This window comes from Triturus cristatus, chromosome 1_2 (assembly GCF_964204655.1).
Source record: "Triturus cristatus chromosome 1_2, aTriCri1.1, whole genome shotgun sequence".
Classification (NCBI taxonomy): domain Eukaryota; kingdom Metazoa; phylum Chordata; class Amphibia; order Caudata; family Salamandridae; genus Triturus; species Triturus cristatus.
Genome location: NC_140580.1, coordinates 978,934,733 through 979,078,911, shown reverse-complemented (window position 1 = coordinate 979,078,911; position 144,179 = coordinate 978,934,733). Strand labels below are relative to the sequence as shown.

General features: G+C 44.2%; 1 protein-coding gene across 4 annotated transcripts; it reads left to right on the top strand.

The window, feature by feature from the left end:
- Nucleotides 1-23,983: 23,983 nt before the first annotated feature.
- On the top strand, nt 23,984-143,683 carry NOXA1 (NADPH oxidase activator 1). Of its 4 annotated transcripts, none has more exons than XR_014962949.1 (17): nt 23,984-24,298; nt 31,297-31,379; nt 55,197-55,305; nt 65,534-65,668; nt 69,333-69,440; nt 76,427-76,486; nt 77,914-77,951; nt 91,515-91,656; nt 92,135-92,194; nt 96,063-96,159; nt 96,648-96,715; nt 114,188-114,412; nt 117,036-117,214; nt 118,688-118,793; nt 120,565-120,700; nt 137,879-138,566; nt 143,294-143,683. XR_014962949.1 is itself a non-coding variant. In XM_085610748.1 (16 exons), exons 1-16 carry the CDS (start codon nt 24,125-24,127, stop codon nt 137,956-137,958), a joined length of 1,800 nt encoding a protein of 599 aa, XP_085466874.1. In that variant the 5' UTR covers nt 23,984-24,124; the 3' UTR covers nt 137,959-139,164. The 4 variants fall into 4 exon arrangements, 2 of the variants coding, with proteins under 2 accessions (XP_085466874.1, XP_085466857.1); XR_014962948.1 differs by having other exon boundaries at nt 114,188-114,430; XM_085610748.1 differs by lacking the exon at nt 143,294-143,683 and having other exon boundaries at nt 137,879-139,164.
- The last annotated feature ends 496 nt before the right edge of the window (nt 143,684-144,179 follow it).

Sequence of the window (144,179 nt, the reverse complement as noted above, 5' to 3'; positions counted from 1 at the left end):
ATACTCAGGATCAGCGGGCAAACCACCAGCAGTAGGTGGCGGATCAGTAACTGTGATCATCTCAATGGAAACCTCAGGCATGATGATAGAGCGTGGCACCACAACTGAGTTTCTCAGCATCGAAGGGCAGGAAACCGAAGGTGTCATACTATGGAGAATCGGCCACCCTGTGTAGCTTGACATTCTCAATTGAAATGTACCTGTTTTCCTTGCGACCAGGAAGTGGGGGTAAAACAACTGTACGTGTACCCAATACTCCAAGCACCGGGACTGGTGCACGATAAGAGGGGCCAAACTCCTTCTTGTTCTCCACCTTCTCACGGACCAGATCACCAACTCGAGGCAGCCAGCCGACTACCGGAATCAGGAGCGCTTCTTCGGATGTAGAGGGCACGTGTTCCTTTGCTAGAGTGTCTCTTGCTTCTTGTAGATTCTGTAATACAGCACAGTGGTCATGTAGGTCAAAAGGCGCGGCAGCCGCCGCCATGTCTAGACCGTCAAGGTCCGGAACAAACATTCTCACTCCAAAGAGCATCATGTACGGGGTCCGCCCACCCAGAGACCTTCTAGGGAGGTTATTAAGTGCACGTTGGACGTCATACAAGTGGGCAAGCCAGTTCCGGCCTGTACCTAACACCTTGGCTGTCAACGATTGCTTTAGGTCACGGTTCATCCGTTCCACAACACTATTGCCCTCAGGCCGGTATGGAGACGAAAATTTTACTTGGACCCCCAAACTTCTCATTGCTTCTTTGTACGCCTTAGAGGCGAACGCCGGGCCCTGATCAGAGTGAAGGGTACCACACGCAAAACTCCCTATAAAGACACGCAATGCTTTGATAACAGTCCTGGCATCAGCACTCCTTTGTGGCCACACCCAGAGAAAACGTGTGCACGAATTCACTGCAACCAAGATGTACTTGTACGCAGTATCAGAGGTAAAAGGACCGCAGTGATCTAAATAAACACACGCAAGTGGTTGATTAGATATATGCAGCTGCGTTGGAGGTGGACGCGCAACAGAAGAAGGTTTAATCTGCTGGCAAATGTCACAACTAAGTACATAAGCCCGCGCTTGTTTATACAAACCGTACCACCAGTAACGTTGCTGTAAAAGAGACACAGTTGCTGACACTCCAGCGTGCGCAGACGCAACACCTTCGTGGGCAGCTGTTATCAAATTTGGTCTGCAGTCCGCGTTGGGAATCAATCTATCACCAACGTCGTTAATCCTCACTAACGGGACGTTATCAGGACTTAAGTGATAATGGTATCGAGAAGGGAAACCTCTAGGGAAGTTTGTCCCTGTCTCAGAAGCAGCAATAGCCGCTAAGATTTCAGCATCTATCTTAGATTTTGATCTTGTAACTGCTGCTACTAAATATGTCGCCACTGCTGTTTTAGCTGCCTCGTCAGCCAAACTGTTACCGACAGCATGGACACCAACTCGTTGGTGACCAAGAGTGTGAATTACATTCACAAGTGGCAGACTCCCTTTAAGTTCTGCCACTCGGGCCCAAAGCGTTTTATCCTTCACTGTGCTACCTTTGGAATCACGAAAACCATTCATAATCCAAAAAAGCAAATTGTCGTTGTAAGATTGAACACAATAGTAAGAATCACTCACTATAAGAGTAGTGACCCTGTGATCAGCAAACTCAAGTGCAAGCACTAGAGCACGAAGCTCTGCCAACTGCGCGGTACAATCACCCAATGACTGCGTATGCACTGCATCAGATTGGAATTCTCCATTTACGAAAGTACCTACTACAATTGCGCAAGCCGCTGAATAAGCATGCCTTGATCCAGTTGCGGGTTGCGCCGACCCGTCAGTGTATATGACACAATGGTATTCCTCGATGGGGCGCAATGACAGAGGAGCAGGATGAACAAATTCATACTCCAAACTCTCCTGAGTCTGCAACGCCGCGTCAAAGATGTATTCGACGTCAGGCGAAGCTAAGGAGGTTGCCCATTGTATCCACCTTGGATGCAAAGCCTTAGAATTTGGTACACTAGCTTTAGTGACTGCTTCGAGAGCAGGAAACGGTGTTACCACCAGCATGCGCTTTCCTTGTGACAGCGCTCGTTCTTTCAGGATCGCCATCTGAACTGCTGTCAAGACTTTCTCAACAGTGGAAAATCGCAGCTCAGCCGAAGTGTACAGATGAGATTTGTAAGCAATGGGGACTGTGTCGCCCTCATTGAACGTTAAGTACGTGAAACCTTCCGCGCCTGGAACAATTCTAATGACCAGGTTGGTGTGGTTGTCACGAGTTTTTAGATATTTAGCTGTAAGAAGATCAGTTTGCAAAGTATACGATGCCAGTGAGTGCTCTGGCAGCCAGCAAGATCTGGTAAAAGTTGGTTGTATCAAGGCATAAAGCGTCTTGATACGCTGGGCATAATCAGGAATGTAGGAGCGACCGAAATTCAGAAAACCCAGCAAGGATTGTAGTTTTTTCAGTGTCGTGGGGATACGAAGGTTTGCGCATTTCTCAAGGAATTGCGGTGCCAAGCCTCGACCTTCATTATTCAGTTCGTACCCCAAGAACAACACTGTAAATTCAGCAATGTGTGACTTCTTAAAGTTAAACTTGTAACCGAAGTCCGCAAACATAGTCACTATGTTATCCACACGAGCAAGGTGTGGAAGCAACTCGTCGTCAGTCAGATAGATGTCATCAACATACGAGTATGCTTCCGGGTCTACCATCTCCAAGAGAGAGACCACGCGAGCGGCAAAAACTCCAGGGCTGTTTTTATAGCCCATCGGGAGCCTTTTGAACAATTTTTGCCACCCGAGGTAAAAGCTGTCCACTCATAACTAAGAGGGGCCAGGTTATGGCAATAAAAGCCATTTGATAAGTCGAGCGTAGTTTTGAAACGTTTTCTCACAAGACTATCTACGAGAGCCGAACTATGAGTATTTTGTACCGCACACGTCCGGCAATGCGAGTTTAAATGCCGGTAATCCAAAACTAGGCGGTACGACCCGTCAGGCTTCGTTACAGTGAATAAAGGATTATTCATGGGTGACACACATGTCTCAATCACTCCTTGATATTCCAATTGTTCAAGGATGGACGCGACGTGAGGTCTTGCCTCGCGACGCATGGGATATTGGGGTTGAGGCTGGGGATCGGATCGCAATGGAATCTCGTGATTGGGAGAACATTTATCCCAGCCAACCTGATTACGATATAACGCAGGCGCAAGCACCTGAGCCCACTCCCCGGCTAACCTAGTAGACTCCTCCGTGGGCACTGCGTGCCCAAAGGAAGGAAGTATAACTTTCTCTCCCCTTGGGGCGTCCAAAATGAAAGCCGGAGGCCAATCTTTCTCCGCCAAAAGAATATCATATGTGGTGGTAAGATTATCCCAAAAAACCACTTTAATTTTGCTTTGTATGTCACCCTCAATATTAAGGACTATTTAAAATAATCTTTCCGGGGGGGCTACGCGAGTATCAGCAGTTTCAACTGTCACATAAATGTCAGTTGCTGTCGCCTCCAGAAATGGACGCAATGCTTCCCGCACTACTGTAACCTCCGCTGCGCTGTCTAGCAGCGTTAGTGCCCATGTCAGGTTCCGAAGCTGTGTCCTGACCATCTGAGGCATATCTCGCTGAGATAGCAGCAACTTTCTTTTTCTGAAACGGTGGACGTGGTCTGGCAGCGTCTTCCTGCTTGCCTTTACCGTCAGTTTGGCGGGGCTGGTCTCGACCTTGAGTGCCCCGTCCTCTCCCACGCTCTCCACCACCAGAGTGCGAAGTCGATGTTTCCTGTGAAGAACGAGGAGAGCGTTGTTCAGAAACCTGAAATCTATCAGGTGACTTAATACGAGTACGATCGCGCAAATCATAAGTGCGTTCACTATACGACTGAACGGGTGAGGCAGGACGAGAAACCTGTTTCTGTTGCTGCTTCTCTTGTTTTTTGGCTCGCCAACTTTGTTTAGGAAAGTTGGGCTTGTCGTCCTTTGTAGACGAACTCACCTTAGTTTGCTGCACTACATCAGGAATTTTGATGGTGGGTTTCACACCTAAGGCACTACGTCCAACCATCCTATAGGCTTTCGCAATAATTTTGGCGAACTCCCTTGGCTTATCGGTATCAGCCACAAGCTCCAGCATATTACCAACTTGGAACTGCATGGCATCTCCTTTGAGGTTGCCCATTACCATGGAACAAACCACATCGAAACTATCGACAAGCCGTAATCCCAACTCAATAGCTGCCTCTGCACCATGACTTTCTTGGACTTTCTTGATGACGGAGGGTAGTACAGCCATAGACGGAGTGCCGTAGCACTTCGAATATGTTGCAGCAAAGACCTTGCCCCAATTGTCACAATCAACAAGTTCAGGGACCAGGTCCTTCGGCAAAGTAATGGTGAGTATCCTGTGTTTATCCACAGGTGTAGTGTTTGGAAACACGGCTTCTAATTGATCAAATTTTTCCGCAAGCCAGTAAGGAAATTCATCCTTACTGAGGGGGTGCTTGCCGACAACCGCGTTAACCATAACAGGGCTAATCACCACCACGTGATGGTGATCCGCCCCGTGTCCAGCAACCGCAGGTGCTCCCACCTGAACTGTGCGTGACACATGCTGCACTAAAGCCCTATGGACCGTAATCAGGGCTGTGTGTAGCGTTCGTAAATCACCCACTCCCACCGTCAGGTAGCGTGGGTGTGTAGTATATCCGGCCAGTACCGGCCAAGTGGCCCCTGCAATTGACAACGGGCCCATTCTCGCCGATACGACCTCATGGGGGAGGGCGCCATTAAACCAAATTGTATGCTGCCAGGCAGAAATTGGAATTTCTAGAGTCTGATATGGGGCATAAGCCGCAGGTACAGCCGAGGCTGTATAGTTGTGGAACAAATTATCGTCCGTATCCACCTCCTCAAAGGTCACCCATGAGTAAAACAACTCATACGGGTAGGTGGTATCAGCACTGACCACAAAGACCACGGCCATCCCATCATCAGGTACCCCATACGCCCTCAAATGAGCGCGCAGAGGAACCCTACTATGAGCGGGAATATTAACCGCCATAAGGACACCCTAAAGAGTAACAACGATATTCACAGTAGCACTTGGGCTCAAAAATTATAACCTGTTTAATTTTCAAGCTTGATAGAACCTTTAGTCAAAACCTAGGTAGGTTAAACCGTCACTCTTGTTTTCCGGAAACGAGAGTGAGGGTTGTTTTGGACTAATACTCAAGTACTACTAAAGCGTCTCAGATCATAAGACCAAACGTTAGGTGCGCCATGTTGCAGGGATTCTGCTTTTGCACAGAACTATGCGCAGGAGACCAGGACCTCAGAGAATTGTGGTGTACCAGAAAACTCTCCTCAGAACCCAGAACCCCTTATCCGACTAGCTTAGTATCCCATTCGTTAACCTAGATCTAGCTAGGTGGTCCCAATGTATAGACAAACCAGAACAAGCAACTTAGATATTTCTCAGGAGTGGTGGGAATCCGAAATACCGGTTTGTATCTATTTGTTAGTCCACAACATAATAATACAGACACGGTAAAGTTTAAAGAGTTTATTTTATAAACCTCGCATCCTAAGATGCAGTACTTTGGCTAACACTAGCAGACTAACAGTACAGATCAGAACCATAAGCATTATTACAATACCATACAAAATGAAAGGAGCAATCATACTAATAATGACAGTGGTATATAGCCACACTCCTTTCACTAGAATCTAATACATTATTATTATTAGACTATTAGAAGGTCTCTTAGGCTAACAGGGGGAACCCCATACCGTATAGATCAGCTTAGTAGAATCACATCAAATGATCAGCTCTCGCATGCATCAGCTCTTCTGTTCGAATGAATGTAAAACCAAACTGTTCTGCAATATTAAAGACGCTTGTCCTTCAGATATTGGCAGCTGTATGCATGATATGTCTAACAAGTGGTACGATCAATCTAAACACAACACTCTGTACCTTCTAGTGACCCAGACGCGTTCTTTGCATGATGTACAGACCAAGGGCACATTTCACGGTTAAGAATGTGAAACAACAGTTTGTTATCTTGTAAGGCAAAGTCAAGTCAGCATTTCTAAAATGAATAACACATAACAACAGTGTTGTGTGCAGCGCAGCAGAAACGACAAGCTTGCTTGCTAACCATGATCTCGTTTATGCTAACTTAGTGTTGTAAATAGGGCGTGGCTTAATCCATCTCACACCCCCCCCCCCATGATCGGAGCACGAACCAATAGGGATACACTTATCAAGAACGCAGTGTTCAAGTGATTCAGAACAGAACCAAGGGCATGAACTATAAGTCCATATAAGGTAAGTGTAAAGTCCGAGAATAAAAATAATTCATTTAAAAAAATGAAAAATGACGTGTTAAAAAAAATAAGCAAAACTTTCGTAGAAAATTAACGAAACCTGGATGCACCCTGGATGCACCCTGGTTTGACAATGTCAGTCAGTCAATCCATGAAGGTATATGCACCGTAAGTTGCAACTGCTTCCAATAGGAAATCATTGGAGCGTTCCGTAAAAGTATCTGCCATCCAATTTAGCAAGGGAAAGGAACACACGTGTTCATCAAGTATCGGAGCATTCAGCACCATGATAGGACAACTGTCAGTCTCCTTGATATAACTCCTTTCAAGGAATTCAATAGCTGCCTCTCCGATATCTCAGTTTCTAAGGACTCCGTGTGCAGCACCCAAAGCCATAAACCCGACACCAGAACAATCAAATTCATGAGCCACTAAGGGACACATTAGTTCATCAAAATCCGGGTCAGGTGACGCCAAGTTTGACAGGCACAAGTCCAGAGCCCATTGGAAGGGACAATCTAGGCAATGAAAAACAGGTTGCACACACGTAAAAAAAAGGGAAACCGGAAAGACAATCCATACTTGACGCTTAATACCGCTAGTGGCAAGGTGCCGTAGAAATCAAGCATCCGGCTACGAAGATGGAGCAAGCGCAGCATTCTGTCTTGCAACTCCCGGTGTGCAGCCATACCGAAGTACGCAAATCAACAAAAGGATCCCAGCCACCAAAGCGAGGAGCAAGGGGAACCCTCCGAAGACACTCGAAAAAATAGAATGTAAAAATGCGGGGATCACACCAAAAACAGTCTGGAAAGATGTCACGAGGCCCGAGCCCACAATTTTAAAAAAATGAACAAGGCCAGTCGTAGACGAAGCATTAAAGATAGTTTGAATCAAGGTTCCAAAATGGAGGGGGAGGTCGGTATTTAAAAGTGCTTGTACCTCAGTGCGTGTGTTCGCCACATTAAGAAGAAATGTTTCACAGGACGAAGTCAACGCAACCTCTTTTTTAGACAAAAGAGCCCTTATTCTGCTCATCCTATTGAACTCTGCGTTCAAGGTTGGAATCGCCGGCCAGATGGATATATCGAGTCGGCCTTGCGGGGGTGGGAAAAGGACGTTATTACAGCAAACTACTTTTTGCGAAACAGTGACTATGTAAGGAATACCCACTAGCATCCCACAGCAAGCTTCACTATTTAAAAGCAAATAACTACCGTTGGCAAGCAGCTTAAAAGAAGACGTTATAACTGGCACTGGAATCCCCTTTAGGACACAAGCTAAATTAGGAGCGTGTATATTGCAAGCACCATGTAATTGTATATGTCTACAAACCACAGAGTGATCAGGAGCGGAAGTGCATTCTTCACCTTTTAAGTAAACCTCCTTGCCATCCCTTACGCATCTGTAAGTGAACGGAAGTGACCAAACTTCGTGCAGGAACGCATCACCAAGTTGTTCATATCTGCCAATGGCATAATGCTTCATGCACGAAGTAAATTTAAACAAACTAAAAGGTAAAGTGACCAATCCGTGTACAAGCCACACGGCTGAATTCAATTCAGCTACAGAAAAAGGTAAAGGTTCTAATTTTTCAATGTGCAGCAATGCATAAGTTGCATCTTTCATGGACATGAACTGCTGTTTTTCCATCAAATTAAAAGGTAGGAACAATGATGAAATATTCATGTAATCCCAAGGGACTTTCCCTGCCTTTAACGTTTGCAATGTCCATGCAAACTGCATAATTGAACGCAACTGATTTTGACCATGATACAACACAGATACATCATCCTGCACAATGTCTACGACAGAAGAAACAATATTATCTAATGTATAAATTCTAGAAGACAATGTATTAATACTATTATCTATCACAGCCAATACTTTTTCCATATTGGCCTGGTCAATAGCACGTAATCTAGAAGCAGCCTCAATTTGCGACAATTTCCAAATTTCATTGTAAATAGCATAAGCCCATCGTTTAGATCTACCATTTACAGGACCCGTAATGAAATCATTCAAATCTATTTTTTCATTTAAGCGTGACAAATGAAGCTGAACTGAAGTTAACGTGGAATGTTGCAGCCATGACTGACATAACTTACCTACAGAGTAGGTAGTCACCGTGTGTGAAGATGTGAAACGAGGGTCAACCCTAAGTTGTGTATACCCTGGAGCCAAATCCAGAAACCGACGTTGACAGGAATCTGAGCTTGTTTGCCATACCAACCAACCCTCAGGATTCAATGTTGAAATATTGAAGGTGCCATAGGAAACAAGGGACTGCAACATAGTAAGGGACAGATCTGAGTGATTTTCCCAACCAGGATAAGCACCCAGATCAGGGATCAAGGGGGAAATTAATTTTTTTGATATAGCCAATCCAAAACAGGTGGTCTGAAAAATAGACGAATTTAAAAATAATATATGGTTTGGGATAAGACAGGCACGATGCAAAGCTTCTGTTCCTTGTACCTGCCATGGTTTCGTTCCCCAAACCGATTTAAGATCGATAGTAGCTTTCCATACGTCATAACCTCCAATAGCCAATTCATCCATAAAGGATTTGGAATATAATAATTTTGTGTGTGTCAATCTAACCTTAGAAGTGGGTTCTACCGCCACCTTAAAATAAAAAGAAGCAGGGTCTGACACACTAAAATCCGAAAAATATGTGAATTTTTTAAATAAAGTAGTAGAGCTGCCAGTCATAGGGACAGGACAATGTTCCCATTGAGTGAAATTAACAAAATTACGAAAAGTATTTGCTCTGTGTAGGAAATGTGTGCCATAATGTTGAAAACAAAATTGTTCATCGTAGTTTGCAGTATTTAAATACAGATCTTCAGCATCAAATGCAGCATAATATTTTAAATCAGAAAACAGTGCTTCTATTGCTTGTACATCCCAATCATCTGAGCGGATGTTTTGTTTAACTACATCACCCATAGAAACACGAAAAACAGTTGGCACATTAATAACTTCGGTGGGACCATGAATCTGAAAGTTCACTGCATCCCATGCAATCCCATCACGTACAGGCCAGGCGGTGATGTTCACAAACGTCTGGTCTCTTTTCATGATGTGTGATGAGGAATGGGTGGCCAAAGTTCCATCAATTAATTGAATTGTAGAATGCTCATTCAGGTAGTGTCCATTGATAAGTCTAAAAAACACTACCACAAAGCCAATTGTCATGAATAAAAAAATACAAATCAGCACCAACCAGATGTAAGTCCAAGGTGCAACCAAAATATGTCTCTTGAACCAGGCAAAAAATATAGAAATTTTGGAAGGGACAGTGGAAGTCAATGATTCAGTTTCAAAGGAGGAATGGGACTGGGTAAGTGTCGTTGTATTTAATAAGGGCAAAGCGACTTCTGTAGGATAAGCATACTCAGGATCAGCGGGCAAACCACCAGCAGTAGGTGGCCGATCAGTAACTGTGATCATCTCAATGGAAACCTCAGGCACGATGATAGAGAGTGGCACCACAACTGAGTTTCTCAGCATCGAAGGGCAGGAAACCGAAGGTGTCATACTATGGAGAATCGGCCACCCTGTGTAGCTTGACATTCTCAATTGAAATGTACCTGTTTTCCTTGCGACCATGAAGTGGGGGTAAAACAACTGTACGTGTACCCAATACTCCAAGCACCGGGACTGGTGCCCAATAAGAGGGGCCAAACTCCTTCTTGTTCTCCACCTTCTCACGGACCAGATCACCAACTCGAGGCAGCCAGCCGACTACCGGAATCAGGAGCGCTTCTTCGGATGTAGAGGGCACGTGTTCCTTTGCTAGAGTGTCTCTTGTTTCTTGTAGATTCTGTAATACAGCACAGTGGTGATCTAGGTCAAAAGGCGCGGCAGCCGCCGCCATGTCTAGACCGTCAAGGTCCGGAACAAACATTCTCACTCCAAAGAGCATCATGTGCGGGGTCCGCCCACCCAGAGACCTTCTAGGGAGGTTATTAAGTGCACGTTGGACGGCATACAAGTGGGCAAGCCAGTTCCGGCCTGTACCTAACACCTTGGCTGTCAACGATTGCTTTAGGTCACGGTTCATCCGTTCCACAACACTATTGCTCTCAGGCCGGTATGGAGACGAAAATTTGACTTGGACCCCCAAACTTCTCATTGCTTCTTTGTACGCCTTAGAGGCGAACGCCGGGCCCTGATCAGAGTGAAGGGTACCACACGCAAAACTCCCTATAAAGACACGCAATGCTTTGATGACAGTCCTGGCATCAGCACTCCTTTGTGGCCACACCCAGAGAAAACGTGTGCACGAATCCACTGCAACCAAGATGTACTTGTACGCAGTATCAGAGGTAAAAGGACCGCAGTGATCTAAATAAACACACGCAAGTGGTTGATTAGATATATGCAGCTGCGTTGGATAGGACACGCAACAGAAGAAGGTTTAATCTGCTGGCAAATGTCACAACTAAGTACATAAGCCCGCGCTTGTTTATACAAACCGTACCACCAGTAACGTTGCTGTAAAATAGACACAGTTGCTGACACTCCAGCGTGCGCAGACGCAACACCTTCGTGGGCAGCTGTTATCAAATTTGGTCTGCAGTCCGCGTTGGGAATCAATCTATCACCAGCGTCGTTAATCCTCACTAACGGGACGTTATCAGGACTTAAGTGATAATGGTATCGAGAAGGGAAACCTCTAGGGAAGTTTGTCCCTGTCTCAGAAGCAGCAATAGCCGCTAAGATGTCAGCATCTAGCTTAGATTTTGATCTTGTAACTGCTGCTACTAAATATGTCGCCACTGCTGTTTTAGCTGCCTCGTCAGCCAAACTGTTACCGACACCATGGACACCAACTCGTTGGCGACCAAGAGTGTGAATTACATTCACAAGTGGCAGACTCCCTTTAAGTTCTGCCACTCGAGCCCAAAGCGTTTTATGCTTCACTGTGCTACCTTTGGAATCACGAAAACCATTCATAATCCAAAAAAGCAAATTGTCGTTGTAAGATTGAACACAATAGTAAGAATCACTCACTATAAGAGTAGTGACCCTGTGATCAGCAAACTCAAGTGCAAGCACTAGAGCACGAAGCTCCGCCAACTGCGCGGTACAATCACCCAATGACTGCGTATGCACTGCATCAGATTGGAATTCTCCATTTACGAAAGTACCTACTACAATTGCGCAAGCCGCTGAATAAGCGTGCCTTGATCCAGTTGCGGGTTGCGCCGACCCGTCAGTGTATATGACACAATGGTATTCCTCGATGGGGCGCAATGACAGAGGAGCAGGATGAACGAATTCATACTCCAAACTCTCCTGAGTCTGCAACGCCGCGTCAAAGATGTATTCGACGTCAGGCGAAGCTAAGGAGGTTGCCCATTGTATCCACCTTGGATGCAAAGCCTTAGAATTTGGTACACTAGCTTTAGTGACTGCTTCGAGAGCAGGAAACGGTGTTACCACCAGCATGCGCTTTCCTTGTGACAGCGCTTGTTCTTTCAGGATCGCCATCTGAACTGCTGTCAAGACTTTCTCAACAGTGGAAAATCGCAGCTCAGCCGAAGTGTACAGATGAGATTTGTAAGCAATGGGGACTGTGTCGCCCTCATTGAACGTTAAGTACGTGAAACCGTCCGCGCCTGGAACAATTCTAATGACCAGGTTGGTGTGGTTGTCACGAGTTTTTAGATATTTAGCTGTAAGAAGATCAGTTTGCAAAGTATACGATGCCAGTGAGTGCTCTGGCAGCCAGCAAGATCTGGTAAAAGTTGGTTGTATCAAGGCATAAAGCGTCTTGATACGCTGGGCATAATCAGGAATGTAGGATCGACCGAAATTCAGAAAACCCAGCAAGGATTGTAGTTTTTTCAGTGTCGTGGGGATACGAAGGTTTGCACATTTCTCAAGGAATTGCGGTGCCAAGCCTCGACCTTCATTATTCAGTTCGTACCCCAAGAACAACACTGTAAATTCAGCAATGTGTGACTTCTTAAAGTTAAACTTGTAACCGAAGTCCGCAAACATAGTCACTATGTTATCCACACGAGCAAGGTGTGGAAGCAACTCGTCGTCAGTCAGATAGATTTCATCAACATACGAGTATGCTTCCGGGTCTACCATCTCCAAGAGAGAGACCACGCGAGCGGCAAAAACTCCAGGGCTGTTTTTATAGCCCATCGGGAGCCTTTTGAATAATTTTTGTTTGCCACCCGAGGTAAAAGCTGTCCACTCATAACTAAGAGGGGCCAGGTTATGGCAATAAAAGCCATTTGATAAGTCGAGCGTAGTTTTGAAACGTTTTCTCACAAGACTATCTACGAGAGCCGAACTATGAGTATTTTGTACCGCACACGTCCGGCAATGCGAGTTTACAGTGAATAAAGGATTATTCATGAGTGACACACATGTCTCAATCACTCCTTGATATTCCAATTGTTCAAGGATGGACGCGACGTGAGGTCTTGCCTCGCGACGCATGGGATATTGGGGTTGAGGCTGGGGATCGGATTGCAATGGAATCTCGTGATTGGGAGAACATTTATCCCAGCCAACCTGATTACGATATAACGCAGGCGCAAGCACCTGAGCCCACTCCCCGGCTAACCTAGTAGACTCCTCCGTGGGCACTGCGTGCCCAAAGGAAGGAAGTATAACTTCCTCTCCCCTTGGGGCGTCCAAAATGAAAGCTGGAGGCCAATCTTTCTCCGCCAAAAGAATATCATATGTGGTGGTAAGATTATCCCAAAAAACCACTTTAATTTTGCGTTGTATGTCACCCTCAATATTAAGGACTATTTCAAATAATCTTTCCGGGGGGGCTACGCGAGTATCAGCAGTTTCAACTGTCACATAAATGTCAGTTGCTGTCACCTCCAGAAATGGACGCAATGCTTCCCGCACTACTGTAACCTCCGCTGCGCTGTCTAGCAGCGTTAGTGCCCATGTCAGGTTCCGAAGCTGTGTCCTGACCATCTGAGGCATATCTCGCTGAGATAGCAGCAACTTTCTTTTTCTGAAACGGTGGACGTGGTCTGGCAGCGTCTTCCTGCTTGCCTTTACCGTCAGTCTGGCGGGGCTGGTCTCGACCTTGAGTGCCCCGTCCTCTCCCACGCTGTCCACCACCAGAGTGCGAAGTCGATGTTTCCTGTGAAGAACGAGGAGAGCGTTGTTCAGAAACCTGAAATCTATCAGGTGACTTAATACGAGTACGATCGCGCAAATCATAAGTGCCTTCACTATACGACTGAACGGGTGAGGCAGGACAAGAAACCTGTTTCTGTTGCTGCTTCTCTTGTTTTTTGGCTCGCCAACTTTGTTTAGGAAAGTTGGGCTTTTCGTCCTTTGTAGACGAACTCACCTTAGTTTGCTGCACTACATCAGGAATTTTGATGGTGGGTTTCACACCTAAGGCACTACGTCCAACCATCCTATAGGCTTTCGCAATAATTTTGGCGAACTCCCTTGGCTTATCGGCATCAGCCACAAGCTCCAGCATATTACCAACTTGGAACTGCATGGCATCTCCTTTGAGGTTGCCCATTACCATGGAACAAACCACATCGAAACTGTCGACAAGCCGTAATCCCAACTCAATAGCTGCCTCTGCACCATGACTTTCTTGGACTTTCTTGATGACGGAGGGTAGTACAGCCATAGACGGAGTGCCGTAGCACTTCGAATATGTCGCAGCAAAGACCTTGCCCCAATTGTCACAATCAACAAGTTCAGGGACCAGGTCCTTCGGCAAAGTAATGGTGAGTATCCTGTGTTTATCCACAGGTGTAGTGTTTGGAAACACGGCTTCTAATTGATCAAATTTTTCCGCAAGCCAGTAAGGAAATTCATCCTTACTGAGGGGGCGCTTGCCGACAACCGCGTTAACCATAACAGGGCTAATCACCACCGCGTGATGGTGATCCGCCCCGTGTCCAGCAACCGCAGGTGCTCCCACCTGAACTGTGCGTGACACATACTGCACTAAAGCCCTATGGACCGTAATCAGGGCTGTGTGTAGCGTTCGTAAATCACCCACTCCCACCGTCAGGTAGCGTGGGTGTGGAGTATATCTGGCCAGTACCGGCCAAGTGGCCCCTGCAATTGACAACGGGCCCATTCTCGCCGATACGACCTCATGGGGGAGGGCGCCATTAAACCAAATTGTATGCTGCCAGGCAGAAATTGGAATTTCTAGAGTCCGATATGGAGCATAAGCCGCAGGTACAGCCGAGGCTGTATAGTTGTGGAACAAATTATCATCCGTATCCACCTCCTCAAAGGTCACCCATGAGTAAAACAACTCATACGGGTAGGTGGTATCAGCACTGACCACAAAGACCACGGCCATCCCGTCATCAGGTACCCCATACGCCCTCAAATGAGCGCGCAGAGGAACCCTACTATGAGCGGGAATATTAACCGCCATAAGGACACCCTAAAGAGTAACAACGATATTCACAGTAGCACTTGGGCTCAAAAATTATAACCTTTTTAATTTTCAAGCTTGATAGAACCTTTAGTCAAAACCTAGGTAGATTAAACCGTCACTCTTGTTTTCCGGAAACGAGAGTGAGTTGTGTTGTGGACTAATACTCAAGTACTACTAAAGCGTCTCAGATCATAAGACCAAACGTAAGGTGCGCCATGTTGCAGGGATTCTGCTTTTGCACAGAACTATGCGCAGGAGACCAGGACCTCAGAGAATTGTGGTGTACCAGAAAACTCTCCTCAGAACCCAGAACCCCTTATCCGACTAGCTTAGTATCCCATTCGTTAACCTAGATCTAGCTAGGTGGTCCCAATGTATAGACAAACCAGAACAAGCAACTTAGATATTTCTCAGGAGTGGTGGGAATCTGAAATACCTGTTTGTATCTATTTCTTAGTCCACAACATAATAATACAGACACGGTAAAGTTTAAAGAGTTTATTTTATAAACCTTGCGTCCTAAGATGCAGTACTTTGGCTAACACTAGCAGACTAACAGTACAGATCAGAACCATAAGCATTATTACAATACCATACAAAATGAAAGGAGCAATCATACTAATAATGACAGTGGTATATAGCCACACTCCTTTCACTAGAATCTAATACATTATTATTATTAGACTATTAGAAGGTCTCTTAGGCTAACAGGGGGGACCCCATACCGTATAGATCAGCTTAGTAGAATCACATCAAATGATCAGCTCTCGCATGCATCAGCTCTTCTGTTCGAATGAATGTAAAACCAAACTGTTCTGCAATATTAAAGACGCTTGTCCTTCAGATATTGGCAGCTGTATGCATGATATGTCTAACAAGTGGTACGATCAATCTAAACACAACACTCTGTACCTTCTAGTGACCCAGACGCGTTCTTTGCATGATGTACAGACCAAGGGCACATTTCACGGTTAAGAATGTGAAACAACAGTTTGTTATCCTGTAAGGCAAAGTCAAGTCAGCATTTCTAAAATGAATAACACATAACAACAGTGTTGTGTGCAGCGCAGCAGAAACGACAAGCTTGCTTGCTAACCATGATCTCGTTTATGCTAACTTAGTGTTGTAAATAGGGCGTGGCTTAATCCATCTCACAAAATGAAATGTACTAAAGTGTCTCAGACACATCAGCGATACCCAAATGGGTCGCAAGGGACCTGCCTCATTAATATTCATGAGGCAGTTCGCAATTTGCAACCCATTGGGTATGGACAATAACACAGGGATGGTGGCCTGCTGGGGATAGCAGACCACCATGTCTGTGTGTGCTTTTTAAATAAAGCAACTTTTTTTTATTTTCAAATGCAGCCCGTTTTCCTTAAAGGAAAACAGGATGTGTTTAAAAGGAAAAAATTTAAGTTTTCTTTTCATGTTTTTAAGGGCAGGCAGTGGTCCATAGAACCCATTACCTGCTCTGAAAATATGTTGGCATCCCATTCACAAAGGGGAAGAGGTCCCTAGAGGACCCCTTCCAGTTTGCAAATGGCTTACCACCAACTTGAATTGAAGTTGGTGGTAACTGCAAATGTTTTGCGACTGCATTCCCGGTCGCAAAACATTCATACATACCAGTGCGACTCACTATTAGGAAAGGACGCCCCTTCCTAATAGCAACTTGCAAACCCTATTTTGTGAGTTGGTAATAGGTTACTGACTCGCAAAATAGGATTGGTACATGCCAAAAAGCATGCCCGATAGGCCGTTTGTGACCGTAAAATGCTTTGTACATCTGGCCCTAGAACTTATAGCAATAGTAGGGATGCTCTTTAAATAGCCTTTATTCGATAATATAGACGCACACAATGTTTGCCTTATTTCTCTACTTCCTTGTGCGGCACTTGCAACAAAGCACCTTTTTCTCCAGGCCCTTGATTACCATGTCAGATATTTGCTGACCCAGTAATTTTAGGCCTGGAGACACCTGGAGATAACACTCTGGGCCACCCATATAATGCTTCATCTTTGGCAGCAGGAAAACTAATTTGTTTGATGTCGGGGGTAAGTACTTCAGCCAGTGGTGTTGTTTTTCTTTACATTCATTACGAATGTCGCTGACATGATGGATGTGAATGCTAAACTCTTGCCGCTGAGAAAGATCATGAGAAAGATCAGTTCAAAAAAACAGCAAAACTGATTCAGCTTTCCATCCTTCCGAGGTTGGTGAACAAAGTATTATTAATTGGGTCCCAGCAACGAACACCTGTTACTTACGGTTCTTAGAAATGGTACTGTATGTATATATATATATATATATATATATATATATATATATATATATATTCACTGAAAAAAACATAGGTTTCAGGGGCGTTATAGTTAGGAATTGGCATTTAAAAAACCTTAGAAATTCACTGAAAAAACCATAGGTTTCAGGGGCGTTATAGTACAAAACCCTAGAAATTCCCCCACTATAGTTAGTTCAGCTAACTATAACTCGCGCCCCCGCAATGCACTGCTGATGACGTCACATATTACATCACTCATGACATGGTCAGTGACATCACTGATGACATCACTGATGACATCTAAATGACATCACTGATGACATCACTGATGACGTCATCCAGTGAGTTTGTGTTTCTGTAAATTTTAAATATGTTTAATATATATATAGGGAAAAACCTATGGAAGAATGAGTGGGTGTATAAGTGTGTGAATGGATGATTTAGTAGGTGCGTGACTGACTCTATAAGTGAGTCATTAAACGTATCTTACTGCAGACTAGTGACTAAAATGTGTGAATGTCTGTATCTGTCTGTCTGTTGGTGTATAAGCGGCTGCATGGTTTTGTGAATAGCTATATGAGTGTCTCTATGGGTTATTGATTGGTTGTCTGAGTATCTGTTTGGGTGCGTGAGTGTTTGTGTGGGTGGGGTGTGTGTGACTGTGCATACATGTGTGAGTGGGTGATTCTATGGGTGCATGGTTTTAAGAGTGCATCTGTGATGGACTGTATGGTTGGGTGAGTGTATGTATGGGTGTGTTAGTGATTGAATGTATATCTCAGTGGTACATGTGTGAGTAACTACATATGTGAAAGGCAGTATAATTGTGTGTAAGAGTATATAAGTGGGTATATGTGAGAGTGTGTGATTGTGAGAGTGGCTGTATGGATGAGTGTGTGCTTGTATCAGTGATTGTATAAGAGCGTAAGATTGTGGTACTATTTTTATGAGTAAGTGAACTTGTGTATGTATAACTGCATAGGTGAGTAAATGGGAGTGTGATTAATTATTTGCATGACTGACTAGGTGTGAGAGTACCTCTATGGATGATTGGTGGTGTGTGAGTGTCTATGTAGGTGTATAAATGCATATGATAGTCCTGTACTGAGTGACTGTAAGTATGAGTGACTGTACAGGTGAGTGAGTGGATGTGTGTGTAGATCTAAGAGTCAATGAGTTGGTATGTAGTTATTGGTATTGGAGTATCTATGGTTTTGAGAATGGACGTCTGAAATTTTGATTGAGTATATCAAAGGGTGTGAGAAGATGCACTAATTTATCACATGGATGACGTCATCAGTGATGTCATCAGTGATGTAATTTCAGATGTCATCAGTGATGTCACTGACCATGTCATGAGTGATGTAATATGTGACGTCATCAGCAGTGCATTGCGGGGGCGCGAGTTATAGTTAGCTGAACTAACTATAACGGGGGAATTTCTAGGGTTTTGTACTGTAACGCCCCTGAAACCTATGGTTTTTTCAGTGAATTTCTAAGGTTTTTTAAATGCCAATTCCTAACTATAACGCCCCTGAAACCTATGTTTTTTTCAGTGAATTTCAAAAGTTTTTTAAATGCTAATTCCTAACTATATCAGGCCTGAAACCTATGGTTTTTTCAGTGAATTTCAAAGGTTTTGTAAATGACAATTTTGAATGTATTAATTGTTATACTTATTTTTTTGATACTGATTTACTACATTTTTTAAACTATTTATTTTTAGATATATTTTTTTATTACATTATAATTACATTATACATTACAATACAAAATATACTTTCTCAGAATGTATTACTTTAGTTTAAATACTTGGCAAATAGGCAACAGACATTTAAGTACAGTAGTTACAGTTGTTGCAATGGGCAACACAATTTCAAACACAAAGCAACATTGAGCTCAATGTGAATTTCTAGTTAAATGCAATTAGTTACTTTATGGATTACTTTTCTAACCACAGGACTGGATCCTAGATTCAGTCCTTGGACATCTCCTGTAAACAGTTGAGTAAAAGCGCTTTGGTTACAGTAGTGATTTTTAAGGAATATTATCATATTTTAAAAGTTGACACTTAGAAATGTTTTCACATAGAATCACCAATGTTATCCTATGGCAGAAAATTCACTTAGCAGGTAAGTAGTGTTATCGTTACTTTTTCTTACTCAGTGGTGGATCCTGGATCCAGCACTGGCCAGCCTCCTGTAAACAGTTGAAAGAATGTGTTTAAGTCATACAGACGATTGTTTAGGGATATTTTTAGTTTGTCAAAATAGACACTTAAAAACTTTTCTGGTGGAAACCACACAATGGATTCCTATGGAAGGAAATACAAGTTACTGGTAAGTACGCTTAGAAATACTTTTCAGGGTCAGTGCTGGGCTAAAAGATGCAGCCCTGGGTTCTCTCCTGATAACAGGTGAGTAAATCGGAATTCGTAGTTCGGCTGATTTTAGAGGAATATTTGTACGTTTCAAAAATGGACACTTTGAAAATGTTCTGGTGAAAACCACACAATGGATTCCTATGGAAGGAAATACAAGTTACTGGTAAGTACGCTTAGAATTATTTTTCAGGGTCAGTGCTGGGCTAAAAGATGCAGCCCTGGGTTCTCTCCTGATAACAGGTGAGTAAATCGGAATTCGTAGTTCGGCTGATTTTAGAGGCATATTTGTACAATGGTGAAGGAAGGGGGAGGGGCCTGAGGTGACCTGTGCAAACACGCCCTGTGGCGCGTTTTAAGTTGGGGAATTAATTCCTCTTCAATCCTGTGGTCCCCTGGGGGCCAACTATCCCACAAGGTACCTCCAGTATGCGCCAGGGAGCTGCATTGCAGAGAGGTATTCAGAGGCCACGCCCCTTTTTACAACACTCTGCAACACAGCTCCGTGGCGCTTACTGGAGGTACCTGGTGGGCTAGTTGGTCCCCAGGGACCCTCAGGATTGAAGAGGAATTCATTCCACAACTTAAAACGCGCCACAGTGCGTGTTTGCACAGATCTCACCTCAGGCCCCGCCCCTGACCTTCACCACTGTGCAAACGCGCCCCGTGGGGTGTTTTAAGTTGGGGGATTAAGTCCCCTTGAATCCTGAGGTCCCCTGGCGGCCAACTAGCCCACCAGGTACCTCCAGTATGCGCCAGGGAGCTGCGTTGCAGAGAGGTGTTCAGAGGCCACACCCCTTTTTACAACACTCTGCAACGTAGCTCCGTGGCACTTAGTGGAGGTACCTGATGGGCTAGTTGTCCCCTAGGGGACATCTGGATTGAAGAGGAATGAATTGCCCAACTTAAAGCGCGCCACAGGGCGTGTTTGCACAGTATCACCTCAGGCCCCGCCCCCTACCTTCACCACTGTGCAAACGCACCCCGTGGCGCGTTTTAAGTTGGGAGATTAAGTCCCCTTGAATCCTGAGGTCCCCTGGCAGCCAACTATCCCACCAGGTACCTCCAGTAAGCGCCAGGTAGCTGCGTTGCAGTGAGGTGTAAAAAGGGGCGTGGCCTCATTACACTTCTCTGCAACGCAGCCCCCTGGCGCATACTGGAGGTTCCTGGTGGGCTAGTTGGCCCCCAGTATTGAAGGGGAATTCGTTCCCCCTCTGCAAACGCGCCAGGGGGCGCGTTTGCAGAGTGATGAAAGGAGCCTCCGCGCTCCCGTTTTTAAAAAAATATTTCTTTTTAAGAAGGGGGGCTGTGTAGCCCCCCTTCTTTTTCTTATTTTTTTGGGCCTGGGGACTCCATCCCCCAGGGCCTGCCCCCAATTTGTATTTTTTTTATTAAGATTTTTTTTTTTTTTAAATCGGGAAGGTGGCCCTCCCGAGGCCATAATTTGCACCGGGGGCCCCATCCCCCGGGGCAAATTATGGCCTGTGGGAGCCGGGGGGGGCCTGTGGGAGCCGGCATTGCTTTTCCACATGGGGAGCAGCTAACATGCTGCTCCCCATGTGGAAAAGCAATCGTCTTTGGTATTTGGCGCGGCCCCCCTCCCACTGAATTTAAAGCCCCGGGGGGGTGGTGGTCCCCGGGGCTTGGGGGTCCGTAACGGACCCCCACTTTTACATAAGAAGTGCCCCGGGGAGGTGGCGGTGCCCGGGGCGTGTGGGGGGGGCTCGAGCCCCCCCACACAGATTTTTTATTTAAAAAAACAAGCCCCGGGGGGTGGCGGTCCCCGAGGCTGCGGGGGGGCCATGAGCCCCCCGCATACAATAAATTAAAGCCCCGGGGGTGGCGGTCCCCAGGGCTGGGGGGCCCCTCCGGGCCCCCCATTATAATAAAGAAATTGCCCCCGGGACTTGGCCCCACCCGGGGGCTAAATCAAGACGAAGCACGGGAGCCTGCGCTTTGTTTTTTTTTCATTAGCGGGATGTGCATCCCGCGATTTAAAAAAAAAAAAAAAAAGTTGGGGCCTTGGGGGTCCTTGTGGGACCCCCTGAGCAGGCCTAGGGGGTCAGGGTGTTTCTACCCTGCCCCCTTCTCGCGTTTTGCGCCTTTTTTTTGTGCTTTCTTGTGCCTCGGTTCTACCGAGGCACAAGATGGCTGCCAACACTTCCTGATTCAGACTGTTGGCAGCCAATTAGCATTCAGCGCGTGATCGGGAGGGTGCGCGCTTGGTTCGGGGAGGGTGCGCTTACAGTGCGGGTAGGGTCCGCGGATCCTCCCCAGCCTTAGATATTTATGTACTTTTAACTCTAATTTTCTCAGGAACTACTGAACACATTTACACCATTTAAGGCACGAGTCTGAACTGAGGACTACCTCTTTGCCAAATTTGGTGTAATTCCGTTCAGCAGTTCGGGCTGTAGCTGCGACAACAGATCCTATGGGAAATTGCATGGGGAAAACGCGTTTTGGGACCCCCCTTTGTTCTCGGCCCCCGCTTGACGAATCACCACAAGACTTTCAGGGTAGGAGCGGAGCGGAGCTGGCCAAAAGTTTGGAAAAATTTGCGAAGATTCGTCATTCGGCGCCAACGTTATTCCAAATAGAATGTTGCGGATTTCCTATGGAAAATAGGTCCTAACTATAACTATCTACTGGCGACCGCCAGTAGATAATATATATATAATACAAACGAATGCGACGCCAGGGAACGCCCAGCCTAACAGGTTGGGGCTTGTCAGGGTGCGTCAGTCACCACAATATTCCAAATGAAAACATGTACTCCTCCTCTTCTACCGTGAAAACAAGCCCACCAGCAGATTATTAGTGATAGTTTTTTAATAATGGCAAATCGTGCAGCATGACGCGTTTCGACTCCCCAGGAGTCTTAATCATACGCAAATATGAGCGAAAACCCTCATTAGATCTTTATAAGTGTAACTTCATCAACAGTGAATAAGGACCCATAGTATGCCAAAATACATAAACATTAAAAACGGACTTAAAGTGGAAGTAGGTCAATCATCCAGATGTTTCATTAGACGTAATAGTTGAAATGAGTGAGTACTTTTTTAAATTTAATGCGCTGATTAATCCATTGAAAATGCAATACTTCGCATCCACACATTATTGTCACTGAATTTAGTTTCCTCATTCTTGGAATTTTTGGACCATAACAACCATAATGCTTTGCTGCTGCATACATAAAGTACCCGTGTCCTTCATAATCACTAATTTCGTTCCTTGCCTTCGGAGTTTACAGTCCGTCCACTTTTCGAAATACAGCCGGCCAGTGCTTATGGTACTGGAGGAGTACATGTTTTCGTTTGGAATATTGTGGTGACTGACATACCCTGACAAGCCCCGACCAGTTAGGCTTGGCCTCCCGATTGTCACAATCGTTTGGATTACGATTGTAACCGGATGCCCCCCCCCTCGCGGCGCTGTAGTTAGAAAAGTAGATGGAGTGGAGATGGCAGGGCCACTGTTGAAAGGCCGCCCGTTATGTACTTGGGAAGCCGTTTGGAACAGCCAGGGTTTGTTGGGGGATAGCACCCTGCCACGCTTATCCCGGCAAATGTGTAAAAAATAAAAAAAATCACACGAGAACGTGATGGTAAGGAGAGAGGCATGCCTTTGGACATTGCAGTGATATCATGCGATTTTGCTATACATCGAATTTGATCCTTTGAAGGCATGATAAGGGCACACATTTATTTGTGAAAACGGAAGGCAAGAAACAGCGGAATTAGGGATTATGAAGGACATGGATACTTCATGTATGCAGTAGCAAAGCATTATGGTTGTTGTGGTCCATAAATTCCAAGAATGAGGAAACTTAATTCAATGAAAATGTGTGGAAGCGAAGTATTGCATTTTCATGGATTAACCAGCCCATTACATTTTAAAACTACCCACTGATGTCAACTATTAAGTTTAATGAAACATGACTGACCCATTTCCACTTTAAGTCCATTTTTATTGTTTATGTATTTTGGCATACTATGGGTCCTTCTTCACTGTTGATGAAGTTACACTTATAGAGACCCAATGAGTGTTTACTCTCAAATTTGCATATGAATAAGACTCGTGAGGAGTCTAAACGCGTCATGCTGCAAGATTAAATAACTATCACTTATAATCGGCAGGTGGGCTTCTGTTCATGGTACTGGGGGAGGAGTAAGTGTTTTCGTTTGGAATATATATATATATATATATTCAATGCCAAGATACCTACGAGCGTGTGTCCGTGCTCTTTAAATGCCTAAAACATGTTAAATAAAACGAAACAAGTCATTATGTTATACGTTTCTTGTTCTGGGTTTACAATGGTTAAAACAATGTGATAATGTCCAGAAAGAGGAGAAAATCGTAAAACTGGGAAAAACCACCCACACCTGGCACTAATGTCGCTAGTCTTAAAATAGCTGCACGAAGAGGAAGACAACCTCTTCATAGTTAAGGTGCTTGAAAAATGACGGGGACGTATACACGTACAGGCAGACATCCGATGAAGTAAGTCAGGAATTTCGTGGACTGGGAGGAGTGCACGCTGAGTAATTAAAGCACGGCAGAGGAAGGAGGCACGCACACTTCCTGGTCAGGGCTCCTGATAGCCAGCACAGGTGCAGCTCTCGGAGGGAAGCGCCGAACCCTGTCTACTCGTCTCCCGCCAGCCCGGAGAGCATTCCTCGGACAGCCACCTGCGCGCCGGGCAGGATGACGTACAAGGACCTTGTGAAAGGCTGGCACGAGGGAGTTTTGGCCCTGGACAACAACGACCCGGACACGGCCATAAAAATCTTCACCAGCGTCGCGGAGCCTCACTCCAAGATCTGGTTCAACGTCGGCTGCGTCCACCTCATGAAAGGGAGTCTACGGGAGGCGGTGCAGGTGAGAAGCGACGTGCAGGCATCAGGAAGGGCCCACGCTCTACGGCGGGCATGCAGGCCCACGCGCTGTGACTCGCCGGGCAGGGCTAATTGAGTGTAGGAAGTGCACAGTGACATCACGTATAATGACGCCACAGGTAGTGCGTTCGCAGGAAGTATTATCACGACCCTATCAGACACCGTACTAATAATGGGCGTATTTTATTGGCTAAGAAGAGACTCAAACTTTGATAAACAATGAATGATTATTTTCGCGGTAAATTTAAAAACTTGACACAGTAGATATGGCCATGTTTAATTTAGTAGGTGAACTAGTGCACTTATTTAGTGCTTGGCATTGATACAAACACATTATCTTTTAGTGTGCTGGAGCTGATTATGCACACTAAACAAACAAGCACATAACCAAACACAATTACGAATAGAAATGTAGAAAATAAACTTAATTTCATTTGTGTTAATGACAGTTTAGCTTGGGCTTAAAAGTGATTTGGTTATAACATGTTGATGACTTGTAGATACATTTGGGATTAAGGCGTTCGAGTCATAGTGTGTTTCTAAGCAGGCAAAATACAAAGGTGCTTGCTCAACTACTAGACAAAATTGATATCTCATAAGGTGATGATGTGTAAAGGGTGAGTTAATCTCTCTTCATAGGTGAGCCCCAAAGAGGACCCCCTCCTGGGACACTCTGAGGTAAAGATGCTCTTGCCTTTGTGTGCTATAGCCACATGGTCTAAATTCCACAGCCTTGCCTACCACAAACGCCTCTCTTCTATGTCCCACCTCCTGAGCCCAGTGGTTAATTTGTAAAATAAAAAGTGCCGGGGCTCTCTTCAGGAGGCAGCACCACCAGAAGAAATGTGCTGGTGCAAACTGCCTCCTGACTAGAGACCTGGCACTTATTATTCTGGAGAGGACTTGGGCTAATGGCTCGAGGTGCCGATTTCAGAGCAGAGGAACCGGGTTCAAGTCTCGGCATGGCTCACCATCCTGTGATTCTGTGGAAAATCACGTGCCTTCCAAATGAGTGTGTCCTTAACTGGTGCTATAAGCACCGGTCCTGAGGACTAGGTGCAGGTGCTGAGCACCGGAAAGCACCTGCTCAAATTAAGCACTGCCTGAGCCTCTCAGTAGCACTTGACACAGTGAAGCATCCTAATATGCTAGTCGCAGTCTCCTCTCCAGGTATCAACGGTAAACTACATGGGATTTCTTTCTTCCGCTCTTACTGCCCCCTTTTGTCAGATGGTGGTTTGTACACGTCTCCACCCCCTCTTTGACCACTAGTCATCCGCTAAGACTCATATGTGGGCTGTATTCTTTCTTATCTCTCTTACATTTGCATTATAATATCCTTCAGCTTCCCCTTTCACTTCATCACTAATAACACACACATCTTGTCTTACCCATCCTCCACTTCCAACCTTCAGAAGAGAATCTGACTGCCTTATGGCTATCGAACATCAGTCAGCTCTCTGCTCTCTCATACTTAACTCACTGCGACTGAAGTAATGCACTTTCAGCATCTTCTATCCCCACCCGATGCCCAATCTCCTTTCCACTTACTCATTCTCACTCTTTCCCTTAGCCAGGAACGCAGGTGTACAGTGTGAGTCTGCACCGAAATGGCATCCTTCATTACAGCCGCCACCACAAACATCAGGCTCCAACTACAGAATATTAAACGAAATCCCTCACCTACCTCATCTATCAGGGCCAAATCCCTGACCAGCCCCCTGATTCGAAACAGACTTGTGTTAGGGATCGAGCTTTCCACAGTACTCCTTCTCACTCTTTACAAAATCCTCAACTGTTGCATGCATAGCGTTCAACCTCCCCAGAAAGACCTCCACTCCCCCTTATTGGTACCAGATTGTTAAAACATGATATTACTTAAACCCCTAAAGCTCCTCTTCAGGCCAGTCCATTGCACGTCTGCCCTCCGCTCTACTATAAATCTAATGGGACATCTCTAGTGAGCAGGCCGCCGATGTGGCTTCCGTTCTATGCACTGTCTCCAGTATCTCTCACTCGATGCTTACGAGTAAAACCGATCCTGCCTCTGCACGTCGACGGGGAGTGCTAATAATGGTGCAAGTGAACTGGTGTATGTTCGGTTGAATTCAAAATATGTATCAAAAGGGACCCCTTGCTAGAGAGGAAGAGGTACGCGGGGCAGGGAGCCCGATTATGAGGTCCAGAAGCCCGTGCTCCTATATAGAATACAAAATGCAACATGAGACTAAGGTTCCTGGAAAGAATAGAGTGGGAGGCACCATCTCAAGAGGTGGAGAGGGCCTGGGTCAGAGAACTGAGCGGGGACAGTCAATGAGACTGTTTATGATGCTCTCACATGTCCCCTAGGGTATGTCATGCTTCATTATAGGGCAGTGCTCCTCGTCGGGCCGGCGCTGCAATGCCCTAAGGGCCACTTTTTAGTGGATATCTTTTAAGAGGCTGCCGTATGATGAATGCGGGTGAGGTGATGTGAAGTGGTGGGGTGTGAAACGACGGATTAAAACTGGTAAGAGAACTCCTGCACTATACTTTTAATGAGGGGATTGTCCTTCCAGGGCTAAAAACCTATGGAGGGGGGGCGGTAGGTGCTGACATTAAGTCCCCACTACGAAACCGTAGCACGCTTCAACGCGGCTCTTCCGCGTCACCTGATGATGCAAACTTTTTTCCTAGCTTAGGTCAGACCCGGAAGTATACACGCACAGTAGGTAGCACTCAAGGGGAACCAACACAGTGTGGGGGTAGTTTGTCCACCTTATATATTTTTTTTGTCCTGATAAAGTACCACGGATCCCTATGACCAGTTGAGGCACGAAACATGTTGACTTTTTTTTTTTTTGAAGGAGTGACCCTAGTTAGCCCCCCCACCCCCGAGACAATAGGAGACTTTCCCTATCCAGTCTCAGCACCTTGACTACCAGGGTTCCTTTCAAACCCTAAGGTAGCATCCACCTTCCATAGGTTTCTATTCTTTCCATGAACATTTTGAAATTCAAAATATGCCAGCATGGCACAGAGGTGCTTCAATGAATGGATGGTTACACATTCAGGCTGTTATAACTTTGTAAGCTCTGAAATTTGGCACCGTGTTAGAATAAATTCTTTCATTATTGCCAGAAATATTGATCTTGGACAAGGTATTTGCTTTAGATTAGGACGAGACCTTCGGACACAGTACTGAGGTATACTTGAAAGAGAATACATAGGTGAGAAACATTTGTAATCGGTCTTGAAGCCTGTATCATTTTTGTGTGTTGCAGAAATGCAGTCAGTGGCTAGGTGGCTTTGAGGTGTTCTTGTTTTCTAAGTGAGCAAGAATTTTAAGTTATAAATTGAATTTCTGATTCTGATCTGTTTATGCCCGGACTATTTAAATTTCAGCAGTTTTTTAGTACACCACTAGTTTTTTATAGCATACCGAGACCTCCCTCATAGAAAAATTAATTTGCCATTCATATCTGTAGCCTTGTTTGTAGTGAAGAAATTAGAAATGGTCAGTTATACGAGTTTAAATAGAAAAAAAGGCAGAGTGTACCCGTTGTTTGATGTTGACGAACATACAGAGCCTAAATGTCATGAGTTTTACAGAGGAAACGGAACAGCCTCAATAGCCATCTCTGAAGAATTAAGGGAATGAAAAGAGGGATAGCGTAAAATTTAAAGACGAAAATGGAGCAGAAAAATAAAACATTCCTTTGGGAAAGTTGCCTCCCTTTTGTATTCTGTAGGATCCATAACTTAGTTCACAACTATTGTGCCACTGGCCAGACACTTCTTTCGCTAACGCTACGAAGCACCAGGTACAATAAAAAGAGACAAAAAACAGAAATTCCTCAGAAAAGTTACACAAAGACACGACACGCTCCCTCCACTTACAGCAGTGGCACCAGATTTGAAATACACAACAAAAACTGGTTGGCACGGGAAGGTTTAAGAACTAATCTATAACCAATGACAGTGAAGGGTTTATGTAGTGCGCACTAAGTCGTGAATTCCCCCCAAAAAATGTTTCTTGGGTGCTCGACTTCCAATGGTTCACTGTCATACAACCATGAAATCCTTCCTCACAATATTTGATGTTTATGGAACACCATAAAAAAGTCCATGAACTCTAGTCTTCTGTCTTCTAAATGTATTTATTTATCACAAACGTGGTATCTTCAATTGATGATGATTCAATAATTCACAAAACATTGGTCTTCCAAATACATTTCATAAAGCTTTATCAACCTCTTAGCCCTTGTTAAGCCAACGCATTTTGTCCTACCCTTAGGACTTCCTCAGGGCTGTAAAGAGTACAAAAGAAACAGAAAAACAAGTTTTTACAAAATAATATGAACAATACAAAAACTATTTTTCTTTTTCAAATACATGAATTCACTCTATTCTCACTTGATTTTACTATATCACAACAACGTTTGTTGAACCCATAATTTATATTGCACTAGGCAACACCTATCGACTATACATCTTCTACTTCCTAATTCACCTGAAGCTTTTCAACCTCAAACAATTTTTATTATCAAACCTCAGATTTGATTGATTCAGAGTTCAAGAGGACACACATATGCCAATTTTACAGACAATTCTTGGACCATGTGAGTCCTGCAATTATTACCCCCAGCTTTTTCTTCTTGCGTCCACGTTTCTTCAACTTTTGGATCCATCTTCCGGCCAGTGTGATCTATATACAAGTTAGACAGCGAAATTTGTATGTTGAACTTCTCTCTCTCCATGAATTCCCCATGCAACCATAGCCCTAGGTGATCTATACTCACCAAAAACTATCATGGATATCGATACGATATGTGAAAAATGGTCCTTGTCTCAGAAATTATAACCAATCATTCTCCACCTATTTTTAACTTTTTAAAAATATATATTCTTTTAAAAACACAAGACAGTCATCATGAATTAAGAACAACGTACCTTTCTCAATGCAAGTTAAATGCCTCGAATAAAAGGCAAAATTCATACAAAATGCCAACAACTTCCGAATATAATCGTAGCTAAAATAATACATTTATGGTGTTCCTTCCTCACAATATTTGAGGTTTAAGAACTAATTTTACACTTGTACCAACAGGGCAGAAACAGCCTGGTGACATTAGTTAACAAAGCGATACAAAGAGGATTCTTCATATTCTCTCCTGTTTGTACATACATGCTAGCATGCTAGTACCATACACAGGAGTGTAACCAGCTACAGTATGCCAGTTAACCCTGCCACTTCTCTGACTCTTCTTTTCTTGACTTGCCCACGATAGCCCAAGCAATGGCAGTGCTGTTTAAACTAGGGCTCTAGCCTAGCTCTACAGGTTTCGGCGTTCTTGCCCACGGGTGCCTGGACTGGTTCAGTGCACATGCGCTTGAACATCAAAGTCCGGATTATTGTAACCCCACAAAACCCTACTTGACATACCTGCTGGAGTGGTGACTAGGCTTTCTGGGTTACTAATAGTCCCTTTAGGGGATCAGGAATGCAGTGACAAATCAAACCCAGTTTCATTCTTTAGAATAGCACACACACGTACTGCACTAAGCAAAGACACTCTATCTGTTTTAAAAGTATTTATTTCAACAGTCTCATCCTGTTCCTTAGTACATGAGTAATAATCACACAGAATATAATTAGAACATAACTAATGCATTTTACTATTAGCAAGAATAATATGAACATTTCTAACATTGAATTGTTCCTAGCAGCCTAACACACTAAGGACAACTTCTAAGCACTACACTATGAGAGCATGAAGTAGCTAACTTGTCTCTAGAGTTTCTTGAAATTCAGCGTACTCCATACCTGTTCATAGCAGAGAAGTTGAGATTAACAGATTTCCGCCAGGTGAGTGTTCCCTCCGATCGTCTCATCATCTAAATGGATGCTGCAGCATTCTGGTAGACCTCTTGTAATAACCTGGGATTAAGAACTCTCTGATTTAGTGGTAAATTCATGAGGTATGTATAGGGTTGACCACTGACTTTTACCCTACTTTGGGGGATTGTCCATAAATCCGAGATATAACCACTGTGAACGAGCAGGAAGAAAATACATCAGCTCGGACTAGATGTTTATCCCGCACACTCACTGTGAGGCCTCGAAATGCAGATATCAGGGAGCTTGAATCAGAACTGTGTCCCCTTAGGTGCTAGCAAAGTCATTGTTTGCAGGAACTGACACTTCCACAAATTCTGCAAAAGATAATGGCATGCAGCATGTGGCCCAAAGGCAGAGAGGCCACCTTAACATGCTCAACCTCGAGCCTGGCTTTGGGAGCTTTAAGATAGTAGAAGTTTGAAGAAACATTTTGTCACTGGAGAGACCATATTTACAGTGAGTCCAAACCACAACTCCCTAAACGCTTTACGTTATTAAATGAAAGGAAAGAACCATAAAAAATGTTCCCTGGGTTATGAAGTGCTAACTCTAGAAGAAAACAATAGTCGTCAATTTCCATTATTCCTACAGTTATAGAAGATTTAAGGGAGACCTGAAACATTAGTACAGTGGCCGAAAATATATTACTGATTTGGAACGCATCCTGTAAATCCACATCGGAGGAAAAGGGCACATTCTGAGCAATTATTGTGTGTGTTTGATGACTCTGCAGCGTGGTAGCCCAGTGGTTAAAACAGTAGGGTCGTGAGGTCACATGTCCTCTTTTCTCTGTGTCTATTGGTCAGCAGGGTTCCCAAGGCCTGCTGAAGTTGAGGTGCGGGCCCATGCTAAGGCGAGCTAGGCCTCAGTAGGGCAAGGTTCTCCAGGAAGAGCCCTTTGTCCTTACAAGGATTCTGATGAGAGTGCAGAACACAGCTGGCTGGGATGTGCGACCCCGAAACCAGGAAACACCAAAAGAAAAGGAATGGATGATTAGCACCCCCAAGAAATTAAGGGCCTGTACATAAAAAAAAATAGAATACACCTTTGTATTTTTAGATTTGTGTCTGATGACTTTCTGTCGATTCATTTGTCCCCAGGCCTTTGATAAAACTATCAGTAAGGATGGCTGTCTAGCTGTTGGCTTCTTCCAGAGAGGGGTCGTTCACCTGATGCTGGAATTGTGAGTAACAAGGGTATCTTTTTGTTGATCACATTCACACTTCATTGATGGATTCACCTTCTTTGATGATGCATGAATTGCACACCTGTACACTAACCCGGTCACCTGTACCGGAGTTGTAGTCTGGTGGCCATCCTGGTTTACAGACCACCTTCTGGTGTCTGGGATATCTGGTATTTACATGCATTTTTTATTTTTCAGAAATGCATAATTTTGATAACCCTTGGTATGGAAAAGTAAGTCTAAAAAGCAGCACGTGCTAACATTCCAGGTGCTAAGCATCGTGGGGCTGGCCAGGGTGTAAATGTGGTGAGGGAATGCAATCTGCATAGGGGAAGCTTTGTTGTTTTATACCCTTTTATGGACAACTAGGTGGAAAATGAGATCTTTAGCATCGGATTAAGTAAAGAGCCTTGAGCAAAAGGATGGAGGTGCTTGATTGACTGGAACAGGGTCATTACTGAAAGGCTGGGCTGCTATGTGGACATGCACTCCAGACTTGTCCCAATGAATACATGTCTCAACTCTTTGTTTGACTTCATTGTATGGGCTCCTGGATGGGTAAATAAGAGGAACACAGTAAATGCGTGGCATGCCTTTCACAGTGGAGAGTGAACACCTTAAGTTCTTGCATAGCTTATAAATGCATGGTTAAATGATTGATTGTGGAAATTATTAATTTATTGGATGTTCCTGCCTTGGTCAGATAGCAGAGGGCTATCCTGGAACTTAGGTTTATAAAATATTAGCCCCGACTGAGATACCGCTGATGATGTTTGTGCGCTCTGAGGATTCATTGGTGAGAATGGCTCAAGCCAGGTCAGTTTTGAAGCGATAAGAGAAGGGATAAGTGGACTGATACATATGTGTGTGTTTGAGTTTTTGTCCTACTATCTGATTGGTGTTTCATTTGGTGCGCATCTCAAACTGACATGCTGTATTTGGAATGTCTCTGCATAGTTTACAGCTGAATGTTCATAATAGCTTATCATAGGGTAGCAAGAGATGGCAGGGAGTGGGTAATCCATGATGATAATGAAAAGTGCATTGAAATCTGCACATTGAGTTCCTAGGAGAAAGTGGGATGTGGCACAATTAATGTATGTAATCAATGGATCATTGATGTCGGGTGTGGCCGACGTTCAGTGGTCTTTGAGGAGTTTCTTGACAGAACCCATTTGATGAAGCCAGGGTTTTTGGGGCAGTGTTGTGCCTAGGGGAATAGTAGGGTAGAATACCGAAGTGTGGAATTTTGATAATTAGACAGGAGTGGGTCCATGGACCGCAGTAATTTACCATCCTTCATCCTTCATCTGCAGCCAGCCATCCAGGAATGAGAATGCTTTCTCTCTGCTCTCTGAAATCAAGGATTGTTACTTGTTATTTTCACCTTTGATGGTTAGTTCCTTGCATCTTTTGGAAAGCAAACGGTTTCCTCTTTATTCTCACTGTTTTGCTATAGTATTTTGTTTGGGTGTTCACAGCTGTAATTTTCGATGTGCTTCCCAGCTAGGGAGCTACCAAGGTTTGGTGCCCCAGGAAGGTCCCACCAGACTTGTCTGTCCTGCATCTGGCAGCATACTGTCCCCCTCCCCCTTTCTTGCTCGCAGTATCTATCCCTCATCAAGACTGTCTATGTAAGTGACATAGCATAGCTCCCTAAGTTATTCGAGTACGAGAGTCAAAGTCATCAAGGAAATTTAAAGCCATCTAATGCGTGTCAGACCTAAAGCACATGTAGCATTTGTCCAGTGGGAGATGGGGAGAAGGAGCTTGGTCATGTCTTCTCTTGTGGTTATTGTAGGCAATACATGTATGTTTACTAGTTCTTTTCTCTTAATATCTTTTATGAACAGGTTTTCCTATTATAAAGCTTTACTTTATCCTTATGTGAAATATTGCATAAATTAGTTGACGAAGGCACATCAGTATTGTATCATGCACCGTTTTCTGACGGTGCACAGGAAAGGGGGAGGGGCATTGCTCTTATGCACAGTTTATTGAAAGGACGCGGGACCTCTGAAGCCTATCGTGAATGGCTGGATAGAGTTCTTGTAGTTACAGAGTGCCACGGGTCCAATGTCAAGTGCCCCTAATAAGTGTAATCCTAGATGTCCAGCAATGCAATTTTCTGAAGTAAACTTCACAAAGACGTGCACCATAGCAAACTAGGCTATAGAGCGCCTATGAACCAAAGGAAATGCACACGAAGTACATGTGTAAAGGACACTAAAAGATGCATCGCCCTGGGAAACTATGATGGGGTATTGAACACACTCTCTCCACCCACCTCAAGGGTTCAATCCTAATGGACTTCTAAACAAATTTTTCTGTGGCTGTAAAGCAGCGGAATGTAGTATAGGCACTGAAAGCGGTTTTCGTGACATATTAATAGGATATCTATTAAATATGACAATTTCCAAAGAGATATAGATTTTGTATGTTAAGCGGATAACCTCAGTCTGGCGTGGATCTGCCCTCTTCGATATTCATTTCACTGCCATGTTCTAAGTCCCGCTATCCCTGTGGAAGATTCCCTCCCCATGCCTCTGCCACCTGTCTATTATACTTTTCTGACTCGCATCAGAAAGGCAAGTTTTAAGTTGTCACTGGGTAGTTTAAAATCTGCTGCAGATCTCCACTGCCTTCAGAAGAGCTACACTAGAACCTATGAAGTGAAAGAAAAAAAGATTTGACAAAGTCTGGGAACATTTTAAAGAAAAACAGAAACAAAATGATTGTGCTTCTAACATTGTTTCAGCATATGGAAAAATAAAATATAAACATCTAAAAAAAAAAACTGGAAATACTAATGTGCATATTAGGTTTTAATACATTTGCAAATCTTTCAGGTACCAAGAAGATGCATCTAGTCGTGTTGAATCCCTAAACTGTGTGATTGTTGCTCATTCGTAGGCTTTGTTTCCAGAGTGTGGGTGGATACTCTTTGAGTATCTTACCAATGCTGCTCAAAATGATAACCACAGTTTTGTTTGGGACTTGCCCAGGAAATTAAAAAGCTACATTAATAGCCTGTGGAAGTCCCATGTATCCAAGTATGCTCTTTGCTTTATATATTTTTTGAGGTGTTTTATGCAATGCACAATACTTCATCTGCATTATACTGGTGAAGTTTACCGTGTGATGATCAGTGCTTAATTGGAGCCGGTGGGTGCAGGTGGCCTACCAGCACTACCCATAGCTTACCTGCACGGACCACCGCCGATTTTGAAGAAGAGGGAGAAAAACACAAACGAGGGATAGGAGGAGGAAGAGAAAAACAAAAAAACTGTGACAAAGGGAGAATGCAAGGATGAAAAAGAATTCTCAAGATTGAGATAGGGAGCCAGGCTGTGTCTGGTGGTGGAATCAAGAGTATACAGCCTTGGTATTCAGCTCCTCAATCTTCATCAGTGCCCCACGTGGGCCTCTCAACAAAACTTTGGGTCCTGGCACTTTATTCTTTTACAAAGTAAGCACTGGTGAGGACGTACTCCTTATAGCAAAGGGAAAGGAAGTTGTCAGAGGGATAAAGGAAGCCTTAAAATGTGCTTGTGGTTCAGTGGCTGGGTATTGAATTCCAATTTCTATTCCTAGAGCGGTACATTGTAAAGAGTGGAGGGCGGACATGGATTATAAACAGTTACTGAGTCATTGCACCTCATGGGGCCTGATAACAGTTATAGGTACAGCCCAAGTTTCAGAAGATTGCACTGCTTGGAAGCGCCATCAAAGTGGGATTTATGCCACAGACCGGGCCCCGGTTGTCACTTTTTCACTGTCATAGCCCATCTGACTATTGGATTTCGAATTAGTTGCACCTGCTTCAGGTAGAACGGGGAGTAAGACAGGGCTGCGTCCTGGCCCCCTTCCTTTTCAGCATCTATACAAACGGCTTGGAGGCAGCCATGCTGGAAGGGAGCCAGGACCTACCCCTGATCAAAAACCGCCCAATCCCGGCATTATTATATGCCGATGACGCGGTAATTCTCGCCCGCACACCGCTAGAACTCCAACGCTCCCTGAACCGTTATTACAACTTCATGTCCACTCTTGACCTAAAAATCAATCCACATAAAACTTTCATCATGTCCTCTGGCAAAACATCACTAAAGGGCCTAGGCATCTTTATCACCACCACCAAGATAGAAAACACAACAACTTATCCCTATTTAGGAGTGGTAATAGACAACAGGTAGACCTGGAAAAGGGCAATTGAGTCGAGAAACCATCAGTTTTTAAAGGCCACAATGGCTCTAGTGTCCTTTACCCAGAGACTCGGAAAGAGATCCCCGAAAGAAATCCTGGAAATTTACCGCCCAAAATGTATTACAACTGCTATCTATGGTGCGGGTATCTGGGGTCATGCCCGAGTAGATTCTATCCAAAAAACAGAAAACTCCTTTATAAGATATTTACTATCACTCCCTCATTCCTCACCTACCTACGCCTGCCACCAAGAACTTGGAATGCCATTCATCACCGACCTCATCCGACTACAACCAATTCTCCTGTGGCACCGCATCTGGACCTCAGACAAGACGTCCTTAACCAAAGAAATCATTACTGATTGTCAACAGTTGGACCATTCTGAAAAAATTCCCTGGCTAAATTACGTCCGTAACTTCCTCAATGACTTGGGTTACCCTAATTTCTATTCAGCACCACATGACATGCTAAGACTTTCCCGCAAATCACTCAAGGCGGAATGTCTAAAACATCTTGACAATCTCCGGTTAACAACAGAAGCAAATAAATCTTCTGTCCAGCATTCCATATTAATCCAAACTTCTTTCAAAATTGAGCCTTATTTGTCTTCTTGTTTTCCAATTCACGATGTTTTCCTACTCACCAGATTCAGATTTAACAATTTCCACCGACTAATTACCTTTCCCAACCCAAATGACTGGTCAAGGGTTCTTCCCACGTGTCCCTGTGATGACCTTTCTCTACAGTCCCTTTTGCACGTTACTTTTTTTTGTAAATATTTTACTGAACCTAGAAAACGGTGGCTGAAACCTGTTTTGAATCAATTGTCAATACGTGAATGCCGTCCAGCATTATTGGCCCTTCAAATGCTGGAGTCTCCTGCAATTTGTTTTAATATTGCTATGTTCTTAAAACTTTGTATAAGGCACAGATCAAATCTTTAAGCACTAAACATCCAGTCGTTCCGACTGCTAGTTATATGTCAACAAATCTTATAAAACACACAAATCAATCTTTCATAATTACCGTTCATATTTTATCTACAATTTTTGCTGATAATCCAGTTCCTACTGACCTCTGACCTGTTCAGCTTTCTCTGTGATCAATTATATTTATTCCGAAAGGGACTGGTTCGTTAGATTTTTGTACGCAATGTCATTACATGAATTTTATAAACTTGCTGTATTTGTTTTATTTGTACCTTGCTTTTATGGATGTGCCTTGCTTCCGAATAAAGCTTTTATTGATTGATTGGTGAGGACGTACTCCTTATAGCAAAGGGAAAGGAAGTTGTCAGAGGGATAAAGGAAGCCTTAAAATGTGCTTGTGGTTCAGTGGCTGGGTATTGAATTCCAATTTCTATTCCTAGAGCGGTACATTGTAAAGAGTGGAGGGCGGACATGGATTATAAACAGTTACTGAGTCATTGCACCTCATGGGGCCTGATAACAGTTATAGGTACAGCCCAAGTTTCAGAAGATTGCACTGCTTGGAAGCGCCATCAAAGTGGGATTTATGCCACAGACCGGGCCCCGGTTGTCACTTTTTCACTGTCATAGCCCATCTGACTATTGGATTTCGAATTAGTTGCACCTGCTTCAGGTAGCCTATGAATGTTTGGATGTATTAGTTTATGCATAATATGTATTAAGAGTTACTGACCATGCGCATGCTGTGAAATTAACTATACCTCCATTGCCGGAATAATTGACTGTTATGTAAAAGGCAATATAATCTGGGTTTTTTTAAGAAAAGGGGGTTTGCAAGTCTACCATGAATACCTGTTACAGTGGAGTGTCATTTTTTGGGGACATTCCTGCATGCCACTGACAAGACACTGGTGGTTCAGTAGGTGTAAAATGTGGGCTACCTCCATTGAGTGGTCGTATTTTTGTCCCATTCCGTTTGTAGTTGGGGTTTCTTGTGATGATCAGCTAGCATTAGTGGGTTGCCAATTTTATTATTTGTGGGGGGATTGCATCAATAATGGGTGGATATGTTTTGGTGCTGTGCTCCATCTTACTTCTAGCAATCATTGGAAGGAGGCATTTGTGGGTTGATAGGATTGTATAATTGCAGTGTAGTTTTGCAGCAGAAAATGTACTGTTTGTTGGTGTTATGGTTGGCCGTATTTCATTCTGGGCTGTAATAGAAAGTTTTCAAACGTAATGCAGTTGATGTGCACGTTTTCACTGGCTTCTAGTCTCCTCATCTCCCTTGTAGTAAGACAATAATCTCCTATCCCCATTTGCCTCAGTACTCTTAGGTTGGCTTTTTGGTACGATCACAGCATCTGCACTTCTGCTGTTTGTCTTGGATTTCTGGTGGGACTCAGTTGATGGTGTAGTCATTGCATGTAGTGTTCTAGCTCTGTTCGGGTCTCTTGGAGTTCTTGAGATAATTTACATATTGAGAGGCATGTTTCCCTTTTATCTATCTTGAGCCTTTTTGGAGCGCGCACGGTGACTTCCAAAGCTTCTCACTTGAGTGGATCATGACTGCACAGTTAGTTTTATTGTATGTCTAGACTCGAATGTGACAGAGGGTTTTATTGCTAATTGCACCATTTACCTAGTGCAAGAATTGCGTATGCAACAGCCTGCACTTATTGTTTGTACGAAGGAAGCTTGTGGTGCTGCTGCTCAAGTCAGATTTATGCAGTGGCGGCTCGCCGAGGGAGTGAAGCGGTGAGACGGGGCGGTGAGGTGAGGTGGGGCAGGGCAGGGTGGGGGGGGGGGGGGAGGGAGAGGGAGTAGTGGAGTCCGACATACGACGGACAGGAGTAAGGTAAGTGAATAAATACAATTTTTACCTTGCACGTACTGCCTCGCCTAGTTAGCGATGCAGCACGCGCAAGGTAAATTGCTTTATTTATTTAATAACTTGCCTTACTCCTGTCCATCATATGTCGGACTCCACTACCCCCCCCCCCCCCACCCTGCTACTTCCCTCGGCGAGCCGCCACTGTTAATGCGACCCGCCACTGTTAATGCGACTACCTGCATGTTCTGTATTTGCCCAAAGTTTCCACAACTGCTGTAGATACGTTATCTGTCTGAGAGGGAAGCTTCCACTGCTGCTACTTAAACTGTGTGTGTGTTCATGTTGTAAGCTTGCCCCATTGCTGCTTGTGCTGTACCTGTTTGATGTGCGCGTGAATGTAACATTACTTCAACCCATGCCGCAACAAAACCTATGTATTGAAGAAGCTTGCACTACTGCTGCCTGCGCTCTACGTGTTCTGTGTGTGAGGAAGCTTGTGCCTCTTATGCACGCGGGATGATTCTGTATGTGTTGGAAGGAAGTTGGCCCTTGCACTGCTCCTTTCTGCTGCTCTCTATGCTGTGTATCTTCTGTGGTCTGTGAGTAAAGAAAGCCTTTTCTTCTGCCTGTGAGTTACCTGTTCAGTGTGTGCAAGGACATTTGTATGACCTATGCACGCTGCACCTTTTCTGGGGTGGTTTAGAGAAGTTGACACGTGCCCTGCTTCTGATATGTATCTGCACTGTGTGTTTGAAGGAGTTTGAGAGTGCTGCTATCAGTGCTGCGTCTGCTTTGTGCCTGTTCTGTGTGTTTGAGAATGATGCTGTCCATGTTTGTGTGTTTGAAAGAGTTTGAGAGTGCTGCTGTCAGTGCTGCGTCTGCTTTGTGCCTGTTCTGTGTGTTTGAGAATGATGCTGTCAGTGTTTGTGTGTTTGAAAGAGTTTGAGAGTGCTGCTGTCAGTGCTGCGTCTGCTTTGTGCCTGTTCTGTGTGTTTGAGAATGATGCTGTCAGTGTTTGTGTGTTTGAAGGAGTTTGAGAGTGCTGCTGTCAGTGCTGCGTCTGCTTTGTGCCTGTTCTGTGTGTTTGAGAATGATGCTGTCCGTGTTTGTGTGTTTGAAGGAGTTTGAGAATGCTGCTATCAGTGCTGCGTCTGCTTTGTGCCTGTTCTGTGTGTTTGAGAATGATGCTGTCCGTGTTTGTGTGTTTGAAGGAGTTTGAGAGTGCTGCTGTCAGTGCTGCTTCTGCTTTGTGCCTGTTATGTGTGTTTTAGAATGATGCTGTCAGTGTTTGTGTGTTTGAAAGAGTTTGAGAGTGCTGCTGTCAGTGCTGCCCCTGATGTGTGTCTGTTAGAGTTGCAGGGGGCTTCTGTCATTTCTGTGTGTCTGTTGCATGTGCTTGAAATATTTTGAGAATGATGCTGTCCGTGCTGCTCTTGCTGTGTCTGTTTTTTTTTTAAGTATGTTTATTTAAACAATAAAAACAAACAATCGACAATCGGCGTATCAAGGCACATTCAGTATTGTGTTGCATGTTGCAAAGCTAGCACCAAGTTTTATTGTTCATATTAGCAGACTCATACAGTTTCGGGATATCAATGGATACATCTTCAACCCCCCCCCCCCCCCCCCCCCCCATTTTTAGGCCTTTACTCTCTAAATTCTTTGACTTGATGGTGGTATTGGTGTACATATCATACCTCGGTATTCACTCCACCTCCCCTAAACTTTTGTCCACTTGTCTAGGCAGCCTCTGCTCTCATATATGGTTTTTCCGCCACCATGCACCAATCCATGTCACTTTTCCATTCATTCAGCCTAGGAGCCGATGGGGCACTCCATAGTCTATCTATGTTACGTTTTGCCACTATAAATCCCAATGTCACCCAGAGACATTCTTTTCTTGCAAGGTCAGTTTCATTCCAAATATTCAGGAGACACCATTGTGCCGACTTCTGTGTCGGTATTGAATAAATCTCTTGCATGCAGGAGATAACTCCCTCCCAATATGCCTGTATATCTGGTCATTCCCATATTATGTGGAGGAAAGTGCCTTCCTGTCCCCCTCCTCCGGGTGTAATTTGGGGAGTCGAGTGTACCCGTTTTTACTAGAGTTGTGCGGGCAATGTATGATCTGTGGAGTATCTTTAATTGTACTAGCCTGAATCATGATGATGGCTACCTCTTTGAGTGAAGCTAGGGCATCCAGTCCTCATCCTCCATCTGTCCTAGGTCTTGCTCCCAGCGGGCATGAAGGGCTAGCGAGGGATCTGGAGAATTATTCATGAGTTTACGATAAACCAGAGATATCACCTTTTTTAGGTCTCGCCTGAGCCAGCGCATGCACTGCTCTGGCAAGACATTTAGTAAGCGACTTTTTGAAGTGCTACCAAAGCGGCCACCATATTGCGGTCACGCGCACAAGCCCGTGCGCCATGCTCCACCTCTAACTGCTGCGTGCGCATCCCTCGCAATCATTTTCGCTTTCGCCGCGATCGCGATTACTTTCATTTCAAGGCCACGCGGCGTTACTTTTACAGCCGCGCGGCCAATGCTTGTCTATATTTGAAACCACATTTATATACCATGACTCAGACCACAAGTAAGACTGAGAAACTATAATTCGCTGTTATATATCTCTTGGCATACTTTCCAGAATCTGTTGCTGGCTTCCTGTTGCCCTGCAAGATAAGTTATTTTTGCTGTCTGTGACCTAGGCCAGCTTGCAACCTGCGGTCCATATATTATCACTGTTGTAGGGATTCCATTTACCAATAGGGGAATTCTGCCCAATTGTCATGAAAATCTAGTACACTGCTGAGTTACACGTACGGTATAAACCTCAGACACCATTTTACTCAGTTCTCTATATAAGATTTCCCATACTTCATATGAACGGTAATTCTGCTGCACCATCAGTGTCATTTTAAGTTCTTCGCCCCTTTGCAATGCCATCAGAAAGAGCAGTCCTAGCCCATCGCGCCGGGAGCTCCCCTGCTGCTCCATAGCCCGGAAGTGCTTTAACAAACTATGGGGCCCAACAGGGGTGTTGTAGGAATGTGCATTTCCCATAGGTGCGAAGTGACTGAGTATAACGTCTATGACTGGGGTGCAGCATGCGTCCAGCTGAGTGCCATAGTGCTGTCACTATAGCTGTACATATTGTTGTATGCTTTAGTAAGTTTCTTATTCTGAAATATGTATTTTGAATTTAACATATTTCATGTTTAATTATTATTTTTTGTCTTATTAATCCGGGACCAATCGGTGCACACTTTATAGTAAGAATGTATTTGCCACCCTTTCTTTCACTTTCTCTCTTTGACAGTTTTCCCATGACAAATGAAAGAAAGCGATTTGAGGGTTAAAAACATGGGTGAGACCCGTGTTTGTTATAGGCTCTGGAAAGCACAAATATCAAGTGACAATTATAGCAAATTGTCCATGTTACCAGAGTAGTTTAAAGTATGCAGTAATGGTTTTACAATAAGTCACTAAAGGAATAAAGTAAAGATTTCACCACATTTATAATATATTTTAATACACTTTTTATGACCACAAATTCATGGAGTAAACAAAATAACTACGAGCGGGAGGAGGGTGAGATAGGCTGCATTCTATGACCTAAAAGTCCTCCTAAGGCGCTAACATAACAAGCATTGGCATAGCCAATAGGTCTTGCCTATGGGACCTTTAAGTGTTTAGCCATGCAACAGTTGATGTTGTTGCACCAAGGATAATGTGCTGCATAACTAAATACTTATAAGGTCCCAAAAGCGAGACCTGGCTATGCCAATGCTTGTTTCAAGACTGTCGTCGAACAGTCTGTCTTCCAGTTGCAAGGAATCTGGAAGTTCCTCTCCTCTTGGCAATACTGCTGTTAGTGCATACCTAACTTAAAGGTACCTAAACGTTTCTGATGGTGCTAGCTGATATTCTGGTTGTAGTGTTACGAATGATTTAACATCTCCCTTAGCCCACAGATGTCCCAGACTCGAGGCCGATCAAATTCCACCTCTTTAAACCACTTTTCTGTGCCAAGAGTCCCAAGCATGCAGTATCCCACAATGGTGTGTGAGAGTCTACCCTTCCACCCAAGAGCCGCCAGTGCCTCTTTCCACACCTGCAGTGTAGTGGAGGTTGGCTCACGAAAGGGATACTGTCCTGTTGCCCCCAAAGATAGCTCTCGGATATCCCCCTGGTTGTATATTATAATGGTCTGTTTTATATGCTGGGTCGTCCTGAGGCTAATGCACCCAGTGGTTAACCGCTGTTAACTAGGCTGCCCAATAGTACTTTCGTAAAGCTGGGTTGCTGCACCTCCGTCATACCACCTTCTTGTTAACTTCTGTAGAGAAATTCTTGGGGAGCCGCCATCCCATAAAAGGAGTCTCACGGTTGTTACAATTGCTTGGAAGTATGACTGGGAGATCAAAAAGGGGGTGTTGTGCAGTATTTAAAGGAATGCCAGCAGTGCCATCATCTTAAATAGTGCGACTCTACCCAGAAGCGATAATGGGAGAGCTCTCCAGTGCTGCACATCACTATGTAGGTTACGGAATGGGGGTTCCAAGTTGCGTTCGTAAAAGATTTTTGGATCCCTAGTAACACATATTCCCAGGTACTTAAACCCTTCTGTCGTTATGGGTATGATGCACCCTCTAGGTAGGACTGGTGGGGCTCCAGAGAGCAGGTACAGCAATGACTTCTCCCAATTTATACTATATCCAGAACATATCTGGTAGAGTTCAAATATATGCAGAATCCTGTGAAGGGTGGCCTTTGGAGACGCAATATACAGAAGGGTGTCGTCTGCATATAACAAAATTCTGTCTTCCCAATCTGATGTCCATTTCAGTCCTTTGATTATCAGGGCTCCTCTTATCCACACAGCCAGTGGATCTAACACTAGTGCAAATATCAATGGGGATAGTGGGCATCCCTGACTTTCCCCCCTGTGTAGTCTAAAAAGCTTTGACATGTTATTGTTAACAGTCACCTGGGCAAGTGGGTGGGAGTATAGCAATCTTATCCAGGACAGAAATTGTGGCCCAAAACCCTGCTTCTCTAGCACTGCGTACATGAAAGGCCACTTGATAGTATCAAAGGCCATTCGCGCATCGAGTGAAAGAACTGCTGTGTCCTCTTCTATTTTGCCTGCTCTTCCCAGGACTCCATGGAGTCTTCTCAAATTTAATGCTGTATTTCTCCCCGGCAAAAATCCCGACTGATCTGGCTGAATCGGGGACTGTAAGAACTTGGTGAGACGGGTTGCTAATAGTTTAGTCAATATTTTCACTTCTGCATTCAGGAGTGAAATCAGTCTGTAGGATGAACAGTCTTCTCTGGGCGTGCCTATCTTGTGTATAACCACTATATAAGCCATTCTTTGGTCTCTTGGTAGTGTGCCGAGACTACAACTTTCCTGAAACATCCTGAGAAGCAATGGGGCCACCTTTGAAGCCATTTGTACAACTTGATCGGTATGCCATAAGTGCCCCCCCCCGCTTTTACCGACTTCACGCCCCAGTGGCCTGAGCTATTTCACATTCGATCATTTCTTCGTCTAGGGCATCTGTGTCTTCCTCTGTAAGTCTATTCATGGGAAGAGTGACAAGTAGTTCCTTAGCTTCGTCTATCGTAACTGTGTGTGAGGCCTTATAAACCTGACTGTAATATGACGTGAACTCTTCCGCAATTTCTTTTCCCTGCCTTGCCATCATACCATCTCTCTTCCTGATCTCGCTGACCCACCTCATTGCTCCCTCCCTCCTATCTAACCATGCCAGCAGCTTCCCTGCCTTGTCTCCAACCTCGTAGAGGTTATGATGTACCACACGGTGTCTGGCCCTAGCTGCTGCTTCAGTTGTATCACGGAATTCCCTTTGTTTACACCCAAGACGGTCAATCAGTCAGAAATAACTTCATTTCGCCAACACAATATCGGCATAAAAAGTATTCTACAAACACATGTACATCCATGGATAAAAACTATCATTAACATTTAGAGTAACATGTATTAAGACATAATTTGTAGTGTATGGGGCGGGCAGGCATCTCGTTACATGGCTGTATAAAGCTACTTGAGAGTTGTTACTCAAGCCACTGACCTCATTACGGCAAACATGGGAGGACGACTTTAACAGACCACTACATGACAAAGAGTAGGCGCAGGCGCTAGAATACCCCGAAAAAGTTTCCAGAAACGCGCGGTTCAAAAACATACAATTCAACATCTTGCACAGGGCGCACTCAACACCTGAACGATTACAACACTACTACCCAGACACACAGTTTCTGTGCCACAGATGCCAAGCCCCAGCAGCGGACTTCCAACACATGTTCTGGAGATGCCCTGCATTGCAGCAATACTGGCATCACATCCATGAAGCACCCCGAGCAACCGCCAATATCCCCGGGGTCGATACATGGGAAGCATGCGCGTTGGGGGTGTAGACGGAAAACTGATAAAGTACAGCGGCGCTTTGCGTCCCTTCTATTACTCCTGGCAAAGAGAGCCATAGCTATGCACTGGAGAGCCCCGGGGGTACCCCCAGTGCAGGCTTGGGTGGGAGCTATCAAAAAGTGGGGCGCTGCGGAAGAACATGCGATCCGTGAGGAGGAAGTGAAGGGAACGCGCAAACACCACATATCCATGGAATGGGCGCAAATCCTATTCCAGTTTAACCAGCAAACCACACGGGCAGAACCAGCAGAGCCTACCCATGCCCAATCAACATCCACCATACCGGTAACACCAGCTGACAGATGTATTGAGGTAGAACATTTGCCTATTGCCGACACTCCCTCACTGCCCTTACCATAGGGCATAGCCCAAGAATCCAGCAGAGAAAATAGCCGAAATAAATCACCCCACACACCCCCTGCATCGATTGCTGCCTGCAGCTAGAATATCTTCGCAGGCCCTACTCACCCCTCTCCCGTCTGCACACATACCATTCCTCCCCGCTGATCCCACACCCATACCCCAGTTCAGCATCCAGTTTTATTTTCAGCTCCGGATACACACCAGTTGCTCAGATGACACTGGCAAGGGACAGGGACTGTAGCCCACCCACCAGAGAAGAAGGCTCAAAAGCCTCCATAAGAACCATGGGTAGACGTAGCTTCGTCATCAAGATCTGAGTAGTATCCATATCCCAGGACACATAAGTCTAACACAGATAACTTCAACATCTGCATAATGCTAGGATTGTATTGATATATTATGATAGCTACGAGAGAAAGCAATTATGAATGTGCATTTCAATGCCTAAACTACCTGTCTACCCATATATGTAACTTGAGCTTGGAACCATTTATGATGCTTTACTGTATCTAAAGTGTTAAAATTCAATAAAAAAATCAATACAAAAAATTAAGATATAGTTTGTAAGAAAGTAGATAAAAAAAATTTTGTTTGAAAACATTAGTTCATAATTATACACACAAATATTGCACAGCCCAACATCTTGATTTACATTTTAAATATCAGAATACCAGTTTGATCTCTTTTTGCTCAAAGCGGATAAAAAGAACGAGGCCAAAGAGAAACATGTAAAGGGATCAGACAGTAACCAAAGATAGTATAAGGCTACATGACATTGTTTAAAATTCATTTTCCGAATAAGGGGGACAAAGATTCATTTTCTTTCATCACTATAAAATTTACAAAAGAATAAAAAGTGAAAGTCATTCTGGGTGGATCGCTTGTCACAGGGGCAAAATGGGAATGCAGTAATTGCGTAGGTTTTGGGCGGATGGCCTAACATAAGAGGGATATAATTTAAACAAAATCTCATTAAAATATATCTATGCTGGAGATTCGTAACGAACGATAGATAAGTGGAGTTCGTATTAACTATACTTATACTTGGAACAGCGTAATATAATCTAACTGTAGAAAGTTTAAAATTAATATCGTGCCTCTTCGCCTGAAGATGGACCAATAAGTGAGTTTTCAGCTCCTTCTTAGATATTGACCGGCACATCTTCGGATCCTCATAAAGATTATGTAAACCAACCGCCTGAAGATTAGATTCAACATAACTTAACCATCTTATTTTGCTCACACCTAATTTCAGGACGTCATTTACAATATCGCTAGTCAATTAGAGGGTTTCTTTACGTCAGACTGAATGCCACATCATAATTGGTGCAATACAAATCTTATCCATAATATAAGGAACTCTCAACTCCATGTTCTAATTATAATTAGAGCATGCCTGGGGAAGGGAAACCAGGTTTTTCGAGAAGACCTCCTTTATGCGCTGCAGTTTAGAGGCATCAGGGATGCCCCCAACACCTGCGCCATAAGAGGCTTCAGATAGTGTTTTCGCATCATAAACCTTTTTTATCACTTCAATTGGTTTGGTCCCGAGTTTTTTCACAATTTTAAAAAGGGCCCCAATATTTTTTCCCATCAATAATCCCCTGTTAGAGACCATATTTCTCTAATTATTATCTCCATCGAACACGATCCCTAAGTAGTTAAAATAATCCACAATATCTAGCTTCACCCCTTCAATATAGATGCGTGGCTGTTTCTGCTGCTTTGGACCTGCGGCAAGAACAAAGGACTTGGAGTAATTAATTTTCAGATCCAGATTATTCATAAATTGTGCGTACTCCTCTACGAGTCGACGCAGTGCATTGCCTGTGCGTGCAAGTATCACCGCGTCGTCAGCATTGAGGAGTATCGGGACTGGAAGAGAATTAATAGAAGGAGCATCTGTGGTAGACCCTAACAATGCAGATTCTATGACATTAGCATATAAAGCAAACCAAAATGGCGCAAGGACGCACCCCTGCCTCACGCCCAACAGTATTGAACATTAGAAGGCTATTTACTATTAATAACCTGTTAAGGGTATCGCCATAATCATTATGGCTAAAATGGGGAATCGGATCCCCATCTTCGTCTACTAGCCCACATGCTGGTGAATTAACCTTGTTGCAAGCGGGAGTGTTAAAATCGCCCAACCAGATTATATCACAAGGTTTATGATATCCTTTCTCTAAATTAGCAGTGTCTTTTCCCAAACGGTCCAAGATCGCTGCTTGGTTGCCCCCAAAATTATTATTGTAAAAATGTATAAGAATCCAAGATCTATGTTAGTGAAGCTCAAAGAGAATAATATGAAAATATGGTGACGTATTTAGAAATGTTTTTACCTTTAGGGGAAGAGTATTAGAGAGTAATGTTAATAAACCTCCCTTTGAGCGACCAGCAGTTGAAGGTATAGCGGATGTGTGAAATGAGCGATAGCCGTTTTAGTGAACCTGATTAATTTCCCAAGTCTCCTGAAGCCACAAGATATCATAGCCCATTAGCAGGGAAAGACAGTCCGAATTAGACTCTTTTTTGGTTATACCCTGCTATGTTTCAAGAAATAACTGCGGCAAACTCCGAAGTATTCTCTGTGCGAATCAGGCTCTGAAACAGGGTGGAACTATCTAGCTGTATACTGGGATTTAATTGAGGATTTAAAGGGGGTAAAGAAGTTGCAGCTGTTCCATTAGGAGATACTAAATAATGATCATTAGGGGATGTTAAGCATCGATCAACGTCAATCACCTTCAACCGTATTCTCCAATATAGTGAATATGTTCCTAAGGGGTAGGAGTGAAGTAGTTTGATGGAGGTATAGACTAGATGGACGGCAAGGTAGATGAAAATTGTTTGCTTTATGGTGAGCAGGTTGAAATGGTCTACAAGGTTTGTAAAAGAAACTCGATGGCAGGGCACAAATCTCAGAATAGAGAGAGGGGGTGCTTGGTGGTAGTATTAAAAGGTCACCTACCATGTGCTGGTTATTGAAATTAATAATGATGCAATCCCCTCCTATAGTTTTTGGGCCCCTTCCTACCCAGTTTACTCTCCTGGTGGCCATAATGAGATGTTGATGCAGATTGAATCTGTCCCCTGTATGTTTAAAGAGCCAGTGCAGGGCTTTATGAATTAGCTGCTTTGTAGTTTCTTGCTGGTCCAATTTTAATTTTGGGGCATTTGCTAATACTATAACAAAGGGACAGGCTGCTGGTGGAAGATCTAAACATACCCCTGATTTGACTGTAGCAACCGGTTGATTGATAATGTACCGTCTTTGATGAACACCAGGGCCACCCCAGCTTGAACAAACGTTATTTGCAACAGATTGGGCATCAACAACATTCCTCCCTACCAAATCAGAATGGCCTAAAGCTGGGGCGGGACGCGGGGTAGGACACATGTTTGAAGGCTGGGAAAACTGCGTCGGACACCTCTGTTCTGGTCCAATTGGAAGAGCATCAGTCTTTTTAGCAGGGTGATTACTATCAATGGATACCTTTTGATACACCTGGTATTGGTACAGAATTCACAGCCAAATCATTAGAGGCGGCCGAGTGAGTCGCGAGGGACAGCGAAGGATTGGAGCTAGTTGTTTGTGCCTGTCCCATCTTCTCCCCTCCTACAGCAAAAATGGGGTTACTATTACATAGCAAAGATACAGATTCCTCTATTTTTCTCTGTCTTGTTAAGAGGGGTTGCAGGAGAAGAAAAAAAGATTGTTCCAGCTTCCCGCATAGATCGTCTGACAATTGTGGTGCGGCTCTCATACTGGATGAATGAAGTGTCTCGATCACTAGATTTCAGGGTTCTCGCAGTCTTTGGTGCAATGATCTTCTTCACCCTCCCACTTCTCTTTTTGCCCGGAGGTTCAGTCGGTGGGCTATCTTGAAATTGGATGATGATGTAGTGCCAGCCGGTACTGCGGGGATTGGGGTGAAAAGTAGAGAGCCAGGTCCAGATAAGCCTGTGCAGGATCCTGCCTCCTCAAGCGACAGGCGCCGCTCCGTGAGCTCAATCTCTTTTAAGAGGACATCCACTGCTCTTAAAAGGAAAGAGTCTAGCATATTGATAATTTCTCCCCCTGGTTCATGTGATTTCGCCTTCCGTTTTACCATCTCAAAAGTGCAACGGTATGGGATGGCCAAATACCAGGTGTTAGGGGGGTGGCCCAGCCTCCTACGGGCATGGATAGGCCCGCCCTTGTCCCGGGCTGTGACCGGGTGCCTCCCCATGCCGTAGGACCGCTGATGCTTTTTTAACGTATGTAGAGGTGCAGGGGGTGCTGGGATATCGAGTCCCTCTGTTGCCCAGCCGAGGAAACCACATTGCAGGCAAGGAGTGGTGGCAGTGGTCAACACCACTCCGGGGACAGCTGATGCTTTTTCGGCCCGTGTAGAGGCGCAGGGGGTGCTGGGATATCGAATCCCTCTGTTGCCCAGCCGTGGAAACAATGTTGCAGGCAAGGAGTGGTGGCAGCGGTTGTACTGAGTGCTGTATCAGTTTGGTTTCTAGGTAACGAATCTCATGTTGTAGACTTTCTAGTTTAACCCTTTTTTCCTTCTTGTGGCCGGCTACTAGGGAAATCCCTTGCCCTCTAATCACTGTCTTGTAGGCTTCCAATAATATGGTGGTGGAGTCTATCATGCCCTCATTTTCTGCTATGTAGTTGTCAGTGGCCTCTTGAAGTTTAGTGTGGATTTGAGGTATTTTGAGATACCAGAGGTTTAACTCCCATCGTTGAGTGTGGTTGGTGGAGCCCAGGTCGTAACGTACGCACACTGGGCAGTGGTCGAAACTTCCACACGCCAGGTGATGTGGTTCATGAAAACATGGGAATAAGTGAGCCGGTGTGAAAATATAATCAATACAGGAAAGGGTCCCTTGGGCCCCTGAGTGATACGTCTACTGTTGTGTGGAGGGGTTATGCGATCTCCAGATGTCTGTGTCCTAAGGCTTACAAGAAATCCTTTAGATTAGTACCTGCTTGTTCTTGACTCAGCGGTCTATTTCAGATGCGAGAGCCGCATTGCAGTCCCCTCCCACAACCAGGCTGCCCACAGGGAGTTCTAGGAGTAGGACCCCCATTTCTGATAATAATTGTGCCTGTAGTCGCGGTGGAGCGTAGAGAGACTATATGAATACCTGACCTTCCCAAGTTCCTGTACCTGCTATATACCTGCCGCTATCATCATGTACGGTCTTATGAATTGTAAAAGGGAAGGAGGAGTGTAGTAGGAAGTCGTCTCCCCTGGAGCCTCTGGTGTATCCCAAGTGTGTTATTAGTTTGTATCCCCACCTATTGAGCGCTGCATACTGTGTTCCTTGAATGTGGGTCTCTTGCAACAGGGCCACATCGGGGGCGTATCTCTTCAAGTGCTGTAACATGACCCCTCTTTCTATTTTGTCCCGTAGGCCATTAATGTTCCAGGAGAGAATGTTGAACCTTTTAGTTGATGCCATCTTACATCTTTAACCTCTTATCAGGGGGAAATCCAACCATCCATTTGTGTAGATCGTGTTTAGGGGTGAGGAGAAGATACCTATTCCCTTTTGCACATGCTACCTTTCTCAACAAGTGTTGCCGCTGATTGACTAAATAAACAACTATGTGTCTGTTTTTGTTTGAAAGAGCTGGATAATGCTGCTATCCGTGTTGTGCGTCTGTTTAGTGTGTTTAAACGAGTATGAGAATGCTGCGGTCACTGCTGCACATGCTGTGTGTCTGGTAGTCGTGTTTGATAGAGCTGCAGGATAGTGCTGGCATTGCTGTGTGTCTGGTAGTCGTGTTTGGTAGAGCTGCAGGATAGTGCTGGCATTGCTGTGAGTCTGGTAGTCGTGTTCGGTAGAGCTGCAGGATAGTGCTGGCATTGCTGTGTGTCTGGTAGTCGTGTTCGATAGAGCTGCAGGATAGTGCTGGCATTGCTGTGTGTCTGGTAGTCGTGTTTGACAGAGCTGCAGGATAGTGCTGGCATTGCTGTGTGTCTGGTAGACAGAGCTGCAGGATAGTGCTGGCATTGATGTGTGTCTGGTAGATAGAGCTGCAGGATAGTTCTGGCATTGCTGTGTGTCTGGTAGTCGTGTTCGATAGAGCTGCAGGATAGTGCTGGCATTGCTGTGTGTCTGGTAGTCGTGTTTGACAGAGCTGCAGGATAGTGCTGGCATTGCTGTGTGTCTGGTAGACAGAGCTGCAGGATAGTGCTGGCATTGCTGTGTGTCTGGTAGTCGTGTTCGATAGAGCTGCAGGATAGTGCTGGCATTGCTGTGTGTCTGGTAGTCGTGTTCGATAGAGCTGCAGGATAGTGCTGGCATTGCTGTGTGTCTGGTAGTCTTGTTCGATAGAGCTGCAGGATAGTGCTGGCATTGCTGTGGGTCTGGTAGTCGTGTTTGATAGAGCTGCAGGATAGTGCTGGCATTGCTGTGGGTCTGGTAGTCGTGTTTGATAGAGCTGCAGGATAGGGCTGGCATTGCTGTGTGTCTGGTTGTCGTGTTCGATAGAGCTGCAGGATAGGGCTGGCATTGCTGTGTGTCTGGTAGTCGTGTTCGATAGAGCTGCAGGATAGTGCTGGCATTGCTGTGTGTCTGGTAGTCGTGTTCGATAGAGCTGCAGGATAGTGCTGGCATTGCTGTGGGTCTGGTAGTCGTGTTCGATAGAGCTGCAGGATAGTGCTGGCATTGCTGTGTGTCTGGTAGTCGTGTTTGATAGAGCTGCAGGATAGGGCTGGCATTGCTGTGTGTCTGGTAGTCGTGTTTGACAGAGCTGCAGGATAGTGCTGGCATTGCTGTGTGTCTGGTAGTCGTGTTTGACAGAGCTGCAGGATAGTGCTGGCTTTGCTGTGTGTCTGGTAGTCGTGTTTGACAGAGCTGCAGGATAGTGCTGGCATTGCTGTGTGTCTGGTAGTCGTGTTCGATAGAGCTGCAGGATAGTGCTGGCATTGCTGTGTGTCTGGTAGTCGTGTTCGATAGAGCTGCAGGATAGTGCTGGCATTGCTGTGTGTCTGGTAGTCGTGTTCGATAGAGCTGCAGGATAGTGCTGGCATTGCTGTGTGTCTGGTAGTCGTGTTCGATAGAGCTGCAGGATAGTGCTGGCATTGCTGTGTGTCTGGTAGTCGTGTTCGATAGAGCTGCAGGATAGTGCTGGCATTGCTGTGTGTCTGGTAGTCGTGTTTGATAGAGCTGCAGGACAGTGCTGGCATTGCTGTGTTTCTGGTAGTCGTGTTCGATAGAGCTGCAGGATAGGGCTGGCATTGCTGTGTGTCTGGTAGTCGTGTTCGATAGAGCTGCAGGACAGTGCTGGCATTGCTGTGTGTCTGGTAGTCGTGTTCGATAGAGCTGCAGGATAGTGCTGGCATTGTTGTGTGTCTGGTAGTCGTGTTTGATAGAGCTGTAGGATAGTGCTGGCATTGCTGTGTCTGGTAGTCGTGTTCGATAGAGCTGCAGGATAGTGCTGGCATTGCTGTGTGTCTGGTAGTCGTGTTTGGTAGAGCTGCAGGATAGTGCTGGCATTGCTGTGTGTCTGGTAGTCGTGTTCGATAGAGCTGCAGGATAGTGCTGGCATTGCTGTGTGTCTGGTAGTCGTGTTCGATAGAGCTGCAGGATAGTGCTGGCATTGTTGTGTGTCTGGTAGTCGTGTTTGATAGAGCTGTAGGATAGTGCTGGCATTGCTGTGTGTCTGGTAGTCGTGTTCGATAGAGCTGCAGGATAGTGCTGGCATTGCTGTGTGTCTGGTAGTCGTGTTTGGTAGAGCTGCAGGATAGTGCTGGCATTGCTGTGTGTCTGGTAGTCGTGTTCGATAGAGCTGCAGGATAGTGCTGGCATTGCTGTGTGTCTGGTAGTCGTGTTCGATAGAGCTGCAGGATAGTGCTGGCATTGCTGTGTGTCTGGTAGTCGTGTTCGATAGAGCTGCAGGATAGTGCTGGCATTGCTGTGTGTCTGGTAGTCGTGTTCGATAGAGCTGCAGGATAGTGCTGGCATTGCTGCGTGTCTGGTAGTCGTGTTCGATAGAGCTGCAGGATAGGGCTGGCATTGCTGCGTGTCTGGTAGTCGTGTTCGATAGAGCTGCAGGATAGGGCTGGCATTGCTGTGTGTCTGGTAGTCGTGTTCGATAGAGCTGCAGGATAGGGCTGGCATTGCTGTGTGTCTGGTAGTCGTGTTCGATAGAGCTGCAGGATAGTGCTGGCATTGCTGTGTGTCTGGTAGTCGTGTTCGATAGAGCTGCAGGATAGTGCTGGCATTGTTGTGTGTCTGGTAGTCGTGTTTGATAGAGCTGTAGGATAGTGCTGGCATTGCTGTGTGTCTGGTAGTCGTGTTCGATAGAGCTGCAGGATAGTGCTGGCATTGCTCTGTGTCTGGTAGTCGTGTTCGATAGAGCTGCAGGATAGTGCTGGCATTGCTGTGTGTCTGGTAGTCTTGTTCGATAGAGCTGCAGGATAGGGCTGGCATTGTTGTGTGTCTGGTAGTCGTGTTTGATAGAGCTGTAGGATAGTGCTGGCATTGCTGTGTGTCTGGTAGTCGTGTTCGATAGAGCTGCAGGATAGTGCTGGCATTGCTGTGTGTCTGGTAGTCGTGCTTGATAGAGCTGCAGGATAGTGCTGGCATTGCTGTGTGTCTGGTAGTCGTGTTTGACAGAGCTGCAGGATAGTGCTGGCATTGCTGTGTGTCTGGTAGTCGTGCTTGATAGAGCTGCAGGATAGTGCTGGCATTGCTGTGTGTCTGGTAGTCGTGTTCGATAGAGCTGCAGGATAGTGCTGGCATTGCTGTGTGTCTGGTAGTCGTGTTTGATAGAGCTGTAGGATAGTGCTGGCATTGCTGTGTGTCTGGTAGTCGTGTTCGATAGAGCTGCAGGATAGTGCTGGCATTGCTGTGTGTCTGGTAGTCGTGTTTGATAGAGCTGCAGGATAGTGCTGGCATTGCTGTGTGTCTGGTAGTCGTGCTTGATAGAGCTGCAGGATAGTGCTGGCATTGCTGTGTGTCTGGTAGTCGTGTTTGACAGAGCTGCAGGATAGTGCTGGCATTGCTGTGTGTCTGGTAGTCGTGCTTGATAGAGCTGCAGGATAGTGCTGGCATTGCTGTGTGTCTGGTAGTCGTGTTCGATAGAGCTGCAGGATAGTGCTGGCATTGCTGTGTGTCTGGTAGTCGTGCTTGATAGAGCTGCAGGATAGTGCTGGCATTGCTGTGTGTCTGGTAGTCGTGTTTGATAGAGCTGTAGGATAGTGCTGGCATTGCTGTGTGTCTGGTAGTCGTGTTCGATAGAGCTGCAGGATAGTGCTGGCATTGCTGTGTGTCTGGTAGTCGTGTTTGGTAGAGCTGCAGGATAGTGCTGTCATTGCGGTGTGTCTGGTACATGCGCTTGAAAGAGTTTGAGAATGCTACCGTGCTTCTTCTGCTGTGTGTGTTTGAAAGAGTTTGATTGTGCTGCTGTGCGGTGCTGTGTTTCTGTTCTGTGGGATTGAAGGAGAGTCGTGCCCCCGTTTTGTGAGAGGGGAGGGTGCACAGATACACTCTGGTGCTGTCATTTTGTCTGTTTGTGTATGTGATCAAAGGATGCATCATCAGTGTCCCATCCGCGCTTTGCTGTTTTGGTCATTCGAGGCCTTGCACTGACACCTCTCATGTCATACCTGTTCTGCGAGTCTTGGAGGGGGTGGAATGTCGCCAGGCCGTGGTAGGGAGGAAGCGCGCACCTTGAAGGATATTTTTGCCCCTAGGATGTCTTTTTAGGAAATCCGCGTACTAAAACTGCCCCTGAACACACGCCCCGGATGAATTCCCACAATCTTTCAAGACTATGACTTCATTGTTTGGTTCCCAATACGTGACAGAAACCTCTGTGTCTTCAGCTGTGAGGTGAGATGCTATCTCCTGGTGCCCCAGCGAGGTGAGTTTGCGTAAATAAACTGTGTGATTGTTTGCTGTGGGCGGGTGAACCGAATAACATCCAGAGCAAGAAGCAGGGAGGGATGCTGTTTTTAGTTGCACTTCCTGGAACCTTCTGACCCCAATCCTGCCTCACTCTGCAGGTATGAGGAAGCGCTGTCTGACTGCAGGCACGCCCTGACCCACCTGAGGAACAACACCTGCATAGACTACTCGCAGCTGGGACTGAGCCATAAACTCTGCGGCTGGGAGGTAAGTGGACTGTGTCTTGTAATGAATAGGCCTTTATGTACATAAGGAATCGCACAGCGCTTCAAAGAAGACACTTAAATGAAAACCAGTCTCCTTCACAGGTCCAGAGGTCATATGGATAAATATGGTGGCACTTGGGGCGACATATAATTCTTTAGTGCAGTCATTAAATTATCTCATTTCACCATACCTCTTTTCTTTATGATCTAGAGCATGGGTACTCACAAACTTTCTCTGGGGGGGGGGGGGGGGGTCTCTGTCCGTCCCTCTGCCTCTGTCTGTCCGTCCCTCTCCCTCTGCCTCTGTCCGTCCCTCTGCCTCTGTCCGTCCCTCTGCCTCTGTCCGTCCCTCTGCCTCTGTCCGTCCCTCTGCCTCTGCCTCTGTCTGTCCCTCTGCCTCTGTCTGTCCCTCTGCCTCTGTCTGTCCCTCTGCCTCTGTCTGTCCCTCTGCCTCTGTCTGTCCCTCTGCCTCTGTCTGTCCCTCTGCCTCTGTCTGTCCCTCTGCCTCTGTCTGTCCCTCTGCCTGTCCCTCTGCCTCTGCCTGTCCCTCTGCCTCTGCCTGTCCCTCTGCCTCTGTCTGTCCCTCTGCCTCTGTCTGTCCCTCTGCCTCTGTCTGTCCCTCTGCCTCTGTCTGTCCCTCTGCCTCTGTCTGTCCCTCTGCCTCTGTCTGTTTCTGTCTGTCTCTGTTTGTCTCTGTGCCTCGGGCAGTGCACACGTACTGTGTCTACACGTCCCCTCACCAGCCCGGAGACAGCCCTCCCACACCTCCCTCTCCCTGTGTAATGTAAATGCCAGCTTGTTTGCTGCTTCCCGGGGTTTGTGTCCCACCACTGGACCTGGGGTCACATATGTCACTGGCTTTAATTCTGACTCTCACCCATAAGCTGTCAGATCAAAGCCCCCCTTTGGCGCCAGTTACCCGTCCGTGTAGGTATGCATGCATCAATTATATATAGCACCAACCTGGCGGCGAGCATTTGTGCGCTGTGCTGCGAGAACGAAGACCAGGCCTGAGCTCCGTGGCCTTGGCTCAACTCTCTGACTACAGGCTGGCGGGAAACATCACGTCACGGGCTCTTAACGCACACCTCACCCGGCTCTCACTCCCTGCTGCCCTCTGTCACCTCACCCGGCTTTCACTCCCTGCTGCCCTCTTTCACCCTCTGCCATCTCACCTGGCTCTCACTCCCTGCTGCCCTCCGTCACCTCACCTGGCTCTCACTCTCTGCTGCCCTCTGTCACCCTCTGCCATCTCACCTAGCTCTCACTCTCTGCTGCCCTCTGTCACCCTCTGCCATCTCACCTAGCTCTCACTCTCTGCTGCCCTCTGTCACCCTCTGCCATCTCACCCGGCTCTCACTCCCTGCTGCCCTCCGTCACCTCACCCGGCTCTCACTCTGCTGCCTTCTGTCACCCTGTGCCATCTCACCCGGGTCTCTCACTCCCTGCTGCCCTCCGTCACCTCACCCGGCCCTCACACCCTGCTGTCCTCTGTCACCTCACCCTGCGTGTGTGGCAGCCCGGTCTGAGACAGCTTCCCGGGCTGACACAGAGCCGCACCCGAGTACTTCACAGGTCTTTAAAAGACCATTTACTTGTTAATGAGGCGTTGTTGTATTTCACCTCTTAGCACCCCTGCATCTCCACTCTGACTATCGCTGGAATCGCCTGGCCCCCGTAGAGCAGAGTCTCTCGGAGTCCGCGCTGCTGCAGCCGGCGGTGTTTGCTGACACTCTTTTTAAAAAAAAAAAAAAAAAACCACAGGTACGATGTCTGCAAGGTCTGCGGGCTGCCAAGGAAGGCTTCCCGGGCCGCTGGCGGCCGCGGGCCGTACTACCAGTACCTATGATCTAGAGCATCATTGGCATGATGCTGACGAATTTATGAGTTTCTGACTCATATTTTGCATACATGGTAAGATGTTTACATTAATGATCTCTTTGTTAACACAAGTAAATGAAACTTTAGGTTTAAGTTCCCACACAGTAGTCCATGCAAAATAGATGGCAGTCAGGTAGTTACACATTATCCCATCCATGTTTGCTCTTGGTTTTCTTTACAGTTCAGCAATGAAGGAAGTTAGCGCAATGGCCCGACTGGCTTTCTGCTGCTCAGGGATTCTACCGTTAGGCGGTAGGCTACAGGGTTGCTTTGCAAGCTGGGTAGGTAGCCATGGCCCAGTAGTGCTCCAGTTGTTTCATCCTGGTCGTTGCCTCCTGCAACGTGGGTCTGGTTTGAAAAATGTTGCCAAGGCTTATTTAGGTTTCCAGTCCAGTCATGATTACATCAGTGAGTCTGAGACAAAATGATGGCTCCCGCACCTTGCTCAGATACCCCCCACCAAATGTATATTGGGCAGGCGCGGTGCGTCCATTGGGGCGTAGCACCCCCTGCCCGCAGCTCCCTCGGCGTCTTTGAACTTAAGTAAACTGAATCAGTTTACTTAAGTTCAAAGACTCAGAGGGAGAACTGACAATCCTGTCAGTCCGCATGACGTCGGACCGCCCACCCCTTCAGAGTCTGAAGGTGGTGGGCGGTCCGGCGTCATGTTGACTGACATGATTGTCAAACAGACCGGGGGCATCAGGCAGCAGCACAAGTGCGCATGAGTAGGGAAGGTGCGCGAATTTTCGCACCGTCCCCAGTCATGCTCACTAGTGGCTGCACAGGCTGGCGCATGCCCATTAGGAGAGCGAGGGTTGAGGAAAGGCAGCGCCAGGATTGGCTGAGAGGGGCTGTAGGCACCAACGGACCCGAGGCGGCACGGATGGCGGACCCCTCCCCCCCCCCTCCCCTCCCACCGACACTTCACCCCCCATCCCCAGACACAGGCCATTTTAAAGGCACTGTAACAATGGGCCTTGTGGTGGAAAAGTGCGAGGCCGAAAACCCAATCTCGGTCACTTCTGAGGGTAACATTATAAGCGCGGCTCCTGCCTTGTGCCACACTGCCGTGGAAGGCCTATTCATGGCCTTCAGCAACGTGAGGCCTCTAAGCCCCAGCGTGCCTCCAGGCCCCCAGAGACTACTGCCTTATCTGTCAGCCGGCAGTCAAAAATATTCGCACCCCGAATTGGCTGATAAATTGCAGCTAACTGGATGTTTCTTCTTGGCTTGCAATGCACGGCCTCTGGGGATCTGGGTGTGTGGCTTTCTCAAAGCAAGACTGACTCCAGATTAAACTTTTCTCTTAGCTGGCTGGGGTTTTCAAGGGTTCAAGTGAGTCTCGGCAGGAGGCTCACCATCCTGTGATTCCGGGCAAGTCAGCAAGGTCAGATGTAAGTGATTTGAAATCACTTAAGTTAAATCTCTCCGTGCCTAAGAATGAATGTGCCCATCTGTAATGCAGTGCAGCTGGGGCTCATGTAAAGCGCGCAGATACCTTCGGGTCGAGTTCGTGCTAAACAAATAAAAACATACAGCATGATTGACCCCCTGGTTTGTTTCTGCTGATGGGATGCTGCTCTCTTTGTCGAAGAGACTCTTCCTTCGCATTATGCCGTTTGCCACCACCACGGCATTCCACTGATTGCAGTGAGTCAGGGAGAGAAATGCACAGGGTGAGTGAGGCGTGTAGGAATAGCTCGATGGCAGTGCCCATGCTAAATGACATTGAAACTTTAACTTAGCCTGCCTGTTTGTTTTATCTGTTTATTGTATCTGTGCCGTTGAGAGGTGTTGATACGTGTTTATGCTGCATAGAGCATGTGTGACTGCTGATCGGAATACATTAATTCATGGATTGTGCAAAATGTTTAATTGACTAGCCTCTGTGGGTTGCACTGTGCTGTCAGTTTGCAGGAGAATACCGGAGCACCAAGGGAGCTAACTAGCAAAACAAAGTAACTGGAGCCCATCAAGAGGTCGGTTGGCATATAACATGCACCTGAGGTATCTAATGCCATTAACTGGATTAGGAAAAAATATCTGTAGCCTGTTATGGCCATTGATTACCTGGAGCACATCACGGCTTTAAACATTATATCCATAGAATAGTTAAAAGGTGATCCCTGGAGTACAATATGGCTCTAAGTGTTGTTAGGCACATCATGGCACTAAATGGCAGACAGGGTATGAGGGGCACATCATGGGGTTGATTGGCAAATGGGAAATCCCTGGAGTACATCATGGCATTGGCGGAATATGCGGGAAATATGAGACGCATTCTAAGGCACTGAATGGTCTGTGGTGGTTAATTTGTTACATGAAATGTATGTCTGCCATATTATGGGGTAACTGTGCATATGATGACAGACTGATGTGTGATGTGACACTTTAGTATATAAAAGCAATGGCAATCATTGATGCTGGTTGTAATTTGAGTGTATATCCTAGAGAAAAGTGATGTCATTCTGTGGTTATACTGAATAGGCAGCTACCAATATCATTTTCATGTGAAATCTTTTTTATTGATGTCACAACTACGCTTTCACAAGTGCCTTATTAACCTTCTTACTTTCTCAAATTTGCTTGAAAATGCACCATTTGCCACATCTTCTTTTTTCAAAAGGTTCTCTGGGGAAGAACCCCCCCTCCCGCCTCCAACCAGACTTTATGACAGTATTGTTTGTTGTTCCCCCAAACAACTGAAGGAGTGTTTCTGGTTTGCATGGGGAAACTGGACCAAGTCTCAAGTTAATGAAGTAACCGCTTACTGAGGTCACCAGGCTTCAGTGACTGCAACTGGATTGTCTTCAGGAGACCATCAGAGACTCCCAACTGGTCCCAATACAGTTCAGGGTGCTTAGGAGTACTGGGAAATGGAATGGCATGGCATGATTGGCAACCAAGAGTGGTCACAAGATTAATACTACTTTGTCTCAGAGAAGCCTGTTCCCAGTCTATATTTTGGCAGTCCAGTGGCCCTTTATGGACAGGTGGGCATCCTCTTGGAGCCAGAGTCTCTAATATGGATTCAGTTGCCACCGCAACCATGATAACTTTACAATTGTAATGCTTAGAAGGAGGATTGTGCCAGTTCATTGCAACCTGCCTACTATTATAAAGTAAAATTTCTTCTCTGGGATTGGTCAATAGGAGAACCAAGTACCCCCAAACTCAGCTGTCCAAAATGAGTAGAAAGTGCAGGCATGAGGGGGCCAGTACAAATCGGAAACTGGGGTCAATGATGGCGGGCCATGGTGTAACCAAAAAGAGAGCTCCCTTCATTTACAATTTCCTATGCCAACTAGAATAAAGAGCTTCTTGGTAAACATGATCCAGGGTTTTTGGCACTTGCAGGGTGAGACCAAATGGTCACTTGGATGTGGATTGGGAAGTCAAGTAAAGACCTCCCAAAATGCGTGAGATTCGACCTCAGCATACTTTATCCAGTCTTCCCCACGCTTGCTAAAATATATGAATGGGCTATTGCAATAGGGAACACCTTGTCTTAACCAGGAAATGCTATGAGTATTTGGTTGTTTTGAGGCCATTAGGTGTTGAAATATATTTTGGTATAAACTAGGAAGTAGCCATGCACACATATTAAGATGTTTCCTAGTGCTAGATGGAGAGGCCCGATGGTAATAATGCCACTCTAGGTGGATAAGGGCCCTACACACCAATGTGTTGGGACTAGGACTACAAGCCTCTAAAAAGTATTTATTATTAGGGCTACTGTAAGTTTGTTTCCGAATTATTGTAGTCAGTCAATATCTCGACACCAGTAATTTTTTGAAACAAGTTAAAACATGTTAACTTGCTAGGGGATGATCCTTTATCTTGATGAAGGCTTCCACAATTAGAAAGAGCCGAAACATATCAATGCCACCTCACATGTGTGTGAAATGTATCTTTGAGATGTCTCTTATAGTGCAGTCGACTAACAAATTAACACATTCTTTTACCTCACACTAGTGCACCTAGAAAACCTGGGTGTCTGTTCCGACTTAAGACTATGAGCCTCTAAAACTTCCGACACCATTTTTAGGTTTCAACTGATTGTAGGCATTCGATCACTTGAGACAAATGATTTTTGCCACAAGGCCAAAATAATGTTAGCTTTCCAAGGGACAATCCTTTGTCCTTTATTACGGCTTCAGCAAACTAGTCAAAAGAGCCGAAACACATTAACACCACAGGGGAAATAAAGTCTTGAGATTTAACTGATCGTGCAGTCGACTAACCTATTCATACATTCTTTTATTCCAATCACAGTCTGACACTTACAGGCTTGAGGTCCGAAGGACTATAATGACACAAAGTGCACTACATGTACATTTGTACATGAAAAATCTGTGATGCCACTACTGTATGACTAGAATTGTAACACCACCTGTTCTTAATGTTTTATTCATTCGTGCCAACATAAAAACATCGTTGAAAGAATGTGATGTCTAGTACCCTGGTTTCAATTATTGCATAGACTGGGCACTTTTTAAGTAAAATTTCAGGAGGTGGTATCTTTAATGGTGGTGAACGTTTAACCAGCCACTGAGTACATTGTGGATTTTCTCTACTGTTTATCGGCTGCTGATAGCAGAGAAATGTCACTATTTACACGCTGCTGGGTAAGTAGTGGAGATTATGCACTGTTTGGCCTGCAGCCATGCCAACAACAAGGAAACTTCACTGTTTACCCAGCTGTTGGTTATTAAGCAGAGAGTATGTATTAATTGGCGGGTTTATTAGCCACTTCCATCTTAAATAGCACACACACTAAGCTTTACATCTAAAGGTCCGATTGAGACACATCATTCACTCCTCAGGGAATAGCAGAGATAGTCGCTGGGATTGTTTTTGTAGTTTGATAATTTTTTTCACTACCTCTTTATACTTCTCCCCTACCATATGAATTTGAGTAAACTCACACTAATTAAAGCTGTGCGATCAGACTCCGGCTTTTTATGTACTGCATGGCAAACCCAGTCTTATGCCGAAACAGTGTAACCACACGAACCACTGTTGTCATTTTCTATTCCTCTGATTGTAACCTTTTCCAAAATATTTACTTTTTCCCCAAATCAGCACTTTGCCTTTACAGCTGGCTAATTTAATATTGATCTTATTTCAACTCTCCGAGTTACCCTTACCAAATCAAGCAATTAGGACAACTTTCAGAGATGCAGTCAGTGGCTTTCGAAATGGAAATACTGTCCAACTAGAACTTTCCATTGACATTCATTGGACTTGCTCGTAATTTTACTAAAAATAAGAGTAAACAAGTGGGGACTCTACTCTTTTTCACATGACCAACCACTTTTCCCGTCCAATAATTAATAGTAAGCAAGCACTGGCTGGAATGAAAAGTAATCTGTATCTCAACTTTTGAAGATAAAAACCAGTTGTATGAAGAGTGTTAGCCGCACTGTAATGAAACGGCAGAACTGACTAACAATTAAAATGTTTTTTGAATGAACATGCTATAATTATGAGTGGCAAAGTTTAAACGTATCACAAGAAGTGGGGTGAAGACAGCAGGCTGTCAAGGTTTCAGATTGGTATGTGTGACACTTTCATAATTTCAGTGTAAGTATGAGTGACATTTCAACGACTCTACGTGACACTTTCTCGCGAGCAAAATCAAGCAATGAAGACAAGGGAACCACATGAATATCAGAAATGACACCCATTTGAGCTACCAGAGACTCCAAGAAGATCTTAAAACTGCAGCCAAGCAGCAGAAATGGAGGGACACTATCCTAGTGCCCTTGTAACCTAATTGTCCTGTTATACAAATGTGTAAACCATGATATTAAACATTGAACACATCTTTCACAGCCAGTACTTTATTAAAGTTCTGTGCACTTATGCAGACACATGCGCAGTTAAATACAAAAGCACTCTGTCTCGAGTCACAGTCACGACCCACGCTTGTGAGAGGAGCTCTCCGTGGCACTGCGCGGCGGCTGTTTGGAGAGCGGTGTACAGCCTGACCTGGCTTTTAAAGATAACAACCCACCTCCTGCTCAGCTGGTTCTCTCCCCAGACTCCAAGCACATGAAGTCAGACGTGTTGAGCAAAGTTCTAATGTTACCAGCAACAGTTCCGGGGGGCTCGGGCTGGGGCACAAGGAAATTGAACATGGGACACCTATTGCTAGGCTGGTAGAAAAATAATTAATCTTGTCAGCTTTAATCAGCTTAATAGTGCACATACATCTGCAAAGCTAGCAGTGCCTGCGCCACGGCAACAGGTGAGCCCCCTACGACTGGAGAGTGACACATGACTCTTAGCAGCAGCCCAGCTGCTGGCAGCGCCATTGAGGGTCAGGTTCGAGTCAGTCGGTTCGCTGGATGATTACCGCAGCAGGCAAAAGCCAGTGGCGAGCAGCTCCCTCTGCTACAGGACAGGTAGGTTACCAGACAGCAGGCTCACGACGGTAAGTCTGAATCAGCCGCCACCGGCACTGGGGGTCGGTTGAGCATCAGAGGGTCCGGCTCACTCGCGGGCTCCATTATACTACCGGTGCAAGTGGCGTGCTCAGCTGCACTGTCAATCCCACACAGCAGCTGAGCAGCCTACCCGATTACTAAACTTGAAATGCCGCCCGCTCGTGCTGCCCTATTAAAGTGAGTCTGACAACTAAGTGAGGGACTCGCACACTGTTTGACCATAGCCACTGGGCAATGACAGTGACTCCACTCCTGACGACAGAGATTTTCCGGTCGAGTGAGCAGATGAACCAGACTCCAAGCCTGCAGGGAGCATTGTGCACCGTTCTGCCACTGCAATTTTCAGCATCGGTGCATTGTAGGCGTTCCGGCTTGACAGCTGAGAGGCGCTGCCTATAATGCGTGATTTCTGTGTGGTGATGCAGACCACCACACTGAAATGCTTTAGTCTAACACCTGATGCGTGGTAATTGGCAGGGCTGAGACAAGAAACACACTGTTTGTAAACAGATGAAGCTTCTCGACTTCTTCCAATTTGTGGTATCGCTTCACCTTACTCAGATCACGTGATTCCTAATGTCCTGCCAGCTAGGACTTCCAGCTGCAGAGAATTGAAGGCAGAGGGGAAGAGGTTAAAGAAGTTTAACACCACAGATGAGTTACTGGTTACATGCAAAGCAGGAGGTGCTCTGCTCCCAACACTCATTCCATTTACCAAACCCCAAACTAAAGCAGTCTGCATCAGACGGTAAAAATGAATATTTGTGAAGAGGCAGGGACTTCCATCTGCCCTCCTCCTCACTCACTCAGTGCATTGAGTCCTAAAGCAGTAGAATGACACCAACAAGCAACAGTGGAGCGTTTGCTTCAGCAGAACTTTTACAGGACTTTTACTGTTAGTCTACAGTTCAGGATTTATGGAGACCGTCAGAAAGGGGATCAGTGTTTGTCAAAATGCTCACACCTATGGCACATAAGAGATCCAACATAATTTGCCCATCTTCAGAATCGTAGCATTTGGTAAATTGGAAACGGCATGGTCAAAACTCTGGCAGTGCCATGCTGCATCATTTAAAAAATGTGAAATGCCAAGGTTTTATTAGTTGTAGGCAGTCACGCTAACACCGCAACTGCAAAACATACATTTCAAGGGACTGATCATGGTTATTTTCTTTGAGATAATGTAAAACGTATGTGCTCTCCATGACTTCATTCGCCTTAGGGAGTTCTCACAAAGTGTCCTACTTGTGTACCTTTGGTAACATGTGACTCATGTTAGTGGTGCTTAGCCAACCAAGGACTCCTATTTATGTTGTCCTCATAGAGCCCTTGGATGTAGTTGTCACTGATTGAAGACCCACAAAGTAACCAACACCTTAGAATTTTTGTCTAAAACACAGTATGCAGAAACCGTCCCGAGGCACATCCATCCCATGAGATCTGCAAAACGCAGGCGTATTACCATAGGACTGTGCATCGGTCATTGACTCCTAACCCCATTTTAAGAGGCGATCAGAATGCTGGTTCCTTCATAGTTTGATTGTTGGACTCTAACCAAAAGGAACCCATGACTGCCTGCAGCCAGCTGGCCACTATCGGTGAAGACTTGGACATCTTTTTAAATAGTTCATGTCTTGTCAGCAAAATGATGTAAAATATCAAATACTGTTCATCCTGGTTTACTTGCATGTTTAGGGTATAAGTCGGCCATATTAAAATTGAATTAAGTGATTTATGAGTGTTATAGTTTTATGTTAGATAATTTTTTATTCTGTTTTTTTAACATTATCAAAATCATTGGAGTCATGGTACCTGTTCTATAAAGTTGTTTAATGGCTCTTTTTCCTTCTTTGTAAGATTAACAAAGCGTTCTCCCTTGTTCACATGCTGCAGGTGCTGTACAACATTGCAGCTGTGCATTGTGCTTTGGGCCAGTGGCAGGCAGCACAGGAGTCCCTAGAAGAGGCTATCCGCCAACAGCCGGGACTGACCAGTCCCTCTCTAGAGGATGCCCAGGCGAAGGTGCAGGTGAGCCCTGAGCAGGCAAAGAACAGAATCTAGTGTCTGCAGTGAATGTAACCCCTCCAGCAACTCCCTAACAATCCCAGCCTGCAGCTCAGTGGCTTCACATGTCCCAAATAATATCTTTGCAGCATGTCTGTATTGTACTGTATTCTCTTATTGCATTTCTGTAGCGCTTTACTTGATGCTCTTCTTTCTCCTGCAGGAGAACCAGGTGGTACCTTTAGGAAAAAGTAAACATTGAGCCTTAAGTCAGGGAAGACTTTAGCTTGTCTTCCAAAGAGATTCTTTCTGATACAGCTGTGCTGTAACACAAAATGCCTCCTGCAAGATATTGTGAGAGGCATCTGAGATTTCAGCATCTTGCAAACGTTGAAAACTCTTAAACTGAACCTACAAGGGTGTGGGAGACAGGATCCAGAATGCATTGGTGTGCATGTTGGCGGTATTACCACAGGAGCTGCCGGCTCATGCAAGGTAGAGGGGGGGTTGATCGAGCCTAGACAATTGTGGATGTGTGTATTTTTATATCGGAAAGCTTACCACAGGGGTTGCTGGCTAAATTAAGAGGGTGACAGGGTTGGTCCCAGAAAGCCGTGTGTGTTTGTGGAGGTGAGCGGAGTGGCCTTACCACAAGCGCAGCCCGGTCTGGAGTTATGGCCCTATTGCATAGAATGACTCTAAGATGGTTTCTTTTGGGAGAAACAACCACCCAATGGATTGACCTAATATTACTGCACATTCTTTAAAATAGGCTTGTAACACTTACTGATACGGATCTGCAAGTTGCACTACAGATGCAAGGTGTTCTTATTACCCCAATTCAAGTTAAAAACTGACACTGGCCCACCATTTCAGGGAGTGGACTTTGGCGAGTACCTCTCGGAGCTAGCGATCAAACACAGGAAGATAACGACGCAATGGCCCATACCCAACGGCACAGTCAGAAGGTGTATGAGGACACTGAGTAAAGCGCTCAGAGGATTGGTGGAATCAGGACTAAGAGTAGGAACCTCACAAGTTTCTGCGAGCTTATCGCAACATACCACATTCTATGACAAAGTGCACACCCATGCATCTGAATTTTTCAATGGCCAGTCTGTGACAATATCCCAACCTGGCCGGGCTGTCAACCTACTTCCCTCAGTGAAGCAGAAGTGTAGACAAGGCGAAGGTAAACCAATGAGAGAGCCAGCTGGGTTAGACAGGCAGTGCAGTGACAACTATGATTTGGTGAACAGGTGCTAATCCGAGACCTCCACCCAGGGTGTAAATTTCATGCATATGGCCATGTCTGAACTGGGGTGGCAAAGTGGGCTAAAGAACGGTGATGGATCAAACCCAGATCTGTTGACTGGGTGTGAGTGTTTGATTGGCTCTGATGCTCCGTCCATCACCACCCCCTTTTGTACCACTATGAAAGGGGTTCATGGATAGTGACCACTGTGCGAGAAACTATGATCACGGCCTGCTGAGGCCAGGACACCACTACCAGGAACATATCGTGGTTCAGGCGAACCCGGAACATGAGCCCACGAGAGATGCCCAAAGTAGCCGACACCGCTGCTGCGCCAGCAGAGTGATCTGTGATCTCACCAGTGACCATCTCAGAGCCAACCCAACCTCCTGGAGGGATAGGCCCGTAGAAGGCACTGGATCCCAGCATCAAGCTGGCACAGATATGGACTCTGGCCGAATCCAGTGCCCGGTCAAAAACTCTGAGACTTCGTGTGTGCTGAGAATGTCACAACGCCCCTAAGGTTGGATGGGATCTAATGAGCCACTCGGGCTCACTGTCACAGGTAGTGACGTCAGCACCCAACTGTTTGGCTGGGCGTGGCAGAGCAGATAAATAAGGGGGCTGCACCGCGCGTGGTCAGTCCCATAGCACTCATACCCTTGTGGTGTTCTCTGTTGCTGATGTGGGATACTGTAGGCATGTAGGCCCCACTCACCCATAGCGTGCACCCACCTGACCAGAGCACACTGCCAACTCATGGGGTCAGTAATTAATCCATGGTTTGCAATCGCAATTGTGGTCGTAAAACATTGATACTTTATTTTCTAATTTGGAAATAGGAGGATGTGTATTTCATGTCCCCTCTTCTTTGCAATTCGTAAGAGATCTCAAAGTCCTTTTACGTATCGGAATGAATTTTCTGACTCCTAAAAGGACTTTTGTACATTAAACAAATCCCTTTTGCAGTTGTACATCTGTGGCTTTGCTAATTGCTTTGTAATATAAGGCCATACAATACTAGGTATTCTCTCCTAGTTATAAATTTAATTGATATTGAAATCAATGAGAATGATAAGATTGAATCTGATTTTGAATAATATTGGCTATTCAGTGACTGGTTTCTGAAAACGATTCAGCATAATTCGACCAACTGGGTAGCAAGTTTGGTATTTGAAATGTGGATTTTTCTAAAAAGTGCAACAATACCTTGACCAAATTCCACCATTTCTGATTTTGTGAACGCTGACCACCTGCCAAATCTGTTCTAGTTTTGTTCTACTCTTTTTGAGTATGGATGTCCAATTAAGCTCTGTTACCCTTTGAATAAAAGAATAGTTTTGGGGACTGTGAAGACCTTCCTACAGTTTTACATACTAAATTGATCATCCCTTTTTGTTAATATGAATCAGAGACCTATGTAATCTTGCAAATAAATGTCTGCATTTGTTTCAGGTACTAAAACTGAAGTCTAACAAAAATGCCTTCCTAGAAGAGAATTTCTGTTTAAACTTAGCTAAAGAGTTTGTATTGCTGCTCTGTTACTAACGTACTGACTAATATTGGGCTTAGATTTGTGTAGGTGTTAGCCAGACATGAGAGAAATGGCATTTGACAAAATAAAAGCAGCAACCTTGGATAATAAGGCCCTCATTATGAGTCTGGCAGAGTGGTATCCCAAAAGGGAGAATACTGCTTTACTAAACCAGTAGTCATTGTGTGTTTAGCAAATACTGGGTGTGGGGAAAACTGGGCCCAGTTTTACTAGGTACTGAGCCACACCCTGAAAAACCATGGGTCCTCCAGGTAGGACCGTCTGTTGTCAAATGCACAGCCTGCCTGTTGCCTCCCACCAACAGCACAGAGAAAAGGAGGCAATGATTCCCACATCTAGGCTACAGCCTGCGGAAGCTCGGATCCCCTCCTTACCCGCTGCCCTACCCACAGCTGACATTTGCAACTTGCCCTGGTCCGCTTAGTTTTCCTTATTCCAGCAACAGTAACTCTTGATGTGGTGCTACCGACTGGAATCAGAAACTCTTGCTTCCTGGTATCCATGCTTGTCATAAGGATTCTAATAAGGTTCAGGAACTTAGCCCAGCGTAGACACCACGCTGCCTCGTTGACCACTATAGAAATCGGGATTCGGGTTTTAGGGATGATTTTAAGAGCCGTTGTTAGCCGGGGCGTACTCCAGCCCCTGCGGCGCAGTGGGTCCCTCACCCTTCAGGGGGCCCCCATTCAGCCCAAGGTTAGCATAAGAGTATGTGTGAGACGTTAAGAGTCTCAGGGGCTCCTCACCACTGTCTGCAAGGGGCAGGGGCAACATTTTGCTATAGGATCCCCAGATTATCAGATGTTTATGGTGTGTTTTTTGCTGCCCTATCAAACACGAGAATGAACCTGCTGACACAAGCTTTCTCTCTCCTGCAGGGACGCCTTGCCCTGGAGCCCATTCAGATCCCACAGGGGAAGTTCTTCCGGCCTCGAAAGCAGGACGTGGAGCTGTTGGATTCCAAGGTTGTCCTGGGGAAGCCCAAGGTGAGAACAAACATTATTGTAACTATCATCAGCGCAGTCATTCTAGACCTCTGAGACCGCCATATTGTGCTGGTGATTTGCATGGCGCTCGGTTCCTGTTGGCTGCATGTCGTAAGGTGCTGAAGAGTTTTCTTGTCTATGGGATGGGGAGGGATTTACCTCCGGCCCTCATTACTTGTTGCCCGGGATTAGATATAAATACCATTTGTGCCCAGTTTCATTATCCCACGTTGAGTAGTCAAACACACGCCCCCGATTTTGCCTGCATTTTGTGCTCTGCACATCTGGAAAAATGTGTACTGGCAAAACTGGTGTGTAATGAGGACTGTGTGTGGAAATCATGTCCCACTACTCCGATTCTGTATGTTATTTGTCATTCCAGGAGAAAAACTTGTGTAGGCACTTTTTTCCAAGGAAAAAACCGCAAGGCGCAGAATGGATTTGCCCCATGGCGAAATTACGGCACAGTACTCCCAGCCTGTAATGAGGACCTACCTACAGAGAAATTCCATGAAAGCTCATCTTTTATACACATATATTTAAATACCTTAAAACTGATGAATTTGTTTTTAAAACAGCGCACCACCACAGATTCTTTTACTACATAGCGCTACTTATCTCGTTTGTAAGGTGCGTGTAGCACAGTCCTGGTGTTTTGATTGCATTCTGCTATTTGTAGGTTTGATATTCCTGTTGTACAATCCAGTACTAGAATTGCTAGTACAAAAAGAGGACATAATCAGCTACTCACATTCGACAGGGAACTACTTAAGATCTGCCATTAGGGACTACATTTGAGGACATTGTCACCTGGCATATAAACATTCATTCTGAGTCGTGGGCGATTTTTAATATTGTGTAAAAAAAAAAAAACACCACCCGACTATCGTAGGATAGACGGTTTTGGGTAACACTATTGTTTTTTTTTGGTATGTAATATCTTTTTTTTTTTTTTAAATATAGTTGTGTATAATATCGACTTCTCATTATTTCGTAATGTTGGTTACCAACTTATGGATAAGAAATATTAAAAAAACCGCAGAAGAAAACAACATAGAAGCCTGTTTGGGAGCTACATTTGACCAGGTTATTCAAGTAAGAAAGGACTTCCCAATACATATGGTTGGTGCACGAGGACTGGGAACTGACTGAAAGACGTCCATGCGAAATTATCCTCCTGGTCGCTAGAAGACAAAATACTGTAGGAAGCGAAATGATTGGATGCCATAGATATGAGGATAGTTTGATCCAGTTCTACCAGGAATTGTCCCAGAAATCCATAAATAAAAGGACAGTCCTCCAATAAATACAGATCAAGTACAGGTGGACATTCGCTTTTACACTGGTTTTCAATTCAAAACATGTACTATCCAATTTGATTCCAAAACCTCTGGGGATCGACATGAAAATGCAGAAGAAGAAGACTGGGAGACATTTGACTAATAAAGGAAGGAAATTCTAAATACGGCAAATAAGAAGCGGGTAGTAAAGTGACTGTATAACTACATCAATAGAACACTTTTAAAGGTTGAGACATTTCAGCATAATTGTGACTAGAACAATGGTTTCATAAGGAGGAGGTTAGGATAAAAGAGACTGTTCGCTGTTACAGATTCACTAACAACCTTGGCATTTTCAATTTCCCACACTATGAATGTTATGGTGTTGTTGTTTCTGGAAGCACTAGTTCAGTTGTGGGTGGAAGATAAAAGGGGGTTTGGGAATCCCAGAGCAGAGTAATGATAACATAGATAAGGCCAAGAGCGACACAGTATTTACTGAATCGGATTGGGAAGAACAGAGGACAGCAACAAACACTTCTAGATTATATGGTACATCTATGTACCTGGCATGTTAGGAGATTACATCCCCCAGACAAATGCCACAAAATCTGGCAATTTCTTTTGTCTACAAGAGTCCCATTTATTAGCCACAGACAATCAACTTATGCAACAAAACTTGTTTGCATCCAGGTTTTCACGTCCGCCATACAAAAAGTGAATGGAGTGTTGGTTGCTGTCACAGAGATATCACCTTTGAAATAGGGGAAGTTGCTACTGATAAAAAAGATTCTGGGTGAATTGGAATGTAGAGAAGTAATGTTCGGGACCGCTTATGCTCCCGTTTCTAATTAGAATCAACACCTGTCTGATGTGACTGAAATTAGACAAACCAAAATGACCAGAGAAATTATATGGCTGGTGACTTTCATATAGGACCTGATTTGGCAATAGGTTGACATGCCCAAGAAAGATACCCGAACTATGTGATGTCTTGCCCCATAACTAATGCAATGGCAGACTTCGGACTGCCAGATATTGAGAGAACAACTCACCCCATTGAAAGAGAATTCACTTTCTTCTCACACAGTCATACGCCCTTTTACACAATAGATATGTTCTGGTGTACTCATCTGCTTGCAAGATCAACTGACTGACATCGTAGAGACCCTTCTCAAAAAGAACAAACCATGGAATTTGAGCACCACATCTTTAAGGTTAGATTACATTAATCACAGTTCAATGACCAGATTGACGTATAATTCTAATTGAATGAAACAAGTGAGACTCCTTTAAAATCTAATTGGGGTGCCTTTAAGGCAATCATAAGGGGGGAATGTATCAAGACAAGAACAGAAGAGAGTTGTAATAGAGAACTTTCTAAATTAAAACCTAACCTGGAGAAAATTGGACATAAATAAAGAAAAAATGGTTCATTAGAATTACTAAAAGAAATGGTGTATCTGAGATGCCAGATTAACCTAACTTTAGAAAGATCTGTAAAAGCATTGCTGAGACGTAAACAATGCTATTATGAAAAATTTAGCAAGGCAGACAGTTTGCTAGCAAATAGACTACTAAAGTGTTAACTGCATGGGGCGATGTTACAAACTTAGAAATGTGAACACACAGACATGCGTAGGTTAATATAGTACATTTTACCAGGGAAAAGGACAGGTCACCTATCACTTTGACTCCTTTGATAATAACTTGGAAGATCCCATGTTGGTCATACCCATAACTTTGACTTCTGTATAATAATGTAGACAAGCCAGTGTTAGTGGACCCCATCAGTTTGACAACCTAGAGGTGTCAATGTTGTTCAACCAGTGTGTGGCTGTCTAGAGCAGGAGATGAGTGAGAGATGGTGAAAGTGCTGTTAGGACCTCCTGGTCAACAAGATGCCAGACCTGGATGGCCTTCTTAATGTATTTGACATTGGATTCCAATTTAGGGTAATCCCACACACGAGTTGGGTATTTTACTGTATCAGAGTCACCGGCACCATAACAAACTCCATGAAGGAGGTGAGCATTACATCAATACTGGGAAATCCAAAGAATTGTGCTTGTCCTGTAGGTCGATTTCATCAGTGAACAATGTTCTGAACATTTTAAATTCTAGTGATCCGGATAGAATTACTTATGATATATTTGATGTACAAGGACCAACCTCCCTTTTTAAAAATAGACAAACTTTCTAACACATAAGAAGAATTTTACATCCAATTGAGTAATAATACAAGAGGAAAATCCCAATTGTGATACTCGCCCCAGACGAAGAGGAGACTTTGTCTGGATGGACGGTCATTCCTGTGATTTGCACTGCATAAAGCTTGGATAAGCCCCATCATGAGAACCTACAAATAGGTAAGTTATATTCACCTTAGCGTTCGACTTTTAATATATGGAGAAAGTATGAAGTTCTTTCACTTATCCAGGGAGCTCAACAAGGTTGGCCTCAATCGCCTTTGATATGTGCTCTATCAGTAATACCACTAGCACAAATGATTCAGGCAATCAAGGAATAAAGGAGGAGATTCCTTAAGGGGAATAATGCATAAGGTACACTTGTTTGTAAAGAATATTTTGATGACTGTAAGGTAGCTAGAAAAATATATACGCTAAGTATTGACCTCTTTGGATAAATAGGGGGCAGTCTCAAGATTTGATCAAGCTAACACTTGGGAAATCTGAAATTATGGGGGGTGAGACTGGGCCCTGGCATTAAGGAATGACTTAAGGGAATGTTCTTCTGGTGGGCCATAGGTAAGATTAAGTAATTAGGAATATATAGATAGCCACAAGGATTCAAACCTGATATAAAGCTAATTACCCCTCTCTTATATTGAATATTAAGAAAGATCTGAATAGATGGAGATCACTCTATACATCCTGAATGGTGAGAACAAAGGCACTGAAATATATGAACATATCACACATGCTGCTGTACATATTGCTGGCTTTGCCAATAATCATACCCAAAAAGGTGTTTCAGCAGAATGTGTTCCATCATATGGGAAGCTAATTGGTTTATGCTAAAAAGAAAACTGTTAAAAGATCTCTAAGGGAGAACAGGGTTTGAGTTTCCCAAAATTAGAATCAGGCCACTAAGCAACCCAATTTAGAATAGCATATTTGATAGAAACCAAAAAACCATGGCCACTTATCAAATCTGTTTGAAAGGACAGACCGCTGTAGGATAATCCATGGGTCTCAAAACAGCAGAGACCAGCTGTTAAATATACTTACAACATCATACAGGAATTAGTGGGGGTGTGGGTTGTAGTATAGCGGGATGCTGGAACAGCCACTTACCTATCCCCCTCAATTCATGAAGAGCTTGAGTTCACACCAGCTATAAAATTGTTTATTTTTTTATAATGAATGAGCTTTTGAATGTTAAAGGACCTCTTTAATTGGGGGGATTTAAATCTTTTGAAACACATAAAAAAGATTTTCAAGTCGATGATGCAGAAAGGCACCATTACTTTCAATTACTTCAATGGGCTGTATATGCAGCAAGAGAGGCGGGGTTGACCGACATAGTACTTTTTAAAAAGTGTTTACTGCATACAAATCAACCTAAGGTTTGATTGCTACTTACAGTATATACTATACTGGCAGAAGTTTAAATAACAACACAAAGGTCAAATATGACCACACCGGAGAAAATGCTAGGCAGAAAGATTATCCAAGAGAAATTGCAAAGACAATGACAGGATATTTCTAAAATTCTATACAGTGTGGAAAATTCAGATCCCAATAGAAACTACAACCTATGTATGACACATTTGAAGTAAAAAACAATGTACCCCATATTGATTGGACATGTGGGTTGCATTGTGAAATGATGAGATGAAGTACATATATTTTGGTTGAGTACAAAACTATTGATGTTCTTGATTTAGCTCAGTGTTTCTTTCCAGAAGATGCTGGGTTATTCTATTCCCTTAGGAGCCTGATATTATAATATTGGGATTAGAGTCTCTTGATGGAGATGCCCAAAAATTATTGGACACTTGCATACTACATGCTCTTGGCCAGAAACCAGGAATAGGCAGACAAATGGAAGAATGCCACTGTTGATTGGTCAATAAGAAAATGGAAAATGATAATAGAGATGCTCACATACGACTTAGGAAAATAAAGAGACAAATATTGACCTGATATTGGGATCCATCAATCAAATCAAAAGGGAACGAATCTAATGTAATGATGCTTTTGTCCCTTCTTCATGTGTAAGTGGAGAAATAAGGGGAGAAAGGATGGAAACAGATTGTCTTCATAGGTATCAAATATTGAAACTTTTAGTTTACTTAAAAGAAATATCATCTAGTTCAGGATGAAGGTAAAAATTGTTCACATACTTATTGATACTGTAGTAAGCCAACGGGCGTGTCTACAAATTACTTTTTAACTGAACAATTTATTCTTTGTTTACTAAGTGGTTAAAACTACTTAAACTATAAAATTGTCAGGGAAAAAAGTAATCCAAGGATCCTTCTACAATAATGAAGAGATTCACCTTGAGCATCCAAATCCTGGCTACAATGTCACTTGTCTAACTTGCACTTCCAAAGCAAAGCAGCACGTGCTGTCTAGCTCTGGTTGCATTTGAAAGCAAAGGAGACACAAATGATGGACCAAATGCTGAATAAATCAAACATTCACCCCCAGTCAAGAGATCTGGGTTAAATCCATCATTCTTTTGCTCACCTTGCCACCCCAGTTTAGACCCAGCCATATGCAAATCAGTCTTGGCCCTGCCTTCATTGGAACAGTCCAGCCTGAATTGCCAAGCCAGGATCTTCCTGGATCAGAAACAAGCATCCTGGGACCGGTTTCAGGGTATCAGCCAGGCTGATGAGGGCTGATACCCTGCATTTGCATATGGCTGGGTCCAAACTGGGGTGGCATAGTTAACAAAAGAACAATAGATTAAACCCAGATCTCTTGACTAAGGGTGAGTGGTTGAGAATTTTCAGCACTTCATCCATCATCTTGTGGTGTTTACTGTAGTATTCGAAAGATCGCAATGGAAACCGAGTGAGTCAATGGGCAATCTCAACATATTTCACATTATACTAATTTGGGCAGAGCTTGTCTTCTATAGATATCAACCCAGCCTAACCCTCATTCTAACACCTACAGATATGTGCAATTATTTATTAACTCAAACTAGCCCATATCAGCACTCCATCATTCCCAGTACTACCATTCTCATTTGTTATTGTCTGACTTCCACCACCCAACTTGTCTAGAGTTAAATAAGAGATCTATGAATGGGCAAAATGACATACGACAGAGCTGACAGACCTCCATTTTAAAACATTCATTAATTGTCATAAAGACGGCACATGGCAATGGTAAGTGCCATTTCAGTATGGCAACACCACTGTAAATCTTATTGCCTAACACCTGACCCCAGCACTCTTTACAAATAGATACGTATTTTAGTCCTCATCAGAATTTGGAGGCTCACTGTGAAGGTGGTGGGACCCCAAAGAGGGAATCAAGTGAAAGCCTGGTACTTCAACATGGATTCCATATTGGCTCTATGTGAGCTTTCATACCATAGACAGGGACTTCTCAGCTGTGTGGAATGTTTGTGACCTTTCAATGAACTCGAACTGCATGATATTCTTACATTGGTCAGTCCAGATTTTCATCATTGGCTAAGAATTTTTATTTTTTCTGTTGCCAGTTAATCTCGTCTGTGATCCCCAATGATGGATACATTGGATTTGAGCCTCTTCGACCACAGGTAAGTTGTAAGTTTTCTTCACATTCACATTTTTGTACACTAGAACATTCAATTCATGATAATCCTATTCTGTCCTCCTGCCATTTAGCATTGGTGTAAATGTTTCCATTCAGGAAATTGGGGGTGTGAGACCCTATCCTTTTCGTAGGTAGCCTGTGGCACCTTGTGTGTTTTGTTTGTGTCCTGTACGGTGGAAGGAATGTGAGTTGTAGTCTGTGTGTTGTGTTATATGACTGGGAATTTGTATAGTCCAGCAGTCATCATTTATCTGACCTTTTGAAATTTATGCAGGCTGGTCTGCAATTGGATTAATCCAACAAAGGTTCTTCTTGAGGGACGATTATTCTAAAATTCCCTTCAGTGTTGGTGTGTGGCTTGGAGGGGGAGGGATATGCTTATGACGGAGTTCCATTATGGGCTAGGTCTTGCCACCTTTTATCTTAACCTATGTGAGGTTGTGGTGAGACTTCTGTGCGCAGTGATTTACAGTAGGGAGTTCAGGTTTTCAACCCATCACCTCACTCATGTCAGCTGATGGCCTTCTGGCACAAGTTTTGTTTAGATTGAGTTCTTGTAGCCGATGGCTTTGGAAAACTGGAGTGGTTAGCTCTATTGTGTCGGCTATACTAACTCATCTAGAACAAGCAGTACACATCATAGTGAGGGATTAGCAGCTAGTCATGCTGGTTTGTATCCATTAAGATAGTTTGTAAGATGTTTGCAGGCTATCCCTCGTTGTCCTGAGAAATTATTAATATAATTATTTTGTGGTTTTGTTTACCTACTGCTTGAGTTGTTTAGACTGGGTGTTAGTGGAAGGCTGCAAAATATGCCTACTTTGGTTGTTTTGTGAGCCGAAGTGGTCTTGTTGGTGTATGCAGGGGATGTCACATGTCCCTGTGTGTCAGATAGAGATAGAAATAGGATAATTCTGCTGTACAGATGTTATTGGAAAGGACAGGTATTGTCATTTCACAATTGATTAATTTGTGGTGATAAGAAACATGTTGTATTGATCGAGTAGAATGTTATTGTGAGTTCATATTGGGTGGTAGTTCACATGTTGATATAAGAAGTTTTAGGCTACTAAGGAGTGGGGTTTCTGTGGATGTGTTGGGGAATTGTGCTGGCTGTGTGATCTGGCATGCTGTGTGTTTCTATTTTATGTTATTGATGTGTTGTCTTGGAGTGTATTGTGATTTTGTGTCATGAAGTGATTGTAGGGGGAGGGTAGCTAGTGAGTGATGAAGGGACTGAAATGGTTATATCGAGTGTGTAGTGGTGTTTGGTTTTGTTGTGTATTAGCAAAGAGCAGAGGTAATGGGGCTCGGCTTGATATCTAGTCTGTGGATGCAGCAATCTGTGACGTCTAGTTGTGGTGGATGTGTGGTTATTCTAACCAAGTGTCTTTCATTTTATTTCTACAGAAACCTGGATTTTATGAACCCTCCCCAGATAATTTGCAGTAAGTAATAAATGATCTTATTTGTTGGATAGACATAGTATTACTATTTGTCCTCTAATATGACATTTCAACTGAGTTGCAAATTTGCTTCTTGATAATTGTTTCAAGGTTCGGTTTGTTGAGAAAGTACCAGCAGGGTCCCTCCAGCAAAATACAGTATAGATCCAGAGGACTGATGGAGAGTTAGTTTTCCCTCTGCTTTGCCTTATGGAGTCAAAGATGACCAGTACCCATATACTTCTCAGAAAACTGTATATGAATCAGAGGACAGTGATCAAGTTCTCTTGTATGGAATGGGTGCCATGCATAGTGGTTCAGTGAACTAATGCATCTACTGCAGGAACCTGTGTTTGATTTTCACGGTCACTGGTTCAAATCCTTGTGGTGCCACTCAGCCTTTCATCTTATGAAGGTTGCTGACTACCAAGGACCTTGCAGTGGTCCTCGTCCCCATTGATTACTGCAATATTAGTTGCTATGATTTTCCTGCCAAAAGTGTGCCTAAACTTCAACAAGCTCAAAATCATGCAGTCCTCTTATTCCAGGCCTGAAGCATATGGATAACATCACCCCTGTGTTAATGTCTCTAATCTGGTATAGATCTCTAAGTAAAATTATCCACAGCAGAATTTTCTCTCCACCCAGTGAGGCATTATCATTTAGGAGAAGAGCACTACATTGCATAGGACGAACTGCCGGCCATTGTCTCTATGCCTCAAGGCACATTTTGCTAAACTTTGATAGGACAGCGTCAAGGCCTCGCTCGTCGAAGAGCTTGATAGAACACTTCATTAAGGCCTTGGGGTGCATGGCATGGCAGTCGACATTGGCGTTGCGGTCGCACTCTAAACACCAGAGGCACACAGCCGTGGCTCATGCAGGTAAGAATGGTGGGGCCGGGTGGGGGGGATTTCAACGGACGATGACTAGGGATAATTATTTATTTGATTTTTACTTATGATCGTCTGTCGAAATCCCCCCCCCCACTCAGCCCCACCGCTCTTACCTGCACGGACTGCAGCTGGAGGCACACCATATGTGGGTCTGTCACCGACATCTGTCAGTGACAGGCACGGCACTGTTTGAAACCGGCCTAACACATCTGGAGACACAGTCTCAAACTAAATCTCAACAAAAAGTTGAAAAAAAGAACTGATGTCAGCACACTGGGGTGGCACCTATATAGGCACCACGCACATCCCTTCCTCCAATGTGGATGACGCCATGCAAAGCCGAATGAGGCCACCTACCAGCTCACAGGGGTACTGCTCAAGAAACCTTTCCGGATCCAGTCTGAGGCTTGGGGAAAATTCTGAGGTAAGGAATCTGCGGCTAGTGAGCATCTCTACCAGATAAGGAGTAACCAGAGGTAAGTAACTTGTTCATTACTGACATACACATCACCAGAACTTCCCAATATTTAAAGCTATATAGCTAGACCTCCCTCCATTCCCGAACAGCATGTTCACCAAACAGACTGGTTTGTGTAATGATCAGAACAAGGAAGCATGGACTTAGAGTAATGGAGAAACATGTCAGTAATTGAGACGTTACCTTTCCGTCCTCTTCCTTGTTCTCATTACAAATTGAGAAATACCCAAGCTACACATTATTGAACTAAGCCCTCCAGATAATCAAGATTACTTCATAAATTAGAAAATGTATTTATTTGTCCTGGAAATAAACCGCTCTGCATATTCACAGCAGAGAGACCTCTTATGCAAACATGCCTTCTGTTTGGCCATCATGTGGGCGTGTATAATATGTAACGAAAGTTGAAGGGGTGGCCCAGGTAGCTGCCTACAAATCTCCTGTAAAGAAACACCTGGAGATTCCAACCAAGAATCAACCATAACATTAATTGACCGACTTCAACCCTTAACAGACAATGAATTGCCTGAATCTGGTTAGCATGAGCAATTAAAGACTTTAACCAATGATTAAGAGTCTGAGTAGATGGTTTACCTCAAATCTTAGATTGACCCAAATTAACAAATAAAACGTATATCTTCCGAAAAGGGCAGGGAAGACGATCTAGATTTCAAACCCTCCCTTCCCTTAACCTTGAGCATAAAACAGTGAAGAGCATTCTGCTGAACTAACACATCTATTAATGGATTCTCCCACTTCTGGCAGATGTTTGAGAACAGAAAAGAATCTGCTGCCAGTCTTGTAAAGAAGGAAAAAAATCCTGCTCAGTTGATCTGTTAACATCTTGCAACCAGTTGATGTGAGCTGCAGAAAGAGATATCACATGTTGCTCTGCAAAATTGCTCTTGAAATCTGAGACAGAGCCTTGGAATTGGTTATTTCTTATTTGTTTATACATAACTTGGCCCACATATTGTCTGTTCGTACCACCATAGCCTTCCCTCTCAGAAGAGGATCAAACCCTATCAGAACTGGTCAAAACACTGCCAACTACTTTCATTTGGCTTAACCCCTTCGGTGCTCATGACGGAATGGTTCCGTCATGACCCACGGTTGAGCTGTGCTCATGACGGAACCATTCCGTCATGACCACGCCCGCGCAAGATTCCGTCAGCACAGCGGCGGAATCTGCGCAGCATCGAAGGGGTTAATGATTCTTTTTTTGAAGAGACCTCTTTACTTGTAAAACTTCTTTCTTCGATCCAGGCTGCCAAGCCTGTGCTGCTGGCATCCGTTGTTATTGTCCGTGTGAGAGACCTGTCAGATTTACTCCCCTCAGAAGGTGTGAAGGATCCAATCACCTTTTGAGATCCCTCTTGATGTGAGGATTCATCTTCACTTAGCTATCATAATTTTGAGTCTCTGGTGACCATAACTTCGGAAAGTGATTCATTAGGACCCCCAAATGAATTCTGGACCAAGGTACCAGACAGAGGGCTGACTCCATATCTTCTTGGATCTCGAACCATTAGTTTGCTGTTGATGCCTTCTGATCAGGAGTTTCAAGAATTGCTTCATAATTTTCAGGCACTTTAAACTCTAGGAGACACATGTTTCCTGCATCCATTAGAAACCTTGCTCACATGAACTCCAAGTCTTGAGATGGTTGTTATTGGGACTTCTGCCAATTTATCAAAAATCTGTGATTTAACAAAATCTTTAGAACTGCATCTCTGTCTTTGATTGCTTGATCCCGTGATGGCGAGGAAATCAGCCTGTCACCTAGATGCAGGTGAAGAGATACTCCTTCCTTGTGAAGAATGCCCACTAAAGACAGGGAATGGATGTAGCCTTACGGCTAGAGCGGTTGACCTCGAAGCTGTGGAACCGGTTTTGAGTCTCTGCAACAACGCTCAACATCCTGTGATTTTGGGCAAATCACTTAATCTTCCCGTGCCTGACAAAAAGGAATGTGTCCATCTGTACAATGGTATCATCCTAATCCAAGCGTCTTACATCAATCTAGTTAAGTTAACCACTATCTTCTCATTACTCAAAAATGCGGCTTCAGCGAAATCCATTGACACCCACACTCTTGCTACCATCTCTCAGCACTTGTCGATTCCGCCCCCTATCTCTTCGGGAAGGCCTTCATTCCATCTAAATCACTACTCCCCACTAGACCATCAAAGAGCGGCCCTGTCCCCTATCGACGTGCCTCAACCAGGAAGCCCGTCTCTCCAGCTAAACCACTCCTCACCACTAGATCTTCAAAGAGCGGTTTTGTACCCTGTTGACCTGCCCCAACCAGCTAGACCCTCGACTCGGAGGACGAGAGTCTCCTTGAACTTACTAGGCGCACATCCAGCCAGTCCGATCCTATCTGTTCCTCGCCTGAAGAGACCCCAGTGTGTGACGGACTAACCTGATCCCCCGTCCCTCAGCCTTATACCTATGACTCGTACTAGGCTGGAACCCGGACAAACGCCCACCACTGATCAGGCTCATTCATCACCACACTCTCTGGCTCGGTTTGTACCTAACCCCCAGCTCATCGTTCACACCTCCCTTGCTAATGCTCCAACCTCACTAGTAAAAGGACATGGATCTCAGCCAGTCCCAAATGATCATTTTCCTCCACAGGAACAATTTACCACCTCTGCGGAACCCACGGTCCTACATCAAGAACCCCTCTCCCCCACTTGCTTTGCCTACACCCCCTCCAGTCCAACACCCTGACTTGGCAGTGCGCCTAGACGGCATATCTCTCCAGTTGCACCTTCTGACCTCTGAGCTACATGACCTGAAAGCCCTCTAATGATTTTTTCCCCGTGATTAGTGCTCTCCTCACATTCACGAATTTGCCCAGCTTCCTCAAGCTTTATTGATCATAGGAACTAGCCTCTAGCCCCCGCCATCCTCAGACCAATTCCTCTACCTGAGGATCCCTCCCGGCCCAGAAGAGGTGTGTCTATTGGTCAGCCCTCAGCTCCCTCCATCATGAAATGTATTCCCCTACCTAACGATCCCTCCCTGCCCAGAAGAGGTGTGACCCACCCGATGTCTATTGATCTCCAGGACCCTCACAACTCTTACCCTTCCTGGTCCAACCCCAACATGACCTCGCCGAGACAAATGCAATCCATCCATTCAAACCCATACAGAGAACCTCCACGCATTCTTAGAGGCAGTAATATTGACAACCTCACTCATGTAAAAGTCACCCAGACGCCTTCCTCCCCAAATCCGTTACGTCTTAAATGTGCATTACTCAATTGCAGATCAGCAAGTAAACATGCCTCCGATATCTTCGACCTCATCCAACATAAGAACTTAGACATTATCATCCTCACTGAAACTTGGCTAAACCCCTCTTCCACTCCTATGCTAAACCTCCTAGTTCCTCCCACTCCCGACATAATTAGGCTCGACAGAAGCTGGAAGTTGGGCGGTGGCCTAGCTTGTATTCACAGAAACACACTCTCGATCTCTCAAGTAGAGTCCTCTACTCCTTCCTCCTTTGAATACCTTTGTCTCAGCATCTCAAGCAAGAACCTACCGGTCTGTAAATTTCACTCCTTCTACCATCCCCAGGGATACGAGCTCCCCTTCATCGAGCAACGAATGGAAATCATCTCTCCTAATGTTGATTGAACTATGGCCCAAATCTTCCTCGGTAATTTCAACCTTCACTGGTCTAACCCCAACGACCTCGCTGTATCCTGCCTTAAGTCTTTTTTAAATTATCAAGATCTAACTCAGCACTGTGACCAACCAACTCATATTAAAGGAGAAACTTTAGACCTCATCATCTCCAAAGAGCAGACATCACCTTGGATTCCATTACCCCGTGTGACTGGTCCGACCACCACTGCATCCTCTTTTATATCAACAGGGAGATGTCGATGAGGTTGGCTCAACCAACGAAATTAAAGATATGGAAAAGGGACCTCAGATCAATAGATTCAGGTGAAAGAGCGGCCCATTGTAATTTGGCCCTTGCCTCCCTAGCCGACCTGGTGAGGTGCAGTCACTCACCGACTCCTACAATTCGACCATCTCCAACATCATGGATGACATTGCTCCAATCCAACAAAAAATGCCTCAATAAAAATATCCAAACCCTGGTATAATGACAACTTAAACACGGAACGCAGCAACCTTAGAGCACTTCAACATTCCTGGCGATCCAATCCCTCTTCGGAACAACTAAAACTCCTCAGAGAGGCTAGGAGCCTCTACAACAAACAAATCAAGAGCGCTAAGTCGGACTACTTCAGACACCAACTGGACCAAGCGGCAAACTGCCCCACGAAACTCTTCGAATTGGTCAAACGGCAATCAGTAGTAGGTCCCAACCACTCTGACCCTGGTGGCTCCCCTCCCTCTTGCGACAAACTTACTGCTTTCTTCACGGAGAAAACAAGACTCTTCTCCATTGACCTCGCCTCTAAGAAGGCTCTATTGTCTTCCTCCAGGGACATACCATCCCATGACCGCTCAGGAAATCGCAAATCTACCAGCCTGATCACCAAGAACAATGCGTCATGGTGCACCTTTACTCCACTTAGTGAAAAAGACCTCTACAAGATCCTTCTGAATATCAACCCATCCAACCACTTTAGTGACCCGTTACCCCCGGCCATCTTCAAAGAAATCAAGAATGTACTCATCCCCACCTTGACAAGAATTGTAAACGCCTCGCTTTCACAAGGTACGATCCCCGACAGCCTAAAAGCAGCTCAGGTATCACCTATACTAAAAAACTAACGCTGACAAAGCGGATCTCAATAACTTCCGGCCTATCTCCAACATCCCCACCCTAGCAAAACTCCATAGAAAAATGCGTACAATTCCAACTCTGTGCTCATATAGAGAATTTCCAACTCCTTGACCAGCATCAATCAGGCTTTCAGAAGGGGCATAGCACCGAGTCGGCGCTCACTCACGCCATGGATGACTTGTTAAAAATGCTTGACCAAAACGAATCCTGCCTCCTTATCCTCCTTGACCTTTCTTCCGCATTCGACACGGTTAATCATGACAACCTCCTCGCCACTCAGAAAAATAGGATGGGTTTTTCTGGTCAGATGCTACAATGGTTCTCGTCTTTCCTCCACCACAGATCTCAAAGAGTTAAGGCAAACCACTCTCTCTCCCAGCCCTCTCCAGTTCTCATGGGGGTTCCCCAAGGATCTGCCCTATCTCCGATCCTCTTCAACCTGTTCTTGGAACAATTAGCTAACTCTTTAAACTCTTCAAACACTCTCTTCCATATGTATGCGGATGTTACGCAACTCTATTTGAAAATCTCTTATCCCGAAAACAACATCTACTCAAAACTGGCTAACTGAGAACCATCTTCTGCTCAACACCTCCAAAACGGCCTGGTCATCTGGTTGAATCCCCTCACTGCCTTCAACTGCACTCCTTTCATCATAGACTCCGCCAAATCGCTCGTTGTCACCATGGATAAGCACCTGAATATGAAAAATCACATCAGTAAGGTATGCAAGTGTTCCAGGGTGTTTGTTCATAGGAGCACTAAATACACGCGAGACCGAGAGTGGGAATTATGGGGTATCTGTTTGTTTATTAATAACACACAGATAGTCCACTCAACTAGTCAACTGGATCCTCCGGGTTAGTTCCGCTTCTTTTCTCAGTGGTTGTCACCCCGCGGTAGTTAAATAAAAATGGAAAGAGGACCGTTCGGCTTCTCAACTTTCTCTTGAGGCTCCCGGCTTGGGTGGAGGTGCTCGAGCCGAAAACAAAGAAATAACAAGGGGTCAGTTTTGACTAAGTGGAACACTTCCGTTTACGGGACAATGGGAGTGAGGGATGAAAAGAAAACACCAAGTTGCCAGCACCAGGTGGACGTAATTGTGACCTCCCTCTGTACAACCTCCCTCCCACTACCCGTGCCCTGAGATCCCCTTGAGCTTCGCCTGTACCTTGGTAAGACACCCTCCTCCAGGAGGGTGGCGGGGCGGAACGCTATCTTGTTGGCCTCCAGGCGTGGCGTTCTCACTGGGATCAGTGCCTCTGGGCTAGTCTTTCTTCGGTTCTTCTGTTTTCCGACTTCCCCATGCCTCCGGTTCCTCTTGGCGACTCCTCCACTCTTCTGGTACCTCTCGTGGGCGGGTTTCACCTCTCTCACACGTCGGGACGACCTCTCCTCTTGTTCCGTTCAACGGCTTCTCTGATTGGGCTGCCATAGGAAACGTCATCCGCCCGCCTCCAGGGATTCCTCCAAAGGTATTCCCTTAAAGTGCTCCGGAGCAGCCTGTGCATAAGGTAATACAGACTCGTTAATGTTTTCAACGGGGTCAGGATGGGTGGAACCGTGACAGCAAGGGAGCAAACCTCCTGATGAGGACACTCAGAAATATCAAACCTTTCCTTCCACAAAACGATTTCAAGCAGGTGGTGCAAGCGCTTGTCCTGCCTATGCTGGACTACGGCAGCGCGCCCCTCTGTGGCCTTCCCAAATACTCCCTGGCCCCACTAAGAGCATCACTGAATACAGCAGCTAGACTGGTTACAGGCACTAAGCTAAACGAGCACATATCCCCAGTCCTTAAATCTCTCAAATGGTAGCCATATGAGGCACGTATTCAGTGGAAGATTGTCGTTCTGGCGCACAAAGCCCTTCACTTCAATACTCCCAGGTACCTGGCACAAAAACTGGAGCTTTCTTGTGGTGTAAGAGCCCCTTGAAACCTCTCATCTTTAGGAAAAAGAGAACTTGTCACAGAGCCCATTCTGGCGCAGCCCCAAAGCTATGGAACTCTCTTCCACCGGAAGTACGCTGAATGTCTTCAACGACGGCGTTCAAATTGGAAGCCAAAAAATTCTTTATGAATAAATTCTTACCATAATTGGGCTAGGCGCACCTGCTCAAAGACATTGTTCTTACTTCCATTGGACTATCATTTGTTATGGTGTCTTTTTTTGTGCAACTGTCCCTGAACATACGATCATTCCTGTTTTTTACTCCTACTTGATGTCGATTTTGCATCTATGTCCTTCCTCCCATCCTATTGTAAAGCGCTCTGATATCCTTCGGGATCATGTTCGCGCTATATACAAATTTATAAATAAATAAATCTGTAACAAAACTGGTGCTCATGTAAAGCGCTCTGATGCCTGAGATTTTCGGGTCTAGTTCATGCTATATAAAACTGTAAAAAACAACAAAACAAAAAAAAGTGCTAACACCTTTGTGAACATTCTGGGATTTGATTTCAGGCCAAACAGTAGCACTATGAACTGGAAACGCTGATCTTGTATAGCAATTCTCAGATACTTCTAGTGACCTTTGAAAATGTAGACATGTATTCTCTAGGCTGACAGTTTTCACAAAGTCTCCCAGCATCACCACTGAGTTGTCTCTCTGTGGACATTCATTTTGCTATGCATATACTTTACATAAGAACTGACTGCCTTCAGATCAACCACAGGTCTGAAACCTCCTGAAGGTTTTTCTACCAGGAATAGAATTGAATAAAATGGGTTTCTTTGCTCTGCCTAAGGGACTGGTGAAATGTTTTTTTTTCTCTAAAAATGATGAAATTCCTTTCCACAACCTGCCTGCTTTGTGTTTCTTTGTTGGAGCAGGAGTAATGATGAATCCCAAGTCCGGAGGAATAGAGACACGTTTAATGACATAGCCTCTGTGAATTATATTTAAGGCTCCCTGTTTTCCGTTTTTATGGATTTGTACAGATAAATACAGACCGAAATCAATGTCTATTTATTTAAAAAAGTTGATAAATCAGAAAATTGTGCTTCTTTTAAGTGAAAAACAGGATGAAATGTATTTAAATAATGGCATATATCGACATACAATGGTATAATGCTAGTATTTACAAGTGGATATATTGTTCCGTAATTTTTGGCAGCCTAAATAGCTAAAACACGACAGACGTCAAAGTACGAGTGCACGTCTATCAGTTGAATAGAGTTATACAACTTCATTCATACGCACAGCACAAAATAAATATGGATAAATACAGATAAAATAGCCAAAATATAAATATGGATAAATGCAGATGGAAATGGCCAAAAGTAAATACCATAAAACCGGGAGCCTTAATTATATTTCGCATTCCATTATTCTGTTACAAACCCACCTTGACGCCTTGAGAAAATTCTGAATACAATCTCTTTTCATGATAGGATCTCTCACTTTTTAGATCTGACTGCTGTGAGACAGAATCCAGCTTCTTATTTTTTGGCCGGAAATGTTTCCTGTACAAAAATCTTGAGAAGGAATATTCAGGGGCATAGCTCCAGGGGGTGTTTGGGGTGTTACACCCACCTAAAAAATTGTATTCTGTGGTAATAGTTGGGTACATGTCCTTTCAGTCAGACATTTTACTCCCCAAGCTACGCCCCAGGGAATATTTTCTGCAATCCCCACATGACTGAGATAACGAGGAAGACTTGCCTTTGTATGGGGTTGCATGCTATCTGTCTTAAAGCCTTTGTTACCATTAGATCAAGCCACTCCCTAAAAAGCTTCTTGGCTCAGGGAGGGGTTCAGATGTACTCAACATTTTAATGGCTGCAAACACTCCAATTCTGCTTTTTTGACTGTTAAAATGCTTTCTCGTTTGCACTGATCCCATTTTAGGAGCTCGAAAAGTTTTTCCGACTCCTAAAATGCTCTTCCGAATGGATGTTTATTCGGTACCTGGAATGGGTGTGCTGTAGGGGTTCCTTCCAATACCGAGACTATATATTGTGTATCAATGTTTTGTGACTGAAATCTAGTTGCAAAACATGGACAATTTACTGACACCTCAAACGAGGTGGTAATGCATGGACCACTGACAACTCTTTAACACACATTAAAAATACATTTCCGAATTTACCACTGGGGTTCGTGCTCTTGGATAGCCTCATTTATTTCAGAAGACTTCTTTTAAATGACCGCTAGAGGGCAATAATGATCCAGGCTCCCCTTTTTCGAACGATTCGAAGAATTCACCATTATTCAACACGCTGCCGTTGATAAGGATTCGTGAGTTAAAGGTCACACAGGCCATTCACATTTATCTCAACTTCAATACAATATCAAAACGTGGGCTTTAACGCAAAAAAACTTTCTGAAACGTAATCACCGTTGACGACTGTACCGTGGTTTCACCCCCCATACATCTGTGCAAGGGAAAATTATTACACCTCTGCTCCATTGTATGGTACAATTAAAATGACATTTCTTCTAATGTTGTATCTTGTGAGCCACTGTGCTAGTTCCAATGAAGAAAACAAAAAATAAATTAGAAGTTTCTGCACATAGCCATATAACACAGCATACTAAGGGGTATTTAGAAGGTGGCGGTAGCTAACAGGACATGAGAATCCTGTCCACCCATTCCTATGTTCCACCTCCTTGTTTTAAGGAAAGTGTGCACATCATGGCGGTCCTGCACAGAATAACATTCAAATATTCCTGACATGCTGGAATACAACTCCTAGCATGCCAGGGAAATTGATGATGTTCCTTAAGGAAATGTACCCTTTTAGGGTGCATTTTCCTCACCTACATTTGGTGTTGACAGTGGAGCATGGACATGGTGAACCTACTGTCACTGAGGCCTCCTCACACATTCAAAGCGGTAAAGTGTTGAACTTTGTCAAAGAATTGAACTTTCTGCTGGAAGGGTACCGTTGCAGAACAAAACCTAAGCTTGACATCCTTCTCACATGCTCGCACTACGGTGCAAGGGTTTGTGCATTAGAGCAAGGCATCTTCAGGTACACCAGCACTGAGGGAAAGAGCACCAGCACCATATCTTCCATATTGTGCTCTTGTGGTCTCTATTTTTCATGCAACTCAGTGCAGTGCAGCGATTTGATTTTTGCACATCATAAAAACTTAGTTAATCTGCTGCTTCGTTTCTCCAGACCAAGCACTCTTAATATATAATGCCTGACATAAGTGTGCTGTTTTATTGATTGGTCAGTGGCCAGCACTTCTGCTTCGTGGTAGGTTCAGGTGGGAGGCAAAGGGTACCACGAATATTAATAGATGTATTTCTTTAGAGAATGATAATGCTGCATGATACCTTAGTCATGATATAGTTAAAACATACATATTATAATGCAGGCAGGGCAGTGCTGCCATGCAATAAAGGCCGAAGGTATGTAGCAAGTGAACAAGGAAGTTGGGGATCTCTGACCTAAGCAAGAGTGGCAAGGTGCTGGCGAAGAGTCCGCGTCTAGAGCGGAGAGTGTTGGGCTACCACCAGAGGCCAACAGCACCAGGCTCCTATTTCTGAGAATAAATCCTCCTTTTTGCTAAATACAAAAATGAATGCCTTATCGAATCCCCCCGTTCGCCAGTGCGCCCAGGCTCACGGGATCTTACAGCCTTAGACTGCGGGAAATGACTGAGAGTGGGTCCTCTTTACATGTACATCTGTCTGGGCGTTTTATAGAGGGGTGTTTAACTTTGAGGTTTCAAGGCGCTAAGAAACCTAGCACAGGCATCTCTTATGTATTCAGGCCTTTTCTATATCGAAGGCAGTCTGCCTCCAAGTGAAGGATTACAGGCAGTCTGTCCCATAGGTTTGGAGCAAGCCCTGAGAAGCATTGTCATCAGTTCCACTGATGCCACAGGCGAGGGTTTCGGAGGTCATTTAAATGTGCAGAACGTCAGGCACACATGGGCACATATAGGTTCAGTTTGTCATTTCAGAACTGGAGAACAGATTTGTTTATTACTCAGTGGACCTTTAAGGGACATGCTCTGCATGCATTGTCAGATGGTCAGATGTGCATGCCCTCGCAACAAGGCTGGCAGCTGGAACCAACCGCAGCCCGCTCAGAGGACCATAGAACGGGAGCTTTAGGGCACACATCGGGGCTAAGGCAGCTGAAGTCCAGTCCTCCTCCATGAGGGTGGATCACTTGCTTTGTAAAGTCCTGAGCAGATGAAAGCATGATCTAGGCACAGACTTAATTTAATCTGAGTACCAAAGACTTGTAATTCAGATTTTTGTATTGAGGTCCAGTGTGTGTGTTGAAGACCAGTGTTGGGTAAAACCTCATTGGCTCTCACTGCCGTCATGCACCAGTATAGTTTCAGGCTATGATTGCTCATCTTGTTCTAAGAATCCAAAAGGAGAGTGTTGACCTCTGCAAATTAGGAAGCTAGGCTACCATACCCAAGATGGGGCTTCCCATACTGGCTCCTTTGGGGCAGGATACTTGCAAAAAGTAAATTTTTACAAGCACAGATATGTCATTTAGCCTGGTGGAAGTGCAGTCCACCCACAAAGCTGCTCACAGTAATATGAAAAAGAACCCAGGTCTGCCAGGAAATGATGGGTGGTGGCAAGCACTTTACTAGGATAAAAATGTCATGGAAGCGATCCTGTATGGTCCATGATTTTCATAGAAACCAGCCTTATTTCTCCTTAGCATGACTTACCTGACAGCACGCCCATGCCCAACCCAGAGACAGAGAAGCCTCTTGTGGCGGGGCCTCTTGGTGTGCACCCAAGAGAGGACTTGGTTACATTACGGTGAGATGGTAGAGTTCCTTACACATACCGTGGTTTACTTAGCGCTTACGTGCACGATCTCTCTAGGTTAGAGTGGTAGCTAGCATGAAAAATTAGGGCATCTAGGAGAAGTAATTCAGTGATACAGTGTAAGCACTGGGTGTGTATTGTGTTATTCTAGCCAAGGGGCACAAGCTAAAGGATACAGATGGCAGGCCAATGAGAGGTTTTTAAATCCCCCACATATATATCATCTCTTAGTAGGTCATTTGTGCTAAAAAAAAAATAATCTCTTCAGTGGAAACTTTTCATACTCGCCTACAGAGGTGCGAATGCCACCTCAGTGATACACATCCATCCATAAATCTGCTATGCTACACTTCTTGGGTTTTTAACGCATTCCTGTTGTACCCCTTCTGTTCTCTTTCAACTCAAACAACTGATCTTGAAGGCTACGTAGAAAGCTAATAAAGTTTAGATTACTCTAATACAGCAGTCCAAGGCATCATTCTGCTAGAGCAAAACTGTGGAATGCAAACTCTCACACGAAAACAGACCTCAATAAACACAAATGTATTAGTTTTACTGGTGATCTGCATACTAAATCAATGCTGGGGACAGTACCATATCAAAAATCTAATATGTTGCATGACATTTGTCTTTTAATTTTTCTCAGGAGCCCAGATATAGGGTACCATCGTGTTCTGGTCCACTATTACCCTCCGAACAGCAGGGAGATAGCAGTGAAGGCCAACAGCCTGGTTTATGTCTTACACAAAGAAGATGGCAAGGCTACTGTCATCCACGATGGGCAGCAGGTAAGCTAGCTGGGTGGCCCTTCCACCAAACCAATGGCTATGCCAGCTTTCTAGAAATATCCTTGGTAGGGCAATTGGCTTCTGCAGCAATCTCTGCGGTATGAGAGTCCTGACTAAGAGACACGGGGCTCAGTGCTTGTGCTGTGTGCTGGAATCTTTCCAGGTACCATTGTCATACTTTAAATCTTCTGCCTGATGAGTACTGTCCCTGCTTGAGCACCTAATGTTGCACATAACTTCTACTTGCTCAGGGCCAATTCGAGCCTTTGATCTTGAATCCTGGCGATGCGTGAGATAGGGAAATGGCATTTGTAAGTTGTTACTTTTTAGAGAATCAGTCCCTTGCTCTTTTTTTAGTGGTTTACTGAGATAGGAGTTGTGTTTAAGTATTCCATAAACATTGTGTTACTGTGCCAGGATGCAGTATGTTTCCGACTCTGGAACAATCCTAATCTCCTTCTATGATTTCCTCCCACAGAAGTTAATCTTACCAACCTCTCTTTTGGAGCCAGTCAACATCCCCAAACCTGAGCGTCGGGTAAGCTCGCCACAGTACGTCTGTGAGTTGAAAGTGAAATATGCATATACCATAATACAAACCTATTGATGTGGGGATGAAATAAAAAACATTTTAAAAGGACCAGCAATGGCCATCACAATGGTCTCCCAAATTCATGCTTGTTTTGTTTGCGTTCAACCCGGAGTGTGTTATGGTTCCAATGGTGACCATAACTACGATTGGTCAGTGTCATAGGATTTTAAAGTCTTATTTAGAGTTTGGCAAACGGGATGCTCCATCACAAATGTAACATGATGTATTACAAGTGCCATAGGCTATAATGTACTTGGTACATGGCAGATTGGACATCCGCCACACTTGTTTAAGAGGCAGCATGTAATCTGTTTTTTCTTCTTTATTGTTGTGGCATGTTTTTGCAAAACAAAATAACCGTGTACCAGCAAGGCCAGACATGTTGGCTTTACCATTGCTTGTTTAAACAATATGAATGATGCATTTGATTATATTGTCCTCTCTAAACTACCAAGCTTTTTAAGTCAGTGTGCATTGTGCAATGAAGGGTTTTTAAACCTGTCCATGGGGGAAATTGTCATTGCCCCCCCTGCCTTACCTAGAGGAGTGGCCTTACCCCTGTAAGCCCCCCTTGATGAAGGGTGGTTCTTTGTTTGCCACCTGGGTTGCCCAAGGCCGGGGTATATTGCACTCTTCTATCCCCGCCTTACCATCTCCCTCTGCCATGTCCATGAGTGGGCAAATTATTGTTTGCCACCCTCCCATCCCCAACCTAACGTAGGATATTTGTGCACAACAACCTTCCCCAAGGGCCAGAGGACCTTGAAAAAGGGGAAGAGTAAGCCCCCCACCACAATACCTCATTTATCATTGGAAGGGAAGGTGTATTTATTCCACCTTACTCAAGGGTGTGCAGTTTCTTTTTACTTCTCCACCATGCCCAAGGGTGGAACGACATTGAACCCTCACCACTCCAAAGTGTAAGTGGGTTTTGCGTGCATGAGGTTAGGGGTGGAATGCTGTTCTCACTGCCTCATCTAGGGGTTGGTGGGTATTTGTGAGCCCTGTGCTTTCTTAAGGGTGTGGGCGTGTTCTTAAACCCATTTGACCAATCATCTTGCCCGTTGCAGGGAGTTTTGTTTCACCTTCTTGCCCAAGACTACTGTTTTTATTTGCCCCTACTCCCCAAGACTCCCCAAGGGCGAGGCTATGTTGTGGCCTTCCATCCCACTCTAGGTGCTGAATTGCATACAGTAATATCACCTACACATCTGGCAAGGCAAGCAGTGGGATTGGAGGAGCCATCATTTGATTGTATCTGTTGGTTTGTTGGCATTTGGTTGCGTGTATTCAGATAGTTTATACTGTATTTTGATTCAAAATGGTTTTGTGTCCATTAGTGTGAAAGTAAAGTGAGTTTGTTCTAGTAACATCATTGTGGTGTTTTATGTGTATGGGTGGGTGTACTAAACGGCTTTCCGTTTTTCCCTTGATTGTGGATGGTGATATCAATTGTCTTCTGCTCACCCAAAGTATAGTGCTTAGCATTATAAGTCAGGGCAGTGATTGATGATGTTGTATTGGGCATTTAAAGTATGTTATGTTTATGGTAATATTATCTGCATGTTTCCAAGGTGGATGTTATGGTGCAGGGCAATGCCATTGATTTGGCAGTGCTTTGCCAGCTATATGACTTTGCTGTAATGTTGTTTTCAAGATGGTGAGGTGGTTTTTTTTAGGTTTTGCTTTTTAAGTATCTCCATTTTCAGGTGAGATTGGAACAATTGAACACATTCTGGCAGCTAGTGGACCTGTTGCTGCAGCACCTGGAGCAATCACTGGGTTCCAAGCAAACGTTGCCCGCCTGTAAGGACCAGCTACGAATGGTCAAACATTACAGACATTTAAACATAGTAAAAAGGCAACAATAACAGAGTATGCAAAGAGAAAGTTGTTCCAAAAACAAAAAACAAGACTAGTAGCTCCTCTGTGTTTGTCTTTTAATGGTGTTCTTAATCAGTATATACAAAGAAGCGCAGAACACGCGTTTCGCTTTATCGTAGGTTTCCTCAGGGCAGAATTAAATAGAGAAAACTTATTAAACCAATTTGGGCAACAGAGTTGGATAGGATGACCAAGCATTCGGAGTACCCTTCGATGAAGTAGACTTGCTTGCGTCGTAGCATGAGTATTAAAATAAAAAAGAATGCTCCCCTCACCATGGGAGTCGTGTCCTGTGGCAAGGGGAGCATTTGGCAGTTTTCACTGCCCCTTACTGCCTGTGAAAACTGACCGCTCAATTCGCCCATCTAAATCAGGAGGGCGGAATGAAAGGCTTGTCTCACCATGATTAAACCTATGGTCCACCTGCATATAAATTTGGTGGGTGGACCACATTCTTGTCGGTATAGCTGCTCCGTCACTATTGCGATGAAGTATTTATATTGCCTAGTTATACATCAGGCTATTAGTCTACGTGTAGATTGCACATCATGGCAAATAAGATGAGAACTGCTCCACGCTCATCCATCTTGCCTTGACCCCTGAAGATATTGTAAAGGGTGGAAGGGTATTGTCTGTAGGAATATAAGAATGTTTATACAGTTTAATTTATCCATCTGGTATTGTTCTCCATTCTAAAGCACAAAGCCTTTGTATTAAATGACTGTAAAGTGTTAGAATAATTCAATTAACAAATACACACTTGAAAAGGTATAACTCTGATGTCGGTAGATTTCTGATCTTGATTTAATTATAGGATTAAATCTCATAAAAGGGTGATTTTTAACTAGTCTTTTAATATGAGGGAAGTGAGCGTGTTACAGATATACATATAGTCATCATCAACCCCCATGGATTTCATTGGCTACCATCAAGTGTTGTATCAATCAAGTATTATTGGAGTGCATGCCACACAGTCGTAAATGGTAATCCACCGGAATATTGACTATAAAATATTGTGGAGCCAAAATTTTATGGCACAAATATTGAGAACCAAGATATTGTGAAGGTAAGTTTATATAGGTTTACTATACTTAGTGTCACATATATGTACCTGGACTATATACATATCACCATGGCATATAGCTGTGGAGTTAAGGATAGTAAATCTATGCTTACCTATATGCACTTACTTACTAGTGAGGCCTGTCTATAGTAGCCTTTGTTCCTGAAGCGTTGTATGTCCTCTTTCGGTATCCAAAAGGACGGGAGCATGGGATACAAATGTGAAAACTGTTGCATAGTCAACAATGGCCAGCATAGCTCACAATACCCAGCAAAGACTGTGAGCACTGACCCTTACGCTAGCCACATGGAGCAATGTAAAGTACGGGCCTGAATGGCAAGCGTGTGTCCTAAGGACAATCACAGGCCGTGCACTGGTCAAATGGCCCAGTTTAGCTCGTTATATCGAACACAACCCTTAAGGGATTATGTTGTCCAGCACAGCCCAATAGCTCATTTCAGAGTTTCATGTCTGTAACTGTTTATGATGCTAAACACAGCTCCTAATGCCCTGCAGTGCATGTGATACCCAAAACTACAACAACTGTCAAGCAGGCTGTAAATGTAACATGGTGTTTTATAACCACCACACACAATCACACTCTTACATAGTTCTCTTGAACTGCCTTAATTTATTGTTTCCAGTTGTTGCTTGAGTGGTTGAGCTGAGCTATAAAATGATTATGTCGGTCTGGTAGAAGAGCGGAAGCGGAAAGGAATGTAGAAAGCAGACAGCAGTTCCTCCACAGTTATTGCCTTCTTCCTTCATTGGTCCTTGCTAACTGGCTGTATTCTTTTAGTTATTGTGCACCCAGTTCAGTACCATGGCTCCTCTTGAGATCTCACTGTTGTGTTGCTTCCACTCTAGAACCAGAACAATGGTATTCCGATGCCTCCCCTAAAGCAGCCCCCAACCCGGCCAAACGTAAGACTACCCATGGATGATGTCACTCTCCCTCAAAGAGGTGAGCTTGGTATGTGGGATGAAGAATTGCTGGGAACTGCATTGGACTGGTTGAGGTCTGGGAGGGCGTATGGACTACTCTACTTACATTAAATGTTTCAGGCAAACAAAAGCCTCCTCTTTTTGGAAGTGTCCCTATAATGGAATGGCCAGTCAGAGGTAGACATAAGTTGAGGATTAAAAGAAATTTTCTAATATTTTCTGCTTTTCCAGGGGGCAACGAGTCTTCAGGAAAATAGCTAGATTTCCCAACTGGCTGGTGTCTGGGAAGCAAGTATAGGTCAACATCATCATTTGTTTGGCTTACTCAACAGCCAGAAAGGTGACGACCGCCCTTGCATCGTGAGCTTTTCAGTGGCCCTAGCCAGTCCACCTTTGACCTCACATCCACATTGCGAACCAAATGCTTCCCAATCAAACGGGCTGTCCCTGTTCAAAGACTTTGAGGAAACACTAAACTCATCATGCACTCCTCTCTTTGCTTCATAGAGACCCTTCCCAGGGACATAATGATGTCTGACCAAAGCTCCACTGAAGATTCAGGAACTCTTTTTAAGGTAAGAATTTGAATGCCAAAATTAGTAAGTTATTAACCAAGGGCAGAGGCAAGATAAGCATGAACAAGAAAAGCTGTAGTCCGTTGTTTTAAGGCTCCATCGTTGAATTGGTGCCCTCTTATTCTTTTGTTCATAACAGTTATGCACGTCTGATTAATCAGTGTATTACCAGTCTTCCCTGTGCTCCCAGGAGGTCCAGTGTAATGCAACACTCGACACCACCACCAGCCTTTGACCTTTTATTTCACAGACATTTCTTTTTTTTTCTGTTTAAGCCGTTTTATTGATTTTTTTCCCCATGTAAAATAAAATATAGCAATCAACGCCATTAATAATGTAATGATAAGCAAGTATAATCTAAAAGAAGAAATAATCCCAGCGAAAAGAAAGAAAAAAAGGAATAGAGAAGAAGTAAAGTAAAAAAGACAAGTTTCAACATGACTTAAAGTGAAACATATATTCAAACGATCAGCAGAAATGCCAAATTATACCCTTTTCCTACCATAATCATGATGTCAAACTGTGATACATCTCTCAAAATATGTGATTTCCTACATAAAGTTTTTTCCACAGGGGTTCGATTTTATGTATGTAATCCTCCAGTTTCTTCCAAAAGGAATCCTATTGGTTACCGTCACCTTGTGCCATATGAGTATTCAGTTTATCTCCGTGTCTCACGCAAATAATCCATGCCCACCATGTATAACATGAACATTTGAGCCCTCTTCCCAGCAGCGCTGTGACCAAAAGGAGGTCAAGAGGGTCAAAGTCCTGTTGACTTAAGTCCAGCTCATCAGCATTGGCTCCCAAACATGACCAAAATAGTTTCATTTAGAACTTTAAAACAGAAATCACGTTGATAATAAACAGCACATGTCAGAATCTCTTTTAGAGGGCCACGGGGCATGTAGGTGCTACTGGGCCCAACCGTGGAGGTTGAGGCCTTTTACTCCTGATGTCCCGGAACCCGGTCTGCTATGGATTCTGAGTAACTGGGCCCAGTCCCTTTTCTGCACTCGACTCCCAGGGTTATTTTATTTCTGCTGCAAACCATTCAAAGGAAAAATATAACATTCACAAACAATGAACATAATCCCCTTGAGGTTGGGGATCTTTAGTGTTTCAATGGCAATTCTCTGTCCCACTCTTGTCTCGCATTACTGATAGTGGTTATTCCCCATTCATTGTTGCCAACATCCAGGGAATGCCCTACTAGCTGCCCGTGTCTCAAGAATCCAAAATTCAAGTCAAAAGTGTCCTTGCGTCGCAGCGCTCTAGCTGTGAGTTCCCTTGGGGCTGATGGCCCAAAACAAGCCTAACCCTCTCCGGCAGAAGTGAAGCTTGTAGAGTCCTGAAGTATGCTCCGTCCACGGGCGCTTGCTGCTGGTCAGGTGCTGACCAGGTGAGTCGGCTGCATGCTGACTCAGTGGCTGCACTTGGCAGGAGCAGGCTCTTCCCCCCCCCCTCACTGTGTGCTCTGGCAGCAAAGTGAGGCTTCCTGTACTCCTCTTGTGGGGGTAAGAGTCTCTGCACTCCCGATGCAGGGGGGTGATTCCAACACACCGGTCCTTGACCCCGAACTCGTGTAACAATACTCCCACAGCGTTCTCATTTGTTAAATGGGGTCAAACTAGTTGCAGTCCTCGTTACTTTCGGTGACCTACGGGTCACCACTGCTTGTGGTCTACGGGCTCTGACCCGATCAACACTGCACAAGTATTCACCGCAGCCCCTCCTGGCATACAAGGTTGCTTCACAGCTGCCACACAAGCTTTAGCCCTTATCACTACTACAGCAGCACACCTCAAATACAGGGTCGTCGCAACTTAACAGCACAGGCTTCGGCCCTTATTGCACAGCTTTCTTTACCATGGCAGCTGAGATGTGCTCAGGTCCCTTCCTTATGACCTCTCACTAAATCAAAGAGCACCCTTTGAAGTGTACAGTGGAGGCCTTGTCCTCTCCTCCCATCCCCTCCCCAGTGTGTGTCCCACCCAGTTTATAGGAATGCAGCAATCCACAAATCTGTCTGGGGGGGATCTCGCTACCTCTACTCCATGTTTCACCTTGCAGGCCTGGTCTCCCAAAATGGAACCAAGGGCCCTCCATGTATTGTATCATCCACAGGCAAACATACGCTTGCATACAACATGCACACACTGCACCAGGGACAATGCTCCCGGGGGCTGTTTGGGGTGTTACACCCTACCTAAAACGTGTATTCTGTAGTAATTAATTGGGTACACATGCTTTCAGTTGGGTAATGTGAAGTTTCTGTCAGATTTTTACATGCCCACAATCACTAAACCCCCGTTACATAGTGGGGTGACCCAAATATATCCCGAAGGACCTAGGCAGTTAAGGATATGTGACAACAGTGATCCAATTGGAAAGATCCACTATGCGGATAAGGTTTTAATGAATCAACTTATCCCATTTGATTCTCAAAAGCCCCAACCCATATAACTTAAGGATGGGAGTAGATACTTTTTCTAACCACAAGGGAGAGTTTGCTTCTATTATCAACCAATTATAAAATCACACACACAGGAAACACATTTGAATGCCTACATTTTTCTGTATTTTTGCAAACACCAAAAATAAGTACATTCTATACATATATGGTTGCTCCAAAGAGATACATGAAGGGGTACTCAGGAAAGAAGTGTTTGTGCGTGAAGTTTTAGAAGAGGAAAAGTAGAACTATCGCATAGATTACCTTATTTACAACAAAGCCTGTTCGTATATACTTATTATCCAACATAGCGGTGTAGGAGAGTAGGATCTGCTTCTTATAGTTACCCCCTTCTCTTTGCTGATGTATTACTCTTTTCGACTTAGACTGACTGGGATCCTGCTATTCAGGACCCTTGTTTATCTGCATTCTCCTCTGAATTGATTGCATATACTTTCGGTGCCTTCCAGATTGGATACTGGGGTACCCGTGTCAGTCCCTAGTATATGGTACACCATGTACCCCAGAGGCCTCCCAGGGGCTGAAGCATGTATTGTGCCACCCCTGAGAGGACATTCAAAATGACACCACAGGTCTGCTACTGCAGCCTGTGTAAGGTGGTGCATGCACCCCTTACTTGGATATAGGTTACCTATATCTATTCTAAATCACTGCACATATAAACCTATCGGTCACCCCTATGGCAGGCCTTATCAATCCTGAAGGCAGGGTGCTGGGGTTTATGTGAGCGGGTGCCCCTGCATGAGCAGAGCCCCTCTGCAGCCTTCGGAACCTATTTTCCTGGGTTGTCTGTGATGCAGCCAACCATATATATTTGTGCATTATAACCTCGCGGTAAATGCTAACTTTAAAACGGCTGCATAGAAACATGTCATGTTTTGTGTCAAACACCTTGGAATCATACCTCCACACCAGTAACTGGCGGGGGAAGATTGATTCCACCCTTCTAGAGGGACTTATGTGAAACACCGGTACACCCGGTTCCAGCTTTCTCGACCTGGGCATCACAAAATGGATGCTGTCAGCCACAGACACAAGTCTGCCCTCCTGCTGCTGAGCCAAGCTCGAGCAGAGGAAGGCCTGACAATAGGTTTCCTGTCACAGGGAGGTGTGCCCACCTCCCAGACATGCTTTAGTGTATTGGGGCTGGGTGGGTGCACTCTGAGAATGCCAGAAAGTCTGCACTGGGGGCACATTTGGTGTCCCTGTGCATAGTCCAGCTCAAACCAGTTGCAGGAGCCATTTGCTCCTGCTCTGGTGCAAAACTGGACAAAGGACACAGGTGTAGCCACCCCTCTGTCCTGACCCTCCCCTTGGTGGGTCCTCAGAGTGATTCCAACCCCTTCTTTGGATATAAAGTAGGAAACTACAGGACTTTAGATTTTACCTGGACTAAACTCTGCAAGCAGAAACCAAGTTCTTCGATGGTCTACACTTCGCTGGATGACAGAAGAATCTCCCTTGGAGTAAAGGAGTTACTGCCCTGCAACAGCAGGCACCTTAACACATCCGACCGGTTTGCATCTCCTGAGCTCCTGAGGGCTCCGAAGATTTCTGCAACACAGGAGGTGGGTTCCCAAGCGTCTGAGGTTGGTCTGCTCTCTCAGCAATCCTGAGACCAGTATCCCTCGTGGGGACCGTGCAACCCGAACCCCTGTGCACCGTATACTTTTGCAGCAGCATATGCTTTTTGGCCACCCCTGAGGCTGTGCTTTGGGTATGTGTAGTCCTGACCCCGAGCAGTATTTCCACTGAAGATTTCCGGCCTCCACTCCACGAGTGCTCCGTGGGCTGGTACTTCATGATTCAGCTCGAGGTCCCTTCGGGATCCCTGGTCTGTTGGCCTGTGGGTCCTAGCGAGGGTCACTTTGAATTTCCTTGGGCTTCCCTGGTTGCTCCAGACGTGCCCTGACTCCCCATAGCTTGGAGAGTCCCCAGGACCTTGCTGGTCCTCACCGTATCTTGTTTCCTCTGCCCGTGTGGGTTGTTGTTGCCAAGGCTTGTTGGTGTTCAATCTGGACATTGACCCCCCAGCACTCGACATCCTTTGTGGGACAGCTCACCCCTGGACTTTAGTTTTTGTCGAAGTCTCCTGGTCCCCGTGGCTGCAGAGTGAAGCATCCTATCTTTACACTTGAAGCACTCGACATCGGTGGACATTCGTCTACCGAACCCCTGGTCACCCTGAAGTGACCCAGACTCTGTTCCCTTTGCTTCCAGGTTCTTTTTACCACGGATCCAGGCTTAGATTTCACTGGACACTTTTCATTTTCCCGGCAGCAGCATTTCCTCGTATCACGCCATTGAAAACAACGAGGGTTTCCGACACCACTTGACCCCTATGCACCCGGCTCCTCTGGGATAGGTAACGCGGGTACCTCGGTACTCACAAGGGTGTTGGCCATAGAACCTTCTATGTTCCAAAGGGTTTGCTTGAAGTCCTCTCTGAAGTGTCCTTACACTGTAATTTTCCAACCGCGACTGTCCCATAGGGTTGTACGGAGCTCGCGTCTGTGTTCCTACACTGCACCCGTCCTCCGTGGGCTCCCTGTATCACTACTTTGGGTGGTTCCTTGGGGTCTCAGTGAATCTACGTGCTCGGGGTACTGTGTCTAGTGAAGTCGTTGTTGTTCTACAATTTTTTTAGTATATGGTTCGGTCTCTCCCTGGAGCCCGCTGTTTATTGGGCTATTTACTGTCGTTTGATTAAGTATTGTGTGCCTTGTGCTCTAATCTCATAAAGAGGTTAGTAGAGAGGTGTTTAGTAATAAATACATATATTTTATATAACACTTGTGTGGTTCTCCTTTCATTTGGTCATTCAGGCGGTTCTGATCTGGTAAAACAAGCTGCTTTACATTCCTTCAAGACTTAGCCTGAAGGTTGCTCTCCACGGCTACCACTAGGATAGCTTTCTATAAAGTTTGTCTTTAACCTAATCATCAATAAGGGTTGTTTGGACTGGTATAGGGTGCCCACTTTAATTGGTGGACAGCATATACCAGGCCAAATTCTCACATGCGGATTATAAGCAGCGCATGAGAGGCTAGTTTTAACGTGTTTGTAGCGCGAGCTCTGCACCACGCTCAGATTGCTTTTAGACTCTGTAAAATCATAATTGTTTGCTTTTAAAAGATAATAGCTCGCTTTTAAAATTATAATTAGTTTGCTTACCTTACCTGGCACTTTGCACCTCGCACTTTTCTCCGGTCCCTGGTCCGACGCGGCTATTCTGGCCGTTTGAGCGGAGGGACACGGCTCCTCCCCCCCCCCCATGCTTGCCTCATTTTCGGTGACAGCACACTTAAGGGACATGTGTGCACAGACATGCAGTGGGTGTGCCAAAGGCAAGCCTATCTGCACCCGTCTGTGTCCAGCCCGCGGCCAGCGTAGCCATGCTGCCCCCCGCATTAACGGTAATACCATCTCGAGGACACGTGACTCCCTTTTGAATCTAAGGAAGATGGCGTGCCCAGATGGTCATGCTATCGACCTAGCAAATGCCATACTCCTGCAAAAAAAAAATTTTTGTCACAGGGCACACAGAGGGAATACGTGGAAACACCTGAGATACCCCACTAAACTCTGTGTTAATGAACCCAGGAGACAGAATAAGAGCCAGCCTTTATTAACTGCAGGTCTCTGCTCAAACATGCAGAAGATATATGGATATCTCTATTGAATAATGACTGGGATATGATGTTCCTGGCCGAAACCTGGCTAAAAGAGGATTCTAGACCGGCTCTAGCTCTAGCTATCCCGCCAGGTTTCAAAGTATGTTGCGCAAACAGATCGGGAAATAAGAGGGGTTGGGGTAGCCATCATAGTGATGGACTCTTGTGAGATCTCTTCTACAGAACTACAGAATTGGGGCTTGATTAAAGGATTACATTTTTGTATAAAGACTGGACCCACATCCTCTCTTGCTAGACCATTGATGTACAAACCCCCTAGCTGCCCTCTCAGCCTTACTATAGATCTTTGTAATTTCATTGCGCAGAAGTCACAACAATACACAAAAAACATGGTCCTAGGAGACTTTAATTTACATAGTTTGGACCCCACCTGTACTCATGCATCTCAGCTGATGATGTCACTCGAGGTAGAAAATCTCACTCAGCATGTAAGATCCCATGCCCACCGTGCTGGCAATATCTTAGATCTGGTGTTCTCTAACATCCCTTCCTTGGTCGTTGAGCCCCTGCAACAAATGGTATGGAGAGACCATTTCTTTGTCCCATTTTCATGTAGTAGAGAAATACCACAACTAGGTGGAAAAAAGGAACTGGAAGAAACTGACACCGGAATCCTTCGGCCCAGTACTGTTGGAAAGCCAACCCAACTCACAAGTGACCCCAACATTGATGCAAACGCCTTGACTAGGTGGATCTCTGCCGCCTTGAACAACCTAGCCCCAGTCAGGCTAGGCAGATCCCCCAGAAAATCTGTCAGCCCCCTGGTTCACGGAGGAACTCAGAGTGAAAAAAAGTAAATGTAAACAAAAAGAACGCCTCTGGCGTAAAATGACTTACAAGGAAGCTCTAAAAGAACTTCATAAAGCTATGAGGGTTGCTAGAAGAGACTACTCTGTGATTCGAATCAACACAGTGGAAAACTCCTGCAAATAAATTTTCAGGATAGTTGGCTCCTTTATTAAGGCAGTAGCACTTGAAAGTAAGATACCACTGTCACTTTGTGCAAAACTGTTGGACTTCTTTGAGGAAAAAATCCGTAACGCCTATGATGCCTTCATGACTAGAATGGAAACTACTGAATCTGAAGCTGCAGAAACCCACGATGGGGAGGTTTCCTTTTCAGAATTTACCTCCATCTCACTACAGGAATCCTTGGCAGAGATTCTAAAATGCAAATTGGGGTCCCCAGAAGATCCTTGCCCCTCTAAACTGTGGGGAGCACTCACCCACATTATTAATCCCACCCTGAACCACTTATGGAACAGCTCACTTACCACTGGCATCTTCCCAGAGTCGTGGAAACATGCCATGCTTCTACCTCCTTGAAGAAGCCCAAAGCTGATCCGGGCAAACTTAACAACCACCGCCCGATCTCTTGTCTCCCAGCACCTGCTAAGAGGCTGGAAAACTTGGTTCAACGACAACTTACCAATATTATTGACAGACGCAGCATTTTACATGAATCGCAGTTCGGATTTCGAGCAGGCTTTAGCACAGAGACCGCTCTGCTGGAGGTGGCAGAGTCTATAAGAATGGCGGTGAACAGTGGAGCCTCAGACATGCTAGTGCTACTGGACATGTCCGCCACCTTTGATACTGTGGACCACCCAATCCTACTGGCCAGGCTTAAATGTACGGGAGTGGAGGGGACAGCGCTTGTCTGGATAAAGTCCTATCTTAGTGACCGCACACAAAGGTTCACTCTTCACCCTTTTAAGTCAGAAGCCAAACCTCTACGGTGTGGGGTACCACAGGGATCGGCCTAGAGCCCTTTACTCTTCAACGTTTATCTGGCTCCACTCTTCTCGCTCATTGCGAAATGGGAAATAAAAACTATTTCTTATGCGGACGACACCCAGATGATATTCTCCTTCAAGGACCAATCCGCTAACTCATTCTCCAGATTTGGGGGATGTCTGAGGGACATATTCAGCTGGATGAATAACAATAAATTAAAGCGTAATGCAGAGAAAACTGAGGTCTTGTTTTTTGGCAAGGCACCCCAACCGGCGGCTGGACTGTGGTGGCCGGAGGAAATGAGTCTCCCCCTCCACCCCACGCCCCTCAACTACTGCGCAAAACCTGGGTGTGAAATGGGAATCCGACCTGACTTTCTCAACCCAAGTACCTTTTATTGCATCCTCATGCTTCGGCATAATGAGAAGTCTGAGAAACATTCTACACTTATTACCAGAGAGTTGCAGCATATCCGTTTTCCATGCAACTGTGACATCAAGGTTGGACTATGCGAATACTCTCTAACTGGGGCTGCTTGCGTACCTGATTAAGAAATTGCAGATGGTATAACATGCTGCGAGATCGATCAGAAGAGTACGTTTCAGACAACACATCTCTCCGCACATCAAACGGCTTCACTGGCTGCCGGTAGCAAAACGGATAGAATTCAAGGCCCTGATGGTAGCTTTCAGGGCTCTGAGAGGCATCTGTCCCAGCTACATAAGGACATTTTTTTCGCCCTAATCAACAAAACCCCTTTTTAAGATCGAACTCCCAGAATCTGCTGTGCGTACCTCGATTTGCAAAGTCATGCATTGGAGGTAGATCTTTTACGGTGGTGATGACCAGATTATGGAACTCCTTTCCGGATAGACTTCGCCTAATCCAAACTGAATTGGAGCTCAGGAAAGCGCTAAAGACCTGGCTATTCAGCCAATGCTAGACCCCCCTACTTCCTATCTCTCTTGCTTGACTGCATCAGCGCCGGGACACCTCTGTTTGTGGTAGCAGTTGCGCTTTATAAAGGTTTTATTATTATAAGTATGGTCACATCTAGGCAGAGGTAATTGTATTATTCATAATTGCCCCTTTGTGGAACCAATTGACAAGCCAGGCTGTGGAAATTGTTGACGTTTCGACCCGGCAAGGTGTGGGGGGATGAAGGCCAATCAAAGACTCAATCAGTGGGTCTTCATCAGGACTGGAAACCTGGACACTCATCCGATTTGAAGACTACTGAATTGTTCATGCAATAGACTGGGGTGGCTGGCTCCTGTCCTGTAGTGGAATTAATTCTTAGGGCAAATTGAAACTGTCAGCCTTGAATTGAAAATGATATATAGGAGTCTGTAGATATCCTTATTCGAGCCAAAGCGCTGCAAATGAATTTCTGTCAAAGTGTAAAGGGAGGCCTCTTATTTAATCTGGTTCTCCTTGTGTGATGAAGAATCAACACAGACTGCTACCCTTCATTTCTCTATGTTTTGAAACCCTTAAAAAATGTTGATTAGTTTGAAATATATTGCGTCTTAAGTACCCCTAACAATCCGCACTCCTCTCTCTTTCCACTGTCCCCCCCTCTCGTGTCCTGCTTCACATATAATTTGTTTTAACAAGATTTACCAGCATGATTGTTAGGAAATCTGAAGCGCACCCCCCCAATCATATTGCCCAAGCTACGCCCCTGCATTGGACAGTAATGTATCCTCCACTCACAGGCGCATATTCATCCACATATGCATTTAGCATGCACACACTGTGCCCTTCATGTATTGTACCACTCACAAGTATACATACAACCAGTACATGCATTTATCCCCCAGACACTGCATAGCACTACATGCTTCAGATACTGGACCACTCCTAGGCACATGTACCTCCGGCACGTGCATGCACTATGTACACACTGCTCAGTCCTGCAGTATGTCTGCATGTCACCCTCCCCAGGTACACTTACACCCCGCCCGGGTAGTCCACTTTTCGCAGCACTTCACACTATCCTGTTGGAGGCCAAGGGTGAATTAAAAACAAAGCAGCAGAACCTTTAAAAAGTGAGTGAGCCTGTAGGCAAACCAGACCGCAGTCCGTGGGACAGGCCTTTGTCATGGCGCACATGCCTGATCCGTGTTTGCCTATGACAACAAAAAACAAAAATCGGCATTAGGGATCCAGACATCAGTACAGTTAGGCACTCAGGGCAGGGGTGCATGTCCATTACCATGAAGAGGACATTTCCGTCCCAATGGTACAATTAACCAATTTAAGCTGATTATTTTTCATTCTCCTATTATGTGTGCGTTCCTTTTCTTGATAATACCAACAGAACCATAATTACTTAAGATCCACTTTGACTAGTTTTTGTTACGTGCGTGGGAGGCCAGAATAGTTTATATCTGGGTTGTATAAAGAAGGCTGATGCATTGTTACTAAAAATGACATATGGATTTCTCTGCATTCTGGTTCTGCAAATCTTCTTTAGGATTCTATGTAACTGGACCATTTACCCTCTTCAGCACTGATCAATGATGGCATACAGCCATTTAATAATTTGTAAAGTCAGGAAGTCAAATGATCCATAGATAATAACTTTCAGAAAAGGGCAATAACATCTGGGGTATCTTGTATAAGATTTTGTTTATAAAGAGATACTCTTAATTTTGGAAATTAATACAGCTTCGTGTTGAGTAAGCCATATCAAACTTGTATCTGATAAAAAGTTAGGATACCATTTTTCCATCAGGTTCAAAGATTAGACCTGTTTTTAACCCATTGTTCCAAATAAAACGGTTTATCATTAACCATAATAAGTTTATTCTTCAAGATAGGGAAGTAAAAAGAATCATTTGCTCTAATTTTAGGTTTATTAGCTACAGATTTGAGAAGTAAGGCTGCAACCTGAATAATGAATTGGAATCAATCATTGAATTTCCTGGAATCAACAATGATAAGAAGGAATCAGACTGTGATTGCTGAACTTTAGAATCAATTGAACCTGGAACCATCACACAGTCTTTGCCAAGAGAAAGGCTTTTTGATAACGCTTGACATCTGTCTGGAAAACATCATCCTAATCGTTGTACACCCTCAATTTAAAATTGTGAATTATACTCTTTTTTTATTTTTATTTTTTTATTTTTTTATGCCACGGGAATGTTGCGATAATATGATCCACTTCTTTCTAAAATGATGATGATGTGAAAGAAATTGGGACAATGGAAAGCCTATAATTTATTATACAAGTTAAAATAATTTTCACTTCTTCTATTCTACTATAACAACTTATATATTTGGGTTACCATTTGTTACTGTAACTTCAGCATTTTTTTGTAGCATCTTATTTATTCAATGTTATTGTCTCCTTCAAGTTACTGTAACACTTTTTAACCAAGGTATTTTAAAGGTTGTGTGTTCCATTCAGTTCCTATCACACCACCATTGTCTTAGTGCATGAATGATTCAATAACATGCATTCTGATTTAGATTTATTTAGCACGTAAATGGAAACAGATGTATATTATTGTATACATTGCAGTACTGTGGGACAGAGGATTCAACATCAGACCTTAACAGAAAAGCGTCATCAGTATTGTGTGCAAATGTATAACACCCTGACCCAGTCATAATGCCTTCAGACTCTATTTATTTCCTTGGAGTACACAGCAAAGATTATATTGCTATGGCAAATAAAAGTGGTGACATGAGACACCCTTGCTTAGCCCCTTGCTGTAGGTTTGGCATCTGAAATGGGTCCAGTTTGGTCTTATCACCCCCCTCGATTACTGATACTATGTCATAATCGTGTCCACAAAGGTTTTTCACATCAATGATTTGAGAAGGATCGATATAAGGAACCCCCAATACTCCTTGTCAAAAGTGACTGATTGCATGTCCTGGTTTTCACAGTTTATAATCCGACCATCAATATATTAGTTGTGGGATTGTAAAAAAAAAGTAAGATCTTGATTTGTAGGCTGTTATAATCTCATGGGTCAAAGACACAAAAATCCCAATGAAAACCTCTCTTATGGTGGCTTTCGTCGCATCCCTCATTTTACTTACATCGGTGATGGAGTCTTCATTTTCTTGAATATAGAGACTAACAGACTCACATAAGGCCTCTAGATGTACTGGATTATGCAGAATCTCAACATTCAATCTCCACAATTTGTCTCCTACTACACTGGTCGAAAGATTGATTCCCAAACAGTCATATGTGATCAGATATGCACATAACTTCTGTCTTGGATTCATCCATTTATTGTAACATGTTTAGGGTTACGAGTAAATGCTGCATCAAAGAAAATATGATGGGTGTGGGATGGAAAATAAAGTAAACTCTAAATCCATGGGCTGTTGTAACTTCCATGTTTAAATTGTTACACAAATTGATTAAATGTTTTAGCTAGAAGGATGGGGGGCTTCTTTTGCATTCACTGGATATCATCTAGAACTAACCTGAAATCACCACCCACTATTCCACTATTAAGTTACAAGGTTTGGAATGGAAGAAGTTTATTTTGAATATTTGTCCAGAGGTCAGGGGAATCCACTCTAGGTCCAAATGTGTCAGAGATAACCATCTTAATGCCATCAATGAGTGTGACCCACACCTACCTGACTTCCTTATCATTGCAGAATCTCTGATTTTAAGATTGACTTTCTTTACAACCAGAATTATCACCCAATTATTTTTGTCAACCGCTTCTGAAAACAATTTTGTCCTGCTGCTCCCATGTGATCTGCATCACCTCCCTTGAGTTTAATTCGAGTTTATTTTTTATTGTAATCCATCTGCCCCCATTTTTCTGCATTTAAAAGGATGATTGATACCTTTTAGTACTCAGACAGAATATTTAGTTTACCCATTGGAACTGTGCAGCAACCATATGACTCTAATCACCTTGGACTTTGAAAATGCTTAGATCCACACATGCCAACTCATCCAGGACAATGTCGAAACCCTCGTGATTTCTCTGGAAGTGAGTTGACTCATTCTCATTATGTATTGTGAAGCCAGAAGTGAGGAAAAGGGGAAAAATGAAAACGAAATATTGGCGAAAAGGATTATGTGGAAGTTATAATAGCCTATACTATGTTAGACTTCTGGAACACTAGACACGGAATGAGATAAGCCCTCAACTACTCCCTCACCCAATGAAATATTAACGATTGAACCCAGCAGCAGTAGTTAAAGAAACACATTTCATTACAATATCTTTCTCGCTCACCATGTCATGACCACTGTGATGGCCACTCTGCATGTTCAAGCAATGTTTAATGTGGAGTTCTCATTATATGTCAGGTTTCTATCTCTTAAGTTTAAACACTACAGATTTCGAAACTATGTATACTCCTATGGAATAGAGAAGAACTTGCATTGCTGTGTAATCCTTTTGTGCCAACCATCTTAATAACAAGTATTAGGTTCGGTTTGAAATTGTCTATCCGTCACCATAGCTTTTCCACCAACTCTTCCTTTGCATGAGTAAATCTCCAGCAGTAGTATCTCATCAGGATCTCTTCCCTTTTAGTCATCCATACATTTCACTTTGACAATAATTGTCTAGATGGATCTCAGAGCCCAAGCATCTTAAAGTATGTAATGCTCGATGATGGGTAATTCTCCGTGTCAATGGACCTACAAAAATGAAATTTATATTAATGTTGTGCTTGTTTACTCTTACACCTTGAAATGTCTCTGTAATGTGCGCCGTCTGAAGTCTTGAGCAAAAAATATTTTGTGGCCTTATCGTTTGTAGTGTGAATTCAATTTAGCCCATTATGGAATCTTCATTTCATGTGAAGATGTCAAGAGGACAGAAGTCCATTGCCCTGAGATGCACATTGTTTTTAAACTTAACTCTGTGTGCCCTCCTAATTTCAAACTCTTTTGTGAACCAAAAGCAGTGATTGTAGGTAACAATGTTTATGAGAATTGCTGTCCTTTTCTGAGTCTTCAAACTTCAGGCATTTCTTCTTCTGCATCTGTTTTCTAAATCAGTGAGATATGTTTCTTGAGGTTTGACTTTTGGTACAGACCCCCCCTATAAACAGTCCTGTTTTTGAGACATATCTTCCAACAAGAAAAGCCAACCCTGGTTTCGAACTCCCTTATCCCGTGGGTCTTTTTACTCCTGTCCTTCCTCAGGTACATTAGGTCTGTGCTTGTATTTGTGCATTGGCTCAAACATGTCATGGCATTGAGTTTTTTCATAGCCATTAAAAGATTTAGTGGTGGGTCGTGGTTTTCCCTGATTGATGAAAGTAGATACTAAGCTTTTATTCTGAGATTTGTAAGATTTATTTCCGGCTATGATTTTAGGATGATTTCTCTCTACGCTAAGGAATGTAAATTGAGGAGCCGCTGAATCAAAAGAGAGACTTGCAGTAGACTGCCACATTAATACAGAAAGAGATATTGCAAAACCTGCATTGCATTGCACTGCATGGGTTATTAGACTTTACTGCATTGCTCAGTTTACTGACGTATTTAGTAAAACCTTCTGCTGAGCTTCCAATCTTGTTTGTTGCCGCCACCTGCTCAAGTGCATCTGAATGTTGTCGGACCTGCTGTGCGCTCCACTTCTAAATTCCAATGCAACTGCATCACTTTCTGGCGCGCCCTGGTCTCTTAGTGTTTTGAGGGCCAACAGAAGTCAGCGCTTCCCTCTCAGAGACGTTCACTGGCACATAGTCAAGCTCTGTCGCATTAGACTGCCATTTCACCTCTGGGTCAGGTGGAGAGGAATCAAAAGGCTGCCAACAAACTTCCCCACTCCACACTCAATGCCCACTCCATACTCTATGCTCCCTTCCTGCTCTCATTGAGAAAAAAACTAAAAACCTGCTTGTTAAAAAAAGTTCTTCTCTACTCTATGTGAGTAGCCATGAGCTTTAAAAATACCCATTTTCATTTCATTTCTGCGATGTCTTTTATTATAAGCACCTAAAAGTAATAATAAAACAGTGTGAGCTATACACATATATATTCCAAAACTCCTCGTACTTCCTTTCGGCGAACAGAGAGAGACGGACCCAAACAGGTAAGGCAGTTGATGTAGTTTATTAACTCCCTCTGCGACGCGTTTCGAGCACCCTGTGCCCTTGATCACACGAGAAAGCAAATGTCTGCCAATGTTTTCAAATGCTAGGTGTCCACCCATTGGTCAATCACATTTTCATAGACGTAGAAGAATTCTTTGAAGAACAACCGGTATCTTTGTTTTGTACCTTATGGACATACATCACGTTTCTGGAAACACGTAGAGCTGCAAATATATTGCCTATTTTGGTCTGCGTAATGCTTTAAAAATAGAGAGACATTTGAAAATAACAAAAAATACCTATGTATATATATTGTTTTGAATATATATATATATATATATATATATATATATATATATATATATATATATATTCTACTGGTGGTTGCCAGTAGATAGTTCTAGTTAGGACCGAGTTCCCATAGGAAATCAGAAAATTGTATTTTGAATTACTTTGGCGCCGGTTGACTTATCTTCGTGAAATTTTCAAAACTAATGGGGTGCTCCGCTCAGCTCCTACCCTGAAAGTCTCGGGGTGATTCGTCAAGCGGGGGCTGAGAAGAAAGGGGGGTCCCAAAACACATTTTCCCCATGCATTTTCCCATAGGACCTTTAGTCGAAGGTACAGCCCGAACGGCTGAACAGAATTACTTGAAATTTGGCAAAGAGGTAGTCCTGAGGTCAGGCATGTGCCTTTTGCATATATGGTGTCAATCTGTTCAGTAGTTCCTGAGAAAATTGCAGTTAAAAGTACACAAATATCTATATGCGCGCACCGTGCGCGCACCAAATGTCCGCGAGCGTAATTCTGATTGGTGGTTAGATGTCAGTCAACATTCCAATCGGTCGAAATCAGGAAGTGTCGGATGGCATTTTGTGTGTGACAGTGAAAAAGAAAGGTCGAGAACGTGAAAAGGGGGCAGGGTAGAGAGTTCCTGACCCCCTAGCCTTTGTCAGGGGGTCCCTGAAGGACCCCGAAGGGTGAATTTAAAAAAAAAAAAAAAAATTTAAAAAAATCGCGGGGTGCGCGCACGGTGCGCACACGGTGCACGCACCGTGAAAAACCCTTAAAAAAACCAAAAAAACATTTTAAACTGTTCTATAAGTTTATAGAAGATATTAACTATCCAAATTAAAAAAAAAAGAGCTTAGCCATTCCATATTACAGGATACAGTCAATCTATAACTATATACATAGGTAGTTTATTGTAAAATAAATATAATCATACATACATAAATTAGCATTTAAAAAACCTTACAAATTCTCTAAAAAAAAAAACATAGGTTTCACACACGTTATACTTAGAAATTAGCATTTAAAAAACCTTGCAAATTCACTTAAAAAACCATAGGTTTCACACACGTTATAGTTAGGAATTGGCATTTAAAAAACCTTGCAAATTCACTGAAAAAACATAGGTTTCACACATGTTATAGTTAGCTGGACATTTCACTCGTAAAAAACCATTGAAATTCCCCCTTTATAGTTAGTCCTGCTAACTATAACTTGCGCGACCGCAATCCACTGCTGATGACGTCACATATTACATCACTGTATTCACTAAAATACTGTCAATAAGTCAGTTATACAATTAATTTTACAAAAAAAACCCATTTAGACACTTATTTACCCATTTATTCTTCCATTAACCTTTAGATATACATATATAAAAAATATTTATTTTTCAGAAAGACACATTCACTGGATGATGTCATCAGTGATGTCATTTGAGATGTCATCAGCGATATCATGAGTGGTGTAATATATATATATATTTTATAAAGTTGCTACTTCCTGCGCTTCAAGTTTCTCCCACTTTCTTATCTTCTTTTGAATTTTAAGTTGGGGAAATAGGGCTACACCCATCAATCCTTTCTCTAGCTCAGTTCCACTTTGTATTTCGAAGCACCTTTCCTGTAGTGTATCCCTGCATTTTGCCAGCTCCTTTTGCCCCAACCACTTCTCATTTCTTCCCCAGATTAGTTCTTGCAGAAGTAGGTGGGAAAGTTACCCTTTACCATGGTGCTCACTTACCTGTTGCCCCATCCATATGTTACTGCACCATGTGTATGCTTTTGGCAACATTTAAATTTTCTTTCATAGTCTCACTGGTTTTGCATTTTTACTTGTCATTGTTCTCACTTTCCCAGGGTGGGGACTAGCAGAAAGTTGAGCATCCAGGTGACGTTTCACATCCAGTTTCTATCACTGGGCAGTAAACATTTAAAAACAGTAAAGTCTTGCAAAAGTGAAGCCGTAGAATGCAGATTTTCACCAGAAGCCAGAGGTTCAACAGAGGTCTGAGGGACAAGGCAGTTAGAAAGAGGAATGACGAAACCCAAGACCCTAGTCCCTGCGCAACAACCCCTGTCCGCCAGGACTTGGTGTTTTGGAGTGAACCCCAATGTCAAGCCTGCCTTTACATGAGTTTAAGTGTATTTTAGATATTTATTTTTACTATGGCTTGGTTGGGAATTTTGAATTAAAATTATGTCTGGCTGTAAACCTGTTTTTATGTAGGACCTGGGACACAGAGAAGCAGCAGCGTACAGCAGAGAGCCAAAGATGGAGACATGCCTTGTTCTTCAGCACTCCGCTCCCCGCCAAGAAACAGACCTCTCCAGCAGAGAGCCGAGCATGGAGACATCCCTTGCACTTCAGAGCTCCACTCAAGAAGAGACACCCTCCAGCCGAGAAGTTCTCAAGGAGGACAAACGTGTTGCGTTTCCGAGTGCCAACAGCAAGGTTGGTCATCCTGAGATGGTGAGAATGTCTGTGTGCAATGGGACTACCTCCAAAAGACCACGACAAAGATGGTAGATTCTCGAGGCGGGAGGGGATATGATCATCAGTAAAATATTACAATGATTGGAACCTCCTCATCTCTATGTCCTCATTCACAACTAGGTTGTGTTATCTTGCTTGTCACAATCAACCACATTCCCATTTATGGGAGGAGAGAACAGCTGTATTAGGAAGAAGGAACATTCATAAATAAGTGTGGGTAAGTGAATCGAGTACTGAGAGAAAATGTGGTAAATACGGAAGACCAGTGAATCGGAGTTTATTGTATTGCTTTATCGGAGGCAAGTCATTTGTGCAGCTAGCACAGTATTTTATCACAGAAAAAACAGGTGCATTGTGGAAGGACGATATATACTATGCTGGTTACAAATCGCATACTCTCTGATTCGGTAAATCAGAGGAATTTCGACCCATTAAACGCTTTTTAAAATTAACTAATTTTACGATTCAGGAAACTTTTAAAAATATGGTTACTGATTCAGTATTTGGGAGTGGCATATTTTGAGTATCTCTTCAAAATACTGAATCAGAAACCTATGAATCATTTGTTTGCAACACCAAATTCTGGTCGCAAACCATTGAAAAGTTACCCACCTCCTAGGTTGGGATTGAAAAACGAAACTGGTCCTCTTGGATCTCCTTTCCCGCCTTGAACTGAGGTAGTAGTAGCTTCAGGGTAAGTAGGCAGTGGTCCAAGGGACGAGCCCCTTTGGAATTACTTTCCTTTGGTGAATTGAGGTAGTAGCTTCAGGGTAAGTAGGCAAAGGTCCAAGGGACGAGCCCCTTTGGATTTCCTTTCCTTTGGTGAATTGAGGTAGTAGCTTCAGGGTAAGTAGGCAGTGGTCCTGGGGACCAATACCAACACTCAATTACATTTTTCAAAACTGAAAACATTGTTTTGAAAGCATCACGGTTTCCTTTTAGGAATTCGGGCTACTAGAATTTTTTTTCCAGTTTATGAAGACTTAGTGGTCTATTGTCCCTTGCAGGCCACCATCCTTGTCTTTCCAGCCAGTCGGAGTGAATCACAATCTTCGTTCTGCCTAATGAATATTCATTAGGCAGGTAGTTCGGATCCCCCCTCTGAATCATTATTTTATCAATAAAACCTATTAATACATAGATGGAGCCGAGAAACAATTTAGTGATTGCAAAAACTCGGCAGTGAGATTGCGCCCACTTTTTGCGACCACCGTTTTAGTATGTGTGTAACATTTGAAGGGTGTGTTGGATGCCGAGAAGAAGGTGCCGGGTTTATCTGGTAGTAAGCAGAAAGTGGGTGAAATAGATGACACTTGTATCACAGAAAACACATAGGTAGGTTTGGGAAGGAGAGAGCAGGTTATTTGAGGAGGAAATAGTAGTTATCTTTAGGTATGATGAGCCGGAGAAAGCAGATGCAATGGCAACGGTGTGTACTTTATGGAAAGCTGTGTCTGTGCAGAGAGTGCTTGTAAGTACATGTGCATCAGGAAGAAAGACTGCACATTTTGGTGGGGGGAGTGGGTTGATGTTTTTAATATTGGAACGTGTTTATTGGGTAACTGGTGTTGTGGGAAGGAATGAGCAGGTGTATTCGGTGAAGGACACAAATATTTTGGTGGAGAAGGGGGGCGCATGGTCGGAGGACATGCATGTGTAGTCCTAGATTGTAGATGTGTTGAGGCAGCGAGGGCTGGTATAGTGCAAAGGAGAGGGTCATGTATAGAGGAGGAAAGACAGGTATATCGAGGATGATAGTGCCATTGGATCATTAGCGAGAGGGCAGGCACATTGGGAGTAGATTTCCTGTTAAGTAGGGACCTGTTGTATCAAGATGGAGGGTGTAGGTGCATAGAGCTGCTCTCCCCCCCCCCCCTATCTACATTCAGAACCTAACCTCCTCTCCTTCCATAAACTTTGGAAAACTTGTATTTTTTGAAAACCCCAGCTACTAAGCTGTTGTGATCTGTCCGGTATCTCTGCTAGAGCTGGGACGCCTTTGGGTAGCCATGCGCTCTACAAATACTCTTAACAATAACGACAATAGAGTAAGATAGGGTAGATTGATAGAGGTATTGGAGACAGGAGTGTTTCCTGTGTGTTTGGGAAAGAACAGGTTTTGAGGTGCAGAAGATGTGGCATGTTGAGAAGGTGGGCTGGGTAGGTGCAATGGGGAAGCGTTGGTGGGTCTACTGGGGAAAGAACAGCGGATGTAATGTAGCTGATAAAGTAAATGTATCAAGAGTGGAAGGCAGATTATTGAGGCATAGCTGATTGCAGAGCAGCTGTACCATGGATAAGAGAATCGGTGTATTGACAAGCAAAGTGTACAGAGAGAAAGAGGGCTTCTGTTTTTGAGGAGAAGAGGACATGAGGAATAAAGAAATGTAGTCTTGTTTACAGAGGAGAAGGCAGGCACGGCCGTCACAAGGGAAGGACAATGGGAGCATAATGCCCCGGCACTGTGCTTCATATGGACCAACATTATATTGTAGGGGAGTACTACATGAGACGTGAGTTGTGGTGCGGAAGATTCCTATTGTGTTGACTAATGCTGTTTTCATGTGTTTTTGCCTGACAGGAAGCAGATTTCTTGCATGAAGGAGCTTCATCAGATGCACTAAGTACAATAGTTTTGAATGTGCACTGCAGCTGCAGAGTTACCCTCCGAGTGAGGCCAAACACAACCCTACCAGACTTGCAATTTCTGCTGAAAGAGAAGTTAAGAAGCCCGGCAGAGAACACGACCATGGAGCTCAGGTCAGTCCACACTACATCTTGCCCTCCCTCATTTCTACTTTCACTGTTGATTTGCTCACCACTTCATGTTTCTTCATCTTGTCTGCAGTCTCTCATTACTCTCTCTTGTCATCTCTCCTTATCGATCACTTCCTTGTTTCTCTCTTGGTTCCCCGGTCTAGTAGTTAGTGCTTAGCAGACTAACAAATGTCATTTCTTTAGTAGTCTACCCATCTTGCTACCTGGTGACCTCCATGATGAGTCCTTAATTGGAACTAAGGAGCCACTGACACCTCAATCAATCACATTTAATTTAATGTTATTCGTGTGATTTGTTCATAAATATGCCCCACTTAGATCCTTTAGATTACAGCTGTCTTCAACTTGATCAAGGCACAAGTCAGCAAGCATGGACATAAAAGCTCATTTTGGCCAAGTAAAAGGAATGTGACTGTCTGCATCCCCATCTAGGTGGACAGTTCTACTGTTTTTCCCTAGGATGCCGTTCCTGTCTTAGACAGCTTTTAAAGACCACTACTTGTGTTAATTCAACGGAAAACATTGCATTGTTTTCTCCCAGGACCATACCCACCAATGAAGCCAGGAAAATATGATTCAATTAGATTAGTTTACAAACCGAAGTTAACCTTCTGCTCGATACAGTAATGCAGTTTCATAGCTGACACCTCCCAATGTCATGGGGGTCACATTCAGCCAGTCCTGACTGTCTATCCAACACCATTTTGGATGCTGTGACTTGCAGTTTCCTTTTCTTATTATATGAATGGGTCTTTACAGTCAACCTTGCAGAATGACCAACAGTACAGGTAGTAACTATGTCACTTTGATCTCAATGGCATTTAAGACAAACCTCCTTCACAACAAGTAGGAACAAAGTAATGGAAGGGATGCTTGAATTAATCTCCACCACTCGGAATGAATCGGGCCACATTCCGGTCCATCATTTTTTACACGCTCTGCCTTGTTTTGACAGTCTGATTCTGACAGTTTGATCTGTTTATTTGATGATTGTAGGGCATTGAGCCCCATGGCAGGATTCCCCTATTTTGCTTGAGGGGGACTTAGATTGTGTTTTTAATGAATTATTTTATCTGTTGTTTTTAGACTTGTTTTATTGAGATGCTCATGAGATGTTTTTAATAATGTCTTTTATGTTGTTAATGTGCTTTTGTGGCTGTGTGTTACTGCCGAAATAAATCCTCTGTCTGTCTACATACTCTGCAACTCTACACAGACACCAGTCTTAAGCAAATCAGTCTTTGTCTTTTTCTAGTAGTAGCAGTCCAGCCCATACTGCTAGGGGTCCCCACTATCGGTATGCAGAATCACCGCTGACCAGTTTTAGATTACGTACATATCACTACATATGTATATGTCAAAGTCTGTATAACACATGCTTTGAATCTATTGAGAGCCTACTACGATTTGTAGAAGTGAATTCAGGAAACATGTAATCATATTGGGCTGGTACAGTTACAGGGATCCAGACAGCCAAGAGTTAACTCCCGTGTCAGGAAATGAAGACCTTGAGAAGTTGTGGGAACAGGCAGTAGATGGGACAGCATCCCTCTGGTGTAAGGTAAGAGCATTATTTCCTACATGGTAATTGTTGTTTACAACACTCTCTAGCCTATAGACCTTCATTGCTTCAATCCACTAGATGCATTGGGTGATATTAATAACCTGTTTTATGTAGGGTTTAATGCCACAATTTTACTATTCGCATGCACTATAAATAAGAGGTGTCACTATTACCAAATGTAACTGCATCAAATTTAGAAGGGTGAAAGAAAGAGTTGTTACTGATGTGATGTTAGCCTGACCTGCAAATCTCTTCAGAAGGATGCAGCCAGTGTGTAGCTCGCTGAACCATCATACTGGCAAATGAGATATACAGGAATATGTGTGTCAGCGGATCGCCTGTACTGTAAGATGTGTCTGAGAGAATGTAGTAGAACTGACAGCCCTGTTAGGGGCATGGACAATGTGTGTGAGAGAAGCAAACTTCAGTGAGTGGTTGTGACTCTACCAAACAGGAGCCGATACAACCAAGTCCTTAGATGGACTAGCCGGTTGTATGTGTTCCTGACGAAAACAAAATCTAAAGAGGATGATTCTAATAAAATGTTTTCGTCCAACCTTTCTTGACAATTCTTTTGAAGAATGACTTGATCATGTTGACGAAACAAACCTGGTGAAAGCCATTCTTGCAGAAATATTTGTTTTTTCAGGATAGTTCTTTGTATCTTTTTAGAAGTGTACTCTTCTTCGTATCCCCTTGAATCTTTTTCCTTTTTTTAAAAGCATCTTCGTTTTTTTCTAATGTACCGGGCCATGGTAGAGATAAAAGAAAGACTATGTGGAAGCTTTTTTGACTGAAAATTTAACTTTTCCGTGAAAACATTTCTGTACAAATGGTATGTCATCATCTTGACATTCCTCCAAAATAAAGTTTTGTCGCCTGATTTCGTCAGACTGACTTTCTTCAATTTGGAACTTCTTCATAATGACGGAAGGATGGACTGCCATTGCAGGACATGCAGAGATCCCACACTTAGCTAGGGAATATGTGGCTGCTTGCAGGGTTTAACACAAAGAGAGATCCTTGCCCCACCGAGCCCTAAGCGAGCGATACACAATTTGCTTACCGACACAGACATCATTTGTTGCTGTAGGGAAATAATGTTCTTGGTTACTGTGCCAGCGCCTAGAATAGTTGACATATTTTATGAGGTTCTCTTCAGAGCTCCACTTAAAAAAAACACAATTTCTTTCTTGATCTTTTAGTCCAAACGTTCGAAAAACCATTCATTAAATCGACTAATGTGGTCACATTTAAAAACCATTTCTTGGAGTGGAACCATCCAAGCCTTCCTTGAGAGAAAGGTGTTCATTCCATGCTTTATGCTTGTTTTAACTGGGGCTTTGTTTTGCTATTAATGCACCGTATTAAACACTCTCTAAAAAAAAAAATGAATTTTAGTAGGATTAAATATGCTTATACGGGCTTCAGAAGATTCTGTGACAGACCTTTGCCCTAGAAATGCAGTGTGATCACAAGAGTTGTCATATGAACCTCACCCTGGAACTGCCTCACCCTTCAAAGAAACCAATCGTGTGGTTCTAGGTGCTTCCTCTACTGTTCTCCATTTGGGCCAGGATAGTTGTTTGTTTTCTCTAGTCGTATTTCTGATTTATTGCAGTTTAGTAACTTCTCATGTAATGCTTAACTCCCTATTTGCAGTATATTGTCTCCATTTAGCAGAGGTGGACTATCTCAAGTATGGAAATGGTGGTGAGCCTTTCGTCAAAAAGAAATCTTCTGAATTGCGTTATTTTCTGTTTTTCAGCAAAAGTCATTGGATGCCAGTCCCTTAGGTGGCAGGTCCATTCTCTACCAGATGGTGGCGCTGCACACGTACCCAGCAGAGGGCCCTGAAGACCTCCAGTTTGAAAAGGGAGATGTGCTGGATATTCTGTCAGAAGGTGAGATATTTTACCTCAGCAGTCGCTTACAGATTCCTGCCAGGTAGAGACTTGTAGTAAATGAAGATGCAGGGTAGCCAGCTGTATAGGTGAAACAGGATAATGTTTATTCACAAGGTAGGAGTCTCAGGTTACAGGTAAAGATGGTAGTAAGGAAGCCCCACTGCTCAGCCCACTCACGCCAACTGAAAGTCACTCAACCAGGCACACATCAGCATTCTAATTACACCACAGTCACTCTGGCTCAGCAGCAGGGGACATAACACTAAGGGGAGAATGCATGGCATCAAAATGAAGATGCCACAAGACTCTACACTGATGTGCCTAGGAGAACCGTGCGTGTGTAAAGTGAAGGGTGATTCTGCGTATGCCGCTGGGAATATTTGAGTATGTGGCAATACACACATGTTGTTCTGTAACATCCACATAGGCCTATCGACCTCCGATTCAGCTGCCAGGCGGCCCCATGTTATGTCTGGCATCCTTTGCCAGACCAGGCTGTTTAGTCAACAATACTTTGCATTTGGTTACTAGGAAGCCTACTTGGGGTAGAAAGCCAAGACTGACTCGTTGTGTTGCACATAATATGTGTCCTTGTGGAACTTCTGAACTTCAGGCCTTTGACCTTCCTCCTCCATGTTTAAAAGGAAACATTTGCATGTACTTCATTGTGATTTTTATGATGCCTCTCATTTCAATTTGTCCAGCTCACAAAGATGAAACACTTTACATTGTAATATAGAGTATGATGCTCATAAGAGCAGAATCCCTGCCAGATCTTCTGGATACCCATGCACACTAAATATATATACAGTTAGTTTACATGGCGAGAGGTTATCCTAAAACTCTGGCATAGTTCTTCCCTTTGCATACCAACATTGAATAATCCTTATGTAAAAAATGCATGCTTTTTAGGATTTTTCAAGTAATAAGTGTGTTTTAATGAGTGAAAATGAAAAGCCAAAACAAGCCGTATCTACACAGAATACTAGATTTTATGACCTATGCATTCAAGCATCAAATATGCAGTTTTATGTAAATAACCATTACTTGTAATATACTAAACAAGCATTAAAAATGCAATAGGTCTCGCCTTTGATTAAGTTAAAGCCATTTGCTTTGCTATACAATACCATTAGCAAAGCAAATGGCTTTAACTTAATCAAAGGCGAGACCTATTGCATTTTCAATGCTTGTTTCAATTTTTTAATAGGGTTGCATGGGGCAAACGTCGACCATGCACCCCAACCACAATCCAGCACCAGAAACTTACATTCCTAAACTCTGCCGGCTCTTTCGGCAGACATGATAAAATGCGGAGCTATCTGGCACGAACCCTGGTGCTAAGACCAAGAACCAAAGGGAAGATATTGAAAGCAGAGTGTCACCCATTCCCCGAGATTTCATGAACAAAACCAATTACACACAGGGACACTGACAAAAGGCAAGTATCAGCTTATTATAGCACACAACGGATAAACACAGGAGAACATGTCTTTTAGAGAGCTACACAAGTATAACACACCAACAATAAATCGGGCATTGGGAGTGCACACGGGGGTGTTTCATGCTTGTAGGGCCTCAAAGTAGTGTACTAGAAGAGTTTCCCTTTATTGAAAGTAGTGTGTATTGACCTATGAAAGCTGTGTTAATAATTTCTCAGAATGTATCTATTTATAAGTTTGAGGATATGCAACATGTTGCCTTATGGCTTTGCCAGTGCGCTGAAGGTGATAACAAAAATACAGCTTCAGGAGAGGAAGCCTGAAGTTAGGGTGCACTGGAAAGAGGAGGGAAACCTTGTCTGACATTCTTCAATTCTGAACTCTGGCCTGTTTGGCGTTTAGCATAAAACAAGATGAAATGGATTCGTTTTTAGAAGTAATATGCAACAAACAAAGGTGATTTAAAATTTTGTTTATTATAATTTCGAGATCTGTTTGTTCTATGTCGTCGCTTAATGTAAGATGCGTACCTGGAGTCCACTTTTTACAAATTGTCAATAACACTTTATTTTCAAAGCTGGCACTTTAATAATTCTGTTAAAGGCAGTTTTCAACCGAGTTTACTCTGTAAGAAAGACATTGACGCGTTTTGCTAGGAACAAATCAGAAAGTGTTTTGGTAAGATGTGTCCAAAGAACAAACAAGCACTGGGAATGCCGATAGATTAGTCAGTGATAAGTGTAGGCACTCAATAATTTATCACAGAGACACTGTGTCACCCTTCTAAAAATAAATACAAAATAAACAAGCTCTCGGCATTGCGCAAAGGCAGCCGCTTGTTTATAATTGCATCACGCTTTCACTTTAAGTGAAAGCGTGATGCAAAAATAACAGCCGGTCGCCTTTTGCGGCCCGTCGTGGGACGTGAACTGCTTTACAGGGCGGACAGAAGATGTGCACGTTTACTGGCGGCGAAAAAAAGTCCCCAGTGTATCACGCAGCCAGTAAAGCATCTAATCCCCGCGTGCACATCTTCTGTCTCGTTTGTTTCCCCGAGTGCACGCTGGAATCGTATTGATTCCAAAAGGCCTCTGCATGGCAGAGCAGCGCATGCACTGCTTTCGCCAGGCCGAGACCTAAAAACACTTTTTAAAGTAATTATTTTTCTTTAGTATCCGACTACATTGGTCATCCGGCAAGTACCTAAAACATATTCCATTATTAGAAGATTTGCTTTTAATCAAAACACCTCCTAGGATAAAACTCCTGCTAAATCGGAGTTAGAACCCTGTTATAGGAGAGTTTTATTGGATGGTGCTAATATGGCCTGATATTCTGCTGCCATTTTTTTATGTTGCAAAATTGGTCTGCTGGATAAACATGCATCGACCAAGGCAATAGGTCTCGTTTTAGTGTACCAATGCATGCAACTTCAGCAGGGCACAAGTCGGGGTACACGCAGGTACACGGTGTCCACCCACTATTTTCACAAGGTGAACGCCATTCCCCTTCCAAGACATTGGGCTCCATAGAAATTTGCTGAACTTGTCCTGGTGTAATTTTGCTGACACCGGGACACATTCAGCAGAACCTGTACGTTGTCTGCTTTCCATTCCCAGCAGCAATGTGCAGGCAGCGAGGCAGCTTTTTTTTACCTCCACCTCTGGCGAAGTTAAGGGGCCATCAGGCCTTTTGTTTGAATATCCTGACTGGAGGCGGCCTGGAACCTCAGTTGAGTTGCATGAGACAGGGTTACAAGGTGTAGGAGTCACATGTCCTTCATAGCTCACTGTGCTATATTACAAGGATTACTATTTATGAACTGCAGGTAACATAAATGATCTATGTGTTAAAAGCAGTAATCCTCTTTACTATCTACATAAAATAAAAATCTGTCATCTGCATGTTATGTGATGTGCTTTGCAGGAGACGCATTAACCTTATACTACTTGGATTAAAATCTAAGACTTCACAAAAAACAGATCTCTCCAACAAATGTATTAAACTACAGAGTTATCTCACCATTATTACTAGTCCCTGAGATTTACTGGGCACCTTTACAGCAGATGCCTTAACACAATCCAAATATTTTAAAATGTAAACTTTGCAACCCATTAAGCATAACCGATATAAAGCCATGCTTCTCCTTGTTGCCAATTTCTTTGTGGCATGGTTTAAAAAACTTAAATGTATCAGTTGAGGCCCAGATTTTGCGCCTGGATTGCACCACTTTTTTGGCACAACCCTGACTCCAAATCCAATTTGTTAAATCTCATAATGCGCTTAAATGTACTCATGATATTCCTGATAAACATATGTGTGAGGTCTTAATATCTGATGTCACTTCTTGTGATGTCACTTCTTGTGATGTCACTTCTTGTGATGTCACGTGCAATGTCACGCGTCTTGACCTCATGCGCTGTGATGGCAGGCTTCATGATTTCACTTGCATACTGCCTAACCTGGTTAGTCCCCCCACTTCTTTTTTTAGGACTTGTGCCCTGAACTACAGGGAATCACAAATGCTGCTGATAGGTGTTGCATGCTCAAACGCTGATTATCACATTAATGCCAGCCCTTTTGGCTTTGTTTTTGATGGACAAAAAAATTATTTTCCGTCTAAAACGTATATGGGAGCTCAATAACCGAATGTGACAAACATTAAGGTGATTGAGTATAGTTTTTAGATGTAGAATAGTGCCTGATGCATTCCACAGGAAGGACTTCCTGCAAGGCAGAATGATGCCCCAAACAGCCGATAGAATGAAATGAGAGAGTGATACTCACCTGGGTGTAAAAAGCCCACTCTATGTATATGTTAAAGAATTGGTAACAATAGATCACCAGACAGCTAAGCAGACCTAAAAACTGGGCAAATTCATGTTGCACTAGTAGGCTGCATTTGTGATGCAAAATGGAGCATGCAAAGTTAGTGCCTCCTTCAATGTTACAAAAAGGTTTTTTACAGTGTGGTACAATGGAATAGATGGATTGTGCATCCGTGGTTAAGCATGTAATTGCACAAGTGCAATAGAGATTACAAAAATTATAAAACGCACTGATTTTGCACTATTTTTACAACATATGTGATAACAATTTAAATTTTTCCTCAAACTTAGTTCTGTCACCTTTTGAAAATTGGGTATTTTTGATTTTTTCAATTTCTTATATAAACACTACAAACATGACATGAAATCTGATTTATTTAAAAAAAAATATATTTTTATTAGAGCAGGAATAAAGGCAGAAGAAACATGACATCACAGGATTAATAAAAAGATGGAAATTACGGATATCAAATAGCTAGCATCATAAATGGATTACATGAAATTGCATAGAAAAATCAGGGTTAATATCAGCTCTAGAGATACTTGATAAAGGTTCCAGAGGAAAAAAAATAGGGAAGTGACTATGGCATGTATTCCACAGTAACCCACACTAAACCGTGATCCCCTCATCTACCAGGCTTTAGCTACCTCCTGGTAATTCCCCAGGAACACGAATACATATATTAGTTAGTGACTATCACTACAGAATTAGCAAACTGAAATCTATTCAATGACTACATCAGAGTAGCGCACAGATATCAAAAACTATTTAAACTGCATGTGCGGCTAGCAGCAGATAATTTAGTAAAGTGGAGCGATTAACTCCCTACAGCACAGGGCTCTTGAAATCTACTTTACTGTGATATACAATGCCAGATAGCTATACATTTTACAGTAACTCCTACATGTTTTGCTTAGGCCTCCTCAAATCTGTAAGTCCTGCACATTTTATCAACCCAATGGTCAATCCTAGGTTGTTTATTAGTTTTCCAATTTTGCAGAACAAGTGACCTAGAGACCGTTCTAGAAATTACTATAAAATGCTGCTATTTCATTAAACATTTTACCTCCCACAATGAACCAAATAAAACCAGCATAGATGATGGGGCAATTGTTAAAGACAGAAATTGAGAAATCATCGTTAAAACTTCCTTCCAGAATTGCTGTAGATTACTACACTCATAAAATATGTGTACCCAGCCCCCATCGTCCTGTTTATTGCATCTAAAACATTGGTTCGGATTAATTGGGAACATTTTATGCTATCTCAGAGGAGTGTAATATGCTAACCATCTGGATAAAAAAATTAATTCTCTTAAAATTAGCGCCTCACAATGCTTTATTCGATAACACACTGAGCTGCTGCCATTCTTTCATATTAAACTTCTGGAGCTCTTTCATAATAATCTCTTCACTATGAGCCCTCTGATGTAATAGCCGGTACCAAAATCACACACCCACAATTTTATTCGACATCTGCCTAGTAATTTGACGTGCAGCCTCACTCTAATTGTTTTTGAGAAAGTTCACGAGCTGAAGAAAACTCATAGAGAAACGGTGTTTAGATTGCAATCGTACCGTTTCCCAAGTAATTAATGTCTCATGATTTATAAAAATTCCCAAGCTGACCAAAACCTAATTCGTGCCATACTTGGTAAAGCCCTCTAGGCAGCGTTAAACCTCCTGCTGCAGAATCTTGGATGGGGGTATAAGCATGAAATGCTGGAGTATCTCGTGATTTGTAAAAAAGCTGAGTTCTTGCTGCTAATGCCAGTATCCCCTTGTATCTGGTCTTTTTTGGACGTTTCGCTAATAAAAAGAGAAAACAGAAGAGGAGATAATGGACAACCCAGTCGCGTGCCGGGTTTAATATTTACTGTACCGGCTTCTGTTCCATTGATGACAATTTTGGCTTCCGCCTGACTATGTCATTCTTTTAACATATGTATCAACTGTGGTGGGAAACCAACCCTATCCAAAATAAAAAATAAGTCACACCAGTCTACCAAATCAAAAGCCTTTTCGGCATCCATCATCAGAATGGCTGCTTTGATCTTGTTCACGGAAAAATAATCAAGAGCTTGCATTAAAAAATGTGTTAGTGGCCATTAGCTGTCGTGGTAGGAAGCCATTTGTAATCTGAATTTAAAAAACTGATAGGGTGTTAGGAATTAGGATCGAGAGGACCTTTATCCTTTTTAAGGAAAACTACCAGCACTGACTCCTTGAAACTTTTGGGGGTGTCTATCCTGTCCTTTAATTGATTAAACAGTTTTGTTAAAAAAGGAAGTAGTTCTTCTTGGAATATCTTATATACTTCTGCTGGAATCCCATCTGCCCCACTAGCCTTGGCATTGGACATACTTTTTAATACTGTCAGAATTTCTGAGATTTCTATTGGGTCATTGAGCATCTCAATAAGCTGCTGAGATATCTGCGGTAGCTCCAGTAATTTGAAATAGGACATCAATTCTGACTCTTCTACCGCCTGTATTTCCGTATAAATTTGTTTAACACGAGACAGATAAAACTCAGAAATCACCTGTTTATCTTCTTCTAGCAGGCCAGTAGAAGGATTTTTAACATGACTAATTATTTGCACTGCTTTCTGACTCTTCGTAGTCCAGGCCAAAAATCTGCCAATATGTTGGCTTTCCTCATAGAGCTTTTGTTGGTAAGCCTTGCTTCCAGAGATCTCCTCTAACAAAAAAAAATCCTTCAGTTGCTCCTTAGCTTTTGATAATTCTTGCTGTTGTGCTTTAATAATATGCTCTGCTCTTGCTGTTAAGTTTACATCTTGTCTAGTTTTCTCCACAGTGGTCTCTAACTCCAGAATATTTTGCTTGCGTTGCCTACTCATCCTAGACTTCTAGGATATCGTCTGTCCTCTAAAAGTAGCGTTAAATGCCTCCCAAACCTCAAAGATTGGGGCAGTATTTGCATTAAACTGGAAAGATTCCCTGATAAAATTTCTGGTTTCGGTCACCCAAGTAGTATCTTCTAGTAAAGATTTATCAAACTGCCACCTTGATTTTCTTTTTTGGGGTGATCCCTAACATTAAAGTAAAAGAAACTACAGAATGATCAGAAAAAGAGTTGGCCAATATCTTTGTTTCACCATTGGCTAACCGCTTATCCACCCAAAAGAAAATCCAATTGGGATGCCGTTCTGTATTTTGAGGAGTAGCAGGTAAATTGAGAGAAGCCGGGTGCCCCTGACTCCAGGGATCTGTTAAGGCAAAATCTATTGACAAACTTTTTATAAATTTTTTCAGTTTTAGGCTTTAATTGTCGTTTTGCTTTATTTGAGGTATCGAGTGCCAGATTCTGAATATAATTAAAATTGCCGCCAATGATCAATATACCTTCCATATTTGCTGTGAATTGATAAATTTGCTCAGGTGCTGTGGTTTCGTCCTCTATAGGGCCGTAGTAATTATCTAAATTTTGCACTGTCCCCTCGAGTTTTACCTTCACCCATAACCATGTACCTTTTCCATCTCGCCGTAACGCCTTAACCTGCCAATCCAGCGTGTTAGATAGTAAAATCCCAACCCCTCGCACCGCTAAATAAGCATATGAGAAATACGCCAGCGCATATTTCTTGGGTAGAGATATCTTGGGGGTGTCAGTCCTGAAATGCTTTTCTTGTAGAAAAATAAGTTCAGGAGAGAGGGTTGTTGGCCAAATTTGAAAAAGCACAACTTTTACGCGGTTTCAGCAATCCGTTGACATTACATGTAATCACTTTTATGTTTTGCTTTATTTGATCCATCCTGGAAAGCCTATCTCACCTTTCCCGACTCTGAAATTTTTCTCTGCAATTTTAACCCTTCTTTCAGTTATCTCCCACCAAAGCCACTCTCTGCGGTATCTTGCTAACTTGAGAGCACCTACTGTGTAAATCACCCTTTTCCTGCTCATTTTTTCCCTTGCTTACCCCTTCCCCCACCACCTCCCCATACCCCTCCCAACCCCCAGCAGTAGGGGCATAGCCCCCCATACCCCCTGCCTCCCCCGCTGACTAATCCCTAAGCTGTGTGCCATGCAATTGCACCCTAAGTGACCTATCACCCCCCCCCCCTTAGTCTCGACAAAGGAGAATCAAAAAAAAAAAAAAAGAAAAAACACAAGCATTTTTAGAAAGAGGACAAAAAAGGGAGAAAAAAAGGGGGGAAAGCATAACCAGTCCTATGTCTCTATTTTACCTTGGTGATTTTCTGAAGGAGCTCCTGTACTTCATCGAGATTTGCGAACATATGGAATTTCCCTTTCACCAAGACACATATAGATTGCTGGGCCATGGACGCCTGAGCCCCCTGTGCCTTGAACAGGTAGAGAAGCTTGACAAATTGTTTCCCACGGCGACCTGCTGCTGCTGACTGACATATCGGAAAAAATGCAGCAGCTAGGAACTTCACAGGTTGAAAATTGCTTCTTTTGAATAGCTCTGGTCAATATCTATTTTTTAACCCGAAAGTCTGCAAAGTTAACTAAGATTGTTCGAGCTAAATTTGAGTTTGGAAATGGCTGGGCTGGGACCCTATGTGCTCTTGTGATGGTAAGATCTCCAGAGAACGCGGGCAGCACATTATCCTTAATAAATGACTCAACCCACTGGAGCATTTGTGACCCCTCGCAGCCTTCTGGGACCCCGACCTGCCGCAGATTGGAGCGTGAAGAATGATTTACCAGCTCTTTTAACTAGCTTTCCAATAGAGTTTTTTTTTTGTTTTTTATCCATAGTAGCTTGGTGTTGCATCGAGGTGATGTGGTCCTCGAGGTGAGATATCCTGGATTCAGCTTCTTGTAATCTTGCCGGATAGCTACCGACTGCTTCTTCAATTTTTGACAAGCAGAGGTGTAATGCTGCAATCTCATTTGCTTGTGTTACTTTCAGCTCGCGTATCTCATCCAAGATGAGATTCAGCATGGTTTTGATGTCGTATTGGAAGCTGATTCGATCTAAGAAAGCTAGTTTCCTACTGGCTATTCCGGAGCTAGCTGAACTAGGTCTTGCTGTTCTGCCGCTGTGATTTTATCTGCCATATAGGCTAGAGGCTCGCCATCTATTGGAGCCCCCTTCCATTGATCCAGGGGCCTAAGAGATGAAACAGATGCTTGGGCATCTAGTGGCCCGCCCACTTGTACTCTCCCCATGGGTTCTTGTTCTGCGACTGGATGTTGCACAGGCAGTAAGGGTATTTTAGGTTTCACGAACAATGGGTATCCCTTAGTATTAATTTCAGATATGGTTGAGGAGTCTTTCTTTGTGACCTCTTGGTTCGGGCTTTCCTCTACATTTCCTGCTGTCCAGCTATCTTCCCGAGCAATAACCCCTTTAGCAATTGAGCCAGATTGGGCCGTGGCTGGTCCCTCGGCACCTAGTTCCACATTCAGCCTTTCCAGGTGAGGTGTTTCGGATAGTCCCATGGTCTGATCACCCTTAGTACCCTTTCCGAGCTCCAACAGATCGTCTTCTGAGCTCAGAGGGCTTGATATTGGGGCTGAGCCTTGACGAGCTTTCTGCGAGCGTTCGGCTCTTGCAATTGCCGAGGCTGTCTTCATCTGGGTCGTTCGAATTTTTGACTTAAGACCCGCACTTGAATCGACATGGGCAATTACGTTGGCAATCTTTAAGTGGTTCCCCGTCATAACAAGGGACCAGAAAACCAAACCACAATATCTGTTCAAGCCTCTTAGAAGGGAGAGAGCGGAATGGTAGTGGTCAGTGTTTACTACTTCATACAGTCCCCAAACAATTTATAAAGCCCAGGGTCCGCACTGATCAGATCTGGGAGGGGGTTCCATAAATTTCCCAGCAGTGGTAGAGAGACCTCCCTGGTAAACATAAAAATGTCTCTGGGTTGCAGGGAGCCTATTTGCCTGAATTGCCAGTCTCTATGTAGGAAGCACCTTCAACCCTAACAAAAAGTGCCGGTTTTTCCCTGCATGGGTACCAGACCAGCAAGCAGTAGCAGTAGTGGCAGATCTCACCTATAGACTTTGTCAAGGCTAGCGGTCCGATCTCCTTCCCACAAGATGGAAACTTGCGTCCCGGCTCATCTCCGCACGCTCACAGCATCTCCTGCACCACAACCGTGCAGTGCTCCCGATTCCGCAGCATAAACCTGCCGCATCACCCTGTCCGCGATTCGGCGAGCTACGTAGTCGAGACACCGGTCCCCAGGAGTTTCAGGGCGAGTTTAACAAAAATCAAAGCAATGCTGTTCCTGCTCTCCACGGAATCTCCAAGCAGTAATCAGATCAGATTGTTGACTGGACTGGCATGTCGTATTCCACATTTCCTCCTGTCAGAGTGTTAACAATAGGAATATGCAGCTAAGCAGCTATGTGACAGGGCTAGCAACCTCCGTAGGTCTCCCACTAAAATAAAACAGTTTCAAGGGAAGTTCCAGCCTTTGATCCTTGTCTCCGCGATTTCACGGCGCTCACGGTGTTTCCTCCCCACAGCCGTGCAGCGCTGCAGCTCAGCCAAACAATCCCACTGCAGCGCCCTTTCAGCCCCTTCAGCTGCCTCCTGTTGCGGCTCCTCTCCGGCCGCTAGCGGGGTCCGCACGCACCCCGCTCTGCGTTCCAGGCAGCAGTGACCGCCGAGACAGAGCCTCGCTCAGTGCTCCGGGCAGCAGCGGCTGTGGAGACCGGAAACTCACAGGAGCTCAAGGTAAGGTTACCAGTGAGTCACCGGTGAGTTCTCTGGTCTAGGGCAGTGGGCTCCCTTCCATTTCACTCTGCATCCTGGAAATTCAGGAGTAGCTGCGTGGATCGGCAGGCTCCATAGCAAGAGGGAGGGGCAAGTGGTCACCTGTGGCTATGCTGGGCGGGATTCGCATTAGCCATGTTATTCATTTATTGCCATCTGACCAGCGTCCTGTAGCTTGATGAAATCTGATGTATAATGTTTTGCTCATCTAACTTATTTCCCATTACATGAGCGTAAACAATTGAGATTGTTATGGTACAAAGTTTCAGTGGTAAGGCCCCTAAACTTTACATAGCTCTATTTCCCAGACACATCACCTGGATAGTCTTATCATGTAGGTCTGGTTGGGTTTCTTTGTTTGATGTGAACGATGGGAAACAGCGTTTACAATGCAGACAGAACTATGCAGTGCCATTACAACGCAGGCACTACAATGAATGTGTTATCACACGTTTCATTACAATGCAAGTCATTACAATGACTTGCTTTAGGGAACTTATTGTTGAACTTAAATCCAACACCTTCCCTACTGTTGCACAGACTGGAGTTTGATTAGTAAAATATACTATTCCAAACACCAGCGCTTCCCCAAAGCAAGTTGTTGCAACAACTTGCTTGGTAATGGAATGCGTGATAATGACACGCTTGTTGTATTGCCCGTGTTGTAAAGGCATGCGTTGTAAAAGCATGCATGAATACGGCTGAGGGGGGCTGGACAGCTGGGAGGTGGTAAACGCTGGAAAGAACACTGGATGGGGCATGGACACAGGCATGTGTGTGTGAGCGGGTGTTGTAAATATTTTAATAAGGGAAGTCTTACCTCGAAGCCGGGTCCTGTGTTGTAGTGTAGTTCCTATATCCCTGATAGGCTCTGTGCATTGGAATAATATACACTATAGATTTGACATAGGACTGAGGTCAGTATGTCTCTATCGAGTACATTAAACTTAATTACTTGTGTGTGCCAGCTAACTCAGAGGTCACTAGAAACTTCTCGAATATACAAGAAGGGATTAGTTTCTGACAACCGCATAAACATGACAACTTTGTTTCCCTTTGAGTCGGAACAATCTCAGAACCGTGGAAACAATAGATAACAGTTTCACTCAATCGTGTATGCTTCGTTTCTACAGAGTTGCACAGAAATAGAGAGACGGGCGTTTCAATAAAAAGGGTTTACTGAACGGTCTTATTTCTCATGCAAGAGATATGAACTGCTACAATCGTAAGACAGGCTGCGAAGTACAATATGTACAGAGTTAGCAGTAAGATAAAATAATACTGCAATAGCATGGTTTGTAGCTATGACATATAATCATAAAATACATACATAAATAACACAGGCTAAAATGTGAATACTCATCTGATGCTTCTAAATAGTTCTACCCCTAACCTAAGTGTAGTACGAGGTAAGAAGTAGGTGCTGTTTTTCTAAAGTATAGCTAGCTATAGCTATAGTTTTGCCAAGAGTTGCCAAAAGTTTCTCTAAGTTCTAGTCTGCTCCATAACTTAGAATGTTTGAGGTTGGAATCTCTTTCCGAGTCTCGATCTCTAACACCCCGAAAGGGGAGTCAGAAACACTGGAGCTGGATTCTCTGCAAGAAGGATGACAGCGTCTGGTCAGTGCGTCAGGCGGGGACTTGACTTCCTTCCGAAGTTGCCGTGGCGAACCGCGTAGTGCAAGTAGGCTGCTGAAACGTGGTTTTGCCATGGTAAGTGAAGGTATATTTATACCTTGAAGGTATTTAGGAATGTCAGTATTGATGTATAAGTCGGGCAGAAGAACGTCCTCAATGAACCCCTAAGGAATAGATGTTCATGCATAATAATGAGTTCTTGGAGAAATCAATATCCAAGCAAGGGGAAGTCCTAAAGGCTTAAGAGTCTGGTTTTCCAAGAACTCCTTGTGACGTAGATGGATGGATGTAGGTGGCCATGCCTGTATTTGGTTAGCATGGATAATGCCTAAATAAGGGTAGGATTTCCATGCCTAAATATGGGCAATTCAAATTGTGCCTATGTAGGGACATAAATCGGGAAACCTATATACGGTATCTAATTCGACACACAACAGTGTCTTCGTTACTCCTGCTCTCCTGTGTCTGCTTTAAGGAACAGGAAGTAGGCAGCCAGGCTCCCTTCCCTGAGCCAATCACACCGCTGCGATGCGGTAGTGGGATTGGTAATTGGCAACGGGACAAGGCATGCAGCCAGGAGCTGGAGGGGTGAGCATGTTCTCTATGCTGGCTGTAATGCAGCCTGCACTACGAACAGGGAAGTGCACATGACTGCTTTGGGCGGCCTGAGTGGGCTGACCAAATAGTCACTGCACACTTGAGTGGGCATGCCAATCCGCCCATGCCTTGCTCCGAGCTTGGAGCAGTCCTACCCACCCTCCCACATTCAAAGGAAACATAGCACGGTTACATCAGTAAGTAACAATGTCTTTCAACGCCGGCCGATCTCACACCTGCTTCGGGGCCACCCCGAAGCACACACATGGACCCTTCTCCTGCCGGAACTGCAGCTACACCAGCCTCCAAGCCACCACCGTGCTCACTGGGGTATGCCGCAACAACCTCCGATGCATACTACTCAACACCCGTTCCGTCCGCAAACACGCCAATCGAACTCTGGGACCTACTCTACGACTCCTACCCGGATGTCGACTTCCTGACAGAGACCTGGATGAACCCCTCCTTGGCACCCGACATCGCCATAGCCATTTCTGACGGCTACAAGATCACCCGCAGGGACCGCACCAACGGAGCAGGAGGAGGAAGCACCATCGTCCACAGAAACACACTCAGAATCTCGACCAGCACCGATGACCCCCTCAGCGCCGCCGAACACCTGCACTTCCAGATCCACATCGACCCCAACACCACCCTCAGAGGAACCCTCATCTACAGACCCCCTGGCCACAGTTCAGCGACTCCATCACCGACTTCGTCAGCTCGCACGCCCTTACATCCACGGACTACATCCTCCTCGGAGACCTGAACTCCCACCTCGAGGACACCAACGACAGCAACTCCACCACCCTGCTCGCCAACCTCGGTCTCAAACAGCTCGTCACGACTCCCACCCACTCCGCCGGACACACGCTCGACCCCCATCTTCTCCGCCAGCAATCACGTCACCTTCAGCCACACCACCGAACTCCACTGGGCCAACCACCGCTGCATCCACTTCACCTTCGAGAAGCCTACCGCACCACCACACACAACGGGCCCCCCGCCACAGCTGGAGCAAAGTCACCAAAGACCAGTTAAACACCACCCTCACCTGAAACCCAACAACTGACACCACCGACACCGCTGCCCGCAACCTCAGGCAATGGATCGACGACTGCGCCAACGCTCTCACCCCGCTCAAGGAACCCAGGCTCGAGAAGAAGTGGGACCACAAACAGACACCAGACAGCAACGCATCCTACAAGAGCGCCATCCGCAGACACCACCAACTCATCCGAATCAGCAAAAGGACAACCACGCACACAACAGCAAAGAGCTCTTCAACATTGTGAAGGAACTCTCCAACCCCAGCTCCAATTTCAACAACATCCTGCCATCGCAAGACCTCTGCGACTCCCTAGCCACCTTCTTCCACAGCAAGATCGCAGACCTCCACGACCGCTTCAACAACCAGGCCCCCCTAACAGACACCGACACCTCAGCCTCGCTGCCCCCCAGCCACACCGATCCCCCTGCTTTCCTGGACTCACGTCAATGACGACGACGCCATCAAAATCATGAACACCATCCACTCCGGCTCACCATCAGACCCCTGCCCACACCACATCTTCAACAAAGCAAGCTCCACCATCGCACCCCATCTCCGCAAGATCATCAACATCTCCTTCGAGACCGTCACCTTCCCGGAGAGCTGGAAGCACGCCGAGATCAACGCTTTACTCGAGAAACCCAAGGCAGACCCCAAGGACCTCAAGAACTTCCGGCCCATCTCCATACTCCCGTTTCCGGCGAAAGTCATTGAGAAGATTGTCAACAGGCAACTGACCTCCTTCCTCAAAGAGAACAACATCCTGGACCCGTCCCAATCCAGATTCCACAGCAACTTCAGCACCGAAACAGCCCTCATCGCCGCCACCAACGACATCCGAGCCCTGCTGGACAACAGAGAAACCGTGACCCTCATTCTCCTGGACCTCTCAGCAGCCTTCGACACAGTCTGCCACAGCACCCTACGCACACGCCTCCACAACGCAGAGATCCGCGACAAAGCCCTGGACTGGACCACCTCCTTCCTCACCGACAGAACCCAGAGTGTCCGCCTCCCTCCATTCCGATCTAAAGACACCAAGATCATCTGTGGCGTACCCCTCAGTCCGACACTCTTTAATGTCTACATGGCACCGCTCGCCAACATAGTCTAGTTGCACGCCCTCAACATCTCATATGCCGACGACACCCAGCTGATCCTCTCCCTCACCAAGGCCCCCGCCAAAACCAACCTCCACGAAGGAATGAAGGCCATTGCCGAATGGATGAAGAACAGCCGCCTGAAACTGAACTCGGACAAGACGGAGGTCCTCATCATCGGATCCACCCCCTCCACGTGGGACGACTCATGGTGGCTGCCTGCGCTGGGAGCTGCACCGACGCCCACTGACCACGCACACAACTGGGGGTCATCCTGGACTCATCGCTGTCAATGACCCAGCAAGTCAATGCCGTCTCCTCCTCCTGCTTCAACACCCTCCGCATGCGCCGCAAGATCTACAGATGGATCCCCACCGGAAACAGAAGGATGGTCACCCAGGCCCTCGTTAGCAGCAGGCTGGACTACGGCAACGCCCTCTACGCGGGAACCTCAACCAAACTCCAGAAACGACTACAACGCATACAGCACGCCTCAGCCACATCACAGCCCACCTGAAAGACCTGCACTGGCTCCCCGTCAACAAGAGGATCAGCTTCAAGCTCCTCACCCACGCTCACAAAGCACTCCACAACACCGGACCAGAGTACCTCAACGAAAGACTCACCTTCTACACCCTGAACCGCCAGCTTCGCTCCGCTGACCTCGCCACCGTTCCCCCGCATCTGACGAGCGACCGCCGGCGGCAGATCATTCTCCCACCTCGCTGCCAAGACTTGGAACACCCTCCCCATCCGCCTACGACAGACACAGGACCTGCTGACCTTCAGAAGACTTCTCAAGACCTGGCTGTTCGAGCAGTAGTTGAACACCCGCACCCCACAGCGCCTTGAGACCCTCACGGGTGAGTAGTGCGCTCTACAAATGTACTGATTGATTGATTAATTTCTTGATCAAAAGGCTGAAGACCATTGTGGTTGTGGAAGTCTTTTTCTTACTAATGGTTCTTCTAGAAAAATATATCAATAGCTGTGTTTTGAGGATGTGAATTATACTGATTAAACAGCACCTCCAGCATTTCAACCCATTCATTTGGTGAAGAAATGTTTTTAGATTTCATGGCCATGCAGTCACATCATGAGTTGTCTCAATTTACGTGAATGTGATTTCACATCATTAGTAATACAATTTCTAGTAATTATTTTAATCAACCTGGAAGATGAGGAAATAAAAAATAGAATTTATAGAAGTATCTGGTGAAGAAAGAACACTGAATTGCAGTGTGGTCACTCAAGTGGATCTGTTCTGTGTATACAGGTCCACTGGAATTATGTGGCAACGAAGAACCACATTATATGGCATGGTGACTCCACTGACTAGAGGATGTATCAAGAAAATGCAATTTATGCAGCACATTCTGTGACAGCATCATTTCACTATTTTGTCATTTTAACACAAATTAGTATTTTCTGGGCAAATGTTTCACCTAATTTGTACCAGCATAATTTCTGAATACTTTACACTCAAGGCCTGAAAGATGACCACTTATCCTTTGTGAAGGGTCTGCCACTGGGCGACGGCATTTGTTTTGCTTTTTTGCAACTGCTAATCCGTTTAAATTAAGAATTTAGTTTTTCTTAATATATGCAAATTATGTAGCACATGATGGATTATGTGGCAAATGGTATAATCCATAATTGTACAGAAAGTGCTATTGCTGCCTATATGCTAGTCCTTTGCTTATTGTCTACTAAATATTTGGATGGTAGTGAGTCTTACAATGTGTTTGAAACAATATACTGACTTCTCTGCATTCTTTTCTTTATTTCTTTTAAAGTGAATGAAGACTGGTTAGAAGGTCACTGCCATGGAAAAATTGGAATTTTCCCAAAATGCTTTGCTTCTCTAGCTGAATGAAAAATCTTTCAACATGCACAAGACTTCATGGGACCCCTAAGTTGTGGCTTGAGTTTCAGGGTCTCAGCAGTGGACATGTCGGCCCTCATTCTAGTGGGCGCTGCAGTTATGTGGACCCTGTGTCACTCTTACTAAAGGGCTCTCTTTGGAGTTCGAACCTGCCAGACGCCCATGGAAGCGATGACGTACAACCTGAACAGCCAATGAGTGGGATCCACATCTGAAGACTGACCACATCCCACGCCGCATCAGCCATGGCCACGTGACCTGTAATAAGCCACGTGACCTATGAACAGCGTATTTTTTCCTGCAGATTTGTATATAGAACCAGCTGCATGTTTCGCACCAGAGGGAGATGCATTTCTTTAGGTACAAACTTACTGTTCACGTTTCTATTCAAGACATTGTCAAGAAAACCATGAACACAATGAAAAGGCAGATCCTTTTTGGTGAAAAGTGAAGCCGCTTATTCTCATCACAGAGCGTTTAAAGACATTTCTCTATTCAAGCTGTTGAGAGGGATGTAGAACCAATAAAACTGAGCTAAATTTGAGCCGGTGGTTTCCGGTGCTCGGCACAGACAATTTTCAGCACTGGCACCTATGAAAGTCTTATGAAAACAACAAAAGAGTGTAATGAAAACAGAACGTATAAGTCTGAATAATACAAACTATAATAACAATGTAAGTCAATCTGAAGTGATTAGTGAACCCTCACTCATCAACATAGTTGATGACATGCTTCATCATGGGGTTCTGCTGGAGGTACCTTGTGTACCACCAGTGTGCTACGACGCTATGTTTACGGCGGAGCAACAGTGAAAGACTAAAAAAGTTCGTCGGAATCAGTGTAAGTGAAAGTGAAAATAAATGGTTAAAATGTCAAGATCCATCCAACAATCTATTTAATTAGGATGGGGCTTAGACCGTTAAAAACAGTGGCGGATGTATACTCTTGACTATTAATGGGTCAGGAACATCCAGTAGTGGTCATCGTGGTCGACATGTTTCAGCTTAATGTGTCTAATTTACCAAGCTTTCATCAGGACCTAACCAGAGATGCACCAGGGCGGTATAGGCTTACTAAAGCCCACCCTAACCTCAGGTGTTTTTGGGAACCGATACACTCACGGTTTCAGTTGCGTTCCTTCCGTACTCTCGAAAGGATACCTGTATGGGAGTAATCACATAAAGTGCAACACATCAATCAATGTCTCTTAATTATGTGGTACTTTGTATACACAACAGATTGAAGTCAATGTTAAACGTGGGACAGGATGTCGTTTCGAATATGTCATGCCCACTTGCTATATTCTGATGTTGAGAATACTTGAAAACATGCTAAATGCATATATACCCTATTTAGGGAAAATACTCCAATCGATGCAATGGCCGATGAGTATTACAAGATAAACAAAACCAGTAAATTGCAAAACTAGGCACAAATGACTACATGAAAAAATACGGCACTCACATGTAAAAAAGCAGTGCTGTGCTCCTTAGGCGGACAGTGGGTGGCGGGACTACAGGACAACTGTTAGGGATAAACGGGAAAGATATAGATATAAATAACCCGAAACCCAAATCGGTCCATCTCGTAAGTTTGAGCGGCGGGCCGAAAGAATTAGAAAAGAGCCCATCCTTAGTACTTACATCTTCCAAGTCACCTGCCTGGCGCGTACACCTATATAAAACCACCTCGCCTGGAGTCAGCGTTTGGTAGGATCATCGCGGTAAAAATAGGCGAGATCTCGCCATTAACCGGAAATCCGGTTTGTGTGAAAGTGAAAGAAACAGACAACAGACTCAAGGAAAGACTAGAGCGCTGAATGTTTCAAAATTTAAAAAGTTAAAACTTTATGCGTCGACAGACTGATGAACAAATACATCGTAATCACAGACTAGGGAAATTGACTCAGAATATATCTTTAATAAGTAATCGATCTCGCACATAGTGACCAAGACGAATCATGTAAAGTTTTAAAATTGGAAACTAGACCCTAATTAGGCTGGAGTTATTTAGTGCCCATTTGTGTGATAGTCCAGTCGGCAACTAAAGAATCAAGGGTCATATGTGTGCAAGAATCATCATTAAGCACAATGGTAGAATATGCCTAAACTTCACTGACAGGGCTATTCATTTGGGTCTTAAAACGGAGCCCCAAGGGATATTATCATTAAGACCAGATACATATGTAGAAAGACGATAAATCCAACGTTGTTCTTTCTCGAACAAAATCGATGGATTAGCCTGTTCAATCACAGTCCAGTGCAGATCGTCCACAGTATGGTTATGACGTAAAAAATGTTCAGTGAGTTTAGTGGTGCTCTTCTTGCATCGGATGTTACTTCGGTGTTCGCCAATTCGTAACTTCACTTTTCGTGTCGTCATTCCCACATATCTTAAGTCGCAAGGGCAGGTAATCAGATATACCACATCAGCAGTATTACAATTGGTATGGCTCCTTTGCGTCCAAATTTTTCCTGCTTCCAAAGTTAAGGTTTTGGTAGATGCAGTGAGATAGCAGACACTACATGACCCGCAAGGGAAATGTCCAAAGACAGGTGGTAGGCCCCAAGCACTAAGGACAGACCTATCAGTGGCAACATTGGAATTCCGTGGTCTTGTGTGGACAAGGGAGTCTTTTAGACTGGTAGCTTTTTTGTACGCAAATAGAGGTTTTTCCCACTTAATATTGTTGCTCTCCAAAATGCGCCAATGTTTCTTGATGGACTTAGAAATGGCATTGGAGGCGACATTGTAAGTTGTCACACAGGTAAGTGGGACAGTCTGTGATTGTTTGGGATAATCACACAATAGATTCTCACGTGGTTGATTTCTGGCCCTCTTACAACTAGTTGTTACAATCTTTTCGGGGTAACCTCTCTGTTGGAGTTTTTCTGAGAGTTCCCGAGATTGTGTACGGAAGTCAGACAGCTTACTACAGTTACGCCTGATCCGTAAGAACTGTCCGTACGGTAGATTCTCCCGTAACGGACGTGGATGAAAGCTAGAAAATGTAAGGAGGTTGTTTTTTGCTGTTGGTTTGTGATATGTCCGGGTCAATAGCATACCATTGACCTTGAACACAGTCACGTCCAGAAAAATCATTTCATGGCTATCAAAAGAGTAGGTGAATAGCAAATTGGGATCACGTGTGTTAATCCATGCAAAAAATTCGCGTAAGATATTCTCAGGGCCCTGCCAGACGATAAAAATGTCGTCTATATATCTCTTCCAAAAGGAGAGATATGGAGAGAATGGATTGGAAGGGTCCAAAATATATTTGCGTTCAAAATCATAAACATAAAGCCCCGCCACACTAGGCGCAAATGTGCTGCCCATAGAAGTACCCGTACACTGGAGATACAATGTACCTTGATACTCAAAAAAATTCTGTTTCAGGGCCAACGTTGCGCAATCAATCACAAAACTTTTTGATGTTTGAAAAGTCCAATTAATAGAGTCTAGAGCTTCCCCAATGACCTTGATGGTATCGTCTTGGGGGATGCTGGTGTAAAGACTCTCAATGTCCAATGATACAAGGATGGTATTATCATTATCAAATGATATATCTTGAAGGGACGCCCAAAAACTTTTTGTATCCCTAAGGTAGGTGGCCGTATTCTGGATTATTGGTTTGAGAAAGTAATCACAGTAAATTGAGAGAGGCTCTAGAAGAGAGCCAATACCCGATACTATCGGGCGGCCAGGTGGAGGTAAAATGTTCTTATGTGTCTTTGGGAGGGTATAGAAATAGGGCACTATTCCTTTCCCCTTCGACAAAAAGTCCGCTTCATGTTTGCTGATATAACCATTATGTTCAGCGCGTTCCACCAGATTACAAATAGTGTCTCTCAAAACAGGAGAAGGGTCAGTAGTCAGTGGAATATAGTTCTTGGTGTTACCAAGTAAACGTTTACATTCCAGATCATAATCGGTGCTGTTCTGAATCACGATCCCGCCACCCTTATCTGCGGGTTTGATCACGATAAGTGTATTGGATCGGAGTGATTGTAGAGCCTGGAAATCGGTGGAACTCATGTTTTTAAAGGTCCCTTGATCTTGGAAGGTTTCCACATCGTTAAAAACTGCCTGTTCAAATGCAGTTATCTCCGCTGGTATAGTATGTGGGGGAGGAACAAAAGTTGATTTCAAGCGTAACCCAGTATCACTGGAATGATCTGCCTGGACTTCTGATTGAGGTTTTTCAAAAAAGAATTTGAGTTTTAATTTTCTAAAAAACTCAGATAGTTCACAATGTAACTTGAATCGGTCGAAACGTGCAGTGGGGACAAAACCTAGTCCCTTTTCAAGAACATCACTCTCACTTTGAGTAAGGACCACAGAGGATAAGTTGGTGACTAGACTTGTATGTTGTTGACTGCACCCTTGCTGCGTGTGTTGTTCCCCACATTCTCCTCTTGTTCCCAATGAACCTGATTGCGTCCTCTTCTTCTCCCTCGTCCACGTCTGCCTCTGTCCAAAAAAGGAGGACGAAACGAAGGTTGAGGGTACGGAGGGAGCTGTACAAAGCCAGGGTTCCAACCCATCATTGGGAATGGTGCCTGTTGATAGTGGCTATGGTAACCCAGGTTGCCCTGATTTGGAGGGGGGTTTTGCCATACAGGTTGGTAAGAGTAAGGTCTATTTCTACCTCTACCTCGCTGCCTAGACTTGTTACTGTCAGTGCTAGACCCACTAGAAAATGAGTCATTATCATCAGTAATCTCAGTTTGGTCATTAGTAGACATCGGCACTGTGTAATCTGGGTTGGCATACGGGTAGGTCTTAATAAAAGAGAAACGTTTCAGATCTTTCTGAAACTTTGAAGCTTTGGACTGTGTTAATGTGTCTTTGTATTCATTAATCTCTTTATTAAGTTCATCCAACTTCTTTTTGTAGCCAGTCAAAGTAGTGCGAAAGTGTGTTTCAGATAATTGGATTTCCACCATTAATGCCTCAGAGAGGCGTAGCGCTGTTTTAATTATAAGGACAAGCCAGTCGCGCGTGCAGTGCCACGCGATCTGTGCCCAATCTCTCCTAAAAGCTGGATCTTCCAGAAAGATTCGGGGGGCATTGGTTACCAATAATCCTTTTGGCGCCACATTATTGCGTAAATACTCAGTGAGTATGGTCCCATGGAGAATTGTGCGGATACGATTACGTTTTAATTCCGTCAATTTATCCCACTCATTAGTCTGTGATATGGTCTGTGCTATCGACGAATCAGCAAAAAGAGAGGAGTCCGCAAGTAGTGCGTCTACCTCTGCATCTGTATATGTGAGGCCAGTATTTTCCATGGTTGTGCCAAAGAGACAGCAAAACTGGAAAGTCTGCCACATAGCGGCACTGTTTGACTAATTTAGAGATGAGCACAACAACAGTTGATAGTTACTGTTAATGAGGCGAATTCCTGTCACCCAAGCTTCTCTTACTGCTTTGAGGGCCGGGATAGTCTGAATTGTCAAAGTGTAGCTGTATTGTTACTATCATTGGCAGCGCTGGAAGGGGCAAAGGGTGGTGCAAGCTGCAGCGGTCTCTTGACCAGGCACTTATGTTTTTCACAAATTAAGCACTGCAATAAAAGTTCATGCGGAAGGAATCTTTATATTTACTGTTGGTGACGGGGTTCGAAAAACGAGTAAAGAAGGCCTCTCTGCTTCACACTTTTTAAACTCTGTTTATTATTATTCATTAAAGACATACATGTGCAAAGCTTTAATGACTTGTTGAGCACTCAAAAATAGGCCGCAGTAATGTCAGAGTTATCAAAGTATTTATGAACTTTTCAAGATTCTTGCGGTTTAAGCCGCCACCCCTAGTATTAGCTAGTTCAGAAATGTATGCAAATACATGACACAGCCTCCATCTAAAAGGAATGATTCAACCGTGGGTTCAGATAAAAAAAAAAGGGTTAACAAAGAGAACCACAAACAAAAATATTCCCCAGTAAATCCATAGCATACAATGACCAATAGTAGAGCTCGAAGTCATGAATTAGTAGATAGTATGAGTTTCTGAACAGAATGGGGCAGTTAGTCTCAAGTGTCCTCCTCATGATGGCCACCAGGTTCCCTCTCTGAAACTAGATCAGGATTATCAAAGGCAAACCTTATTTCAGCCCAAAGGGATGCAATAGGATATCTCTTTCGGGACTTCAGTTTATCAGTATACAATGCTCACTTAGCCCATAATCTCAGGTCAACATGCCTCTTGTC

Excerpts from the sequence above, each read along its gene's own strand:
- NOXA1 (XM_085610731.1), top strand. The coding sequence starts at position 24,125 with ATGACGTACAAGGACCTTGTGAAAGGCTGGCACGAGGGAGTTTTGGCC. Across the intron at positions 24,299-31,296 it reads GTCTACGGGAGGCGGTGCAG|GCCTTTGATAAAACTATCAG; the intron begins GTGAGAAGCGAC and ends ATTTGTCCCCAG. Across the intron at positions 69,441-76,426 it reads TTGTCCTGGGGAAGCCCAAG|TTAATCTCGTCTGTGATCCC; the intron begins GTGAGAACAAAC and ends TTCTGTTGCCAG.